The 120364-nt window shown below is 42.9% G+C and overlaps 2 protein-coding genes across 5 annotated transcripts; one reads left to right on the top strand and one right to left on the bottom strand.

Moving 5' to 3' along the window:
• The first annotated feature begins 15307 nt into the window (after window positions 1–15307).
• cox18 (cytochrome c oxidase assembly factor COX18) lies at window positions 15308–35109 on the top strand. Of its 2 annotated transcripts, none has more exons than XR_012098330.1 (6): window positions 15308–15763; window positions 17364–17464; window positions 24055–24221; window positions 26566–26684; window positions 31562–31674; window positions 34266–34402. XR_012098330.1 is itself a non-coding variant. In XM_073040702.1 (6 exons), exons 1-6 carry the CDS (start codon window positions 15308–15310, stop codon window positions 34437–34439), a joined length of 1125 nt encoding a protein of 374 aa, XP_072896803.1. In that variant the 3' UTR covers window positions 34440–35109. The 2 variants fall into 2 exon arrangements, 1 of the variants encoding a protein (XP_072896803.1); XM_073040702.1 differs by having other exon boundaries at window positions 31567–31674; window positions 34266–35109.
• Window positions 15504–102443, bottom strand: LOC140725351 (allantoinase, mitochondrial). 3 transcript variants are annotated; one of them, XM_073040699.1, is made up of 11 exons: window positions 102270–102443; window positions 86080–86231; window positions 82072–82186; window positions 80211–80357; window positions 78151–78196; window positions 74206–74299; window positions 72803–72989; window positions 70344–70482; window positions 66986–67158; window positions 66869–66901; window positions 15504–16199 (listed from the first exon to the last, which is right to left on the bottom strand). In XM_073040699.1, exons 1-11 carry the CDS (start codon window positions 102417–102419, stop codon window positions 15777–15779), a joined length of 1659 nt encoding a protein of 552 aa, XP_072896800.1. In that variant the 5' UTR covers window positions 102420–102443; the 3' UTR covers window positions 15504–15776. The 3 variants fall into 3 exon arrangements, with proteins under 3 accessions (XP_072896800.1, XP_072896801.1, XP_072896802.1); XM_073040700.1 differs by lacking the exon at window positions 102270–102443 and adding an exon at window positions 81777–81900 and having other exon boundaries at window positions 86080–86215; XM_073040701.1 differs by lacking the exon at window positions 15504–16199 and adding an exon at window positions 61830–64664.
• Between the last annotated feature and the right edge of the window lie 17921 nt (window positions 102444–120364).

The raw sequence follows: 120364 nt of genomic DNA on the forward strand, positions 1-120364 counted from the left end.
GAAAAAATACATACACAGACGTGAAATGAAAAATGACAACTGTAGTATGTGAATGTAATTATATTGCTCTCAGTATTGTGGATATTGAGGGATTGGAGTGAAGGGATCTGAGAACCAAATGGTAGGAGGCCATGGCTCAGCTGTTTATTGGCAACGTATTCAAAAGCCTCAGAAACAGCAGCAGTTGAAGGAACCACAAGACTTCTTGATGATGACAAACTTATTGCAAAATCCTGAATAATCCAAACAGTGCTTTCTACGAAGATCTGCTTCAAAATATTTTTGATTCACATATATTGTTAGAAATAAAAACAGAAAATGCTGGAAATACTTGCCTGACAACCTGAAAAATTAATAGTTTCTTTTACGATAGGTGCAGCCTATGCCGCTGAGCACTTTCTGTTTTTAGTTCAGATTTGAAGCAACTTTGGACTGATTTTCACTCACGTGATTAGAAATACTCACCTTTGTGCAAGTTTCCTGAGCATTACATATTTGGAGCTTTCACTGCATGGTTTTAAAGAAAGAAAAATTGCAGCTGTTAACTTCTAGACCTGGAAAGGATTGCTATCACACGATGTACTTGTAAACATACTTCAACTCAAAGTTATGTTCAGGATTGCAACAAAATCATGATGGAGATGAAGAAGGCATTTAATAGTAAATCTATGGGGCAGTTACCACGTACTCTCAAAGCAATGCATTATAGACCTTTCATTGTAATAAGCATGTTAGCAAACCTGCCATGTGGCTGATCAAAATATAATTTAAATAAATTAAATATTATCCACTTGTATCTATCCAGCACATACTATGGAGAGAATCGGCTACAGTAGCTTCTTTTTCCCACTTCTACACCTGTAACCACTGGAACACAAGTTTCTATTCTTTTCCTATCTACCGTACATATTATCTCATGGTGATACCAAGCAAAAGCATCGCTAAGCTCAATGTACAGTACGTTAATGATATACTGCTCCTTTGACTCTGTCTGATTTGCTCTCTGGTTTGCGTGGTATCCAAAACAGATGAGCTGAATTTTTTTCCCTTAAGTGCAAAGCTATTGTTTTTCAGCTGAAATTCCACTAACTTGTTATATTTGAGTCTGAGTAATCCCAGGTACAACTCAATTCGACCTCTCCCACTGCTACTAGCACTTCTGTAATATTGATGGTCTCTATCCCTGTCATATCTTTATTGCTTTAAGCTTGACTAAAATGCAGTTTTAATGATTTGCTGGTCAGTTCCTATCTGTCCTGGAGTTTGACTAGACATGTCTGGGCCTATGAGTTCCATGTACCCTTGACACAATTCTCCACATTAGGTCACAACTGTTGAAGATCCTAAGAAGTAAGATGAGCAGTAGACTATGCTGGCAACTCCCCTGACATTAATTATTCTACCTTAGTGCTATTTTCCTGCATCTTCTTCTTATCCTTTGATTGTTGTTATGAATAAACTCAATGAGACCACCTACACAAACATCTGTAGAGAATTCCAAGGATCTTTCGCCAAAATCTTTTGCTTACTTCAGTCTTAAATAGTCAACTTTTTATTCAGAAACCATGATCCCTGATTCTGGATTCTCCAGGAATGAAAACATAGAAACATAGAACCATAGAAAACCTACAGCACAATACAGGCCCATCATACAAAGCTGTGTTGAACATGTACTTAATTTAGAAATTACTTAGGGTTACCCATAGCCCTCTATTTTTCTAAGCGCCATGTACCTATCCAGGAGTCACTTAAAACTCTATTGTATCCGCCTCCACCACTGTCATCAGCAGCCCATTCCACACACTCACCACTCTCTGAGTAAAAAACTTACCCCTGACATCTCCTCTGTACCTACTTAAAAGCACCTTAAAACTGCCCTCTCATGTTAGTCATTTCAACCCTGGGGAAACGCCTCTGACTATCCACACAATCAATGCCTCTCATCAGCTTATTCACCTCTGTCAGGTCACCTCTCATCCTCCGTCGCTCCAAGAAGGAAAGGCCAAGTTCATTCAACCTATTCTCATAAGGCATGCTCCCCAATCCAGACAACATTCTTCTAAATCTCCACTGCACCCTTTCTATAGTTTCCACATCCTTCCTGTAATGAGGTGACCAGAACTGAGCACAGTATTCCAAGTGGGGTCCGATATAGCCTCTCGACTCTTAAACTCAATCTTATGATTGATGAAGTCCAATGTACCGTATGCCTTCTTATCCACAGAGTCAACCTGCGTAGAGGCTTTGAGTGTCCTATGGAGTCGGACCCCAAGATCCCTCTGATCCTCCACACTGCCAAGAGTCTCACCATGAATACTATATTCTGCCATCATATTTGACCTACCAAAATGAACCATCTATCACCTATCTGGGTTGAAGTCCATCTGCCACTTCTCAGCCCAGTTTTGCATCCTATCAATGTCCCACTGTAACCTCTGACAGCCCTCCACACTATCCACAACATCCCTAACCTTTGTGTCATCAGCAAATTTACTAACCCATCTCTCCACTTCCTCATCTAGATCATTAATAAAAATCATGAAAAGTAGGGGTCCCAGAACAGATTACTGAGGCACACCACTGGTCACTGATCTCCATGCAGAATATGATCTGTCTACAACCACTCTTTGCCTTCTGTGAGCAAGCCAGTTCTGGATCCACAAAGCAAGGTCCCCTTGGATTCCACGCCTCCTTATTTTTTCAATAAACCTTGCATGGGGTATCTTATCAAAAACTTTGCTGAAATCCATATACACTACATCTACTGCTCTTCCTTCATCAATGTGTTTGGTCACATCCTCAAAAACTTCAATCAGGCTCGTAAGGTACGACCTACCTTTGACAAGCCATGCTGACTATTGCGAATCATATTGTGCCTCTCCAAGTGTTCATAAATCCTGCTTCTCAAGATCTTCTCCATCAAATAACCAACCACTGAAGTAAGACTCATTGGTTTATAATTTCCTGGGCTATCTTTACTCCCTTTCTTGAACAAGAAAACCCCTTGCTCTAGGGAGATGCCAATCACTATTTGGGAAATTAAAATCTCCCACCACAACAACCCTGCTGTTATCACACCTTTCCAGAATCTGTCTCCCTATCTGCTCCTCGATGTCCCTGTTACTATTGGGTGGTCTAGAAAAAACTCCCAGTAGAGTTATTGACCCCTTCCTGTTTCTATCTTTCACCCACAGAGACTCTGTAGACAATCCCTCCACAACTTCCTCCTTTTCTGCAGCTGTGACACTATCTCTGATCAGCAGTACCACAACCCCACCTCTTTTGCCTCCCTCCCCGTCCTTTCTGAAATATCTAAAGCCTAGCACTCTAATTAACCATTCCTGTCCTTGAGCCATCCATGTCTCTGTAATGGTCACAACATCATAGCTCCAAGTACTGATTCACGCTCTAAGCTCATTTCCTTTGTTCATGATACTCCTTGCATTAAAATAGACACATCTCAAACCATTGGTCTCTGTGCATTTCTATCACCTGCCTAGCTCCCCTCTTGCACTGTCTCCAAGCCTTCTTGATTTGTGAGCCCAACTGTCCTTTTCTCCGTCTCTTCAGTTTGGTTCCCACCCCCCAGCAATTCTAGTTTAAACTCTCCCCAATAGCCTTAGCAAACCTCCCCGCCAGGATATCGGTCCCCCTTGGATTCAAATGCAACTTGTCCTTTTTGTACAGGTCACGCCTGCCCCAAAAGAGGTCCTAATGATCCAGAAATCAGAATCCCTGCCCCATGCTCCAAGCCCTGAGCCACACATTTATCCTCCACCTCACTCTATTCCTATACTCACTGTCACGTGGCACAGGCAACAATCCCAAGATTTCTACCTTTGAGGTCCTGCTTCTCAGCTTCACTCCTAACTACCTGTTGTCTGTTTTCAGGACCTCCTCCCTTTTCCTACATATGTCATTGGTACCAATATGTACCATGACCTCTGGCTGTTCACTTCCCACTTCAGAATATCGTGGACACAATCAGAAACATCCTGGATCCTGGCACCTGGGAGGCAAACTACCATCCATATTTCTTTCCTGCATCCACAGAATCACCTGTCTGAACCCCTAACTATAGACTTCCCTCTTAATGCTGCCATCTTCCTTTCCCTACCCTTCTGAGCCACAGGGCCAGACTCTATGCCAGAGGCACATCCACTGTTGCTTCCCCCAGGTAGGTTGTACCCCCCCCCCAACAACACTCAAACAGGAGTACCCTATATTCCAGAGTATAAGCCGAACCCCCCTTTTCAAGGTTATAAAAGTGACTTTTTCATGTTAACTTTGTATAAGCCGACCCCTTTTGTAAAGGTTTTTGATTTAACCAGAAAAGATCGCAAGATCTCACATGCCGGTACTCAGCTTTGCTGGATCCAGACCCTGGAAATTTTGTGAACCAGTACCTGCTAAGAAAACATTGTAGAGCGTTATAAGCAAATTCTTAATAAATAAATCAAGGAGGGAAATTTTGGATTAGGTTCCCAATGGTAAAGAATCCTCTGAAATGTAACCCCCGTGAAACCATTTAGCGCCCATCGGAATCTCATTAAAACATAACACGGGGTGGCGGGATCAGTACGTGTACTCAGTATTGAGTTTGCAACCACCATGTACAAAAGATTAAAACAAATGCGATATGGTGCTGGCTTCAAGCTGAAGGTTGTTGATTTTGCTAGAGGGACGAATAATTCTGCAGCCGCCAAGAAATTTAGTGTAAACGAGAGAGAGTGAGAGAGGGGAGAACGGCAGAGGACACGCTGAGGGAAATGCCAAAGATGAAATGCGCAAACCACAGGAAAACATGCCAGTGGCCAGAACTGGAAGAAAAAGTTGGGTGAATCACCAGCGATCGTCAGGATACATCATTACCAGAGAAATTATTCAAGTTCAAGTGTTGAAATGGGACGAAAAACACCGTGAGGACAGCGAAAATTTCAAAGCTACGCAAAGTTGATGCACCCGATTTAAGAATAGATGTGATCTTCTGTTGAGACAAAAAACAAAGATTGCTCAGAAAATTTCCGCGGTGTGTTGTTTACATTCAAGAACGCTGCTGGGTGGACGAAGTGTATTGGGTTAAAGTGGTTTGAAATCGGAGTTTACCTCTCCTAGATGAGTTACCATCCGTGGTTAATGGGCCCAATCTGCCCGGAGCAACTGGTTTTAAGGCACCAGTGGTCCGCATTTGCCCCTTCTCCTGTCAGTGAGAACAGCTCTGCCGGGCATAAGAACTATGCCACACATGAAGGCCAGGAGTTGGACTTGGTTGTCAGAGGCTACTTGAGATGAACGCCATGAAGAGCATTTGCTTAGCGGTGGGAGCTCGTTCCCACTACCACCCTTTGGCTATGACTACCCTTGGAGCCTCTCTCTTTATACAGAATTCTGCTATCCTTAGAACCAGTCTGGTGAATCTCTGCTGCACAAATCTAGCTGCAAACTGGGCTTCTGCACCAGCGCTCAGCCAGCTCCATTAGAGACGCAACTCTCCCCACCATCAAGAACAGACTCGAGGTAGAGCCGCCAGAAGATAGCATCCATCTTTAAGGGTCTTCATCATCTGGGGCATGCCCTCTCCTCATTACTACCATCGGAGAGGAGGTACAGGAGCCTGAAGACTCATCCTCAATAATTTAGGAACACTGCACCATCAGTTTTCTGAACAGTGAATGAGCTCATGAGCACTAACTCGTCATTCCTCTTGTGCTTTCTTTAATTCTTGTAATTTTATGTCTTACACTGTATTGCTGCAGCAAAACAATAAATTTCCCATCACCTATTACTGATAATGGATCTGATTCTGATCTCTTTTAGATTAGGGAACCAAAACCATACTCAATACTCTAGTTGTGATCTCATCAAGAAACTAGATAATTGTAATAAGACATCTTTACTTTTGTGCTCCAGTACTCTCGTAACAAAGGCCAGCATACCATTTGCCTTTGTAATTGTTTGCTACACTTCATATGTGAAAATATTAGTTCTGAACCTGACCTCCCGTTTTCCACTGCAGTGCCAACTGCTCTTGCCAACTTACTTCAACCATGCTTGCCACAGCGAAGTGCTCAACAGGCTTCCAACTGCCGATATCCCCTCAATCCCAGATTACAGAAAAAATATTTTATATACCTTTTTGTCTACATTTTTGGTTTATTGTTTTGTCAGACTCAGCAAGTATTGGCTCTTGTGGAAAATCTACTGATTCATTCTTTAGACTCCACCATAATTTTACTTACAAATACAAGTGTCCATTTAGCAGATTCCTCACATATCAACTCATTCCTTTCATGCTTTGGAAACATTGTTCAATTCCTAATTGTTGCTAAACCTACACAGAGGTCAGTTTTCTAGCAGTTTGTTTGCACACTGCTTGTGTTATCTGCGTAAATAAGGAAGATAAAAGTTCATGAGATGAAAAGCTAGGATAATCAAGTTTGCCTTTTGTGTTAAAAAATCTGAGTGATATTGGGTTATCTATTTGTCTTAAATGTATGACAGACTGTGATAAATAGGTCAGATCACTTATAAACAAATATCCTAACCCTGACTCTCTCTCCATATAAAAATTCTTGGAATATGTCCCCAGTTTTGTTGAAATGGGTTAAAGATGAATAACTAGAATTACTGCCTTCCTTCCTGACAATGTTTAAGTTTGCAAAGTCCAATGACAAAGTTGACCTGTCACATGCAGATAAATAAATTATTTGGAAACAAAACCAGGAAGAATAAAATATACAGAAAGGAGTTCTGGGTATGAAGACAAAAACCAGATGGTCTCATGGCCCTCATGTGTGATACAGAAAGATGGGATTTCAATAGTGCTATACATATGTCCAAGGTTGCCAGGTGAACTAAAATGGGATAGGTTTAGAGTGTGTAATATGTTGGATTTCAAGAGCTGTCAGCACTTAGATCAGTTACATTTTCCTGTCACAGAGGTTTGTGGACTTGAATAGATTGTTATTTCATATAAATTATGACCAAGCCTTATTCTCTTCCACCAAGACTGCTACATCCCAAAATCGCTCTGGACTGCAGTGATAATTGCTAGATCCCTTTCTTTACTCTCCTGTAATCCCTTCTTAAACCTATCCACCATTCCGCCCCTAGCTTTCCTCTGCTTAATAGAGTCACAGTCCGATACAGAAATAAACAGACCCTTCAGCCCATCAATCAACACACAAAAATGCTGGTGGAACTCAGCAGGCCAGGCAGCATCTATAGGAAGAAGTGCAGTCGATGTTTCAGGACTCTGGGTCTCCTGATGAAGGGTCTCGGTCCGAAACGTCGACTGTACTTCTTCCTATAGATGCTGCTTGGCCTGCTGAGTTCCACCAGCATTTTGTGTGTGTTGCTTGAATTTCCAGCATCTGCAGATTTCCTCATGTTTGCTTCAGCCCATTAATTCCATGTCAACTATGGTGCGCACCCAGCTGGTGCTAATTTCCTGTGTTTATCCCATATCTCTCTAAGCCCAGCACTCTACAGTAAATACTACTGTACTTGCCTCAACCACTTCCTCTGGCAACTCATTCCATACACTCAGTACAGTCTGTGTGAAAAAATTGTGCCTCAAGTCCCTTTTGAATCTTTTCCCCTCACCCTAAATGTATGGGCCTTATTTTTGGACTCCTCCACCCTTCTTTTTTTGTACGTTTGCAGTTTGCCTTTTCCTTATCGGTTGCTTGTCCATTCTGTTGGGTGCCGTCTTTCATTGATTCTAGTATGTCTCTAGGATTTATTAAACATGCCTGCAAGTAAACAAATCTCCCTGTTGTACTGTATATGGTGACATATATGTAATTTGATAATAATCTTCTCCTACATTTCAAGAAATAGATACCTAGCCTGGCCAACCTCTCCCTGAGCTTAGGCCCCCAATTGCTGGCAACATCCTTGTAAATCTTTTCTGCACTATTTCCAGTTTAACATCTTTCTTATAACAGTGTGATCAAAACTGTAAGTTGTCCTGTGCATTGTACAAGTGCGGCCTCACCAATACTGTACCCATAATGAATTCCATTTGCCTCTTCCCAGTCCACTTCCCTAACTGATTACGATCCCCCTATAACCTACAATCCGCTTCTTCACTATCAACAGCGCCTCCTAAATTTGTTCCATCTACAAACTTGCTGATTAAGCCATGCACTTTTACAAGCAAATCATTTATAGAATCATTTATGAAAATAATGATTAACAGGAGTCCCAAAACTGAACCCTCAGCACACCACTAATCTCTGGCTTCCATGCTGAGAAACAACTTTTAATGTTCATCTCTAACATTTATAAATTTGTCATAAAGTTGGGCCCCTCTAGTCTGCTTTTCCCCTTTGTCCTCTTTGCTGTTAATGCTTCCTTGGGCCAACATACAAAATTTTCATCTTGCTCTAATTCCCCTGCTATCTCCTATGAACTCCCTCTGCAAGCTTACCTAGTCCATGAGAGCTGCCTTTCACTGAAACCCCTCTCAACTGAAATTCTGACCATTCAGAACTTAATTCCTGAGATGTATAGTTGTTGATATTCTTAAGTTCCTGGGTTCTGTCTGCTTCTGTTCTATCATAATTTCTCAATAAAATATTTGACCTTTCCCCTGATAAAGGTAGAATAGTGGATGTAGTGTATATGGATTTCGGTGAGGCATTTGATAAGGTTCCCCATGCAAGGCTCATTCAGAAAGTAATGAGGCATGGGATCCAAGGAGGTCTTGCTTAGTGGATCCAGAATTGGCTTGCCCACAGAAGGCAAAGGGGCTGGGAGGGGGGGGGGGTCTTGTAGATGGCTTGTATTCTGCATGGAGAATGGTGACTAGTGGTGTTCCGCAGGGATCTGTTCTGGGGCCCCTCCTCTTTGTGATTTTTATAAATAACCTGGATGAGGAAGTAGAAGGGTGGGTTAGTAAGTTTGCTCTTGTCACAAAAGTTGGAGGTGTTGTGGATAGCCTGGAGGGTTGTTAGAGGTTACAGCACAACATTGATAGGATGCAGAACTGGGCTGAGAAGTGGCAAATGAAGTTCAACCCAGATAAGTGTGAAGTGGTTCATTTTGGTAGGTCAAATTTGAAGACAGGATATAATATTAATGTTAAGACTCTTGGCAGTGTGGAGGATCCGAAAGATCTTGGGGTCCGTGTCCATAGGACACTCAAAGCTGCTGCACATGTTGACAGTGTTGTTAAGAAAGCATAGGGTGTGTTGGCCTTCATCAACCATGGGACTGAGATCAAGAGCCGTGAGGTAATGTTACGGCTAAATAAGACCCTGATTAGACCCCACTTGGAGTACTGTGTTCAGTTCTGCTCACCTCACCATAGGAATGATATGAATGCTATAGAGAGGGTGCAGAGATTTCCAAGGATGTTGCCTGGCTTGGGGAGCATGCCTTATGAGAATAGGTTGAATGAACTTGGCCTTTTCTCCTTGGAGCAATGGAGGATGGGAAGTGACCTGATAGAGGTATGTAAGATGATGAGAGGCATTGATTGTGTGGATAGCCAGAGGCTTTTTCCCAGGGCTGAATTAGCTAACACAAAGGGGCATAGTTTTAAGGTGCATGGAAGTAGGTACAAGGTTGATGTCAGAAGTATGTTTTCCACAGAGAGTGGTGAGAGCTTGGAATGCGCTGCCAGCAACAGTGGTAGAGGCAGATACAATAGGGTCTTTTAAGAGACTCTTAGATAGGTACATGGAGCTATTGGTACATACAGGGCTATGCAGTAGGGAAATTCTAGGCAGTTTCTAGAGTAAGTCAGTTCAACATTGTGGGCTGAAGGGCCTGTAATGCACTGTAGATTTCTATGCTCTATGTTCCATCGTTACATACCTTCATGTTTTTGAGATGTGAGTGGAAAGTTGTCTGCCAGTGAAGGTTGGTGGGTGGGTGGGAGTGGGATGGAGGTGGGTGTGTAGAACCTACATAGTCACTGGGACAACTATACTCAACCTTTTATAAATTAACAATCTAAGCTCCAGATTCATCCCAGTGTCTTCATCGATTCTACACAGCCTTATTCTCACCTCTATCCTAATCCTGCCCTAAATTCCAGCATTTATTCCTCCTTTTTTTGCTCAAATTCCTTCCCCGGCATTAATTGTGTCACCATCTCTTTGGCACAGATATTGTGGGCCAAAGGGCTGATTTCTGTGCTGTTTTGTTCTATGTATTGTACTCCTGGCCTTCTTCACTTACTTACGGGCAGGAGTGGGAAATGAACCTGAAATATCCTCTCCAAGTCCACTCTATCTAGGCCAATCTCCCCCTCCCTACCATTCCCTTCCTCCCCCTCCTTCTCTCTCTCCTTTCTTCCCTCCCTCATCCCCTCTCTCTCCCCCTCTTACTCCCTCCACCCTCTCCCCTCCCTCCAACTCTCCCTCCCTCCCTCCCATAACTCCCACGTTCTACTCCTCTCTCGCTCCTTCCCACCCCCTTCAACACTTTCCCCTTATCATCCCCTTCTCCCCTCTTCCTCCCTCCCCTCCTCATCTCCCCTCCCTCACCCCCTCTCTCCTCCCCTCCCCCTCCCTCCTCCCTTTCCCTCCCTCTTCACTCTCCCCTTACCCTCACTCCCTTTCCTAACCCCTCTTCTCTACCCCTTCAAAACCCCACTCCCCCCTCCCCTGCCTCTCACCCTCACTTCCCTCTCCCATCCCTCCTCTTCTCCTCCTGCCTTCCCCTCCCTCCCCTTACCCCCTCCTTCCCCTCCCTCCCCTTACCCCCTCCTTCCCCTCTTCCTCATATCTTCCTCCTTCTGCCCTAACCCTCTCTCTCCCACTTTCCCTTCCTCTCCCTCCCTATTCCTCTCTCTCCCCTCCCCTCCTTACCTCTCCCTCCACCCTCTCTTTCCCTCCCTCCCTCACCCCTCAACTCTCGCTTTCTACCCCCTCTCCCTCCTTCAGTCCTTGCCATCCCACTTCTTACCTTCCCCATACCATCTCCTTCTCCCCTCCCCCATACATCCCCTACTCCCCTCCTTCCCTCTTCTCTCACCCCTTTCCCTCTTTCCCTTTCTCCCCTTGCCTCTCGCCCTTCCTCCCATCTCCGGTAAGCCAGACACCACACATCAAAAATATGTAATCCTTACCATGAAGCATGGTGGCTGCATCATGCTGTGGGGCTGTTTCACTGCAGCAGACCCTGGGAGGCTTGATAAGGTAGAGGGTAAAATGAATGCAGCAAAATACAGGGAAATCCTGGAGGAAAACCTGATGCAGTCTGCAAGAGAACTGCGACTTGGGAGAAGATGTATTTTCCAGCAAGACAATGACGCAAAGTTACATAGGAATGGCTTAAAAACAACAAAGTCAATGTCCTGGAGTGCCCAAGTCAGAGTCTAGACCTTAATCCAATTGAGAATTTGTGGTTGGGCTTGAAAAGGGATGTTCACTCACAATTCCCATGCAATCTGACAGAGTTTGAACAATTAAGCAAGCTATAATTATTATGAACATGAGATGAAGAGTCTTAATAGTAAGTCCTTAGGTTGAGGTTAGGGGTGATAGACATGTGAAGTTATCCTCACTATTCCTGCCCTCTCTCCCTCATACTTTCCCTAATCTACTCCACATCCTCTGCCTCTCCAGTTAACTTCTCCTCATGATCGTACCTCCTTCCAAGCCCTCTCATGCTTCTCCTCCCATCATTCTCTTCCCCTCATCTACCCCATTCTTTCCATCCTCTCTTCTCCCCGCCCACCTTCGTCTCTTTCCCATAAACTCATCCCTTACCCTCCTCCTCCCACCATCACCCCTCTCTTTTCCTCTGCCACCCTCGCTCGCTCAATCATTCCTCCATGCCCTCCCCTCGCCCTTTCCCTGATTGGAGATGACGCGATGACGTTCCACGCGCCGGTGACGCTGTCACGTCTGGGCGGAGCAGCGGGCCGCGGCGCCGGCAGTGACGGACAGGGACCGGGTAGGTGTTTGTGCCCAGCTCGGCGTTTATGCGGGCAGCACGCCTGGAGGGATGATGTCGGTGCAGCATCCCTAAAGGTTAGGGTGGAGCAGTCGAGGGAGGGAAGCCTCGCTGGCAGCCTGGAGAGCAGCGAGGCGCCGCACCGGCCGTGGGGGCGGGCTCCTTGGCCTGGTGAGCAGGGCGGGAGCCCTAAGTGAACGGGAAGATCCCACTTGCACGTGGGCATTTGGCAAGTCACACCTCCAATGGGTAAATAAGCAGCACTGAAACTGCATTGCATCTGAGTGCCAAGTGTTCAGAGTAAATCAAACCCAATAGCCCTCTAACTCATTCTGTACCTCACTGAGGCCGTGCCACTTCCTATCAAGTTCTCAATTCAGCTCCCTTCAAGAGAAAAAATGAATGGATATCATATCCGTAGCTTTTTAGAAAAGAGATTCATATACATGTAAGCTGTAATAGTAAATGGAAATTGTTAGTTAGAAAGCATGGATGGAAATTTCAACATTCAACGGTTTTCAGATCCTGGCAAACTCTTCCCTTGGTCTCACGGCAGCGATGCTTCACTAGATACACTCTCAAAAAGGTTCACCACCCCTGCCTTGTACCCTGTATAGTAGTTAAGCAACAGAATTTAATGTATTTCTAAATGCCTTATTATTCACAGAGATATAATCAGTAAAAGTAAGTTTGTGTTGCAGCTACCTCCTGGGTGATCCTGTCCACATTCTGTTTCTATGAATGCTGTTTGAACTGCTGAGTGTTCGCATTATTTTTTCGTTTTTGTTTCAGATCACCAGCATCTGTATTTATCTTCTTTAAATTTGGAAACTTTCATCCTGGGTTTCTTCCTGAATTACGTGTTTCATCTCTCTGCTTAGAAGTTTTTCCCCTGTTAAATGACCTGCATTGCTGGAAGCTTTCAGTGGAAGTTGCACATGACGTGTAGGAACAGGTGGATGTTTAAGTGACCAAGGTCCAGCAGATAAACCTTTAATTTATAGGATGCTAGTAACAAAAGATCTTGATCAATTAAATGAGAAAATCATGGGCAAGTGTTTTTAAACCCCAATCAAGTTCTCCTGCCACTTCTGAATAATGAAACTAAACAGTGTTACTGGCTGGCATGCAAGCTTTTCTAAGTGCCTGTTCGTCTGATGAAGACCTATTGGTGAAAGTGCAGCAGTCCATAGGACTGTTAATGGAATTTATTACTTTTAGGATGGTTGAAAGAAATGGCAGATATATAGTCAAGTTATCAGGTTGATAAAATGAACAGAATATTGAAAGGAGTGGCAGAAAATTTGCATCCACTTGATTTTATCCAGAAATTTGTTGGCACATTGCATGCAGTGCTGCCCCTCGATTCTTTAAACGATGCATAGTGATTATCTTTTCTGCCAAATGAAGCACCGAGTGATTTTTTTACAACCTGTGAGCAATGAAATGTTTTCGCTCAGCACAGCCTGACGTCTGAGAAATTACGTTGTTGGATGATACATTTTGAAGTCATCACAGACCTGGCGAATGCACACATCAGTATTTGATAGTAAATGGTTACAATAACAATACCAGTTAAAATTGTATTGTTTATTAATTGTCAATTTTACAAAATTTTGAACAAGTTTAAAATGCTTTATTTCAATTAATGAATACATGTAAATAAGCAACAGGAGTCATCTTTTTCCTTAAAAAAGTCCTTAATTGTTGTTACTAATACATTATTACATTAATCTGTGTTCAAAATTACCATGCCATGCAAAAGATTTTTTTTTTGAAAATTATCACCAACTTAGACACACACTCTCAAAAAGGTTCACCACCTTATGTTATGCCTTCTACCCTGTATAGTAGTTAAGCAACAGAACTTAATGTGTTTCTAAATCTTATTATTCACAGAGATATAATCAGTAAAAGTGAGTTTGTGTTGTAGCTACCACCTGGGTAAACTACAGTACATTCTGAATCAAGGGAATTTTATATGTGTGATCTTTTTTTTACATCTGCACTATAGTCCCAGTTTCTCAGTTAACTCTACCAAGCCATTTCAGGGAATACCCCTTTTCTTCGCCTCCTTTTTGCATCACTTCTTTAAATTCCAGGCACAGGACAACATTCTCCAATGTCCTCAAGCTTCAGCATTCTCTTCTCAGATTGTGAATTTTAGTTCTGCCTTTTTCTTCAAGAAGTTTTTCAGTTCTTTCTGTGATGTAAACATGTTCCTCATCTGCAAGCTAGTCAACAATTGGAGCTTCAGAGATCCATTGTCAGAATGACTAAATGTTCAAAGCTCAAAGTAAATTTTATTATCAAAGTATTTTATTATCAAAATATGTCACCATACACAACCCTGAGATTCATTTTCCTGTGAGCATATTCAGCAAATCTATAGAATAGTAACTTAAACAGGATCAATTAGAGATCAACCAGAGAGCAGAAGTTAACAAACTGTGCAAATGCAAATATAAATATAATAGCAATAATTACCGTAACAGGAACATGAGATAATGAGATAAAGAGTCCTTAAAGTGAGGTCATTGATTGTGGGAACATCTCAGTGATGGGGCAAGTGAGTGTTGTTATCCCCTTTGTTCAGAAGCCTGATGGATGAAGGGTAGTAACTGTTCTGAGACTCTTTTACCTGATGGCAGTAGTGAGAAAAGAGCATGACACAGGTGGTAGGGATCTCTGATAATGGATGCTACGACAGACTATTGTTAAGTATTGAAAGTAAGCAAGCCGTGTTAAAACTTCTGTTGACTGATGTTGTGTGGGAAGAATATTTCTTCATTTTATTTCATTCTTAAATAATTCCAGTTTGTCTGACCTGCACTTAACTTCTGCATCCTCTCTATAACTACCTTAATGTATCTTTTGCAAAAAGGCTATAGGTTGGAGTTGATGGGCATTTAACCCAATCTGTTTAATGCTTGCGTGTTGTAAGTATAAGAAGCTGAATGCTACCTACTTGGTATGGGAGTACTTGATGGGGTATTATTCTGCACAGGAGTAATGTTTTCACTATGTTAAAAGTGCTATGAATGTGAGTTGTCGGCAACTCCTGTGTAATTAAATATTGAGGCATAGATTTGACTTATCTTCCCCAAGCAATTATTGAAGAATTGGTGTTTTATTGTCGCTCACTCCATAGATTTAATTGTGGAGTATTTCATTAGAACTGTATTTCCTCCATCTGAATAATGGTGGATTGTTTGTTTTAACTTCCTGCATTACTTAGTATGTGAGATGAGTTAGGGCACATATGTCTTCACACTGGGAAGAATTCTGGGCTCTTTTGTAGAGTTTAGTAGGAAGCTTAACTGTAGGCCATTGGAGGTGAAGGAAGCAAAACTTAATAATTCTCCTCTGTTTTGGTTGTCTTAGATTTCCGAAAATGCTGAGCTGTCGGGGACTGAAGGTGGTAAAGATGTTTGCATCGTCATGTAGTGGTCTGTGTGTAATGAAGCACTGCTCATGGCGACGAACACAAGCATTATCCTGTTCAATTGTGCGTAGAATCTTTCAAAAGGACAGGTTGGCCATCAACACCAGATACTTTCCCACTTCTGTGAGTTGGGGTATTGGAATGTATGGAAGCCCCTCAGTTACGCATGTAAGGATGCTGTCATTGGCCTCGTGCTTGCCTGCAACACCAGTGTCAGCTCCCCGGCCTAGCTGGTATGAGAGTATTTCTGATTCAGTGCCTGTTCACCTGATGGAAAACCTATTGACTAATGTGCAGCAGAGCACAGGGCTGCCGTGGTGGGCAAGTATAATATGCACAACAGTGGCATTACGAGCAACTGTAACATTCCCACTCGCTATTTATCAGACGTACATTATTGCCAAGGTAAGTGAAGAGCTTAGTCAGTTCTCCATATTTTGAACGAAAGTTGGTTACATTTGACTCTAGTCATTGCATTTAAAAGTGCATCACTGTCCTCGATCAACTGGACTAGTGAATGCATGTGGTGATATTTATTATTAATCAAGGCCATAGGATAAACATAGATTTTGGTGTAGATCAGAATACATCCAGTTAAAAAAACAGTCAAATTTCCAAAATGAGCTAACTGGTATCCATTCTTCACAAGTTCCAGTAGCATATTCTTGCTGGTGGATATTAACATACATGCTCTGCTTTTTTTTTGGTTAATTAAATATCTATCATACAGGCCAAAATGTTCTACTGGATTACTTGCATTTCTGTCTTTGACACTTCCAAACCCATCTACTCCAATGTTCTGGAAGTCAATTTTGAAAATGTTCAACAGATCAGGTAGCATCTGTGGAAAATGAAACAGAATTAATGTTTCATGTCAGTGACTCTTCATTAGAGTTGTAAGAATGGGAAGTTGAAGTTGTAGGGATGGGGGATCTGTGGAGAAAACAAAGGGTAGTCTGTGAAAGGGTAGATATCAAGATGACCAAGAGACATAATTGCTTTCAGTGCCATTTAAGAGATGGTCTTCTACCCTCTCTTTCAGCCCTTTGTCTGTTTCACTAACAGCTTCCCAGCTCTTTACTTCAACCTCCCTCCTCTCTTGGTTTCACCTATCGCCTACCACCTTGTACTTCTTCCTCCCCCTCCCCCTCTTACTCAGACTTATCACCATTTTTTCTAGTCCTGATGAAGGGTCTTGGCCCGAAATATCGACTGTTTATTCTTTTCCATAGATGCTGCCTGACCTGCTGAGTTCCTCCAGCATTTTGTGTGTACTGCTGATTAATCATTGCTTATTAATCTGGAGGGTGTAAATCGGGGTTCTCAACTTGGAGATCACAGACCCCTTGGTTAATGGTAGGGTCCATGGCAAGAAAGAGGTTGGGAACCGCTGGTGTAAATAGTGGAAGATGCTGAGAACAATTAGGGAGATATAAAAAAAAAGCTCTGAAATGCATCACAGAAGGATCTTGAAATAAAACTTATCTGATCGGATAGTGTTATCACATCCTTCCTATAGTATGGCAAAGAACTGCATTCAATGCTCCAAGTGCATTTTCACCAATGTTGTGCACATTGTGACATTGCATCCTAACTTTTGTACGAAATGCACTTCCCAACCCCGGTTTTCCTATCCCATCCTCTTAAACAGCCTATAAACTTGCAGTTCAAAGTTCTTGTTGTTTTATTTTTTGAGGCATTTAAAGCTCTTCCGTAGCTACAACCAGCAAAAGAACATTTGTGTACATTGAGGAAGTGAAATAGTATCCATTAAGTTATTAATAGGATTTGAAGCTTAAAAACAAACTGCAGATGCTAAAAAATTGAAACAAAAAGAAACAGAAGATGTTGGAAGCACTCAGCAACTCGGGCAGCATCGATGGGGGAAAAAAACAGTCGTAGCCAAAGCAAAACACTGCCTGACTAGCTGACTTTTTCCAACATTTTCTAATTTTGGACAAGGTTTGAACATTGTTTTACCACATGCTTTTATCCCATTCAATAGGTTGAAAATCTACAGCCAGAAATTGCAGAGCTAGCCAAGCGATTACGTTATGAAGTATCTGTGCGTGCAAAGCAAGTTGGGTGGTCAGAAAGTGTAGCTCGGTATGTATCCTTTTTCCTTCTTTCTAAAGCATGTGAAGTAATGTAGCTGGAGCAGATCAGATGTGCCTAATTGCTCAAAGGGACTAGTTAGGCACAGGGACTCAAGATAAAGGCTAGGACAGCAAAAATCTGATAATCCAGAACCTTGGGAATATGTATTTTCCAGATATTGAATGTTATTTCTATTAATATTCAAATACACATCTATTTTTTTTAAAACGTTATACAGAAGTATAACTTATTTTCCAATGAACCCATTTGATTCAAAGGGAGCAGGAAATATACAAGAATCTTTACCCCAGTTTAACCACAAACCTGCCCAAGTTCCTGACCCTTGATGTTTTGGACGATTGTCCTGTTCCAGCAGCGCACTTGACTTGTATTTGATTATCTTAACCCTTCCTGTCCCTTCTGCTTTGATAAGATTATCCCTAAATTATATCAATCGATTTTTTGTTGATCACTTCCTGTAATTACAGTAATAGATTAAAATTTCTCCAAGTAATAGATTAAAATTTCACCCAGGCTAATCCATTTTCAATGCAGTGAAAATGGTATTTCACAGTTTTTCTTTTACTCTAGATTGCTTTGGCTCTGTCTCCGTAAGCTCCATGACCGTTGGACTAAGTGTGTAAATGTAGGAGGGGACTATGTTGAAAAATAAATGTGCTAGGTTTACTAAAATTGACGCCTTCTACCTTAGGCCACGAACTTATCAATCACCCCTCGTATCTCTCCATGGTTAGGATCAACCCATTAACTACACCAGTGGTCTCCAACCACCGGGCCGCAAAGCATGTGCACCAAGCCGCAAGAAAACGATACGATTTGGTGATATGAAACGATATGAGTCAGCTGCACCTTTCCTCATTCCCTGTCACTGTCATACCCACTGTTGAACGCATGCGAGGTCATCAGTCGGTCATTAACCTACAACTACTCGAGTAAAAAACAAACGTCGCTTGAGAGTTTCTTTGGAAGAGGTGGTAGGGGACATAAAAGATCTAACGATGATGATAACGCAGAGACAGCTGAGGCCGAGACTGGGAAAAAAAAAGCTTCCTTCAACAGAAAATACGACAAGTCGTACATAAAATACGGCTTTAATATGACCAGTGACTCACACGCTCCAATCCTCCTGAGTGTGATATGTGGAGACAAGCTGTCTAATAACCATATAACAATTACAGCACGGAAACAGGCTATCTCGGCCCTTCTAGTCCATGCCGAACGCTTACTCTCACCTAGCCCCACCTTCCTGCACTCAGCCCATAACCCTCCATTCCTTTCCTGTCTATATACCTATCCAATTTTTTTTTAAATGACAAAATCGAACCATGAGGCAGAGAAGCCCTCAAATCTGCTTCGGCACCTTGAGTCCAAGCATCCTGCACTTAAAGACAAACCTGTTGAGTTTTTTGAGCAGAAAAAACGTGAGCAAGCAGGACAGAAGCAAGTGCTGAGAGCCACTACCTCCACAAATGCTGCTGCTCTGAGAGCATCGTACTTAGTGGCTAGCCGTATTGCTAAGGCTAAGAAGCCTTTCACTGTTGGTGAAGAATTGATTCTGCCTGCTGCCAGGGACATGTGCCATGAACTGTTGGGAGAAGCTGCAGCTAACAAGATGGCACAGGTTTCTCTTTCAGCTACCACAGTTTCAAGGAGAATCGATGACATAGCTGAAGACATCGAAGCACAGCTGTTAGAATGGCTTAACAAGTCACCATGGTATGCTGTCCAGGTCGACGAGTTTACCGATGTCGACAACAAGGCAGCATCTGCAGATTTCCTCGTGAGTACTGCTGGTTTTATGTGCGATATATTTTTCAAGACAATGTGCACAAGGATATGTTGTGTGTACTGCCGCTGTCAACTAACACAACTGGGGCAGAACTATTCAGATCTTTGAATGACTACATGTCAGGCAAACTGGACTGGTCATTCTGTGTTGGAATACGCACAGACGGGGCTGCAGCTATGACTGGACGGCTGTCTGGTTTCACTACCCGAGTCAAAGAGGTTGCTCCTGAATGCCAGTCTACAGGGAAATGCTGGCTAGCCAAAAAATGTCACCTGATCTTAACAGCGTATTGAGTGATGTTGTTGAAGTTATCAATCACATCAAAGCAAAAGCCCTTAACTCACGTCTGTTTGAGCAGCTTTGTGAGGAAATGGATGCAGAGCACAAACACCTTCTCTTACACACTGAAGTCAGGAGGCTATCAAGGGGGAGAGCCCTGGCCAGGGTTTTTGAGTTAAGAGAGTAGATACAGAGATTTCTTTCAGGGAAAAAGTCACCACTGACAGGCCACTTCAGTGACAAAGAGTGAATAGCAAAACTCGCTTATCTGTGTGACATCTTCAATCTGCTCAATGAACTCAATTTGTCACTTCACGGGAGAATGACAACTGTCTTCAAGTTGGCAGATGAAGTGTCTGCTTTCAAAGCCAAACTGGAACTGTGGGGACAGCAAGTGGACGGGGTGTATTTGACATGTTCCCAACATTAGCTGGGATTTTGGGAGAGACTGAGGCTGCACCGTCCTTCTCAGAGCAGGTGCGCAATCACCTATCTTCGCTGTCGACAGAATTGGAGCGTTACTTCCCAATTGCAAGTGACCCAAGACTTGCAAAGGAATGGGTCTGTGACCCATTTGTGCATGTCCCCAGCAAATCATCCATGTCAGCGTGAGAAGAAGATCAACTCCTCGAGCTTGCAAATGACTGTGGGCTAAAAAGTATGTTTGACATAACATCTCTGCTGGCATTCTGGATCAAAGTCGAGGCTGAATATCCTGAGATAGCCACGAAAGCACTGAAAACGTTGCTTCCATTTCCAATATCATATCTCTGCGAAGCAGGGTTTTCTGCAATGAAAACTAAATTGCGGAATAGACTGGGCATAAGGAACCCCCTTCGAGTATCGCTGTCTCCCATCACCCCTCGATGGGACTGTCTTGTCTCAGGGAAACAAGCCCAGGGCTCCCACTGATTCAGCAATGTTGGTGTGTTGCAATGATTTTATATGTTCATATGAGGAAAATATGTGTGTTTAATATCCAAACATTACTTAAAATGTGATGCTATTGACTTATAATTGACTTATCACTATATTCATGCGAGGAAAATATGCGCTGTGTTTAATATTAAATTTGTTAGATAAACCCTTTTGGAAACAAAATTGAGTGTATTAGCCACTTATAAGTGACTTACAGTTGACTTATCACCTATATTCCGGTCATGATTAATACCCCTCCCCCCCATTGGCTGGTCCGCAAGAATATTGTCAATACTAAACTGGTCCGCGGTGCAAAAAACATTGGTGACCCCTGGACTACACTATATTGAAAACAGTTAAATAGAATGCTAGGAAAAGCATCTGGCATTCCTAAAACTGAGACGTCATCCTAGTGATGTTGTAGTAATTGTGCAACAAATGGTTAACAGCAGTATAGAGCTGCAATGTCTAGTCTTGAAGCATGATGGCAATTTAATACCTTCATAAGCTTTCTCATGCCAACATGGTTAAGTGAACGCAGTTCTTATGTGAAAAAATATCAGACCAAACTGTCTAACCATTTACGATCATTAATGCCAAATGGTTAATTTATTTTGGTCCTGTACTAATGTCCATGACCTTTACGAGAAATCTGTAAAGTTATTAGAGATGCCAAGAGACAATACCAGTCCAAAAAGCAAGTCCCAGAACAGCTGTCAGTGAAATCAACACTTGCATGCTATAACTTGACAGCCCTGATATCATTGCTGACGTCAGGACATCCTTTCCCATCCACTTTAGTGCATTCTGTGCATGTTTTGAACAGAAAGGGAATGAGATGCCACCATCCACCCCAGCAGCCTGAACCCACAGTCACCATTGTAGACATAAGATTAGTCATCCAGAGAGTGAACTCACAAAGATAGATAGATAGATACTTTATTCATCCCCATGGGGAAATTCAACTTTTTTTCCAATGTCCCATACACTTGTTGTAGCAAAACTAATAACATACAATACTTAACTCAGTAAAAAAATATGATATGCATCTAAATCACTATCTCAAAAAGCATTAATAATAGCTTTTAAAAAGTTCTTAAGTCCTTTTTAAACAGCAATTGATCAGGATGTTGTCCCCCGGCCATGTCCGTAGATTCTCCATATTTCGGCTGGAGGGAGTACTGCAGACATTTTTAACATTTCCCTGCTTCCATCTGCCATAATGACTACTGCACTGTGGCTCTGACACTCACCATCATGATGCCCTTTTAAGAAGCCGGTCATTGTATGCATTAATTCCAGCCTCCCAGACAACCTCGACCCACTGCATTTCTACTGCTGAAACAGATCTATGGCAAATGCCATCTCCCTGGCCCTACACTCTTCTCTGGAGCATCTGGTCAGTAAAAACATCTATGTTTATCTGTTGTTTATTGACTGCACCTCTGCCTTCAGTACTATATTACCAACCAAACATCTCAAAATTCTTAGACCTAGAACTCCACATCTCCTTTTGCAACTGGATCCTTGACTTCATGACCAGCAGGCACCAATCAGTAAGAACCAGCAGTAACACCTTTACCACATGATAATCCTGAACACAGGTGCCCCATAGGGCTGTGTCCATTGCCCCTACCCTATTCACCATTCACTCACAACTGCCTGGTCGGATTCTGCTCTAACTCTTATTTACAAATTTGCAGGTTATGCCACTATAATGGACAGTATCTCAAATAATGAGGAGTCAGAATATTGGAAGGAGAGAGTCTAGTGACATGGTGTCATGGTAGCAATCTTTCCCTCAGTGTTAGCAAAACAAAAAAAAACAAAACTGGTCTTTGACTTTAGGAAGGAAGGTTGTACACATGTTCCTGTTTACTTCAATGGTGCTGAAGCAAGAGGAGTTATATCTTCAAGTTCCTAGGTGTGAGCGTCACCATTCCTGGTCCAACCATGTTGATGTCCGGCCAAGAAGCTCATCAGCACTTCTTCTTGCTCAGGGTGCTAAAGGAACTTACCATATCCGCCTTGACCATCAATAAGTTTTTGTCGAAGTACCATAGATAGTAACCTATCCAGATGCATCACGGTTTGGTACAGCAACCCCTCCACCTGTGACCACAGGAAACTGCAGAGAATTGTGGGCTCAGCTCAGCGTATCACAGATACGGGCCTCTCCTCCATGGACTCTGTCTACACTTGCTGTTGCTTTCAAATAATGGCCAGCATAATCCAAGTATTCTCTTTCTTCCCCCTCCTTAAGATACAAAAGCCTGAAAACATGTATCAGCAGGCTCAAGGGCAATTTCTATCATATGGTTGTAAGACTCTTGAGTAGTTCCCTAGTACAATAAGTTGGACTATTACCCACAGAGTCCACTTTGTTGTCACCTTGCATCTTACTGTCCACCTGCACTGCACTTTCTCTGTAAACTGTAACACTTTATTCTGCACTGTTATTGTTTTACCTTGTACTACGACATTGCACTATTTTAGTGAATTGATTGTATGAATTGCATGCAAGACAAGATTTTCACTATATCTTGGGTCATGTGACAAAAATGGACCAATCACTGAAACATTATTTGTCCTGACAGACTATATCCCATTGAAAATGGATGAAAAATGATGTTATAATATTTGGCTGTGCTTCTGATACCTTGCTTTCCATACCAGCGGTGCCTCTTCTGCAGTGGCATCCAGCACAAAATGTAGAAAGTTGTTTAGATATGTTCAGTCTACAAATGCAGAGCAAATCAAATCTGACCAATTACCACCTCGTCAGTTCAATTTCAGTTGTCATGAATGCAATGAAAAATATCATTAATAAACCTGTCAAGCAGCACTTGCTCAGTCGCTCACTGATTTTGTGTTCAGTTTCTGGCAGGATCAGTAGGCTTCAGCTCTCATTATATTGTTGGTGATATATGAACAGAGGAGTGAAATTCCAGAGGATGGTCGTAAACCTTGAAATCAAGGTCACATTGTGGGAACATGGCATCAAAGAACCTTGGTGAAACTGAAGTAAAAGGAAATCCAGAGAAAAGATGTGACTCGAACAATTCTGATTCTAGCCGGTGCACCTCATGGCAGAGAATTAGACATAACGGTTTCACCGAGGACCTGCTCCATCATGGAGTTAGAATAGGATGTTTGCTGATGATTGTGTGCTGTCACAGCTGTTCAGTTAACTACTGTCAGAAAATGCATGCAGCAACACATAACCTTCCTGACTTGGACAGGTGCAGAAAGTGACGCAAGCAGTGACCTTTTCCTAATTACTGTTCTTTGTTTTCAAGGGTATTAAACTCATTAAATCCCTCACCATTAACATTCTTGGGGTCACTATTGACCATAAACTTAAATGCATCAACCACATACATTTTGTGGCCATAGGAATTAGTACCTATCTCACTGTGAAGGGCTTTGCTATTCTCCCCAGAGCCTGTTCAGCATTCTGTAGTTGGGAATGTGATTGAATATCCTACCTTGTACCTTCATTAAATGAAGCCAAAACTATATGGAGTATGCAACTTATAAGCAGGTGTTTTTTATGAGGTTTTAATTAATCATTTTGTCCCTTGGGTGTCAGTTTCCGTTTTAGGAAAAATTTGAAAAGGATCATCTCGGAACTGTATGTGCGTGACAACTGTCATCCTTTCAAAGCCAGTCTTCTTGTCTGGGTCCAGCTGCCACTTTGGATATGCATCTCTTTTGCTTTGAGGAACCTGAGTCTAGCGTCATCTGATCCTTCAGCAGGTACTCAGCTTCCTCAGCATGTTAGACATACTATGGTTATTCCTTGTTTAAGGAAGTTGCATTCTGGTAGTCAAATGGCTTGACTTGCTTTTTTTTGGAATGAGGCAGTGGTGTCACAGCAGAAGCAGGGAAAAAAACCTTCCAAAGAATAGCAGACATCCAAAGTCTGAAATTGCTGAATCATGGTCGATCGTTTATAAAGCTAACATGTTTTGCACAAGATATTTTCTGAGTTCCAGTTGTTCAGTCAGTTTGATAATCTAACCCCATTGGAGCTGCATGTAAAGAGTCACCACTTATTGGTGCCATCTGGGTTTCCAGAAAAAAGCCCGAATACCCTATATTTTATGCTCTAGCGTGGTATGCAGTGGCACACATGTTGGACAGGTGAACTGAAAAGAACTGTGTGTTCTCTCCAGTAACTTTTCTGCTAGGAGCATTTGAAAAAAAATAATGAAACTGAAAGGCTGTAATTCCCCAGGATCCAGTACCCTACCTCTCCAGGTTTTTAAAGAGGAAACTGTTACGGTAAAGTATGCAGTGGTTGTCATTTTCCAAAACAGCATGTAGTCTAGCTTCCTTCCACAGATTGGAAAAATGGCAAATATGTCCCTAGTATTTAAGAAAAGAGAAAGAGAAATCAGGGAATTACAGGCCAGTTAGCCTCCTGTCGTTAAAATAGAAAATGATAGAATATTATTAATGAAGCAGCAAAATGGTACTTCAAAAATAATAATAAGAATTGAGCAGAGTCCACATACTGTAGATTTATGAAAATGAAACATTACGGCAGATGCAATTGCAAAGGCTCTCTCCAAATGGCTTTAGACCACCTGGACAACACAAACACTTATGTCAGGATGCAGTTCATCGACTATAGCTCAGCATTTAGTACCACCATTCCCACAATCCTGATTGAGAAGGCCTCTGTACCACCCTCTGCAATTGGATCCTCGACTTCCTAACCGGAAGACCACAATCTGTGCGGATTGCTGATAATATATCCTCCTCGCTGACAGTCAACAATGGTGCACCTCAGGAGTGTGTGCTTAGCCCACTGCTCTACTCTGTATATACACATGACTGTGTGGCTAGGCACAGCTCAAACACCATCTTTAAATTTGCTGATGATGCAATCATTGTTGGTAGAACGCCAGGTGGTAACGACAGCGCGTAAGACGAAAGAGCTGATTGTGGACTTCAGGAAGGGTAAGACGAAGGACCACATACCAATCCTCATAGAGGGATCAGAAATGGAGTGAGTGAGCAGTTTTAAGTTCATGGTGTCAAGATCTCTGAGGATCTAACCTGGTCCCAACATATCGATATAGTTATTAAGAAAGCAAGACAGCGGCTATACTTCATTAGGAGTTAAGAGATTTGGCATGTCAACAAATACACTCAAAAACTTCTGTAGCTGTAGTGTGGAAAGCATTCTGACAGGCTGCAGCCCTGTCTGATATTGGGGTGGGGGGGTGGGTTGCGGGGGCTACTGCACAGGACCGAAAGAAGCTGCAGAGGGTTGTTGGTCTAGTCCAGCTCCATCTTGGGCACTAGCCTACAAAGTACCCAGAACATCTTCAGGGAGCAGTGTCTCAGAAAGGCAGCGTCCATCATTAAAGACGTCCAGCACCCAGGGCATGCCTTTTTCTCACTGTTACTATCAGGTAGGAGGTACAGAAGCCTGAAGGCACACACTCAGCGATTCAGGAACAGTTTCTTCCCCTCTGCCATCCGACTCCTAAATGGACGTTGAACCCTTGGACACTACCTCACTTTTTCTAATATACAGTATTTCTGATTCTTGCACGTTTTTTAACCTATTCAATATATGTATACTGTAATTGATTTATTTATTATTTTTTTCTCTTCTATAATGTATTGCATTGAACTGCTGCTAAGTTAATAAATTTTACGTCTCATGCTGGTGATAATAAACCTGATTCTGGTTAGATATTTTAGTTTTTGAGGCTGTAAGCAGAATGGTAAGGAAGAATCAGAAGATGTTTGTACTTCCAGAAGTCATCTTACTTTCATCAGGTCAACATGTGGTTATTAAGGATGTTGCTAAGGGATAATTCTTTGCCAAGGTTGGTTAATGGCAGGCTACTTAAATAACTGAGTAACTCAAGTATGGCAGTAGTAGTAGTAACTCCTGGGTTTCGTCAGTAATGTTTCTGATGATCTTGTACCTATGATTTCTGCTTACTAATCATCCTGTCAATAGCACATTTATTATGTGTGTGTGTGTGTAGCATGGCCGGAGATTACAGACAATGGTTATAGAAAGATTCTTGTAAGTCTTGGTTGATGATAGCTAATGTTATTCCATTTTCTGTTATAGTATCTGGTGCTCAGGACCTGTCAGTGGGTGGCACACTCTGGTTTCCTGATTTGACTTTACCTGATTCAACCTGGATAATGCCCATATCCTTGGGGCTCATTAACCTTTTAATAGTTGAGGTAAGAATGTTGTTTTGAAAATTTGTTCGGCATTAAAAAAGAACATGGCTTTCTATTTCCACAAACGAGAAAATCTGCAGGTGCTGGAAATCCAAGTAACACAATGAGTTCCTCCAGGATTTTGTGTGTGTGTTGTATTGCTTTCTATTTAACATTTTAGTGTTATTTTCACCAACAACATGCACAGCTTATGGCAAGGTCTGCACACCATCGCAAACTTCAAAGCTAAACGCAATGGTGCTGCCAACACTGCTGTCTCTCTCCCAGATGAGCTAAATCTCTTTTACGCTCAATTCGATGTCGCCGACACTGAGCCCCCGAGGAGAGCTGCTGATGTGACCTGCACGTTGGTCATCTGTAAGGCTGAAGTACATAGGTGTTTCCAATGAGTGGACAGCCGCAAGGCTGTGGGAACGGATGGTATCCTCGGATGGGTACTCAGTGTGTGCACGGCACAACTGGCTGGTGTGTTTGCAGATATTTTCAATCTCCCTCTCCCAGTGTAGAGTGTCCTCCTGCTTCAAAACATCCACCATTGTCCCTGTATCTAAAAAGATCAAGGTAGCACATCTGAACGACTGGCGTCCTGTTGCACTCACCTCAATAATAAACAAATGCTTTGAGAAGCTAGTCAAGGAGTACATCTGCAGCATGCTACCAGCAACACTGGACGCCCTATAATTTGCCTACTGACACAATCGATCGATAGACGACGTAATAGCCACAGCTCTACACACCGTCCTTACACACCTGGAGAAGAGGGATATTTATGTGAGAATGCTGTTCTTGGACTACAGTTCAGTATTCAACACCATAATTCCACCCAGGCTTGACAGGAAGCTCAGAGACTTCGGCCTTCATCCTCCCTTGTGTAGCTGGATCCTGGACTTCCTGTCAGATTGCCAGCACATGGTAAGAGTGGGCTCCCTCACTTCTGCCCCTCTGACCCTCAGCACAAGAGTTCCCTGGGCTGTGTCCTAAGCCCCCTCCTTTACTCTGTGTATACCCATGACTGTTTCACCACACACAGCTCCAACTGCTAACTAAATTTGCAGATGATACTACATTGATTGGCCTTATTTCAAATAATAACGAGGCAGCCTACAGAGAGGAAGTCATCACCCTGACACAATGGTGTCAAGAAAACCTCTCCCTCAATGTTGCAAAAACAAAGGAGGTGGTTGTGAACTACAGGAGGAACGGAGATAGGCTCACCCCTATTGACATCAATGAATCTGGGGCTGAGAGGGTGAACAGTTTCAAGTTCCTCAGTATACACATCACTGAGGATCTCACTTCGACTGTACATACTGGCTGTGGTAAAGAAAAGCACAATAGTGCCTCTGTCATCTCAGATGGTTGAAGAAGTTTGGCATGAGTCATCAAATCTTAAGGACTTCCTACAGGGGCACAACTGAGAGCATCCTGACTGGCTGTATCACTGCCTGGTATGGGAAATGTATCTCTAATCGCAAGACTCGGCAGAGATTGGTGCAGACAGCCCAGTGCATCGGTGGATGTGAACTTCCCACTATACAGGACATTTACAGCGATGGGTGAGTAAAAAGGCCCCAAAGAATCATTGGGGACCCGAGTCACCCCAGCCACACACCGTTCTGGCTGCTATCACCGGGGAAACAGTACTGCAGCATTAAAACCAGGACCAGCAGGCTGCGGGACAGCTTCTTTCACCAGACCATCAGACTGATTAATTCACGCTGATGCTATTGTATTTCTAAGCTATGGTGACTGTTGTGTTATATAATCTTACTGTACATACTATTTATTACAAATTACTCTAATTTGCACATTCAGATAGAGACATAACAAAGATTTTTACTCTTCATGTATGTGAAGGATGTAAGAAATAAAGAGAAATCAATTCTTGGAGCAGTGAGTTAGTTAAGCATGTTTTCTGTTCCAGAATAATAGGTGGTGACTCGTTGTCTCTTTATAATTCCCAATGATGGCTTGTACTGTATATTGCTACCCTTTTACATGAATTTTCTTTGATGATGTAAATGGGCACAGGTGTATGCAAATCACTTCTCCACAGACTCACTAGATTTTAAGCGTGTTTTGAATGAAAAAAATTGCATGTTTTCAATTTCTCATGCAGTCATTTTAAAAATGAACCTCTGAACTGAAAGGCTTGTGGGCAAGACCTGTAGGAATTGATGGGGAAGTCAAGTGTGGTTTCAAAAATTTGCAACCTGTACTTAAGTAAGCTTTTGCAGGATGTATTGTTTAATGGACCTCCACTCTTGTTGAATAAACTAAAGTGAAGATCTGGCATCATGTACTTCATATATTCTGCATAAATTATCCAAGTGCAGATATTGTGAAGGATTTTGTGAAGTAAATAAATGTGCTATTAACAGGACAACTAGTACCTAGTGTGCTGTATCTCAAATAATGATGAGTCAGCAGTACAAGAAGGAGATAAAGAGTGAAGTGACATGATGTTATCACAACCTTTCCCTTAATATTAGCAAAACAAAAGAGCTGGTCATTGACTTCAAGAAGGGGGGGGGGTGGTGCACATGTTCATCTTTATTTCAATAATGCTGAGGTCTAAAGAGTTGAGAGATCAAATTCTAGCAATGAACATCACCAGTAACCTGTTCTGATCCAACCATGTTGATGCCTCAGCGAAGAAAACTCTCCAGTACCTCATGAGGCAAAAGAAATTTGGCATGTCCTCTTTGACCCTCACTATTTTTGTTGTTGCACCATGGCCTGGTGTGGCAATGGCTCTGCCCACGAGTGCAAGAAGCTGCCGAGTTGTGGAAATAGCTCAGCACATCATCCTCCTTGTCTACATTTCTCACTGCCTCGTTACAGCAGCCAACATAATCAAAGATCCCAACCACCCTGGACATTCCCTCTTCTCACCTTTCCTATTGGGCAGGAGATACAAAAGCCTGAAAGCACATACCACCAGGTTCAAGTACAGCCTGTATCTCTCTGTGATTGAATATTATCCTAGTAAGGTAAGATGGACTCCTGACCTTACAACCTACCTTATTGGGATTTTACTGTCTAACAGCACTTTCTCTGTACTGTAACACTATCCTGCACTCCATTATTGTTTTACCTTGTACAACCTCAATGCACCGTTGCAATGAATTCATCTGTATGGATGGTATTGAAGACAGTGTACCTCAATACATCTGATAATAAGCGGATTTAATTTGCTATCATGCACGAAAAGCCTATTAATTATGCTTTATATCTTTTACAACATATAGCCTTTGTTCAAAGTTCAAAATAAATTTATTACCACCATAAACAAGCCTGAGATTTGTTTTTTTTGTGGGCATGCTAAGTAAATCCAAGAACCATAATTGAATCAATGAAAGACCACACCCAACAGGGCAGACAAACAACTAGTTATCAAAAGACAACTAACTATGCAAGTGCAAAAGGGAAAATAAATAATTATCAAGAACATGAGATGAAGAGTTCTTGAAAGTGAGAAGGGATATAAAACCCATTACAGTTTTTATTTGTATTTGCATGATTAATTATTGTACAACCTTAACTTTAGTCAAATATTCATAGAAGTTGTAAAAGGCACTAGAATTTAATATGTGCATTTTTGAATAAAGATGTAAGAACAGCATCGCTGTTCAGATCCCAGTACCGATTGTTGTAAATAGGATTAAGATCAGGTTATGGTGCTTTCCATGATTCAGGATGTCTTAAATATTTTATGCTCAATTATATACTTCAGAATTGTGGAATATTATCTATTTTATTGTGCCCATAGCCAAATCATCACTTTCAGTAATGCTGGTTAGGGTATAAATCTTGGGCAGAATATAGTGTAGAATTTCATGTGCTACTGGAAGTTTTACATCCACCTGAAAAGGCAGATGGGGTATTAGTTTAACATAAAAAAATGCATGAAATGTATCCTATTGTTCAGGGTCATTCTTTGTGTACATAGAACATAGAATAGTACAGCACAGTACAGGCCCTTCGGCCCACAATGTTGTGCCGACCCTTAAACCCTGCCTCCCATATATCCCCCCACCTTAAATTCCTCCATATACCTGTCTAGTAGTCTCTTAAATTTCACTAGTGTATCTGCCTCCACCACAGACTCAGGCAGTGCATTCCACGCGCTAACGGCTCTCTGAGTAAAAAACCTTACTCTAATATCCCTCTTGAACTTCTCACCCCTTACCTTAAAGCCATGTTCTCTTGTATTGAGCAGTGGTGCCCTGGGGAAGAGGCGCTAGCTGTCCACTCTATCTATTCTTAATATCTTGTATACCTCTATCATGTCTCTTCTCATCCTCCTCTCCAAAGAGTAAAGCCCTAGCTCCCTTAATCTCTGATCATAATGCATACTCTCTAAACCAGGCAGCATCCTGGTAAATCTCCTCTGTACCCTTTCCAATGCTTCTACATCCTTCCTATAGCGAGGGGACCAGAACTGGACACAGTGTACAACTGAACTCATCTACTCTAGATACGTGAATTGTCTTACTTAAAAACTTAGGGATTGTTTGATCAATACTGAGGATTACGGTTATTTTGTGAGCTTATAATGTATGAACAAATCATCTTAGTAAGCCAAGTAAGTTTTCAATGCTTTGTGACCTAATAATCTCTCTGTTCTTTAACATAGTTTCCTACATCATAATAATACTTGTTCTAATACTTATTCTGTCAGATGTAATTTCAATTTATGTCACCTACTACCATAAGATAGCCTTAAGTAAATGGTTACACAGGTTACGCCTCTAAAATTTAAGAGCATGAGCTAATTTTTGTGATAAAAAATGGTTTTAATCATATCTTTGAAAGTACACCCCTGGCTCTTCTGCTTCAGAACCTTAATGATGTCTTTATACCCAATGTTCAAGCACAGATTTTTGCTCTCCGGAAAATTGAATTGTCAAAATTTCAGAAATACGTCACTTACATGATCCGTGGATTTTCAGTGCTCATGGTTCCAATTGCTGCAGCAGTTCCCTCGGTAAGTGTTTGCTGCTCTTATGCTTGCACATAGGGCAAGTCAGCTGTTGTTGCTTATCTTCTGGTTTCTGCTAATTCTGATTAAAATGATCTATATGTTGACTAACATGACAAATAATACTCATGCTACAGAATTGCCTGGGACTTTGTACAGTCATTTCATCATGAAGACTACCACTATTTTGCTTGTTATTTCTCTCACTCTTTATCTCACTTTTATCAGAAAAGCTTTAGTAATGATACAACCAGGCAGCACGGTAGCGTAGTGGTGGGCATGATGCTTTACAGTACCAGCGATGTGGGTTCAATTACCGTAGCTCTCTAAGGAATTTGTACGTTCTTCCCATGACTGTTTGGGTTTCTTCCCACAGTCCAAAGACTAGATACTAGATCCTAGATGTTGATCCCAAAGGAAATTACAGTGTCACAGTAGCATTATAAGTACACAGATATACATATATTAGAAGAGAAGCAAGAAGGAATAAAAATAAGTTACCTTAAAAATGAGTTGTACAAGATTTACAAGTCAAAGGTTACAAGATCACTTCCCCAGCTGTAGGTTGACTCATTATAGAGCCTGCTGAGGGTAAGAATGATCTCATGTAGTGCTCTTTGAAGCAGCACAGTTGTCTTAGTCTATTACTGAAAGTGCTCCTCTGTTCAGCCAAGGTGCCATGCAGGAGTTGAGAAACATTGTCCAGACTAGCCAGGACTTTCCAGAGGGTTCTTTGTTCTACCACAACCTCCACTATGTCCAGTTTGACTCCTATAACAGAGCCAGCCTTTCTAATCAGTTTATTGAGCCTGTTGGTTATCACTTGTGTTGATGCCATTGCCCCAGCACACCACCACATAGGAGATGGTACAGGTGACAATAGACTGGTAGAACGTGCGAAGGAGAGGCCTGCATATATTGGTCATTGTAAATTGTCCCATGTTTGGCTAGGGTTAAATCAGGGGTTGCGGGGCTGGGAGGCATGGCTCAAAGGGCCAGAAGGGTCTATTCCATGTTCGTCCACTTCATTAGGCCACTGAGTGTATGTTTGTGGCTTTGTGCTACGGTACTCTTCCCTTTCAAGGTTCCAGCGTGTTTTGCAGAGATGCTTCTCTGCACACCACTGTGGTAATGTGTCAATTTGAATTACCGTAGATTCCGGACTACAGAGCGCACCTGATTAAAAGCCGCTGGCTCTAATTTTAGAAATAAAATCAATTTTTTAATTATAAAGGCCGCATCGGATTTTAGGCCGCACCGGATTTTCGGCCGCAGGTGTCCCACGTTGTAATATGAGATATTTACACAGAAAGATATTACACGTGAGGATTTTTTTAACTTTTAATTAAATCCATATGGTAACAAAAACAAATACATATTGCAAATGCTTTTTTTCGAACCGTGCCCGTACGCGGCTACTTTTAAATATACGTTGCGTATACTTCTTTACTGAACAACATTCCAATATCTCCTAACGACTGGTAAAAAAATATATATATTGCAGCCTACCAGGAAAAGTTATTGATCACCTTTAACTTAAAAGCAGCGTTTTCGCTCAGATCCAAAGCCGCTCGCGTAATGCGCTCCCTCCCTCCGTCCCGTTTCATCGCAAACCGGCATTTTCCCACAAGACACCGCGAAACCGGGTGTGACGTCATAGCATCCCACGATGTAGTACAGAAAACAAATATAGTTTAAACTAAGTAGGCAGCACAATGCTTCGAGTGTTTTCCATGTTGATGAGGGTGAGTACAAATGACTGATTTACAATAATTTAATTGTGAAAGTGCGCTTGATTTATCGTACAATTTCATTGGACCTCTGTGAACTACTCATCAATTTTATTGGTCTACTGTTATGAGGCAAAATGTTTACGAGGCGGCATGAAAAAAATCATGCATTAGCCGCTTCGGATTATTGGCCGCAAAGTTCAAAGCTGTTCAAAATGTGGGAAAAAAGTAGCGGCTTAAAATCCGGAATCTACGGTAGTCATCTTCCTGTCAGCTTGAACCACCTTCTTCAGCCCTTTACCTTTTCCACTTATCACTGCCTGTCAGCTTTTCACTTCATCCCCCCTCCCAACCCACTTGGCTTCACTGATCACCTTCTAGCTTGTTCTCCTCCCCTCCACCCCCCCCCCCATTCTTATTCTGGCTTCTTCCTCCTTCCTTTCCAGTCAGGATGAAGGGTCTTGGCCGGAAATGTCAACTGATTATTCCCTTCTTTAGATGCTGCCTGACTTGCTGAGTTCCTCCAGCATTTTGTGGCGGATTAAATATTTGCATGCCTAATAAAGTGGCCACAGAGTATATTGTAGGTGCAGGGCTGTGGCAAGTTGAGAGCCTCTGTGTTCTGTGTAATCAGGGAGATGCAGCTCTTAAATACTTTCATGCATCATATGTTTTATATTTTGTTGGGGATCATGTTTAGTTGAATCCATATGCTTCCTAGAGTTAAAAATACAGGCTGTTGCTGGGGTTTTAAACCAAAAACACCATTCTTTGTGCATGGCATGGTTGGGGAAAGGGGAAGAGAAATGAGAAAGGAGGTGTGATGTTGACTTAGTTAAGTGTGCTTATTATCTATCTCTCTTACAGTCAATGGCTCTCTATTGGCTGACATCCAGCTGTGTGGGCCTTGGACAGAATTTGCTGCTGCGTGCTCCCAGTGTTCGCGCACTGTGCCGGATTCCTAAGATGAAGTCTGATTCAGACACTCCCTTCAGAGACTTATCTGCAGGATTTCTTGCAAAATATTTCCCTAGAAAGTGATCAACAGAAGATGTGTGCAGAATTCAAGTTGTAACTGAATGGGATGCACCATTTTTTACAAGCTGATTTCTCTCATAAGCTGCACCAGACATGCTCTGCACCAAGCAGCCGTATTTGTTTTGAAGAGATCACATTCCATGCTATGCTGGTCCTTGAGGGACTGTAATTATTAAAGAGACTTTTTTAAATTATTTTTTTCCACATCCAAGGTTACTCTTGAACAGAGGAAGTGAAATGAAACCAAATGCTGAATAATTGCACATTGCAGTTTGTACAGTTTTAGTTCTGCATCATAAATATTTATTGATGAACATCTGGGGAGTGTTATTGAGCCTATTTATCTGTAATGTCAGTGTGTCTGTATTTTCATGCATTTGTCTTCCATATTTTCATTAGACTGATAACCTCAATGCCTGGGTGATTGTGATGGTGACCTATAATTCGCTGTTCCGACTATTTTAGTGCACTATTTCCTTTCCCCTCTCAGAATGTATTCTGATAAGCCCCCCCCCCCCATCAGTTCATTATCATAATATCCTATTCATGAATTGATTTAAATTTTGACAGAAGAGAATTGCAATTGTGTCTTGACACTAAATCAAAAGAATTATTGTCCAATAAATACTGGATTTTTATCATCATGTCAAATAAATATTTGCAATGTTTTGAATTTATGTATCTAAAAATGGACCTCTCACCTCTCACATCAGAGCATCCTTGAACTTGCAGGCCAAAATTGGAGGTAGTATATGTGGTTGTAACAATCTGTTTAGCATGAGAAGTTTTTGACATTACTCAGGGCTCCATTTTTCTTTCCTAGATGGAAGATTAAACTAAATGGCACCTTGCTGTTGGTTATCTTACTCTAACTTTGTATCTAAAAGTCATCACTTTAATAATGCAGGTGGATCCATTTTCAGTGTCTTTAACTTATGAAATCAACATGAACTTCTGACTTCATGATGCTTGGTGCTCAAAGTATTTCATTCTGGTCAGCATTACATTTCCCTCCCTATTGCATTTATTCACTCTGGCTTACTTTTCGACTGCAGATTTTGCAATGTATCATTGAGCAATGGAAATTTACAGCAGACATTGAATAGGTAATATATAGCAATGTGATCTTCTACACCTCCCTTCAGTCATCTTTTAGCTGTTTCAGATTCAGCTTGCAGGTCTTTTACTACCATGATGTTCAAGATAGCAATTGGCAGGGTTTATAGTGTGCAGGCTGAAATGCTGTTTCAGCAGTAACTCATGGAAGTAATATTTTACAGTTGGGGTTCACCTGCATGTTGATTGGGTCTGAAACTGACCTTGTGACCTTGCTATAGTTTATAAAGCCATTAACTGCAGTGGCCATCAATAAGTTTCTCACTTGGAAGTTTTGTGGTATTTTTTCAGTGGCACGCTGATTTCTAGATCTGTGCTCTTTTGACTATCCGTTCTTATCATACAAACTGGAATTTGTCCTCCAGGAGAATTGGAGTTAAAGAAATATCACCTCCAAAAATCACTTTCTTGGAATAATTACCAGCTTTTTTTTTGTAGTACCACTCCCCCTGTACAGAATACAGCAGGAAAGACTGTTGTTGTTGTTCGTCCTTCGGAGTCAAAGACGACCACGACTTCTGTCAGGTGGAGGGTTTGTGACTGTGGGTCCGGAGGTGACTGGTGAGGCCAATCCGGGCCCTGAAAGCTCGCCCACATGTGGGACACATGAGGGTAGGTGCTACAGTGGAAGTGGAGGTAGCTCAAGCCTTGCGTGCGGCGTGTTTCCTCTGAGCCTCTGTGGTGTGTCTGATTTCTGCTGCATACGCTCCTTTAGTGGTCCTGCTCCACCAGGTTGGGCGGTCCAGAGCAAGCGATTCCCAGCTACTGGGATTGATGTTGAGGTCTTTGAGGGACACTTTGAAGCAGTCTTTGAAACGTTTCTTCTGCCCTCCAACTGAGCGCTTGCCCTGGCTCAGCTCTCCATACAGCAGCTGTTTTGGTAGTCGACTGTCAGACATCCTGACGACATGGCCAGCCCATCTGGCTTGGGCTTTCTGTAGGAGGGTGTAGATGCTGTGGGTGCTAGCCCACTCCAGGACCTCCGTGTCTGTGACTTTGTCCTGCCATCGTACGTGGAGAAGTCTGCGGAGGCAGCTCAAGTGGAAGTGGTTGAGCTGTTTAGCGTGTCTGCTGTAGACAGTCCAGGTCTCGCTGGCATAGAGGAGGGTGTGAGAACCACTGCTCGGTAGACCTTCAGCTTGGTGGTAAGGCTGAGTCCTCACTGCTCCCATACATTCTCACAGAGTCTCCCAAAGGCGGCACTGGCTTTGGTAATTCTGTTGCTGATCTCTTGCATCTATGTTCACCGCTCGTGATAGAGTACTGCCCAGATAAGTAAAGCTGTTGACTGCCAGTAGCTTCTGCCCCTTTACTGTGATGTGTGGTTCCTGGTAGGGCTTTCGGGATGCAGGCTGGTACATAACTTTGGTCTCCTTGGTGCTGATTGCAAGTCCAAAGTTGTCACAGGCTCGTGAGAACCAGTCCATTTCTCACTGCATCTTCTGCTCTGTGCTGGCGTTGAGGGCACAATCATCAGCGAATAAGAGGTCTCTGACGACAGTCTCCTTTACCTTTGTAACAGCCTGTAGACGCCGGAGGTTGAATAGATCACCGCCAGTCCTGTATCTGACGTGTATACCATCCTGACGATCGCGGAAGGCATCATTCAGCATAGCAGAGAAGACCATGCTAAAGAGTGTAGGGGCAAGAACGCATCCTTGCTTCACACCGTTTGTCACTGGGAAGGTTTCTGACTCATCACCATCATTCAAAACTTTCACCATCATGCCATCGTGGAACTGCCAAGCAATTGTGAAGAACCTGCTAGGGCAGCCAAACTTCTACATTATCTTCCATAAGCCATCTCTGCTGACCGTATCAAATGCCTTGGTCAGATCGACGAAGGTCATAAAGAAGTCGCTGTACTGCTCTTGACATTTTTCCTAGAGTTGGTGTGCAGCAGATATGTCGACAGTTCCACGCTCTGCACAGAGGCCACACTGGCTTTCTGGGAGGAGACCTTGCTCAAGGTGTTGGGGAAGGCGATTAAGCAGGACGTAAGCCAAGATCTTCCCAGCTATGGACAGGAGGGAGATGCCTTGGTGATTGTCACAAGACTGGTGGTTGCCTTTCCTCTTGTAGATGTGGACTATGTTGGCATCCTTCAACTGTTGCGGGACCTTTCCTTCGATCCACATAGACTGGAAGAGCTCAGTCAGCTTCTGCATCATGAATGGGCCTCCTACTTTGTAGACTTCAGCAGGGATTGCATCTGATCCTGGTGCTTTGCTACAAGAAAGTTGCCTGATGGCTTTTCTGACTTCTTCTGTGGGGAGGTTGTCAAGGTCCAGGTTGATCTCCACCTGAGGTAGGTGAGCAATGGCCTCATCATTGATTTCGGCAGGGCGGTTGAGGACCTGGTTGAAGTGTTCAGCCCATCTCTCCAAAATCTGCTTTTTCTCTGTCAGCAGCCGAGTCCCATCTGCACTGAGGAGGGAGGAGGAGCCAGAGGACAGGTCCATACATAGCCTTCAAAGCGTCGTAGAAACGCTTGATGTCGTGACTGTCTGCATAGCCCTGGATCTCATCGGCCTTATTGCTGAACCAGACATCCTGCATCTCACTGGGTTTCTTCTGCACTTTCCGTCTTCTCACAGGCAGGATGCGAAGTTTAAACTTGGACACTATGAGTCGATGATCTGTCCAGCAGTCGGCACCACACATGGCCTTTGTCACTCTCATGTCTTGCCAGTCCCTCTTTCTGGTGATGATATAGTCAATCAGATGCCAGTGCCTAGAGTGTGGATGCATCCAAGATGTCTTGTTATGGGTAGGGAGACGGAATAGGGTGTTGGTGATGACAAGGTCATGCGTAGCGCATGTCTTGAGGAGCAGCAGGCCATTGCTGTTACACTTGCCAATACCATGTCTTCCAAGAATCCCTTCCCAGGTCTGGTAATCTGTCCCCACTCTGGCGTTAAAGTCCCCAAGGATAATAAGCTTTTCTGACTGTGGGACTGCTGCTATGAGGGCATCAAGTTCTTCATAGAACTTATCTTTGATGTCATCTGGGTTGGTCATCGTTGGAGCATATGCGCTGATCAGCGTTGCACTCCTCTTACTGCTAAGTGGGAGCCGAAGTGTCATCAGGCGATCGTTGATGCCCTCTGGAAGCTTGGCAAGTTTACGAGCGAGGTGGGATCGGATGGCAAATCCAACGCCAGCCTCTTGTCGTTCAGTGCTGCTGCGACCACTCCAGAAGAAGGTGTACCCACCACCACATTCTGTAAGCTGGCCCTCGTCTGCTAACACACATAAAATGCTGGTGGAGCACAGCAGGCCAGGCAGCATCTATAAGGAGAAGCACTGTCAACGTTTCGGGCCGAGACCCTTCGTCCTGGTGAGGGTAGCTGATGGGCCTCAAACCCTCTGTGAGTTAGGGCTTATCTACCTACTCATGCGAAGACTGAATTTGGCGGACTACGCGGAGGAGACCACCACTTGGCAGTCCAATGAGTAGAAAGGCGGACCCAGCAAAGCGTTGTGGAGCGCAATTGCACAGTGAGACACGTAGGACACTGCTGGCCATCCACTGCATCCCAACTTATCTCCAGCCATCTCGACTCTGTCTTGCAACTGGATACAGTTGCATCCTGAAATTACATCCTGAAATTTTTGTTCTTCACAAACATCCATGAAATCAGAAGAGGGCCCCAAGGAATGAATGACAGTAAAAACATTAGAACCCCAAAGCCCCCCCACTCCTCACCTCCCATGCACAGGCAGCAGTAAAACAACAATCCTCCCCCACCCACTTATGCAAAAAAAAGCATCAGCACCCTCCACCCACCAAACAAGCAATAGCAAAGCACCCAAGAAAGACCATGATCTGCAGTAAAACAAAAACTAATCGTTCACCCAATGATTCAACGTACCACAAGGCTCTCTCACCCTCTAATAATGGCATGCTATTCTAGGCCACATCCTTGGAGTTGGTGAAGTGGTTGGTCGTGAGACCCCCGGAAGTGGGTCCCACCACCGCAAAAAAAAACAAAGTCTGAGTGTAGCTCCAGGTCAGGGTCTTCAACGGACCCCCATCCACCATGAAACATCAAAGATAGATATTAAGCTGTTTCTGCAGATAAGCTTGAATGAATTGCTGTTAAGTAGAGTTGATAAAAACTTATGTCTTCTCAAAGAAACGTCACATTTTCTTTAGTCAATATTGTGCTTTTAGGATCAGGGCTTATCCTTTAACAGCACAGTTTCTCCACTAGGTGGTGGCATTAAAATGTATTCTTATTAATTAATTATATTTATGAAAGAGCTACACCTTGTGGCTGCTTTATTAGATAGAGGAGTGGCACCTTGTCTGTGTTGATCTATTGTCAACTGATCTAAGTTAGCAATTCCCTACACAACTCTTAATTAATCAATGCTTGCACTTTATTGCTTCTGTGCAAATGTTAATGTAACTATGTTGATCCCAAGAACATCTCACAAACGACTTTTATTTTCGAAATAATCTCTAGTTCAACAGGTTATCAGGGGCATCATTGTGACACTTCAGAGCACTTTGATAACAGCTATTCCTGAGCAAAACCAGTTCACTAGACAGCTCACAAAGTGGAGGTTACAGAGCAGCTTCACAAAATGGCAGCCTCCATTCCTTCAACCATATGACAAGAGCAAGCACACTCGGTTTGACCACTTCTTCTGTCTGACTCGTTCAAGTTAGATGAATTCTTTCATATTTTAATTTCTTCATGGCCAGTATCGCTCTTCTTTGTGGAAGAGTGTGGATGGCCACTATATCACTAGTGTTTATATGTCTGAATGAATGAAGTACAAAAGGAACAGCAGTGTTCATGTCTATATCAAGTATTTTATTTATTTTTTATTTAGCGATACAGCACAGAGTAGGCCCTTTCAGCTTTCTGAACCACGACGCCCCAGCAACTCACGACAAACCCGATTAACCCTAACAGAATCACAGGACAATTTACAATGACCTATTAACCTGCCCAGTGTGTCTTTGGACTGTGGGAGGAAACCACGGCACCTGGGGAATATCCACGTATTCCACGGTACTGGAATTGAACTCTGAGCTCCGGAACGGCTTAAGCTGTAATAGTCTTGTACTAACCTCAGTGCCCGATATTGATAAAAGCATTAACAAAATATCAAGGACTGTAAAACAGATAAAAAGTAATATCAAACATTGACATTTAAAAATAATATAAGTGACTAAAATATATAAAAGAAATATAAAATATATAAACTCTCCTCAGGCTTCCAGCCAGCTACAAGTATCAACTTTAACAGAGGTTTTGATGACAAGCACTGCCGTCTTCATCAGGGATAATGCCATGGTATGTCTAGTCCAGTGGTATTTATTCCCAGTGGAAAACTGATTGAATGAGGACTAACCAATCAGGAAAGACGGCTGACGGGGGTATAAATACCACCGGACTAGACATGCCCAGGCATTATCCCTGTTGAAGTCAGCAGGGTTTGTCATCAAAACATCGGTTAAAATCAATACCTGAATATCTGATACAAATGGCTGTTTTATTATTGTTTCTGGTAAACTATATAACACTAAAGTTGCACTAGCAAACCTGTATGCCCCCAACTTTGATGATGTTAACTTTTTTGAACGGTTTTTTTCCTCACTACCAGACTTAAACTCATACTCTCTTATATTGGGTGGTGACTTCAACTGTTGGTTGGATCCTAAACTGGACCGATCATCCTCTGTTACCAGATCACCTACTAAATCTGCCTTAGCTATTCAATCGTTTCTCTCTAATTTTGGTATCTCTGATATATGGCGTTTCCTCCATCCTACGGAGAGAGATTATTCTTTTTTCTCACATGTTCACCATACCTTCACTAGAATTGACTATTTCTTACTCGATAACCAACTTATCCCATTTGCCCACTCTTGTGACTATCAGAGTATACTGATCTCTGACCATGCCCCAATTACCCTCTCTCTGAACTTTCCTGATCTCCCTCAGAGGAACAAACACTGGCTGTTCGATTCAACTTTACTATCGGATGATGATTTCGTAAAATTTATTAAGGACCAGATAACCTTTTATTTTAACACTAATACATCACCTGAAGTGCCATCCCAGATTGTCTGGAATGCCACGAAAGCATATCTGAAGGGTCAAATAATCTCTTACACAGCAAATCTCAATAGAAGATCCCGTGCAGATCGAGCAGACCTCATTAACCAGATTAAAGATTTGGATCAAATATATGCCCAAACTAAGAACCCTGAATTATACAAGAAGCGCGTTGAACTCCAAACTAAATTTAACCTTCTGTCCACTCAACCTGTCGAATGCCAACTTCTCGAAAGCAAGAGCCGCTTTTACATTCATGGGGATAAGTCTGGTAAATTCCTAGCCAATCAGCTGAGGCGTTCCAAAGCCAAACAACATATTACAAAGATCCGGAAGGAGAACAGAGACTTTACATCGGATCATTTAGAAATTAATGACGCATTTAAAATTTTTTATTCTCGGCTTTATTCCTCTGAATCCCTGAATGACAATATCTCTGTGGATCAATTTTTACAGAATCTGAATATCCCCTCACTTTCATCTGATTTCAAAGCCAAACTCAATGCACCTATATCACCAGAAGAAATATCTTTTGCAATTTCTGCACTGTCCTCAGGGAAATCTCCTGGACCTGATGGGTTCCCTGTGGAATTTTATAAATCATTCTCCTCACTTCTTTCTCCTCAGTTACTTTCAGTATTATCTGACTCGTTTAATTATGGCAAATTGCCACCCTCTTTCAATGAGGCATCTATTATTCTTCTTTTAAAAAAGGGCAAAGACCCAACAGAGTGTTCCTCGTACAGGCCGATCTCTCTGCTCAATGTTGATGTAAAGATCTTAGCTAAAGTGTTGGCTCATAGATTAGAAACCGTTATTCCCTCCATTATCTCTGATGACCAAACAGGCTTTATTAAAAACCGTCTCCCTTTTTTTAACATTCGGCGTCTATTTAATATTTTATACTCAGTTCCAACTGGGACTCCTGAATGTGTTATCTCCCTTGATGCGGAGAAAGCATTTGACCGTATAGAGTGGAACTACCTTTTTGCAGTCTTAGAAAAATTTGACCTCGGCCAAAGTTTCATCTCTTGGATCCAATTGCTGTACCTGTGTCCTACTGCTTCTGTTCTAACTAACTTTCAGAAATCCCAAGTATTCAATCTCAAACGTGGCACCCGTCAGGGATGCCCCTTAAGTCCCTTTCTCTTTGATTTGGCTATAGAACCTCTGGCGATAGCATTTCGAAATTGTCCTGAATTGACCGGGATTTGGAGAGGGGGTGTTGAGCATAAAGTTTCTCTCTATGCTGATGACTTATTACTCTTTCTCTCAAATCCGTCTACATCCTTACCTCTAATGTTTTCACTTCTTGACCAGTTTAGCCAGATCTCTGACTATAAACTCAACTTACATAAGAGTGAACTTTTCCCAATTAATAAAGAAGCACAAGAACTAATATTTCGTGATCTCCCTTTTAAAGTAGTCCATAATCAATTTACTTATCTTGGAATTACAGTCACAAGGAAGTTTAAAGATCTCTTTTGTGAAAACTTTGCCAATCTTTCATATGCTATAAAACAGAGTCTGGTACAATGGTCACCTCTATGTCCTTGGTAGGTCGTATTAATGTTGTCAAAATGTATTTTCTCCCCAAATTTTTATACTTATTTCAATCTATCCCAATTTTTATTCCTAAATCTTTTTTTGATTCCTTAGACTCTATTATTTTGTCATATCTGTGGCAGAATAAGTGCTCTAGAATTAATAAAATCCACCTCCAAAAATCTAAAAAAGAGGGTGGCATGGCTTTACCTAACTTTCACTTATATTACTGGGCAGCTAATATACGTTGTGCTGTCTTCTGGTCTTTCTTCCACGGTCAACCCGAGTGCCCTAACTGGGTGGCAATGGAGTTGAGCTCCACTAAAGAATTATCTATATCTGCACTTCTTGGCTCTGCACTCCCTAGCAGTCTGCCCAGATCAATAGCTAATCCTCTGGTTAGACACACTTTGCGTATATGGGCTCAGTTCAGGAAATGCTATGGTTTCCAGGGGTTTTCCGTTTCTAGCCCTGTCGCACGCAATCACCTTTTTTTACCTACTACGTACGATTCAGCATTCCATGTTTGGTACAGGAAGGGCATTAGACATTTTGAAGATCTCTCCATTGATAATCGCTTCGCTTCTTTTCAGCAGCTCTCCGTTAAGTTCAACCTGCCTAACGCTCACTTTTTCAGATATCTCCAAATCCGACACTACTGCTCCTTTAATTCCTAACTTTCCTGAAATGCCTGCGAAAAATGCTATGGACCTATTTCTTACCATTAATCCACTAGGTAAAGGTTTAATTTCAATTATCCGAGATAAACTAGCAGCCTTACAACGGGCCCCTGTGGATAAAATTAAAATGGCCTGGGAGCAGGATTTAAATATCTCCTTATCCGAGGAGAGCTGGGACTCAGTTCTCAAATTGGTTAACTCAACCTCCCTTTGTGCTCGCCATTGCCTCTTACAGTTTAAGATTGTTCATAGAGCCCATATGTCTAAATCTAAACTTATCTCGATTCTACCCTGGCATTAGTCCGCTCTGTGATAAATGCAAGAGGGGCTTGGCCTCTCTCATCCACATGTACTGGTTCTGTCCTAGTTTGGAGAAATTCTGGAAAGATGTCTTCACTACATTATCGGGTATTCTGAATCAGCACCTAGAACCTAACCCCTTAATTGCTCTGTTCGGTTTTTGGGGCGAGACAGATTTAGGTCCGGGTCCAACCAAATGCCGAATACTATCCTTTGCCTGTCTCCTGGCGAGACGCTTGATCCTCCTTAGATGGAGAGATGTTGCCCCGCCCACTCATGCGCAATGGCTTAACCTCATTATGGCCTGCTTGGACCTCGAAAAAATTCATTATTCAGTTCTTAATTTGGATCTAAAGTTCCATAAGGTCTGGGGACCTTTTATCGAGTACTTTCATAACCTTCCTCTTGACTAGGGTTTTTTTTTCTTTTTTTTTCTTCTTTTCGGTCCCTTGCTTTCAGCTCCCTTTTTTTTCTGGTAGTAGGCATTATTACCCTCTGTTACTAAGTGTATTCACAGTCTGGGAGTTTGACTGTCCGGACTTATACTCTTTATACTGTGTGGTGGTTGGTCTGGAGTTGTTGTTTTTTTCTTGTGTTGTGGGGCTTGGGGAGGACACTAAGCTCACTTGTCTTTAATTTAGGTGCTTTTTTGTTAAATTCTCTTCCTTTGTAGCATATTGTTATTGTATGCTTAATCTTGCACTGTATTAATGCTCCCCATTGGGATTTGGGGTTTTTAATTTTGTAAAATGTTTTGAAAAACTAATAAAAAAAATTTTAAAAAATAAAAAAATCAATACCTGTACCTGGCAGGAAACCCAAGAAGGGTTTTCATGATCCTTTTTCATCCTTTTTCATGATAAAATATATATAATTTTATACACACAATTTTATAGTGTCCCGCAACAAGAAAGCACAGCGGTGCCTCTGTTGAAAGTTTGTCAAGATATGTATGTCACCTTAAACTTGGACAAACTTCCTTAGATATGTGGTGGAAAGTATATTGATAAGTTGCATCATGGCCTGGTATGGAAACACCAATGCCCTTATACGGAAAAGCCTACAAAATATAGTGGATACTGTTGTGTATTTAATATTTCAATAATATTTAAGTAATGCTGTAAATATATCATTTGATTAAGCATTTTTTGTTTACATTATTCATTATGAATTACATGCAAGAAGTACGTGTATAGCATATGCCTGTATGCCACCACGTCAAATGTGAGTAAAGTATCTTAATAAAAAATAAGAGAAAGAGAATCTTAAGTAGACAAGTTTCCTGACTGCTGTGTTTTTCTTACAATCATTTTCTGGAGTTACAACAATAACAGTGGTAACAAAGATGTTTTAAAATGAACCTGAGACTGACTACCAACTAGTTGAAGTTTAGCACATTTTTCTTCGGAAGAGAAAGAGATGTTTGAATTTTTTTAAAAAAGCAGTAAATGGGCAAAATTAGCAAGCAATGAGTTTTAAGGTATTTTCTGGACTTATGATACATAGCAAGTACATAGTAACAGCAGCCAGTCTTGAGACCTGAATGTGGATTGTAGATTGAATTTAAAATGCAGCTCTGAACAATGACTTTCCATTTGACTGCAGACAACAGCAAGTGCATGAATACAGCCCAGAGTCAGTGGGAATTAACATTTATTTTGGGTGTCTAGAGTGTGGGTGCAAAGAAGGAGGTGTTTGAAAACTATATGTAATTCAAAGGAAGCATTGTAGATAGTGTACATTGTAATTATAAAATTGTCCTGCTGTTACCTTTGATCTTTAGCATATTAAAATGTCATGCAATATTGGGTCGAGCAGGCCTCTTCTTCTAGAAGTGTCTCAGTATGAAGCCTGTTACTCATTTTTTCTGAATAAAACATTTCTATATCCACTAGCTTCAGTGTCTCTCAGTGATATTGTTCATGTCACAACAGTGTGTATGGACATGGGTTCATAAGCAGTGAGTACCAAGTGATAATAATTACCTTTTTTAATAAGCAAAATTGGCTGGCTATATTGGAAAGATAGATGGATTTGATTGCACAACAGATAATAGGATGATGTATACTGAACAAATTGAGCAGTATTTTGAAGAAAATGAAACAACTGATGAAAAATGAGTGCCAGTATTGAGTGCAAGAGGTGGAATAGCATACTATTTGCTTAGAGGTTTAACTGCTCCAACCAAATTAGCTGAAATGAGCTTTGCTGTTGTTATGAATCTAATGCAGGAACATTTAAAACCAAAACCATTGTTGATTGCTGAACACTTTAGGTTTTATAAGTGAGTCAACAGGAAAGTGGTCCATTTTAGCTCACATGGCTGAAGTGAAGAAGTTTTCTGAGCATTGTCAGTTCAGTGATGGGCTTGACATAGAGAGATTGTTTATTTTGTGAAATCTTATAAGAAAGCATTAAAAAAAGTTGCTCCTGACTGAAGCACAACCTACATTTAAAAGAGCAGTTGAAATAGCTGTATCAATGGAAACAGTAGAAATATACATAATTGAGATGCAGTCAGGAATGAAAGAATGCATAAGCATAACTGCAGAGTCTAAACAGAAATCAGCCTCGCCAAACAAATTTTGTTACTGTTGTGGCAGGGACTCACATATACCAGACCAATGCAGATTTAAAGACAAAGCTTGCAGAAAATGAAACAATGTAGGACTCATGCAAAGAGTGTGCTGAACAGATAAAAATATATGGACTGCACGGGGATCAGAAAAAGATAAAATGTCAAGTTGCAGTTTCAAAAAAAGCACTAATCTGCATACTGTTGATGAAAAATCTGATAATGATGAGAGTAATTCAGGACTGATTAATCTTGAGACTTACAATGTGAAAACTAACAGGACACAAACAACATGGCTTACACCAGAAGTGAATGGCAAATTAATTAAAATGGAATTGGACTCTGGCTCGGATGTTTCAGTCATTCTACTAAAAGAGTTTAAATTATACTGAAATGAAGCCTGCAGATATTCAACTAAGACCCTATACTGAAGGAAAGATAACACCTCTGGGAATGGCAGTCGTAATGGTGAAATACAACAACTGACAAGACGAACTGGGCTTGGACTGTATGTGGTATAAACAGGAGGGCCAGCATTGGAAAACTCAAACTTATCAAGGATAAAAGTGTTAAATGAAAATGCCATACCCAAGTTTTACAAAGCCCATTCAGTTCCTTGTGCCATCTGTGATAAAGTAGCCAGTGAGCTAGATCACATGGAGGATGAAGGAATTTTGTTACCAGGTTGAGTGGAACTTATGGGCAATGCCAGTAGTCCTGGTGGCTAAGAAGAATGGGTCTATCAGTGTCCCATTCTTCTTAGCCACCGGGACTACTGGCATTGCCCATAAGTTCTACTCAACCTGGTAACAAAATTCCTTCATCCTCCATGTGATCTAGCTCACTGGCTACTTTATTTTAAGTTCACCATTAACCCAGTACTGAAAGTAGATCAATACACTCTGCCCAGGATAGAGGATATCTTTGCAAACCTTTCAGGAAGGTGTTAGCGCATATTCTGGCATTATGCTATTCAGCAAATACCAATTGCAACAGCAGTAAGTTTTCAGATCTGAACATGGATTGTAGATTGGATTTAAAATTCAGCAGCTCTGGACAATGGTCTTCCTGGGAGCTGCATTTTGGGGTTGATAGGAGCTCAGAAGCCTGCATACACATGAATGCGGCCCAGAGTCAGTGCAAAGTAATCTTCATGTTGGATGTTTGGAGTTTGAAGATGGCGGTGTTTTAAAATTATATGTAATTCGAAGGCAGCATCATAGACGCATTGCAACTATAGAATTGTTCGTTACCTTTGATCTTTAACATATAAAAATGTCATGTAATATTGGGTCAGGCAGGCATATTCTTCCAAGAGTGTTTCAAATATGATGCCTGCTGCTCACTTTGCTGAATAAAGATTTATATATCCGCTAGCTTCAGTGTCACTCTGGTGATTTTGTTCACAGTCACAACAGAGGGAAACACTGCAGCAAAGTGGACTTAGATGAGGCATACCTACAGATAGAGATGGAAGAAGAGTCCAAAGTGTTTTTCACCATAAACAGTCACAAATGGCTATATTGCTATAATAGGCTGATCTATGGAGTAGAATCTGCATGTGCACTCTGGCAGAAAGCCATGGACCGGGTGTTGCAAGGCACTCCGTGTTACCTGGATGACATCATTGTTACCAGTGAGGATGACAAGGACTATCTCCACAATCCTCAGCCACTATTAAAAACAGTAGAAGATGGTGGGCTCAGAGCATGATGTGACAAGTGTGAATTCTTTAAGCCAAGCATCACTTACTGTGGTCACACCATTGATGCACAAGATTTACACAAGTGTGCTGAGAAAATTGATGTGTCATAGTTGCGGACCTTTTTAAGATTTGTCCATTACTATAACAGGTTCCTGCCAAACCTGGTGTTGTGCTCCATCCCTTGAATTCATTACTACAGATGAGTAAACAATGGCAATGGATAAAATGTAGTGGATACTGGAGTGTATTCAATATTTCAGTAATATTGGAGTGTCATTTATAATGTGAGGAATATAGGCATTCCAACCCCGTTGCCAACCATTCCTTTATAGATGGCACTGCCAAGCGCGGTGGCAGCATACCCTATTAGACACACAGTCACCTTTCATTTTGCCACTGCACATATAGGGGCCATTTCTGAACTCTGTTTCACCTTATCTTCCTTAGTTCTTTTTACCCTTACTTCCCTTTCCAATACTTGTATCATCTTTCTGAGAACTGATGCCTCAAAGAGTGTGGCATGGAATCAAAAATGTCACACACTCTCTGGCTCTCCTCAGTACTGCGCCCAAGGTCCTTTGCCAATTACTAATCAGCTTTTGAGTCATATTCTCCCCATAAATGGGACCCTAACCACATGAGAAAACCAGCCACAGCCTCGTCACAAATGCAATGTTATGCTTTCCGCTGTCTGCACTTGTGCGAAGCCTCCACTGGGTTACTTCAGTTCATCCTGGCAGCTTCTAATATAGACACCATCATTGTCAGTCCGTGCCCCAGACACACATATCTCTTCTCTGAGCTGAGAGCTGCCTGCAGATTTGCTCTCTATTTTAAACACTTGGTGTGATCAACACTGTCTTCTCAGCTGCTGGTTTCTGCATGTCCATAAATCCTGACACTGATTTTTCCATTTCTCTACCTCCGTATTCACCTTTCTGCACTCTTCTTCACTTTTCTCCTTTTCTCTTTTTATGCATTCACACTGAGCCTGAAACTGATTCATGTGTATCAAATTCGCCTGACCCTGTTCCCTCAGAATTTAATTTTCTTTCTTCTCTCTCTTTCTCTCTCTCACTAACTCTTCTCTGCACTTAGACAAGTCATTTGCCAGTTTTTGTTTTTTCTCTCGTCATTTCAATTATATCTTCCAGCATCAGCATTGCAACAGCCTTGCAATTTATTTGACTTTTTTTCACTAACTGCTTTCTACAACGCTGTCACAGACCCCGATTCAGCAGCACAGCAAATACAGCAATTGTGTTTGTGAATATGATGGTATTTAACTCCATTCTATTTGTCGTAGTGCTTGTCGAGACTTGAGCAAAGCACGGCAATGTTTCGCTGTCTGCTTGCATTTGGCCTTGCCTGAGAAATTGGACTGTCGAGTCACTGACTCTGAAGACTAGCGATAGTCATTTTATATTTAGTTATTCTTGTCAGCAGCAGTGCAGGCTTCATTTTCCATTTAAGAGCTTTAATTAATGGCCCTGTTTGGTCTAGCATTTTCTTTTTCCCTCTGACTCTGTTGGCATTAAAGTCTGTGAACTATCGACCTATTTCAATGTCTCTCACTCCGCACTTGGGCCTGCACACAAAGATAGACCCAACAGAGAGAGAGAGGGAGATGTCCTCGGCCCTGAGATTCATCGGTCAGGTAGGGGACAAGTTACAGGCAATGGAATCTGTTCTGAGTGAAGTTATGGAAACAATAAGGCAGATAATCTCGTGCAGACAAGCCCAGTCTCTTCTGGAGGAACGTTAGCCACAACAGCTGAACAGTTCACTGCAGACAATTGGACTTGAGTGTGTGCAATTTCTGGTCTCACGGCCGCCATCCACAAGCTCACTGTGGACAGTCAGCATCAGCTGACAGCCATTAACATTCTCGCCAACGCAATTCATCAGCCTCTGGCTGCCTCAGTCCCACTCCCAGCATCTCACAGGTCCTCCTTTTCTGCTGCCTCAACAATCTCTGCTACTAATGCTCCCGCTCCAGTGCCTGGACCAGGACTGACTCCTGCCTTCAGACTCCTGCATCCATACAGGAACTGAGTATTCCACCATTGGGCAGATATTCTGGTGATCCCGCTGGTTGCAAGTACTTTATTACACAACGCGAGCTCACATTCCAAGCCCAGGCTGGTCATTTTGATGATGATGCGCGAAAACTGGTGTACATGGTCAATCTTCTAGATAGTCTTCCACTCAGCCTATTCAACGCTCTGTGGGAGCAAGGATATCCTGCAGTCATTCCAACATTTTGTGGCAGAGTTGGGGAGGGTTTTTGGCCTTCCAGTACGGGGTCAGGAGGCTGCCAACTGACTCCTGGACCTGCGTCAAGGCAGAGGAACTATGAAAGCCTATGTAGTCAAATTCCACACGCTTTGCAGTAGAGACGGATTGGAGTGAGAAATCTCTCATCACTGTCTTCCAGCGTGGACTGAATTCAGGGGTCCAGCATGAGATCGTTGTCCGGGATGAGCAGGATAGTTTGGATGATCTCATTAATCTGGCTATTTGAGTTCATGACCAGGTGACTGAGTGGCACAGGGAAAGAATGTTTCAAACTTCCTACACGCCATCTGATCACCATCTTTCCTTGCCGTCTCTCCCTTCCTTACCACCCAACATGTAGTCCACTGAGGGACCTATGCAAGTGGGGTACATGTGCCTGTCTCAGAAGGAACAAGAGCGACGCAGGAGAACAGGTTCCTGTCTCTGTTATGGTGATCCAGGACACTTCCGGGCAGCGTGTTCCAAGCGTCCAGTGAAAGAGAATACGCCTTAGCAGGGAGGAGAATCCTGATGGGTCGGTTCTCTCTTCAGTCAGCTTCCCCTCAGTATGCAATGCTCGCAGCTTCCTTGTCGTGGGGGTCTCAGGCCCATGAACTTAAGGTGTTTATCTCTAGTGCAGCTGGTAATCTCATGCTCATCTCTAGCTGAAAGATGGGGAGTTCTGGCTCAGGAATTAAGAGAAAAGATCAACGTCGAGGCACTGGACGGTTAACCTCTGAGCACCGGCCTGATTCACCTTTCCACCTAACCCTTCTAACTTGTGCTCAAAGGCAACCAGAGTGAAGATTTTCTCTCTGGTTGATTCACCTGAAACGCCACTCGTACTTGGTCTCCCCGGTTACCCTGACATAACCCTTCTGCCTGTCAGGGAGCCCCTGGAGGAATGGCGACACTGGCTGGAGGGGGCAGAGCATCCATTCTTGGTCTGGACAGATCACAAAACCCTCTCCTATATTCAGGATGCTAAGAGACTCAACTCTCGTCAAGCCCGGTGGGCTCTCTTCACATGGTTCAATTTCATCCTCAGCTATAATCCCGGCGCAAGAATACAAAGGCCGACGCTCTCTCCTGGCAGTTCAACGGGACAATGCTGATCCAGAGCCCATTCTTCCTGGCTTGCGTATTGCTGCTCCAGTGATCTGGGGCTTAAAGGCAGAGGTGAGGGCCACCCAACAATTGGGCCCAGGCCCGCGTGGGGACTTCCTAACCGTCTATTTGTCCCAAAGTGTTGGAATGGGGTCACTCCTCCCATCTGACTGGACCCAGGAGTTTATAAAGAGACAGTTTTGGTGGCCATCAATCTGCCAGGGTGTCCACGACCTTGTATCTCCCAGTTCCACCTGCGCTCGGAACAAGACATTACGCCAGCATCCTGCGGGTCTGTTATGTCCACTGCCTGTGCCCCACCATACCTGGTCCCACCTCTCAGTAGATTTAATCACTGGTCTGCCCATGTCTAATGGAAACACTACCGTTTTGGTCGTTGTGGATCAATTTTCCAAGGCTGCCCACTTCATTGCCCTCCCCAAGCACCCATCAGCACGTGAGACTGCCACACTCCTGGTTCAACATGTGTTCAGCCTCCAGGCTTCCCGCAGACGTAGTGTCTGATGGTGGACCGCAGTTCACTTCCCGCTTTCTCTGCCCTCTTGTAGGAGCCACAGCCAGCTTCTCATCTGGTTTTCACCTGCAATCCAATGGCCAGACTGAAAGAGTGAACCAGGTGTTGGAGACAACCCTGCACTACCTTGCCTCTTCCAACCCCACGTCCTAGAGCTCCCAATTGGCTTCGGCAGAGATTGCCCACAGTAACCTCCAGTTGCCCTCCATGGGTATGAATCCCTTTGAATGCCAAAAGGATGACAGCCCCCATTCTTCCCTGATCAGAGCTTGATGTAGGAGTTCCTGCTGCTGAACAGCTGATCCAGCATTCCAAGCTCACCTGGAGACGAACCAGGGCGTCTCTACTGTGCGTCCAGAGACAACATTCCTGGCAGGCTGAACGGCTCTGCCGACAGGTGATGCCATTCAATCCAGGGGAGGAGGTCTAGTTGACACCGCACTCATGGGATCATTTGTAGTGGAAAAGGCTGTCAACAAGGTCTCCTATAGATTGTGCCTACCAGAGTGAATGAAGATCCACCCAGTACTCCATGTTTCCCAGCTCAAGCCGGTTACTACCTCTCCCAGTCACCACATCTCCTCCTCCTCCCTGCCTGGTAGATGGTTCCCTGGTCTGTACGTAGAAACATAGAAAACCTACAGCACAACACAGGTTCTTTGGCCCACAAAGCTGTGCTGAATACGTCCTTACCTTAGAAATTACATAGGCTTACCCATAGCCCTCAATTTTCTAAGCTCCATGTACCTGTCCAGGAGTCTCTTAAAAGACCCTATTGTATCTGCCTCCACTGGCATTGCTGGCAGCCCATTCCACACACTCACCACTCTCTGCCTAAAAAACTTATCCCTGACATCTCCTCTGTACCTACTTTCAAGCATCTTAAAACTATGCCCTCTCGTGCTAGCCATTTCTGCCCTGGGAAAAAGCCTCTGACTATCCACACAATCAATGCCTCTCATCATCTTGTACACCTCTATCACGTCACCTCTCATCCTCCGTCGCTACAAGAAGAAATGGCCGAGTTCACTCAACCTATTCTCATAAGGCATGCTCCCCAATCCAGGCAACATCCTTGTAAATCTCCTCTGCACCCTTTCTGTAGTTTCCACATCCTTCCTGTAGTGAGGCGACCAGAAATGAGCACAGTAATCCAAGTGGATCCAAGTCTGATCAGGGTCCTATATAGCTGTACATTACCTCTCAGCTCTTAAATACATCCCCACGATTGATGAAGGCCAATGCACCATACGCCTTTTTAACCACACAGTCAATCTGTGCAACAGCTTTGAGTGTCTTGTGGACTCGGATCCCAAGATCCCTCTGATCCTCCACTCTGTCAAGAGTCTTACCATTAATGCTATATTCTGCCATCATATTTGACCTACCAAAATGAACCACCTCACCCTTGTCTGGGTTGAACTCCATCTGCCACTTCTCAGCCCAGTTTTGCATCTTATCAATGCCCTCCACACTATCCACAACAGTCCCAACCTTGTGTCATATGCAAATTTACTAACCCATCCTCCACTTCCTCATCCAGGCCATTTATAAAAATCACAAAGAGTAAGGATCACAGTAGAGATCCCTGAGGCACACCACTGGTCACCAACCTCCAGGCAGAATATGACCCATCTACAACCATTCTTCGCCTTTTGTGGGCAAGCTAGTTCTGGATCCACAATGCAATGTCCCCTTGGGTCCCATGCCTCCTTACTTTCTCAATAAGCTTTGCATGGGGTACCTTGTCAAATGCCTTCCTGAAATCCATATACACTACATCTACTGCTCTACCTTTATCAATGTGTTTAGTCACATCCTCAAAAAATTCAATCAGGCTTGTAAGGCACAACCTGCCTTTCACAAAGCCATGCTGACTACTCCTAATCATATTATACCTCTCCAAATATTCATAAATCCTGCCTCTCAGGATCTTCTCCATCAACTTACCAACCACTGAAGTAAGACTCACTGGTCTATAATTTCCTGGGCTATCTCTACTCCCTTTCTTGAACAAGGGAACAACATGCGCAACCCTCCAATCCTCTGGAACCTCTCCCGTCCCCATTGGTGAAGCAAAGATCATCGCCAGAGTCTCAGCAATCTCCTCCCTTGCCTCCCACAGTAGCCTGGGGTACATCTCATCCAGTCCCAGTGACTTATCCAATAGCTCCAGCACATCTTTATTCTTAATATCTACATCCTCAGCTTTTCAGTCCTCTGCAAGTCATCCCTACAATTGCCAAGATCCTTTTCCATAGTGAATACTGAAGCAAAGTATTCATTAAGTACCTCTGCAATCACTTCCGGTTCCATACACACTTTTCCACTGTCACACTTGATTGGTCCTATTCTTTCATGACTTATCCTCTTGCTCTTCACAGGCTTGTAGAATGCCTTGGGGTTTTCCCTAATCCTGTCCACCAAGGCCTTCTCATGGCCCTTTCTGACTCCTAATTTCATTCTTAAGCTCCTTCCTGCTAGCCTTATAATCTTCTAGATCTCTATCATTACCTTGTTTCTTGAACCTTTTGTAAGCTCTTCTTTTCTTCTTGCCTAGATTTACAACAGCCTTTGTACACCATGGTTCCTGTACCCTACCATCCTTTCCCTATCTCATTGCAACGTATCTACGCAGAACTCCATGCAAATATCCCCTGAAAATTTGCCATATTTTTTCCGTACGTTTCCCTGAGAACATCTGTTTCCAATTTATGCTTCCAAATTCTTGCCTGATAGCATCATATTTCCCCTTACTCCAATTAAATGTTTCCCTAACTTGTCTGTTCCTATCACTCTCCAATGCTATGGTAAAGGAGATAGAATTGTGATCATTATCCCCAAAATGCTCTCCCACTGAGAGATCTGACACCTGACCAAGTACATTTCCCAATACCAGATCAAGTACAGCCTCTCCTTTTATAGGATTATCTACATGTTGTGTCAAGAAACCTTCCAGAACACACGTAACAAACTCCACGCCATCTAAACCCCTTGCTCTAGGGAGATGCCAATCAATACTTGGGAAATTAAAATCTCTCACCACAACAACCATGTTATTATTACTCTTTTCTAGAATCTGTCTCCCTATCTGCTCCTCGATGTCCCTGTTACTATTGGGTGGTCTATAAAAATCACCCAGTAGAGTTATTGACACTTTCCTATTCCTAACTTCCACCCACAGAGACTCCGGAGACAATCCCTCCATGACTTCCTCCCTTTCTGCAGCCGTGACACTATCCCCTATCAACAGTGCCACGCCCCCACCTCTTTTACCTCCCTCCCTGTCCTTTCTGAAACATCTAAATCCTGGCACGTGAAGAAGCCATTCCTTCCCCTGCACCATCCAAGTCTCTGTAATGGCCACAACATCATAACTCCAAGTGCTGACCTATGCTCTAAGCTCATCCGCTTTGCTTATAATACTCCTTGCATTAAAATAGACACAGCTCAAACCATTGGTCTGAGCACATCCCTTCTCTATCAGCTGCCTATCCTCCCTCTCGCACTGTCTCCACTGTATACAGTGCGGCGCCTCCTGGCATCTCGCTGGGTGTGTTGTAAGTTCCAATACCTTGTGGACTGGGAAAGGTATATTCCAGAAGAACGTACTTGGATCCCGGTGAAGGACATCTTGGACAAGTCATTCATCAGGGACCACCATCAGACACAGGTCTGTGGCACCTAGGGAGAGGGGACCTATCACAACCACAGATTCAGCAGCGCAGCAAATACAGCAATTGCATTTGTGAATACATATGTGTCAGCTAAGTATTATTTAATTATGATGGTATTTAACTCCATTCTATTCATCGTAGTGCTTGTCAAGACTTGAGCAAAGCACAGCAATGCTTTGCTGCCTGCTTGCATTCGGCCTTGCCTGAGAAATTGGACTGTCGAGTCAACTGACTCTGTGTTTTATATTTACCGTAGATTCCGGATTTTAAGCCGCTACTTTTTTCCCCACATTTTGAACAGCTTTGAACTTTGCGGCCTTTAAAACGGAGCGGCTAATACATGATTTTTTTTCATGCCGCCGAAAACATTTTGCCTCGTAACAGTAGACCAATAAAATTGATGAGTAGTGCACAGAGGTCCAATGAAATTGTACGATAAATCAAGCGCACTTTCACAATTAAATTATTGTAAATCAGTCATTTGTACTCACCCTCATCAACATGGAAAACACTCGAAGAAAAGCATTGTGCTGCCTTTATGGCAGTTACTTAGTTTATAATATTTTCGCTTAGTAATTCATTTTCTAGTTAAAGTTAGAAGAGTTTTAACTATATTTGTTTTCTGTACTACATCGCGGGATGCTATGACGTCACACCCGGTTTCGCCGCGTCTTGTGGGAAAAATGCCAGTTTGCGAGGGGGCGAGGGGGCGAGCACATTAGCCGAGCGAAACGCTGCTTTTAAATGCTGTTTGCGATAAAACGGGACGGCGGGGGGGAGCGGCGGAGCGAAAACGCTGCTTTTAAGTTAAAGGCGATCAATAACTTTTCCTGGTAGGCTGCAGTATATATATTTTTTACCAGTCGTTAGGAGATATTGGAATGTTGTTCAGTAAAGAAGTATACGCAACGTATATTTAAAAGTAGCTGCGTTACAGGCACGGTTCGAAAAAAAGCATTTGCAATATGTATTTGTTTATGTTACCATATGGATTTAATTAAAAGTTAAAAAATCCTCACGTGTAATATCTTTCTGTGTAAATATCTCATATTACAACGTGGGACACCTGCGGCCGAAAATCTGGTGCGGCCTAAAATCCGGTGCGGCCTTTACAAGTAAAAAATTGATTTTATTTCTAAAATTAGAGCCAGCGGCTTTTAATCAGGTGCGCTCTGTAGTCCGGAATCTACGGTAGTTATTCCTTTCAGCCGCTGTGCAGGCTTCATTTTCCATTAGAGAGTTTTAGTTAACGGCCCTGTTTGGCTTTGCATTTTTTTTTCTTTTTCCCTCTAACTCTGTTCGCATTAAAGTCTGTGAACGATCGACCTGCTTCAGTGTCTCTCATTCAACACTTGGGCCATATCCAAACATAGTGACAAATGCATCCCTAAGTGTCCCGGACCCTCCACATACAACCTTTCCTCGCCACTTCTCAGTCAGGTTGTTTTCATTATATATATTTATGAACATAATCTCTCCAGTCCACTGAACCTTCTGGTTTCTCTTTGGCCTTTTCTTTCCCTATTTTAATACCCTAACCTAGTGGCTGGTTCAACTTGTTACGGGGTTCCAGACCTCTATTCTTTTCAAGCCCACGCAGGGCCAGCAAATTCTGTTGACCTATCATCAACTGACTTAAGTTGGGCAATTCATGATGCAGATCTTAATAAATCAAAGTTTGCACTTTATTGTCTCTGCACAAATGTCCACGTTGAACCCAGGCCAACAACTTAAACTATGAATTCTACTGTTCCCTCTGTACCAACACTCATTCAGATCACTTCTCCAATTTATGACCCTGAAATAGGGGATCTCTCATTGGTCAAGTAATTGATCCTTCTTCTCCCAGCCCCTGGATCGGGCATCTTTATGATAGATAGTATCCAGAGTTCTTGCTGTTTTGCATTCAAAGCCCCTCATTTTTATACTCTTTCCTTATCAGTTCAAATGTTGGGTTTCAATCTCGTTGGCTCAGGCCTATCTGGCTAATGTGTGTCAGTATTTCACTGGCTCTGATCCAGGCCAGCATCATTTTATTGTCCTTCTCACAAGTAACAACTTGTATTAATGCCTCTTTGTTCAGAATCAGATCAGACCAGCCAGTCACTGGGCTTGGGTTACTCTGGTCAGATGCAGCCACTCCTATTTATAAACTGGCATGTTACAAAAGAACACCTCGCAAATAACTTCCTATTTGGAAGTGATCTCTAGTTCAACAGATTACCAGGAGCATCACTGTATACACTTTAAAACAGTTTGATACCGCTTTTCCTGAGCAAAACCAGTTCACTAGACTGCTCACAAAGTGGAGATTACAGAGCAGCTTCACAAAATAGCAGCCTCCATTCCCTCAACTACATGGAAAGAACAAAGACAGTTAGTTTGTCTGCTTCCATTGTCCTTGACTTATTCTAGTTGGGTGTTTTCTTCCATATTTTGTCACGGTCCTGTCCATTAACAGCCGCTTGCTTTTCCTGTTTGCTGGTTAACTCCAGCAACGCTCCATGCCAAGATTAGTGTTGCCTGCTGCCTGTTTCCTGTTTGCTGTTCGGCTCCAGCAATGCCCCGTTTCAAGTTCAGTTTTGCCTGCCCCCTGTTCACCCTCCTGTTGGCCGTGCAGCTCCAGCCACGCTCATGCCCTCGTCTGCATCCTAACTCTATCTCCGTGCCAGTGTCCTGTGTTTGGGTTCGCCCATTCTGTGCAACATATTTTAATTTCTTCATGGCCAACATGTTGTTTTCTGCTGCTGTAGCCTACTCATTTCAAGGTTCAACTTGTTGTGCAATCTGCACACCAGTGTAACACATGGTTAATTGAGTTACCGTCAGCTTCCTATCAGCTTGAACCAATATGGCCATTCTTCTCTGATATATAAACTCAAGGGACTATTGTGCATGAAAATCCCATGAGGTTAATAGTTTCTGAGATATTCAAACACACCGTCTGGCAACAACAATCAAACAATCACATTTCTTCCCCATTCTGATGCTTGGTCTAAACAAGAACTGATCCTTGTGACTATATCTGCTTGCTTTAACACACTGATTTGCTGCCAAATGCTTAGCTGGGTAGGTATTTGAATTAATGAGCAAGTGTCAAGGTGTGCTTTATAAAGAGGCCACTGACTGTATGTCTTGATTCTCTAAACTACTGTCCATTCCCTTTGCATTCTTCACCTTTTCCTTTATTATCAAGGTAACTTTCTTCCCCTACCTTTATCATTTACACATCTGAAATACTTAATTCCCATCATTGTTCTCTCTAAAAAAACAAGAGGGAAGCTGAAGAAGTCTACCTAATAAAGTGGCCACTGAGTGTAAATGGGTGACTGGTTGATTTCCACCAGCACACTTAACTGTGCTCCTTGTAACTCTGCATCTAGTTTTAGGCTGTACTCAACTTTGCACTTGAACTTGACTAGCATGTCGTAGAAATTGTTGCAACTTGGTATAGTTCGTTTATCAAGACTGGCAAGGACTATTTCACCTGGCTCACGTTCAGTGTGGGTTGTTGCCAGAAAGCAAACAATTACCAAATTATGATTTTGTTTCACAATATAACTATCAACACTTGATCCCCTACAAGTTGTGGACCCCTGTCTTCTAGATTAAGTGCTAATTCACTAAAATTTTTCAAGCAAATTTAAGATTAATTGGCTGGAAAGAAGTTTATTATGTGTATTAATCCGAACTAAAGTGAATCTCAGTGGTATGTTCAAGTATGTAAGGAGAATTAAAATTTGGATTATGTGGATTAATCATGTACATATTATGGTGCATAAGATATGATAGTTGTGAGACAGGCAGAGAATCTATTTTATCAAAAAATATTTTTGGAACAAAACAGGCCTGAAATATATATAAAAATTTCGGTAAAATAACCATTTTTATAGCATTTATTCGACCTATCAATGACATTGACATAGGTGACCATTTAGAAAGTGCTATATATTGTTGAGCATATTCAACTAAAGGGGAGAAATTATACCTATATAGGTCCTTAAAATATTTAGTAATTTTGATACTAAGGTAAGTGAAATGGTTTTTGGCAGTATTAAAAGATATTTGATCATGATAATCAGAATAATTAATAGGAAAAATTCACTTTTATGTAAATTAAGTTTATATCCAGGAAAAAATACCAAATTCTGTAAATATAGATAACATAAAAGGAATAGATTTCCTAGGATTTGAAATGTAAACTAATAAATCATCCATGTTTAATGAAACCTTATGTAATTTATCCCCTCTCTTAATACCCTGCACAGAATTAGAATCCCTAAGAGCAATAGCAAGTGGTTCTAAAGCCAAATTAAATAATAAAGGACTGAGAGGACAACCCTGACGTGTTTCACTATATAATTTAAAATAAGGAGACTTTTGATTATTAGTTATAACTGCAGCTACCAGGGCCTGATAAATCAATTTAATCCAGGAAATAAATCCTGGACCAAAATTGAACCTCTTCAAAACCTGAAATAGATAAGGCCACTCCACCCTATCAAAGGCTTTCTCTGCATCCAAAGATACAATACATTCAGATTCTTTGGCTGAGGGGGAATAAATGATATTTAATAATCTTCAAATATTAAAATGTGAGTGCCTATTTTTGATAAATCCTGTTTGATTGTTTGAGATAACATTAGGCAAGATATTCTCAAGCCTATTAGCTAAAATCTTAGAGAGGATTTTAAAATCTACATTCAATAAAGAAATAGGTCTAGAGGATACACATTCCAGTGGGTCTTTTCCTTTTTTTGGAATCAATGCAATTAGTGCCTCATAAAATTTTTTAGGAAGGTTCCCAGAGGATATAGAATCAGTAAACATTTGATGAAGATGTGGTATAAGCATTTCATGAAAAGTCTTGTAAAATTCTACCGTATAACCATCAGGTCCCGGAGCTTTACCTAATTGCATAGAGGATATAGCCTTGGCTATCTCCTCTTGTTTAATAGGTGCATCTAACATATCAACATCTTGAATCGAAATTTGAGGTATGTTTAACCTTTGCAAAAATCTATTCATAATAATAGTGCTATCAGAGAATTCAGATTTATAAAGATTAGAATAGAAGTCCATAAATATCTTATTAATTTCATAAGGATCTAAAGTTTCTGTTCTATCTGGTCGACAAATTTTTAAAATCTGTCTTCTGACCATCCCAGCCTTTAAATGACCCACTACAAGCTTAGCAGATTTTCCCCCATGTATATAAAATAAACTTTTAGATTTAAAAATTTGCTGTTCAGTGGGAAAAGTCAGAAGCAAATCATACTGTGATTGAAGTTCGACCCTTTCTTTATATAGGTCTTCAGTAGGCTTAACTGAATAGGCTTTATCTATCTGTTTAATTTTATTATTAAGCACTGACAATTCCGCTTTAGTTTTCTTTCTCAAGGCTGCTGAATATGAGATTATCTGTCCCCTAAGAAAAGATTTCAAGGTGTCCCATATAACCAGATTTGACATTCTTTCAGTTGTATTAAATTCAAAAAATATAGAAATTTGCTCCTTGATCAAATTAACAAAAGCTGGATACTGTAACAATATGGGATTCAGTCTCCACTGTGACATTTTCAAAAATCTTTCCTAAAGCTTAAGGGTTAACTGTAAAGGCGCGTGATCTGAGAGTGCAATGATATCATATGCACATTCAACAATGGAGTTTAACAGACGTGTATCTAAAAAAAAGTAATCAATTCGAGAATACTTATGATGAACATGTGAGAAAAATGAGAAATCTTTATCATTGGGGTGTTTATATCTCCAAATATTGACGAGGCCATATTCTAATAAAATGAGTTAATACAAGCTGCCGGTTTATTAGGGAGCGACGGATTGGTTGATGACCTGTCAATCGCCGGATTTAAACAACAATTAAAGTCACCACCCATGATCAACTTATATTTGTTGAGATTCGATAACTCAGAAAAAAGTTTCTTAAAAGATTCAGAATTATCTACATTAGGTGCATATACACACACCAGAGCTACCTTTTGCTCACATAATAAACCAGTAACAATTAAATATCTTCCAATTGAATCAGTAGTAGTATTAAAGTGTACAAAAGGGATTTTGGGGCTAAGAAATATAGAAACACCTCTAATTTTACAATTAGACAGCAAGTGGAACTGAGGTCCTTTCCAAAAACATAAAAACCTGTCCTCATCCTGTTTTCATATATGATTTTCTTGTGCAAAAATAATATCTGCATTAAGTGTTTTAATTTCTGAAAAATCTTTTTACACTTAATGGGGTGATTGACACCATTCCAATTCCAAGATATTATATTAATTTTATTAACATCCATGTTTAAAATTGAATTTAACATTATATAAAAGAAATGTTACTCAAGTACAGATTAAACCAAAAGGCGCAGGTACAACCAAAAGGAGAGACGCATTTACGAAAGAGAAATCCATCAAAAGAACTGCCCAATCAAGGTAAAAACCTCTCCGATTTTGTCTTATGTTTGGAATAATAAAAGCTCTAGAGTGAATAAACTTTTATTGCAAAAACCAAAAAAAGATGGAGGACTGGCCTTACCAAACTTTAGATTTTATTGTTGGGCAATTAATATTCGTTATATTACTTTTTGGATTTATGATATAGATGACCAAGATCGCCCTTCATGGTTACAGCTGGAGGAAAATTCAGTACTGGGGTTTTCATTAGCTTCTTTATTAGGAGCTCCCCTTCCGTTTTCGCTCTCCAGAATAGGTAGACAAGCTCTCAACCCTATTGTTAAACATACTTTAAAAATTTGGCTTGAGTTTCGTAGATATTTTGAATTAAATGATTTTCTACTTTCTAGTAATATTTATTCTAATTTCTTTTTTAAACCATTAACTTTGGATAAGGCTTTTTTAACATGGAAAATTAAGGGAATAAAAACTTTTTTAGATCTGCTTTTGCAGGACTGTTTAATGTCCTTTTTGCAGTTAATGGATAAATATGATATCTCTAACACACATTTTTTCAGATACTTACAGGTTAGGAATTTTTTACATGATTTTTTACCAAATTACCCCTTGACCTGCTCTTTAAATTTGGCTTATGCTATTTCTCAGCTTAAACCTTTTCAAAAACGATTAATAGCTATCATTTATAAACAGTTAATGAATGCTCGCATGTCGCCTAATGATAGGGTTCAACGAATCTGGGAAGTAGAACTTCAACATTCACTTTCAGATAATCAATGGAGTAAAATTTATTATCTAGTCAATAATTCATCTATCTGTGCATGCCATACCTTAATTCAGTTTAAGATAGTACACAGGGCCTATATGTCCAAAGATAAATTGGTGCATATTTTTCCTAATATAAGCTCTATTTGTGACAGATGTAACACAGAAGTGGCTACTCTAACTCATATGTTCTGGTCATGTGTAAGTTTAAACCATTTTTGGAGGGATGTGTTTGGAATATTATCTAAAGTTATAGATGTGGATGTTCAACCCAATTCACTTACAGCACTTTTTGGGATTATTCCAGATGAAGCAAGCAAAGTGTCTGCTTCCGCTGAACATGTGAGAGCTTTTTCAACTTTACTGGCTAGGACAGCTATCTTGTTATACTGGAAAGATTCTAATCCACCTACGGTTTTCTATTGGCTCTCCTCTATTATGTCATGTTTAAGCTTGGAGAAAATTAGAAGCCAGACATTTGATACATCCTTTAATTTTGAACAAGTCTGGCGACCCTTTATTCAATATTTTCACATGATTTTATTTATTTTTCTTTATTCTCTTTTGGGAAAATCCTTATCTGTGAAGGTTCAGGATACTCCAGGTTACTGGAAGGATGTTTCTTTTTCTATTTCTCTTTTTTTCTAATTTTATCCTCAACTGGACTGCCCAATCTTTCTTTTTCTTTCTTTTCTTTTCTCCTTTTTTTTTGTTTTAGTTTAGTTAGTGGGGTTTTTCTTCCCTTTATCAAATAAAGTTTCCAATCTTTTTTTTATGATTGCTATGAGGAGTTGGAGTTTTTTTGACTATATTGTAATTATAACAGCGTAACATTTTACCTATCTGATCTTGACAATATATACTATCTGTTTTTGTTTATTTGTCTTTTATATTATCTGTTTGCTAAACTCCTCCTCTGATTTGTATATTCTTTATTCGAAAATCAATAAAAGGATTGAAAAATGAAATGAAATGAGACAGGCAGTAGGGCCAGTAGGATTTCACATGCCACATTTTTGAAATGTTCCTTTATAATGCGCATTTTTTGTAGAGGTGATGATCTTTTTTGGAGATCCTGAAAAGATCTTAAACTGTTGTCCATTACAACCAACAACAAATATTCTAAGATAAAAATCAACACACACAGCACCTCAGCATCTATGGAAATGAACAAACAGTTGACGTTTCGGGCCAAGACTTTTCTTCAGGATCTTCCTCCAAGATGTTTGCTTGGAAAAAGGGGACGGAGAAATGGAATAGGTTGATCCTCATTAATTGGGGTTGGTTGTAAAATGAATATTAATCTAGTTCATTGAATATTATTGGACAAGATGCATTTTCCAAGGGGTTTGTTGGAAAATTTTCCTTGCAGATATACTATCTTTCCACGGACAATGGTAGCAAAAACCTCTCCTTTCAGTTGGCGTCCAAGATATGGAGTCAGCTGGAGGAGAAATATAATTCCATATTTTTAATTATCAAAGTCATTGTATTTGAGAAGTATCTGATGGGAAGGAATTATAATGCAGCCAACTTGAATTTCTTTCTATTTCAAACTTGAAGTGACCAGACTAAGATAACTGTAAGGAATGTATAATGTTGTGTGGTGTGCATAGCGCTGAGAGGAGGGTTCTTTGACCTGCAGAAGCTGGAAGTGGGAGTTGTATCCTCAAGGATGAGGAGTGAGGCCGGCTGGTGGTGTAGTGGCATCCATACCAGATTTGGAGTGAGTGATCCTGGTTTTGAATGCAGATGGCCTCTTGCACGCTTTCCATCCATGCTGGGTTGACCATCAAGCTAGCAACTCCGCCTCATAAAAAACAGACAAATGCTAAAGAAGTGGCATGGATGTGCAGAGAGGAAAAGAAAGTTTAGGAATGAGATGAAGAACTTCATTTAAGAGATTAGGAATCTTAAGGAACTCTTCAAATGGTGTATTGCACAAAGAGCTACAGAGAGACAATGACGTTAGCAGCAAAACCTTTCCCAGGGTGTTACACAGATATTAAGTTGTCAAGGATATCAGAAAAAATGATTGATAGGTTTTTGCATTCTTAACAGATTTAAAGTGGTCTTGACATGGATATTAGTGTACAGTGCAGCAGAGTGAACTATATAGCCTACCTCAGTCTTTATCAATTTCATTTAAACCACCTTCCACCCACTCTCCCCTCCCAAATACAGAAACAATGGGTGAAAGGAGAAGGTTTTACTTTATAAGTAAAGTCCCTTGGTGTGTTTTGTTGATGTAGTAGAGAAAAGGTAGGATCAGTTATTTGGGGTAGGATGGGAGTTGGGATATGGTTCACCATGTTTGTTCATTTATATTAAACTATTTACATATCCATGGGTGGGAGTCTCCAAGGTGAAAAACCTGTCTAATTGGGAACAGCTTCTGAAGGGGAAGATATAACACTGTGTTCCTTGCTTTGTGTGGTTAGCCTGCGTGTATATCTTTCTATTCAATTCTTAGAAATGTATCCTTGCGGAAGCAATAACATGTAACATAGAAGTGAGAGCAGGTCGCTCAATCCTTGTGTCTGCTTGGCCGTACAGTTGGGTCATGGCTGTGAAATGGGTTTCAAAATAGAATAATCAAAATATACCGTCCTGTTGTTCGAAAGTACAAATGGCTCACGGCTCACGGGAGCTCACGGGAACCCCATTTCCACACACACTTTAATCTCATTGAAGCCTCATTCCCACTCTGCATCTAAACTCACTTAACCACATTGCCTTATTACTTTTAAACTCTCTGAAGCCCCACTTCCCCTGCTCCTTGTTAAGTCAGTTGGCTCCCCAGAAACATTATATGATAATGTGACATTTTCTTTAAAAAGTTACATTAGTAGGAGTATTCCTGAAGCTCAGGAAATGATCCAATCTGGTACCTCCAATTTCCTGAGTTTTGTTATAGGAGTTTTACTGCATCTTGATTTTTTGGTACTATTTAGGTGCTGTGACATCAATCCCATGTGTTCACAGCTATATAAGCCTTTCCAGTCATTGTTTTGATCTGTCTGTCTTGTAGTTAGTTCTGCCAATACTCAGATTGACTTGATAATTAGGAACAACTCATTATGAGGGGTGATTGATAAGTTCATGGCCTAAGGTAGAAGGAGTCAATTTTAGAAAACCTAGCACATTTTTTTCCCTACATTTACACACTTAGTTCAGCAGTTGTGGAGCATAATGATTCCTTTGTAGAAGTCGGCGTCTTGGACCTCCATAAGTTCGTGGCCTAAGGTGGAGGAGATGAGTTATTAACTTCAAACTTTCTGCATAATCACTCAAAGAGTTGAACTGCATGTGCATGTAACGAGAGCTGTATAACTCATCTCCTTCTACCCTAGGCCATGAACTTATCAACCACCCCTGCTGTCGACCACTTCTGAAGGTTCAAGATGCCGACTTCTACAAAGAAGGATCCGTATGCTCCACAACTGCTGGATTAAGTGTGTAAATGTAGGAAAAATAAATGCGCCAGGTTTTCTAAAATTGACTTCTTCTACCTTGGGCCACGAACTTATCAATCACCCATCATATGTCAGGCAGAAACACTACCCAGGCCACAGTTACGATATAGATTAATTCTGTTATGTACTCCAGTTGAAGCTGGAGGCCAAACTGATTAGTTAAAATACTTACTTTATTTTTATGATGAATTAAGGTTTCTGTCACCTGCAAGCAACAACAGCAGTTTACTGAGCTTGCACTTAGATACGGGAAATCCTGTGGTAAAGCTGATAATGGTTTGTAACTTACCTCAAACTCCCTGTCAGGATCCCATATTACCATGTCAGCATCCTTACCGGTGACAAGAGAGCCCTTCCTGCTCTCCATGCCACATAACCTGGCTGTATTTTTACACATCAGGTTCACTGTGTCCTGTATGGTGAAGCCACGCTGCCGTGCAGAAGTCCAGAACAGGGGAAGGCCTTTTAACAGAGAATGATGTTGGATAGAAAAAATGAGTGAATCTGAGGAATCCTGGACAGCTTTCAATTATTTAACTGGTGAGAAATGTTAGAATCCAGAAGTCAGCATGTTTCGTGATGTGCTTTTGCTAAAGGTCCCTTTGACTTGGGCAATGATGTGAGAAAATAGTGCCTTGTAAAAGTATTCAGCCCCCAACCCCTTGTTCAGATAAATGAGTATTACAGCCAGGAATTTTTGATCAAATTAACTGAGAATTTTTATTTGTGAATCAGTCACATGCCCCTTTTATTCCCAGTAAAGTCCAAAAAACTACGAAAAGCATGAAAAACTAAAAATGCCAAAATTGAAATATCAGCAGTTAAAAAGTATTCATCCCCCTTTCCTCTGTACTTAGTTGAACCACCTCTTGCAAATATTACAGCCTGTAACCTTTTTGGACAAGTCTCTATTGACTCTGCAAAATGTGATAGGAGGAAGATTTGCCCATTGCTCCTTGCAAAATTGCTCAAGCTGTGCCAGGTTAGTCAGGGAACAGCAGTGCAGAGCAATCTCAAGGTCTTACAAGAGATGTTCGATTGGGTTAAGGCTGACTGGGCCACTCCAGGACATCAAATTTGACCACTGGAGCAGCAGGTCCACAACAGTTGCCATTGCATTGGCTCTTCAGTCAACTCTGGAACACCTGAACAGTGAAGATGGATAAGGAGCATAAGGATGCTCTTTATCGACTGCAGCTCACCTTTCAACACCATCATGCGTAGTCCCTGCTCTACTCGCCTTACACTTACGTCGGTGTGGCTAAGCACAGTCAAGTGCCATATTCAGGTTTGCGGCCGTAGGCCAGAACAAAGGTGGTGATAGATCAATCAGCATAGAAGGGAGATTAAAAATCAACATAACAACACTTGATGTCAGAAAGACCAAGGAGCTGATTATTGACTTCAGGAGAAGGAAACCAGAGGTCCATGAGTCAGTCCTCATTGAAGGATCAGAGGTGGAGAGCATCAGGAATTTTAAATTCTTCGCTGTTGTTATTCCCAAGCATCTGATTTGGGCCCAGCACCCAAATGCAATTACAAAGAAAACACCTGTGCTTCCTTTGGAGTTTGCAGAGATTTAGCATGACAACTAAAACGTCAACAAACTTCCACAGATGTGTGGCAGAGAGTATATTGATTGGCTGCATCACAGCCTAGTATGGAAACACCAATGCCATTGAATGGAAAATCCTATGAAAAGTAGTAGATACAGCCCAGTCCATCATGGGTAAAGACCCCCCAACCATTGAGCACATCTACATGGAACACTGTCACAGGAAATCAGCATCCATCATTGGGACCGCCATCACCCAGGACATGCTGTCTTCTTGCTGCATCAGGAAGAAGGTACAGGAGTCTCAGCATTCGCACCACTACGTTCAGGAACTGTTACTACCCCTCAACCATCAAGCTCCTGAACCAAAGCGGATAACGTCACTCAAATTCACTTCCCCTTTATTGAAATGTTCCCACAGCCTATGGACTCACTTTCAAGGACTCTTCATCCCATGTTCTTGATATTTATTGCTTATTTATTTATGATTATTATTAATTTCTTTCTGTATTTGCACAGTTTGTTGCCTTGTGCACTCTGGTTGAATGCCCAAGTTGATTCTGTTATATTTATTATTCTATAGATTTACTGAGTACGCCCACAACAAAACTAATCTCAGGGCTGTATATGGTAACAATCTGTACTTTGATAATCAATTTATTTAGAGCTTTGAAAAGCATCTCCACAGCACAGTGCTATCTCCACCATACTGTACAGATCATACCACACCTGCAACCTCGTGTTGAGGCCAAAAAATTTCACTTTAGTCTCATCCAACCACAAGACCTTTTTCCATATCTTTACAGTATCTTTTAAATGATGACTTGCAAATCTTCACAGGCAAGGATATGCATTTTTTAAAGCCAGGGTTTCTTTCTTGTCACTCTTCAACGACATCTTTTTGTGCAAGTCTTTAGAGATTGTGGAGCCACGAACTTCACCTCCTGTTGCAGCCGCTGACTTCTGCAGCTCACTCAGGGTGACTGATGCTGTCACTGTGGCCTCTTTTGCCAGTGCCTTCCTTCTCCAGTGACTAAGTTTAGAGGGTCGGCCTGAACAAAGCAGCATACTTTTCCACCTTTTCACGATACACTGCACAGAGCTTCAAGGCATATTCAGTGCCCTTGAGATGGTCTTGTTCCCTCCCCCAGATTTGTGTTTCTCTAATATCATTTCCTTGACTTGCCTTGAATGCTCTTTATCTTCATTTTGGTTTGGTCTGTTGAAAATCTACCATACTGTTGGATCTTTCAGAGAAGGGATATTTGTTCTTATGAATTCCTCCAATTTTCTATATCAGCAAACTGGGGGAGTTGGTAAGGTAATAGTATATTGCACCTGAGGAAAGTTAACGTAGTAATTACAAAAGGGATGGATACTTTTCAACCTCACAATTTTGGTTTTTAATTTTTTGTAAATTGTTGACAGGTTTTGGAAATTTTCTTTTAATTTAATATGATACACATGTTTTGTAGATTAGCTCAAAAACCCTACGTCAATATATTTTAAATTTAGAAAATGAAATAGTAAAATGAGAAAACAGTTGTGGGGCTGGATCCCTTTTCAAGGCATCGTATAAAGGATGGACACTATTGTATTTCATTTCGCAGTCACTTAGATCCTCCAAATGAACTGGGAGATGCTGAATACTACGTATATCTGTTGACAGTAAATGACATAACATTAACTAGGGACATTCTGTTCATGGTTAATTATTGATGTTTGTGCTGCAATATTATCTGTCAGAACCTCCATTGAAAAATGTCTACTACCTGGTCAAGTTCTTCATAACCTATAAACTAATTTTGAAAATTCTTTGTCGCTACTGTCAATAAACATGAAAAGACTATTTTAAAAATCAGTTAATCTACTTGATGTTTTGGATTGAGAGAAAAAAAATGGATAAAGCACCCACACCCCAGAATCTGCTCTGTAGCTTACATTGACAGAGGAAAACTGGTGATAACATTTCACCTGAACCCGACATGTTTTCGGAATGGGGTAAAAGTGCTCCCAACTGTCACAACCTGACGTCACTTTAGTTAAGTAGTCAATCTGCTGACAGTTTTCTCAGTTTACAGATCTGACTCACCAAACTGCAGAGAAGAAATCCCTCCCCAGGCCTTGAGGAAGTTTCCAGATCTGAGTCGTTTGAGATCAGTAGTGCATGGAGAATGATCAGAGACCACCATATCGATCTTTCCAGCTTTCAGTGCAGACCACAGTTGTTCCTGTGTGGGCACAGGTAGTGATTAACTGACAGCACCATTACTCTGTTCTCCAATACAGACTTTTGCACATGGGGAAACAACAAGTGTTTAATTAAAGAATACTCAGCAGGCTGTGGAGAGTGAGAAATAGTTAAACTTAAGGAAAGGAAATTAGAAGATGAAAAAGTTTAAAGTTACAGTCCAATGGGGGGGGGCATGGGGACAGAGAGAAACAATTCACAGCAGATCACAAAATTAGTAAGTCTAAAACAGAAACTCGTCAGGGCCTTGGATTTCCATTAAGATGGTGGCACATTTGATCACAGCAGCTTCTACGGGGTCAACCAAACGTGTTAAACGTATTTTTTACGATTGCAAGACTCTGTTAGATATTGTTAATTTGAAGTGCTGCAAGTCCAATTCACTGATTTATTGGCGGGGTGGTGGGCAGGGGAGCGGCGTAGCCTCAGTCGTAGTGAGGACTAAACCTCAAGCTGCAGTGTCCCCTGCTTACAATCGTCAAGAGAGAAGCGACAGAGTCGATGCCCTCCAATGGCTGTGTCATGGCACAGCAACCAAGCTGAAGCTGGTGCTGCCAGAAGACAAGTCATATTGTGTTTGATTGCAGATTTCTGCAACATTCAATGACTCAGGGTCTTGGAGTATATTTTTTTGTGTGACTGCATATTACTGATATTTCATATGTGCCTGCTATTTTCCATTTTATATGTGCTATATTTTATATATATGTACCTCATGCTGTGTGTGACTTTTGTAACTGTGTTTTGCACCTTGACCACGAACTAACTCCGTTTCATTTGGCTGTATTTATGGGTATTCGTGTATGGCTGAATGACAATTAAACTTGAGTTTAAACTTATATAGGAGAGGGGAGCTTTGCAGTCTGGACAACCTTTAGATCAGGGATTTCCAACTTTTTTGTGTGCCATGAACTCCTACTGTTAACAGAGGGGTCTGTGGACCCCAGGTTTGGAACCCCTGTTGTAGATGTCACAATTTTCACACCTACCATCTGTGTACTGGAATGACAACTGTAATTAGATCAATTTCTTCAAGGACACTTCGAGGAAGTAAGTGGCAGTCCATGTTTTGTTTAACTGGATTTTTAGAAGGCCTTTGACAAAGTGACACACGTGAGGCTGCTAAACAAGTTAAGGGCCCATAGTATTACAAGAAAGATACTAGCATAGGCAGAAGACTGGTTGTCTGATAGAGGGAAAGAGTGGGAATACAAGCGGCCTTTCTAGTTGGCTGGCTGTGCCTAGCAGTGTTCCACAAATGTTGGAGTTGGATGCACTACATTTCATGATATGGATGATGGAATCGATGGCTTTGCGCTCAGGTTTACGGATGACACAAAGATAGGTGGACGAGCAGGTAGTGCTGAGAAAGCAGGGAGTCTGCAGAAGGACTTGGACAGATTAGGAGAATAGGCAAAGAAGTAGCAGATGGAATACAGTGTAGGGAAGGAAATGGTCATGCTCTTCAGTAGAAGGAAGAAAAGGGAGGACTGTTTTCTAAATGAGGAACAAATTCAGAAATCAAAGGTGCTAGGAGTCTTCAGCATACTCATGCAAGAGACCATTAAGGTTAACTTGCAATTTGAGCCTGTAGTAAGAAAGGCAATTGCAATGTTAGCATGCATTTTGAGTGGACTGGAATATAAAAGCAAAGATTTAAAGCTGAGACTTTTTAAGGCATTCGTCAGATCACATTTGGAGCATTGTGAGCAATTTTGGGCTCCATATCTAAGAAAGGATATGCTGGCATTGGAGAGGGTCCAGAGAAGGTTTAAGAGAATGATCCTGGAAGATAAGGAGTGTTTGATGGGTCTGTGCCTGTACTCACCAGAGTATAGAAGAATGAGAGGGTAATCTCATTAAAACTTACTGAATAGTGAAAGGCCTCTGGTCCTACACTCTCCCACTATTGAAAACATCCTGGACATGAAGAGGACGTTTCCCGTAGTGGGAAAGTGTAGGGCCAGAGTTCACAGCCTCAGAATAAAAGGACATCCATTTAGAACAGAGATGAGGAGGAATTTCTTCAGCTAGGAGGTGGTGAATCTGTGGAATTCATTGCCACAGATGGCTGTGGAGGCCAAGTCATTGGGCCTATTTGAAGTGGAACTTGATAGGTTCTTGATTAGTGAAGGGTGTCAGAAGTTATGTGGAGAAGGCAAGATAATGGGCTTGAGAAGTAAATAAAGCGGCCATGATTGACTTGATGGGCGGAGTGGCCTAATTCTGTTCCTGTGTCTTATGGTCTTATCCTTAATAAAATAAAAAATCCAATCATTAATAAAATAAAAAATCCATACTTGATTGTTTTTAGTCCGAATTGGAGGGCAGCATTTGAAGTGTGTGGCTCCAACTGGTATGTCTTCAGCAGACAGCAAGAGATAATGTGGTGTGGTTTCAACGGTCAGCAAAGCTCCTGCTTTGCGAGCTTCATCTATGAGAGGTAGAGCTTTCGCAGTAGAAAGATGGACAATATGACAACGAACCCTGAGACAGAACAGAGCAGAGAGCAGAGAGCAAGGATAACTTTTGAAAACAACTATCTGTTAATGAAATAAACGGAACAGAGATGTATACACCATTTTCCTAGTTTGTGAAGGGCCCTGCACTGTCAGATATTTAGTGTGTGGTCCATAGCTCAGAGAAGGAGTTCAGCTTGCTCGTGTGAATGCCCCAGGACTCTGCATCAGATTTACAGCCCACTAGGGGCCAATTAAATCCAGGAAGCTTTGAATAGGTAGCTGAATTATTTGCAGACTAGGTCTTAGCAGTACAACTTCTGGAAGTGGGTTGGAAGGATAGTGATGTGAGGACAGATAGTGGACAGGGAACCATCCATGAGTGAGGATGCAGCCTCACACTGTTAAATGAGAAGGGAAATCAGGAAAGGAAAGGCAGGAATCAGAGAGGAAGTCAGGGCAGCTGGGGAAGGGAGTGCCTTAGAGGGAGGAGTTTTGAGCTGAGAAGAAGCAGGTAAGGAGGAGATTGTGAGTGTGTGTCTCCGACCAGTTTATCAGCTGGTGTACAAAGGGCACCCCACCTTAGATCAAGACAAGGACTCATTTTCTTCTCGAAATGAACTTTGGGACCTGAGATACCAAGACCCTTATCGGCAATCCTAACAGTGACTGACCTGAACTGCAGCACTCTCATCGTCCAGGAACCAAATCACTTTGTGGACACACTGACCCGTGTGAGACGTAGCTGTCACCAAGACAGCCAACTCAAGAAATGAGGTGGTATGCCTCCTGCAAGGGCAAACTAAAAGAGGCACAGTGTCTTTTTGGGAAGCCTTTTGTTCTGGTGTGCACAAGACACTTCACGACCATTTGATGTACCCTACTTTGGAATCAGCATGCTATGTACGTGCCCTGAACTTGGGAGCAGCAGATGCAATCAAAGAGCAGTTCTGTTGCAACTTTGATTACTTTTGCATCCAAGTTCCAAATGGTGCCAAGCTGACTGTCCTTGAAGATCTCAAATCCAGAGCTGGAAAGTGCATGGGCCTTTGCAAAGGTGCATTTGACAGTGGAGGAATAGAGAAGGTTATTCCCATGTCATCCTGCTGATGAAATGTATAGATCTTGGTGAGGTTGTAGCTGACATGCAGTGTACCACCTCTGTTCCTTTTGTGCTGAGTACTTTAGTGGATTGTCTTTTGCTATGGTGTTGAGATCTGGGTTTCTGCACACCATTTCCTTACCTGTACTGGAGACAAAGTTTTATGACTGTTCGAATTGCTTCCACTTCCATGTCATCAGGCCGGGTGGCCAAGAAGGTTGCGTATTCACGAGGGTCTGCAGGATCGACATGGAGTCACATATAGCACAAGAAAAGACCATTTAGGTACAGAGGTATGGCCCAAATGACCAATACAGTGAGCCAGAAACACTTAGAAAGAGAGACCCAGTGATACCTTGTGAGAGATGAGCAAAGAGAAGATTGGTGATAAGGAGAGAGACATGGGAGAGGCAGTGATAAGGGGAGAAATGGGGGGAGAGAAGCAGAGACACTGAGGGGTAAGAGAAGCAGTCATAAGGAATGAACAGAAGTAGTCTAGTTGGCCCTTGACCCCACTCTGGCATTCAATGATCATGACTGATCCAATCATGACCTTAACACCAGTTCTGCCATATCCTCTGATGTCCTTGCAGATCATCTATCAGTTAATGTATGGAGTGATATCACCTTCACGGCTCAGAGACTCAATCGGGGAAAAAAATCCTCTTCACATCCATTTTAAAAGGGACCAAGTATTCTGAAACTATGTCTCCTGGACCCAGATATCTGCATGTGAGGAAGCATCTTCTAATCTTGCTCAGAATCTTTACTGTTTTAATATGATCTCTCATTCATAAAAGTATTAATTAGTAAAGGCCCAACCTTCTTAACCTCTCTGCACTGTCTCTAATACAAGTATGTCCTCAAACCTAAATTCTATGCAAAACTCCAGGTATAGTCTTTAATATATCCCATTGCAATAAAGACCAATATTTCATTAACCTTTCAAATTATTTGCTGTGGCCTACATGCCAACCTGACATTTTGCCATATCATACTTCATCTGCCAATATTTGCCCATTTATGTAACCTTTACAGATTCCTTGCATCTTCTTCATAACCTACTAACCATCTGTCCTTTGTATCACTAACAAAATCAGGCTGCAGGACATCCGGCCCTTTATCCAAATCATTGATACAAACTACAAACAGGTGACTGTGGTATCTGACTAGTTACAGATACAAAATCCAAAATATGAACTATTTATCCTGACTTTCCATTTTCAGTGAATGGGCACTCCCCTATCTATGTCAAACTATTACCTCTGAACTCCTAATGCTCTTGTTCGATTAGCTTTAATAGGGCACCTTATAGAATGCTTTCTGTAAAACAAACACATCTAAATGGGTATGCCCATTTACAGTTTTCTGCGGTAAACATGTCAATTAGGAATTTTGCTATTTTATTGATTGTCTTATAATTTTTATAAAACTGATTCCAGCATTTTCTCAGTAACAAATGTGAGGATAATTAGCCAATAGCTTCCCTTTTTTTCTTGAATACCAGCATCACATTTCAATATTCCATTCCTCTGGGATCTCTCCAGAATCCAAGGAATCTTTGCAGGTTCCAACAAACATGTTTGATCAGTTCTGCAGCCAGTTCCTTTCAGATCCTAGGATGAAGCCAGTAAGTCTTCAAGTCCAGGAGATTTGTTCATCTTTAGTCCACTAGTTTGGCTTATAATGATAGACATTGTTTTAAAGTTCTTGAATCTCTATTACATTTGGAATGTTTCCGGTGTCTTCTACAGTGAAGAATGATCTATGTAATTATTTAGAATCTCTATGTCCCATTGTTGAATCCCCAGTTTCATCATCCCTTTCATCTTCCAGTGGAGGTTCCCACTTCGTATTATTTTCTTGTTTACTCTCATATGGTTATCTTTTCTTTTATTATATTTTATTCATCATTTTCTTATTCACAAAAAGTTCCCAATTCTCTGCTCATTATTAGTCTTTGCAACATCTGATGCGTTTTCAATCCAATACAATCTGTAACATCCTTGTTTAGCTGCAAACGCTTCTTATATAACCTTACACACTGGTAAAAGATTTATGACATAAATATCTGTATCCGGTGATCTACTGTCTTGCTCTTCAATATATTGTCCCAGTCCACTTTAAATATTTTGCCTTTTTACCTGTTGGAATTGGTTGTTCTTTCTGTTTTAATAAAGTACTAACAAGATTAATGAGTTTTTAGGAAGACAGAAATTGTAGTTTTACTAACCTATAACTTGTATTCCTAGCTTGCATTTTTCACAATATATGGTGCTGGACTCTACCTACTGGTGGTGAAATGGTATAACAGTTACATAATGGCTTATCCTCATTTTTTCATTAGCTGAGTGTTAAACATGTTATACCTGTGTGTACTTGTAGTAGGCTCTCACTTATCTTAGGAATTTTCCTTACTTGGTATAAAAGTGTCTGCTTCTGCAAAAATCATCATCTTCGGTCTTAGTTGTCTTTGTTCTTTAGTTTATGTGTTCTGTGCCCGTTTCTTTATTTGCATTTTCAATAAACGATTGTGAAGCAACACATTTTCAACTCTTTCTTGGACTCCTAAACGAAAACTATGGATTGGAAATCACTAAATTCAACCTACCATAATAATTACCCCTATTTAAATTCATGACTCCTGTTTTAGATCCTGATACCTTATTAAACTGAACTTTACATTTTTTACTGTGCTCTGATCACATATTCCTAGGGTTGCTTTACTATGGTTTCATTCCCTAATCTGTGGCGATTGAGAAGAAAGCAGTAGACAAAGGAACAAAGATGGTGATTTGAGATTCATGTGAAAATAAGGTAACATAGGAAAAAACAAGGGAGATCCAGGAGAGAGAGGCACGGGGAGAGGTGGTGATTTGGGGGGAGAGATAGAGAGCAAGAAACAGGCAGTGATATGGAGAGTGATAGATGAAATGAGAAAGGTAAGGCCATGAAGAGAGTTGGAAGTGATGGACAGGCAAAAGGAGGGATGCAGATGGAGCCAGAGATCAAGAATTAAAGAACACTATAATGCAGCAAGAAAGGTAATGTTATAGAGAGGCATTGGCACAGATATTGTGCCTTTGGAGATTCCGTGGTGGAAAAAAAAATGTAGATGTAATTTGTAAACATCTTTCAGAACACTCTATTTAAGAAAATAATTAAAAATTCAGAATTAATCTTTATCACCTAAATAATTGCTCAATTCATAAGAAAATACCAAGTGATATGAATGATCAGTGTATCCATGGGAGCATTACTAAAATGAAGCTCTGCAGAATTGGATGACTATAAAATCAGAAGTATTATAGAGAATTTTCTTTGCCTTTTCATGTCCATGTTTACATCAATAATGCATGCTTATCTTGATGACATTATACAAAGTTCATGCTATTATATGTATTCGTATTGATATATAATGTATAAGTGATGTGCTGTGCTTTGTCTGGGGAGGGGAAGCATGGACCTTTTCCCCCTGTGTTTCTGGATGTTGGCATAGTTATTTCAGAAGCAATACCCCAAAGACAAATAACTCTCAGTTTTTGAGAGGGTGTTGCATGTAAAATGTCTGCCACAGGGTTGGTGTATCCATAGGAGTTTTATTTCTGGATGCTTTAAGGTCAAGAAATATATTAACTTAATGCAAATCTTCCTTGTAGTCTTTGAAAGACATTTCGCACACAACATCAAAAGAAATGTTAGTTTAAAAGAGAGACAGGCATTGGTCAGGGCACTGAGAGGAATGTTTGTTCAGTGTCTTTAACAGCGGGAGGACAGAAGTGAACTCTTTCGGCATGTAATTAAATTGAGGACACTTTGCATTGTGTGCCTCCCTCTCATACCTTTGTGAAATATCATCATAGATCATGTACTCCAAACTAGATTTTGAGCTGAAACCTGTTATTTGATTCAGGGGTAAAAGTGGCTTCTGCATTGTTAAACCAGTACTTGTGGATTTAGAGGTAAGTGATTTAAGATATCCCTCTTTAAATATTACCATATTAACACAAGTCAAACCCTTGTTATTTTTAACAACTTCACCTTCTCATGGCCAATCTTCAACGTTCCTTCATCTCGTTATACTTACTGTTTACAGGAGGTTTCAAATTCTTCATTTCTTTTTCTGCATGGAACTGATTAAACAAATAAATACTGTCCATTATTTCAGGCTTTGAAATGATTCCTTATCTGTTTACTTCACCTTTGTCAGTTTTTGTAATTTGTACTTTTTTCATGAATTCTATTGTATTTCTTTATTTTTCAGTAACTGCACGGAAATGAATCTCAAGGTATATATGGTACATACTTTGATAGTAAATTTACTTTGAACATTGAGATCTGTCCCAGTAAGAACTGGATACAGAAAGCTACTTATATATTTTCTCAGTAAAAAGTCCCAAGTTGCAGCATTGGCAAAATCCTTGTTAGATCTTGGGTGGAAGATAACAAGAATGTGACTCTTAGAATACTCTTCATTAAGTAATAGAATCATATTTTTTATTTATTCATTTACGGGATGTGGGTATCACCAGCTAAGCCAGCATTTATTGCCCATCCCTAGTTGCCCTTGAGAAGGTGGCGATGAGCTGCCTTCCTGAATGGCTGTAGAGTCTGAGGTGTAGGTACACCCACAGGGCTGTTAGCAAAGTAAAGGTCTTTGTGTGGACTGAGTCTGCGTTGACTAAAAGTCATCCAGTTACATGAATTCCTTGTACTTCTCCCTACGTTCCCATCAACTCTCCCACCTTCTACCACACACCAATATGCTAGGGGCACATTACAGTAGCTGACTAACCTACCAGCTGCACGTGGTTGGGATGTGGGAGGAAACTGGAGCACCCAGGGGAGAGACACATGGTCGCTGGGAGCACGTACAAACTTCATGCAGACAGCTCCAGATTGAACATGGGCTCCTGCAGCTGTGAGGCAGAGTCTTTAGTAACTGTGCCACTCTGCTTTGTTTCAATTTGAGAGTTAAATATTAGTTTGCATTGAGTAAATCGATGAGGTTGGGAAGAAAGAAAGTGTGTCCATGGTGAATGTCTAGCCGCTATCGCCAGTGTGCAACACTTTCTACAATACATTGGGACTGCAGCAACTTGTATGGAGAGATCTAGAAGTCACTTCAGGCGTTAGACCCCCCGAGATGGCAGTGATTTCAGTTGAGGAAATGATGTTGGCTGAGCATACAAAATACATTTTTTCTTCTCTCAGCCAAACTGAAGAGCCTGAATATTCATTGGACTTGAATGTTGACTCAGATCCCTGCAGCTTCAGCCCACGAGCCTCTCACCCAGGCAGAAGTACGCTAGCCACCACAGACCGCAGATGCTGGAACCTGCAGCAATAAACCAACGGCTAGAGCAAGCAGTACCTGTGGGGTGGGGGGGGGGGGGGGTGGTGCGGGAGAGGAATTGTCAGCGTTTCAGGTGGAGACCCTACAGACCCAAACTCGGATTATTACCGAATGTTTCATATATCGGCACCAAGAACCTTTACTGCAGTCAGTATTACAGGAACGTGATTCAGAATACAGTAACTACCTGCAGAGATTAATGATCGTTAAGGTGATGGGGAGAGTCACAGGCTGTGGCAACGTGAGCTGATAATTATAGCCACTGTGTTCGCCGATAGCACTGAGAGTAACCTGAACTCGATGGGTATTGAATTCGCAGGACTGGCTCTGTGCCACATTATCCACAGGAACTTTACTTCACACTGTATCTGTCTATACAGAGGATTCTTAAATGTGGCAGATACTGTTTCACTCTATGTATCCACTAGTCCCATGTACATAGAAACACTGTCTCTCAGTCCAGTGGTAGTCTGTATGAAGGACTGTATGCCACACTGCTCACTTACCAGTGGTACACCTGTATACAGATTGCTGTCTTTCAACCTACTGTATCTGGTTAAAAGATGCTCAAATAAAACCCTGTATTTGAGATTGAAGCTGTGTATTTCTGATAACTGTGTATGTATTTCTATCTTTGTATTTATGCATGAGTCCAGCCTTCAGTTTTGTCATGGGCAGAACCTTTTCTGACGTGAGGAGAAATGTGATAGTGTGAGTCTACAGTGCATTCAACTCTACCATTACCTATCTCAAGAGGTCGAGATGGAGCGGTTGAGAGATTATGTATTTACCAGTAGTACTCGGTCTGTACCCTGCATTTGAGCAAGTGATGTTCTCAGATCCTCTTCGTTAACGTGAGGAAATTCGTCCACTCCACTGTGAATGAGGAAGCACTTGAATCCTGGGACGCCAGCTTCAATCATAGGGCGTAGTGCATACTGAGAAGCAAACGGATAGTTTAACAGTGGGAATCAGTGCTTTTGGAAGTAGTTCATCAGCACAGCTCTGTTTAAACTCTGGTTCTATGTATCCCTGTCCGTTTCTTTTGCACTATTTTATTGATTTCACACCTGTTATGGGTGATGAACAGACCTGATGGACAATGGGGTGAAGAGTTAACCATCTCCCCCCGAGAAACACGAACTATTACTGTTGCTATGCTGACCATGAGAAAGAGACGAAAAACAGGCAAGAACATCTACGACAGATAAGAGAGAGGAGGAAATCGCTGATTAACTGTATTGTGACTCCTTTTTTGAATTATTTACTGTTTCGCTGCAAGGACAATAGTTTGCTCATAAACATTCCTCAGTGGACTGAAGGAGTGGCCTGATTTGATGGACACAGTCATTCAGGAGTGATGGATGGCTGAGACCCCGTTAGTAGGGATAAAAGACAGGTCTGGAGAGACACCCTCCAGATACACCAGTGGACACTGACTGAGTGTTGGGAACCCACAAAAAGGTGGGGGCTTCGAAGACCGAACCAGGAGATCGGTCATTAAGGCTATCAGTGTAAAAGCAGGGCCGGTGGGGACTTGTGTGTGTGTCCACTCATGCCAGAGTGATGAGTCCACCACAGAAGAACGGTCTAGCTGAAGACCAGAGGGGTCATAACTGAATGACCACCATAACACTAATACGACGGATTAAGAAAGCAAAGGAAGGTTTGCCTGACTGTAGCTGTTACATCTCGCTCGCTCTCTCTCCAACGATTACAACACAACAACGATAACTACATCAACACTTATGAACTGAACTGAACATTATACTTTTCTATGACAATTTATTTACCCCTAGACATCGATAGAGCTTGTTTATTATTGATTATTATTATTCCTACACTTTTAGGTTTATTACTGCTAACTTGTTTTATATGTATATTTACATTATTGATATGGTTTTGCTTATTTTTATTAATAAACACCTTTAGTTTGGTACCACCAGACTCCAACAGATTCTTCTTTCTCTGCTGGTTAGACACCCAGTTACGGGGTACTTAACACACCCTAGAATGATTCAGTTGACTTGCCTGAAGGCAAAAGAGCCTGAAATGTCGACTGGCATGTTGTCAGGTTTCTCACTGGTGGTGAGCACTGAATTAGAACAGGATTAAAACATTTCACCCAGAAGTTCTGGAAATGGGTAATGTTTTCCTTGGACACTAGAGCCCTCTCTTCCATCCACCTATCTCCCACCAACCACCACTCCTCTTCAGACTGTCCTTCTTAAGGAGTCCTGATTGGAGAAGTGGCCGGAAGAGCGGCAAGTCAACATTTGAACAGCTGGAGGTTTGGAAAGGTAAATATCAGATGTGCCGTGTGCCAAGCAGGTGCTGAGTGCTTCTATGATCCGCACCTCCATGCTGTAATATCCCCGCTGTGGGAAGAAGTTTCCGACAATTTTGCTACTTCGGTGTTGATAGGTCTCCAATGGGCTGACCACCTTGTGTTGTACTTCATTACCACGTTTCTCAATACACCTAACGACACAAATTAACATGTTACAACTCAGAAAGGAATCTGTCCTGTGGTGCTGTTAAGTTCCACCCTGGCGACCCGCCACTTCCTAACTGTGTGACACGTTGACAATCCAAGGGAAAAATGAGACAGCTCAGTTAACAATGAACATAGAATTATTTTGATGAGTTCACCTGATTGCCTGGGACAACACCTCCCCAGAATCCAGTATCGACAAAACACTTGTCTCTGGCAGCATGGAGTTTAGTCTGGAGATGTTCTAGTCTAGTTGTTGGAGGAATGCTGTTCCTGCTCACAACATGAAAGCACAAGGATAGAACATTACATTACATGGTACACATGACAATAAAACATTACACATAATTACCCATTGGCGAAGCTAATCAGTGTACCATGTTAATATCCTAGTACTTCAGTAACCTTCACTCCAATCCAAGCTAAGCGATCAAGGCTCACCATGGTAACTTCCACATCAGAATTCGGTTTACAAAATAAATTTTGGATTAAGAAGTTAGCAGTGATAGCAGGGAGAATGAAACACTGGATCGTCATAATTGCCCGGCTGGTTTATGGGCTTGCTTCAGAGAGGGGGATCTGCCTTTCTTACTTAGTTCGATCCGCCTGTGAATTCAGCAATCCAGGAATGCTCAACTACTTCCAGCGAGATATCCAACTGCAACAAAATTGAAAATTCATTTCTACTTTGACCCAGATCATGTGGGTGAAATTTGTGCCATCATCTTTTCACTCAACTTTGTCCACCCAGCACCAGCCTTGCCATTTCACGTGTTAATATAAGAACAGAAGAAACAGGAGCAGGAGGAGGCCATCTGGCCCATTGAGCCTGCTCCGTCATTCAATGAGATCATGGCTGATCTGGCCATGGACTCAACTCCACCTACCTGCCTTTTCCCCCAAAACCCTTAATTCCCCTTCTATGCAAAAATCTATCCAACTTTGTCTTAAATATATTTACTGAGGAGGCCTCCACTGCTTCATTGGGCAGAGAAATCCACAGATTCACCACTCTCCATCCTAAATATACTCCCCTGAATCTCAAGGCTATGTCCTTAGTTCTAGTCTCACCTACCAGTGGAAACAAATTTTCTCCCTCTATCTTACCTATCCCTTTCATTATTTTATATGTTTCCATAAGATCTCCTCTCATTCTTCGGAATTCCAGTGAGTACAGTCCCAGGCGACTCAATCAGAATGCTTGCTCATCTGATGTAACTTCAGACCTTTGCAAGCTGCAGTTGACTAACTGTGTGAAGCTATCACTGTATCACTTTTAGGTGCTGCTCATTGTCTTCGAGCAATGGAACCCATTCTGCAACTTTATAAAACATGGACAAAGACATGGCAGAGCCCCTGTATTCTGGATGTTACAGTGCAAGATACAGTAGATATAGGAGATGACTTTCACTCCACCAGGATCCCAATTAGTACTTCACGATACATCAGTGGCATGTGATGACTGCGGAAGGGTGTTGTACCCATGACCCAGCTACACTGTTTTAAAAAGTTCAAGAATCTCCCCCTCAGAGTCAACAAATCTCCTATCCCTGCAGCTGCATCTTTAGGCTCAGTCCCTGCCTACATTATGCACACGTGCCTAATGACAATCAGTTGGAGCTCTGACCTACCGTTCAACTGTTCTTCACATGGGGTAAAAGCTGATGAGAAATCCGGAACAAGATGACACGTCAAGGACTGTGAGCAACTGAGCTCTAAACATACACAGGCATTACAAGATGCCGGAGTGGTGGGTGGGGGGGGGGGCACTCTCACTGACATGGAAATGCAGCCTACTTTACTGAGATACCTGTACAGCAGCAGTCACATCACTATAAACACAAGAAGTTCTGCTGATGCTGGAAATCCAAAGCAACACACACAAGATGCTGGTGGAACCCAGCAGGTCAAGTAGCATCTATAGAAATGAGCAAACATTTCAGGCCGAGACCTTTCTTCAGGACTGGAAAAGAAGAGAGAAGACTCCAGAGTAAAAAGGTGGGGCAGGGGAAGAAGGATAGCTAGAAAAAGATAGGTGAAGCCAGTCTGTTATTATGTGCGTACATAATGAGCTTCAGTTCCCAGTGTGCAACGCTGGAGCCGGAACTGGGTGCGCACACTGGGGTGTGGAACTAGAAGTCTTCATGACTGTTGTGTCCTGTGAATAAATGTGTTAGTTTTTTACCCACATAAGTTTGTCTTTGTAAAGAACAAAAGTAACAACCAGGTAGGTGGGAAGAGTAATGGGCTGGTGATGAAAGGGATCTGATAGGAGAGGAGAGTGGACCATGGGAGAAAGAGAAGGAGGAGGGGACCCAAGGGAAGGTGATAGACAGATAAGAGGCAAGAGCCCAGAATAGGGAATAGAAGAAGAGGGGAGGGGAGGGGGAGGGAATTTTTTAACTGGAAGGAGAAATCAATATACAAGCCATCAGGTTGGAGACTACCCAGACAGATATTTCTCCTCCACCCTGAGGGTGGCTTCATCTTGGCACGAGAGGAACCATGGACCAACATGTCAGAATGGGAATGGGAATTGGGATTGAAATGTTTGTCCACTGGGAAGTTCCACTTTTGGCAGACGGATGCTCGATGAAGCGGTTCCCGAATTTACGATGCAAGCTCAGCCTGTTACAGCGCAAGACTGTTTTGAGAAAGTGAAGTTCTCGGCAATCCATCCTCTAGCAGGTTATTAGGAATCTAATTCTGGACTTTGTGAGAATGCAATGCAAATCCATTCCTTGTACCAGGATATTGCTATCGATGATTTCACTATTACAGCTCCACCAAAGTTCTTGCCCATCACCAGGGTCTCATCTCTCATGGCAACAGAGTTGGGCCACCTGTGTTAAGGGTTGCCAAGATTAACCTGTGAGCCCTCTGTAACTCCCTTTACTGCAAGAAGCCAAGCTCAAGCTTGGCGAGGGGTATTGAGAGAAAATGTACAGAAGAATAGGGAAGAGAAGACTAGCAGGTGCCTGTTAGGATAATTATGAGCCTTAGCTCTCGATTGGTTATATAACCTATAGTTTACAATAATGTCTTCACAATAATGTCTTCATTAGCCAATGTTGAGCTGATGAGAGACACAAGGAAAGTAGCATGGTAACTATTCATTTATACTCTCAAGGATGCAGGGACTACCAACAGGTCAGCGTTTAATAATTAGAACCCAATCATCCATTAGTGGATACCTTCTCCCACTGTCGTGCTCATGATGAAGGTGGTTCTGTGTTAGGAGCTCCAGATGGGATTGTGGGGAAAATGAACAATGAGATAGTGTGTAATCTGTGGGTGGGCAGAAGGGACGTTTCTGTGCTCTGTCTCTCAATGACTCTATGCGCCCAGCAGGTGGCAGCATCGTCACAGCATTTTCACCAGCATCTCATCGACTGCCTGACTGCATTGGCTCAGCTGGCCAGGAGTGAAGGTGGGTTGAGGGGAATTAGGCTCCTCCCAGAGAGAGCTTTGTGAAAAATATGATATAATTTGAAAGCCTTGATTTCATACAGCTAAGTACATATATATAATTATAAACATTAAGATTTATCTGCCAGTGTTAAGACATTGCAGAGGTTCGGACATAAACATAACGCACTAGAGAGCAGATGCTGAACAGGATGCAAGGTGACAAGGACCTGAACATTGCAGCGACACACTGTTGGCTTTCTGGGGCGACGTAGTGGTTAGCACAACGCTCTAGAGTACAGACGACCCGAGTTCAACTCCTGCCGCCGCAAACTGTGAGGGATTTGTAGCTTCTCCCCGTGACTGCATGAGTTTCCGCCCACAGTCCAAGGGTGTACCAGCTGGTAGGTTAGTTGGTCATTGTAGGCTGTCCTGTGATTAGGGTAGGGTGAAATCAAGCGTTGCTGGGCGATGCGGCCTGAAGGGGCAGAAGGGCCCACTCCACTCTGTCTACCACAGTAACTTACAACGTGGGTTCTAACACAGTGACAAACTATGTGATTTGGGTAGTTTTCAATGATTAGGATCTAGGTTAATAGTAACAACTATTAGAACTCGTGCGATCTAACACATTGTGGACTCAGTTAGTCGTGTATAAATTCAACACAACCACAAACTGTGGGGATGATGGACAAATTTGATATTCTAAGCTTGGGATATTGTTATTTTAAGCAAATCAGAGTGTCTCAGCTCCTTACAGTGGCATGTCAATGAGAGTTGTTATCCCTCCGGCTGCTGCTGCCCTCGTTGCTGTCCAATAACCTTCCCAATCCGTACGTCCAGGTTCGTTGACGTGGACGTGGCTATCCACCACACCGGGCATCACCACCAGGTCTCCAACATCTAGGATCTACAATGAGACAATAATTGACAGAGATCGGACCTGGCAAACAGCATTAAGGAATTATAAAATCAGTTATTAATCGCTGGCTCACCTCAACCCAAAGAAAGCATCTTGAAAAGTACCACACTTGTTGGATGCTTTGGAAGTGTTCGGACAAGGTTAAGCTTGGGATAAATGCATTGTGCACTCTTCACTTTAGTTTGTGGGACCTGGACGATCCAGCACATGTTGATGGGAAGAAATCATCTCTGTATTTCCATATCATTATAGCAACAAACATTTTGCAATATTTGAAACTCTCCTTCAGAGAGGCACCAGGATGGCAGGATGAGCACAAAACCTCCCACGCCCTTTTCATGCAGGCAAAAAAAATTACACTTAAACCCATCTCCAATTCCCCGCTAGCTTTCCCATACATCTCAGTGGCAGGAGTCAGGTCAGCTTTAACAAAAGCAAGCTCTTGGAAACTAGTCATTTGCCACTGGAAAGCAACCACCCTGATGGAGTCCCTGGACGAGATCTGAAACAATGTCCCAATTAAATGGCCACTGTCTTCGTTAACACTGTCATCTTCTCACTTCAATAATTTATTGTTCCCATCTGCTTCAAGGAAAGGGAATTGTCCCATTTCCCAAGAAGAGTAAGGTGCCCTGTCTCAGTAAGTCTAACATTAGGCTTCAAGGGAATGGTAATGACCCTTGTCAGCAGGACCCTTCCAGACAATCCAGCCCCCCTGTAACTTGTGTACAGGAAAATAGATCGACAGGGATGCCATCGCCCTCTGGATCACATTGATGATAAGAATGTGTCTATCAGGATGTTATTCACTGATTAAAACTCAGCCTTTAACACCATAATACCTAATAAGATCATCACAAATCTCTTGGAACTTGGCCTTGGGGGTCCCTATATTTAAATGACTTCCAAACTTTCTGACTGGCAGACCTCATTTGGTTAGAACTGGTATTAACCTTCCTCCACCTTTATCGTCAACATTCATAATGGTGTATATACTTTCTGAAGATTTGGCTTGTCGGCAATGCCTCACATGAACTTCTGCAGATAGGTTATAGAAATCATCCTGATAAGGGAGCTGCTCTCTATAGAGAGTGGTACATACAGCCCAATGCCTCACAAGTTCATCATTTCCTTCCTTCCAGCCCATCTCCATAATGCGTTGCATCATGAAGGCTAGTAGTACTGGCAAAAAGGCCTTGCTACCCTACCCATTCCTTTTTCCCTTTTCTACCTTCGAGGAGAAGGTGAACCAACATGAAAGTCTGGACAACCAGACTCAAGAACAGCTTCTTCCCCGTTGCTTTCAGACTTCTGAGCCCATCAGCTCTTGTACACCCCTTTCTTATTGGTGTGGTCACGTTCTCAAAACCGTAATTCCACCTCTTCCATTATTGGCACTTAAGCATTTCTTTTCACAACTTCAGCTTACACCATCCTGTTGTTTTGACACTGTACTTATTGTTGTTTATTGTGTTTACTCTGTGAATTTCAGGTGGGAAAGGAATTTCATTCCACTCTGGTGTATGTGAAAGTAAACTGATCTTGGATAGAGGCCATTGTGTGTTCATTAGTTTGTGACGCTGGGTTTGATTTAGAATTGGGTCAGTGCTATTCACCATATCAGGTCATAGCCAATTGATTAGATTGGACAATTAATATGAGGTCAAAGCCAGTTGACCAGATAGGACAATTGATATGACATCATAGCCAGTTGACTAGGTTGCACAATTAGCACTTCAGTCAGTATAGAGAAGAACGTTACTTTAGGAGTAACCCATGCTGCAGCTGCATGGAAGTATTTAATGTGGTAGAAAGCTCTTACCTCCCTAGATAACAAAAAAATTAACGAGGCAATAAACATCTAGAGCTTTAATTGTTCCACTGTAGCTAGTAATAAATCTTGGAACAATACCTTTTTATTGCATTGGTAAGGCTAGTAACCGTATAAGGAATACTTCAATTTTAATCTTGCTAATATAATGTGCTTCTGCCATGTTTGACTATAGCTCTCTAAGTTTATTTCGATACAGATGGCACTGCTCTGTCAATGGCAACTTACTGGTGGTCCCCAAAACAAGAAATTCAACTGAATACTGTGGCGAGCATTCGGTCCGTGATGACAGGAGAGAAGAGCTTGTTTATCACAACTGCAGGTTTTATTGCGACAGGACCAATAACAGTTAGAGCGCCATTGCTCGGTGAGAACCCACCCAGTCACATACAGACTGGGGGAGGTGATTATCACACCACCTGGTTACAGTCAGGGTGACCTACAGACACACAAGTGAATAACTGTATGAACCGAGCTAAAGTGTAACAAGTGAATCTGAACATGTCACACAAGAGCAATAAATAGTGCTGGCCGTTAGGAATGTTGGGGTGAGCTGTCAATCACACCGCCCCCGCCCCCAGCTGAAGGGTCAGCCGGCCCCAGCAATCCCAGAGTTCACAGCCAAGTCCGCAAGTCCCCGTGGTGGCCGGCGCCACTGCCTAGGCCGCTAAGGAGTGTATGTAGAACCCCCCACCACCCCAGAGGAGACACAGCTTGGTGAGGCAAGAGGCAGGGCCTGGGGTGTCACTACCTTCCGTCAGCCTTGCTGGGTCAGAGTTGAGAACGAACCAATATGGTGCCAGCCGGTCCCAGCGCAGCACAACTGCTTTCCACAGCTCAGGGAACCTCACCCCAGTACACGGCATCAGAGATGCAGTCAAGCACCTCCCCCGGCCCTTTCCAGTGGCTTCCAAGCTCGGAGCAGTAGACCCACACATACCGGGGCCCCCACCAGGGTTTTGCTGCATTGGCACCCTGGACTGGTGGCCCTGCACCTTCTGAAAGTGCCTCAGCAATGCACAAACAGCACCACGTCCAGCCCGTACCCAGGCCAACAGGAGAATTAGCGCAGATTACCCAGCACCTTTGTGACAACAAAATGGCCGGCCCCCGCCAGCCCGTGCACTGACCGCAGCAGTGTGATGTGGAACTCGGCTGCAGGAGCTGTCTGTCTGGAAAATGGCCACCACCAGAACAGCAACCTGTCGTGCACCACCAGCGTTCCCCACTGGGAGTATAAAGCTTTGGTGTCTGGATCCTGGGTGGAGGCCTCTGCCTCCCTGGTCACTGTGTCGGTCGCCACCTAAAGCACCATCGCACCACCGCTTGCCCCTGGTTCTGCCAAGCTGCGTTGGGCTGCAGTGGGGTGTACTGCGCTGCCCAGGGCCGCTGTGAAACCGGTGGTGATTGTTGTCCCTGCTGGGGCCGCTTCCTGGAGCTGCCCTGCCAGAGAGCCAAGGCTTCGGCACCGAGGTAGAGTGTTGCCCCCGACACATCCACACGGGCCCTCCAGCGGGGCAGCAGGTCCTGGCCACGGATACAAGACTCTCGGATGTCGGCGAGCCACACCTCGTGCTCCACCGTGTTTCTTCCCACCGCGATGCGCAGCCTCCTCTTCCCTCTCATCGCCACACAGTCACCGGTGACCATCGCCAGCTGGACGGCCGGCTTTGTCCACCCAGACGGGGACGGCCATCGTTGTCCACCCAGACGGGGACGGCCGGCGTTGTCCACCCAGACGGGGATGTCTGGCGTTGTCCACCCAGACGGGGATGTCCGGCGTTGTCCACCCAGACGGGGATGTCCGGCGTTGTCCACCCAGACGGGGACGTCCGGCGTTGTCCACCCAGGCGGGGACGGCCGGCGTTGTCCACCCAGGCGGGGACGGCCGGCGTTGTCCACCCAGACGGGGATGTCTGGCGTTGTCCACCCAGACGGGGACGGCCGTCGTTGTCCACCCAGGCGGGGACGGCCGGCGTTGTCCACCCAGACGGGGACGTCCGTCGTTGTCCACCCAGACGGGGACGTCCGGCGTTGTCCACCCAGACGGGGACGGCCGTCGTTGTCCACCCAGACGGGGATGTCCGGCGTTGTCCACCCAGACGGGGACGGCCGGCGTTGTCCACCCAGGCGGGGACGGCCATCGTTGTCCACCCAGACGGGGACGGCCGTCGTTGTCCACCCAGGCGGGGACGGCCATCGTTGTCCACCCAGGCGGGGACGGCCGTCGTTGTCCACCCAGACGGGGACGGCCGACATTGTCCACCCAGACGGGGATGTCTGGTGTTGTCCACCCAGACGGGGACGGCCGACATTGTCCACCCAGACGGGGATGTCTGGTGTTGTCCACCCAGACGGGGACGGCCGTCGTTGTCCACCCAGACGGGGACGGCCGGCGTTGTCCACCCAGACGGGGACGGCCGACATTGTCCACCCAGACGGGGATGTCTGGTGTTGTCCACCCAGACGGGGACGGCCGACATTGTCCACCCAGACGGGGATGTCTGGTGTTGTCCACCCAGGCGGGGACGGCCGTCGTTGTCCACCCAGACGGGGACGGCCGGCGTTGTCCACCCAGGCGGGGACGGCCGTCGTTGTCCACCCAGGCGGGGACGGCCGGCGTTGTCCACCCAGACGGGGACGTCCGTCGTTGTCCACCCAGACGGGGACGTCCGGCGTTGTCCACCCAGACGGGGACGGCCGTCGTTGTCCACCCAGACGGGGACGGCCGTCGTTGTCCACCCAGACGGGGATGTCCGGCGTTGTCCACCCAGACGGGGACGGCCGGCGTTGTCCACCCAGGCGGGGACGGCCATCGTTGTCCACCCAGACGGGGACGGCCGTCGTTGTCCACCCAGACGGGGACGGCCATCGTTGTCCACCCAGACGGGGATGTCTGGTGTTGTCCACCCAGACGGGGACGGCCGACATTGTCCACCCAGACGGGGATGTCTGGTGTTGTCCACCCAGACGGGGACGGCCGTCGTTGTCCACCCAGACGGGGACGGCCGGCGTTGTCCACCCAGACGGGGACGGCCGACATTGTCCACCCAGACGGGGATGTCTGGTGTTGTCCACCCAGACGGGGACGGCCGACATTGTCCACCCAGACGGGGATGTCTGGTGTTGTCCACCCAGACGGGGATGTCTGGTGTTGTCCACCCAGACGGGGACGGCCGGCGTTGTCCACCCAGACGGGGATGTCTGGTGTTGTCCACCCAGACGGGGACGGCCGACGTTGTCCACCCAGACGGGGATGTCCGGCGTTGTCCACCCAGACGGGGATGTCCGGCGTTGTCCACCCAGACGGGGACGGCCGGCGTTGTCCACCCAGACGGGGACGGCCGGCGTTGTCCACCCAGACGGGGATGTCCGGTGTTGTCCACCCAGACGGGGATGTCCGGTGTTGTCCACCCAGACGGGGATGTCTGGCGTTGTCCACCCAGACGGGGATGTCCGGTGTTGTCCACCCAGACGGGGATGTCCGGTGTTGTCCACCCAGACGGGGACGGCCGGCGTTGTCCACCCAGACGGGGACGGCTGGTCCGGGTTGGGGAGGAAACCCAGATGGATGATGGTGATGGCTGACCCCGTGTCCACCCAGACGGGGATGGCCGTCGTTGTCCACCCAGACGGGGATGTCTGGCGTTGTCCACCCAGACGGGGATGTCCGGCGTTGTCCACCCAGACGGGGACGGCCGTTGTTGTCCACCCAGACGGGGATGTCCGGCGTTGTCCACCCAGACGGGGACGGCCGTCGTTGTCCACCCAGACGGGGATGTCTGGCGTTGTCCACCCAGACGGGGATGTCTGGCGTTGTCCACCCAGGCGGGGATGTCCGGTGTTGTCCACCCAGACGGGGATGTCTGGCGTTGTCCACCCAGACGGGGATGTCTGGCGTTGTCCACCCAGGCGGGGACAGCCGTCGTTGTCCACCCAGACGGGGATGTCTGGCGTTGTCCACCCAGACGGGGATGTCTGGCGTTGTCCACCCAGACGGGGATGTCTGGCGTTGTCCACCCAGGCGGGGACAGCCGTCGTTGTCCACCCAGACGGGGACGGCCGGCGTTGTCCACCCAGACGGGGACGGCTGGTCCGGGTTGGGGAGGAAACCCAGATGGATGATGGTGATGGCTGACCCCGTGTCCACCCAGACAGGGACGGCCGGCGTTGTCCACCCAGACGGGGATGTCTGGCGTTGTCCACCCAGACGGGGACGGCCGACATTGTCCACCCAGGCAGGGACGGCCGGCGTTGTCCACCCAGACGGGGACGGCCGACATTGTCCACCCAGACAGGGATGTCTGGCGTTGTCCACCCAGACGGGGACGGCTGGTCCAGGTTGGGGAGGAAACCCACATGGATGATGGTGATGGCTGACCCCGTGTCCACCCAGACGGGGACGGCCGGTCCGGGTTGGGGAGGAAACCCAGATGGATGATGGTGATGGCTGACCCCGTGTCCACCCAGACGGGGACGGCTGGTCCAGGTTGGGGAGGAAACCCACATGGATGATGGTGATGGCTGACCCCGTGTCCACCCAGACGGGGACGGCCGGTCCGGGTTGGGGAGGAAACCCAGATGGATGATGGTGATGGCTGACCCCGTGTCCACCAAGGCCCGGCATCTGATGCCCTCCACCACGCAGTCCACGTAAGACTTGCTCTTCACCCAAATGGTCCACCCGGAGACGTGACGATGGAGGGATTCTGCTGGAGGTCTTGGGCAGTGCTGCCCCCTTGGGGTTTCCCGATGGCTGTGCTGGGCTCGTGCTGGTGTGGGGCAGTCCCAGGCCACGTGGCCTGCCTTGCCACCCTGCTAGCAGAGATTGCTCCTGTGGCACCTGATCGTACCTGTCTCACGGGCTCCTCCTTGTTGGTTTCCTCCTCTGCCTCATGGGGCTAAAATTGCTTCTGCTTTCTCCACCATTGTCAGCACCTCCGTCAGTGACGTCAGGCGAACACGCTGCCAAAGGCGCTCCCGTGTCAGCGCCTTTACACAGGCGTGGAGGGCAAGCTCTTCCTGGGCCGCGGGAGGGAACTGGGGGTGGCCATGCCCAGTGTACTGGCGGAGATCAGCCATGAACACCCCAGGCTTTCTCTCACGTGGCACCAGTGTTGCGTAGTCCTTCCCTCATTGCTTCCTCCGACAGCCTCTGCTCGAATCGCGGCTCCAATACCACTGTGAGGACCCTGTAGTCACGCTGCTCTGCGGGCGTTATGTCGAGCAGGCCCACAGAGCATCTCCCTCCAGTGTCAGGGCATGGTGCACCGCCATCTCGGTGGGGCTCCACCCGTTGTGTCACGCGGTAAGTTTGACTTGTGCCAGGTAAGGCTCCGAGAGGCCTGTACCATCGTATCTGGGGAGCTTCAGGGTAGACCTTGTGCCGTTAATTGCTGGGGCCTGTTGGTCCTCCTCGTGCTCTGGTGGCGTCTGCTGCGATGCCTGTCCTCACATGGCTGCGGTTTCTCGGGTTCCCCGGCGCAGATCGCAAGCGAGGCAGGTACTGTGCTCTGCCACGTACCCTGGGTACACTCGCCTCATCCGAGTTCCCCGGGAAGGGCCAGTGGTCGGTTCCCAAGTTCTCCCTCTGGATCGGCATCCTGTCATTTGGGTTGCAGGGGCGGGCGGGTTGGGGGGAGCATACCGCTCAGTCCCTCAACTCATTCCCCGGGTTTTAAGATGCTCCATCTGACATTGTAGCTCTTCAATCTCACCGTCAATTTCTAATTCCACTCCTGACAACCAGGCGGGAGCATTCGGTCCATGATGACAAGCGAGAAGAGCTTGTTTATCTCAACTGCTGATTTATTTTTTTTTGTTAAACAAAATATACTTTCTTCAAAAATAAAATTATATACAATAACCATTCAATGACTTTCAATTCTTTACAGTTGTTTCCATTACTGTCTTTACATTTTCAAAATTCACAATTTTCGCCACTCACGTGGCACTTTGTTCTTTCATATTTACATTCGGGGGGTATACCCCCAACCCCCCACCCCTCAACTCCCGTGGGAGAAGGACCCTAGACTGTGGTCCTTCCCCACTGGGCCCTTGCAGTGGCTGCACCGAGTTTGAGTGCGTCCCTCAGCACATACTCCTGCAGCCGAGAATGTGCCAGTCAGCAGCATTCCCCCACGGACATCTCCGTGTGCTGGTAGACCATCAAGTTTCGGGCCGACCAAAGAGCGTCTTTGACCGAGTTGATGATCTGCCAGCAGCACCGGATGTTGGTCTCGGTGTGCATCCCCGGGAACAGCCCGTAGATCAGAGAGTCCTCTGTTACGCAGCTGCTAGGGATGAACCTCAACACTGCCCCTTCCATCCTCCTCCACACCTTCTCCGCGAACCCACAGTGTGCAAAGAGGTGGGTCACCGACTCCTCCTCTCTGCAGTCCTCCCGTGGGCAACAGGGTGTGGAGACGACGTTCCGGGCGTACAGGAAGGATCTGATTGGGAGGGCCCCTCTCACCGCCAGCCAGGCGAGGTCTTGGTGCCTGTTGGTGAGGTCTGGCGATGAGGCATTTTGCCAGATGAACTGGACTGTCTGCTCAGGGACACCTACCCCACTGTGTCCATCACGTCCTTCTCCTGCATTGCCTGCAGAACCTTACATGCTGACAACTGCCTGATGGCCCTGTGGTCAAAGGCGTTGACCTAAAAGAACTTCTCTACGCAGGACAGGTATGGCGGCAATGACCAGCTGACAGGGGTGTTGCGCGGGAAAGGGGCCAGACCCATCCTTCATAGCCAGGGCGACAGGTAGAACCTGGGCACATAGTGGTACTTGGTGCCCACGTACCTGGGATCCACACACAACCTGATGCAGCCACACACGAAGCTGGCCACCAGGGTGAGGGCGACATTGGGGACGTTTTTGCCCCCGTTGTCCAGGGACTTGTGCATGGTGGTCCGTCTGACCCGCTCCATCTTGGGTCCCCAGACAAATCTGAAGGATTTCCGAGCTGAAGGGGCGGGGGACTGGCCACACCTGTGCCAAGTACAGCAGCCCTGAGAGCACCTCACACCTGATGACCAGGTTCTTGCCCGCTATCGATAAGGAACGCCCTCCCCACAGTCCCAGTTTCTGTTTCACCTTGGCTGTCCGCTCCTGCCAGTTCTTGTTGCACGCCTCGGCCCCTCCGAACCAGATCCCCAACACCTTCAGGTGATCAGACCTGATGGTGAAGGGGACGCTGGATTGGTCGGGCCAGTTGCCGAAGAGCATGGCTTCGCTCTTCATGCGGTTGACCCTGGCCCCCGACGCCTGCTCGAACTGTTCGCAGATGCCGATCAGCCTGCGAACTGACCTCAGATCAGAGCACAAGACAGTGACGTCGTCCATGTACAGGGAGGTTTTGACTTTGTCCCTCCACTGCCTGGCAGCGTCACCCCTCTTATGCCCTCATCCCTCCTGATAGCTTCGGCAAAGGGTTCTATGCAGCACACAAACAAGACAGGGGAGAGAGGGCAGCCCTGCCTGACTCCAGACCTGATGGGGAAGCTGTCTGTTTCCCACCTGTTGACCTGAAAGGACAAAGGGAAGCGAGGTCCCTAAGATAGAAGCCAGTGAGAACACTTGTACAGATTTACATTCCAGGTTTACCCTTTGTGGACTTTGAAATACATCCAAGTCCTGTGGCCAAAATATTAAATATCTAATATTAATTGCCCAGTAGTAAAATCTTAAATTTGGCAGTACCAAACCACCGTCCTTTTTAGACTTCTGTAAATATTACTTACTTAACCTAGGATTTTTATTCTGCCAAATATATGAAGAAATTTTAGAGTCAATGATATTGAAAAGGATTTAGAAATAAAAATTGGTAGCGCTTGAAATAAATATAAAAATAAATATAAAATGATCATCTTAATAGCATTGATTCGACCAATCAGTGATAAAGACAATGGGGACCATTTAGTAAACAATTGCTTAACCTGATCAACTAAAGGTAAAAAATTAACGTTGAATAAATCCTTATGCTTCTTAGTAATCTTAACACCCAAATAAGTAAAATTGTCTGTGCCCAATTTAAATGGTAAATGTTTATAAATTGGAATTTGCATGTTTAATGGGAATAGTTCACTCTTATTAAGATTCAGTTTGTAGCCAAAAAAGCTACTAGACTGAGCAAGGAGAGATAAATCTGCATAAATGGATTTATCAGAATTGGAAATATATAGCAACAAATCATCTGCATATAGTGATAACTTATATGTCCTATTCCCACGGGTAATACCAAAACTATTGGGTGAATCACGAATTGCAATAGCTAATGGTTCCAAAGCAATATCAAATAGTAAAGAGCTAAGAGGACTGCCTTGCCTGGTACCACAAAACAACTGAAAAAATGGAGATCTTTGATTATTGGTAAATACCGAAGACAAAGGGGTATAGTATATCAATTTAATCCAAGATATAAATTTCGGACCAAAATTAAAATTCTCAAGCATACTAAGTAAATATGGACATTCAACTCTATCAAACGCTTTCTCGGCGTCCAGTGAGATGACACACTCTGGAATTCTAGGTGAAGGAGTAAACTATATTAATTAATTTCCTAATATTAAAAGATGAATAACGATTTTTAATAAATCCAGTCTGGTCAACACAGGTAATTTGAGGTAATATGTTATCCAATCTGGTTGCCAAAATTTTAGAAAAAAACTTAGAGTCCACATTCAGCAAGGATATGGGGCTATATGATGCACATTCAATAGGGTCTTTATCTTTTTTAAGAATTAGGGAAATAGTGGCTTTGTAAAAAGACTGCAGTAGTTTACCTATGGTTAATGCCTCCTTAAAAATTTTACATAACCAAGGAGAGAGTATATTAGAAAAGGATTTTAACAATTCTACTATGTAACCATCCAGACCAGGTGCTTTACCTGAATTCATCAAATTCAGCCTCTTTTATTTCTTCTTCCATAATGGATGCATCTGATGTTAAACATTCATTGGATGATAATTTCGGAATATACAGTTTCCTTAAAAATTTGTGCATTATAGTAGGGTCATCAGGGGATTCTGATTGATGTATGTAAAGAATTGTAAAATTCTTGGAAAGATTTATTTATCTCATCATGATCAACTGTCAGGGTACCATCTCGAATCTTGGTAATCTGGCATTTGGCCGAAGCAATTTTCAATTGATCAGCCAGTAATTTACCAGATTTATCACTATGAATATAAAACTGGGTCCTAGTTTTACTTAATTGATTTTCAATCGAAGAGGTTAATAATAGACTATGCTCCATTTGAAGTTCACAGAAATCACAGAAATTTTTTTAGGTTTAAACCATTATCAGAAGGGTTTAATAACAACTATTTATGATATGATTACGAAAATACAGCCAGGTATACCAGATAAACTTAAGAATGAATGGGAAAAAGAACTTCAACTTTCCTTACCTACAGAGAAATGGGAGAAAGTTTTTCAATTAGTTAACTTCCTCAATATGTGCTTAACATGTGCTGATACAATTCAAGGTGCTGCATAGGGCCCACGTGGCTAAAGACAAGCTCACTCATTTTTACTCCCACATAAATCCTAACTGTGATAGATGTCATTCGGAAGTAGCCTCTTTGACTCATATACCTTTATGTGTTATGCTATAACATTTTGATCAATTTTATTACAATATATGAATGTACACAATTTATGTTGAGATGTATCTATATGTTGCACTCTGTAAATCTTGTTTTTTCCTTCTGAATAAAAATATTGTAAAAAGAAATTGGATGGCAGAAGGGAAAAAGCTGTTCCTGAATCATTGAATGTGTGCCTTCAGGCTCCTGTACCTCCTTCCTGATGGTAGCAATGTGAATAGGACATGTCCTGGGTGATGAGGTCCTTAATGATGGATACTGCCTATCTGAGGGATTTGAAGTTGCTAACTCTCTTCACCTATGAACTACCAATGAGGAATGGCAGGTGGTCCCTTGACTTCCTTTTTATTGATGTTAAGCTGATGCTATTGTGGAATGTTTTAGAATATTTATTATATTAAAGTGACTGTATGAAGGTCAGTTTGAGTTGTTGAAATGATATTGGAACACCTCTTGTGAGAAAATAATTAACTCAATTAAAAATACCACTGAGAAACCTAAGGTGAATTCACTGACTCACAAATTGTGTAGTAAAATTAAAATATTTTGCATGTAAAAACAGTGGTTGTCATAGTATTCTTGTCAAATTACAGCTGTTATAGACCCAAAAGCAGTTGGAGATGTCAGAGGGCTATCAGAGGCAGAGGCAGGTAAAGAGAAGAAGGAAAAAGAAAGTTAAGGCTGATCTATACTTCTGCGTAGGCTCTACGCTGTAGCCTACGTAAGTGGCCTACGCCGTTGTGACCGTTTATGCTTGTACATTGATGTGTCTGCGTCACTCTGCAATTCACCGCCAAAACGCTAGTTGGTGGTGGGGTTTCTAAGCCACTGTGTTGAGTTTCTTCGCGTACTTCAAACAATGGCGACTGAAACTGAGCGCATCATGTTGGAATTAGAGCTAATAAATGTCAAACAAGGGTTACTTTTATTGAAATTACTGTAAAGCAGAAAAGAGAGAAGGCATCGGAGGAGATGATGTGTATGACCATTGAATGGATTGAGGCAGAAGGAGGGTGAATTTTCTGTGCTTGTCCGGCCACTGAGAGACATGGACAAGGAAATGCATTTCAAATATTGTCGGATGTCGGCAGGTATATTTGATGATTTGGTTCATCGTTCAGAAGCAACCGGAAATGCGTAGGAGGAAATGCGATGTTACCTAGCGGACCAATCACAGTTGTTGCGGTCTGTGTCGCTGTGACGTGTGGTTACACTTTTGGGGAGGTGCGCGTCAGGCTACAGCGTAGGGTATAAATTGGCCTTTACTATGCACAGGGCATGTGGAGAGTTGGAAAATGTACCTCTTCTGCCTCCTACTAGGAAATAGATAGATACTTTATTGATCCCAAAGGAAATTACAGTGTCACAGTCACATTACAAGTGCACAGATATATAGATATTAGAAGAGAAATAAGAAAGAAAAAAAAAGCTACCTCAAACAGTCTAACAGCAAGGGGTCATCACTTCCTCGGCTACATTATAGAGCCTAAAGACCAAGGGTAAGAATGACCTCATATCGCTCTTTGGAGCAGCGCAGTTGTCTTTGTCTATTACCAAAAGTGCTCCTCTGTTCAGCCAAGGTGGCATGCAGAGGGTGAGAAACATGGTCCAGAATTGCCAGGGTTTTCCGTAAAGTCCTTTGTTCTACCACGGCCTCCAGTGTGTCCAGTTTGACTCCTATAACAGAGCCAGCCTTTCCAATCAGCAAACCTCCACATAGAACAGACTGGTAGAACATGTGAATGAGAGGCCTGCATACTCCAAATAACAATGATGTCACATCGTCATTCTTCTCTGGCAGAGTCAAATGTAGACCTTGTAGAGCTAGACCTTAGAAAAAGACTGAAATAAAATAAATACTCCGGATGTTAGAAACCTAAATAAAAGCAGAAAGTGCTGGAAGCACTCAGCTGCTCAGGCAACATCAGTGGAATGAGAAACAGATCTAATGTTTCAGGTGTTGATCTTTCTGCTCAGAATATTGGAAAAGGCAGGTGCTTGGTGCAATGCAGAGTCAATGGAAAGCACATGGATTGTGGAGGCATTGGAAGCTCAGGCCTGACCTTTGCTTGTCTTAGTGTTTGGATTCCATCATCTCAAGAACGGAGAGAACGTGCTGCCCAACTGCACCTGTGAAGCCCAAGTCATGCAAAGCCAGCTGATTAAGGTTAATACTTCCACTAAGGCCAGAACAGTCTCTGTCAGACCCATATCCTGCTGCAGAATGACAAAGTACAGCAATGAAGTTGGAAGAGCTCCCAAGTAGTAGCTGCAATACTCTGGACTCCTCAATTAAGGAATATTATGAATTCTCAACTGCCAGCACCCTGCTTTCCATCTGATCAGTGATTGGTGGAACAGGTGCCCTGCAACGGAGTTACTGGAATCATGGACCAGAGTCAAGCAGGCCTTGGTCTTCTGCTTGCTGAGCCATCAGCTAACCAGGTTGACCAAACACATCAACCAATGCTGTAGTGGTACAGTTTGAGGTGGTCTTTGTTGAGGGTAGGAGGCCTCAAGTTTGACCTACCATCTGCCTTGCAAGCCACTGCCATGTGGATTACATTCAGTATAAGGGAAAGGCTACTTTAGGATGAGCATTAAGGGTAAGCATCAGGGTTAATATTGTAATTATTTGTAAAAGCTGTTTATTGCGTCAAGTAATCATTGTTTTGGCTACAAATCAAGATTGATCAGCATAAATAAATGCCGGATTTGTATGTATTTTATATTCTGTTCATCACTGGGTTGTATGGATAGTGTTGTGGAAGGTGGCAGTGCAGCGAAGTCTAATGAGATATTTCTCTAAAACACTTGAATAGTTTTGATTGAGCTCCCAGGTGCGAATCATCTACCAAGAACTCATGCCTATTCTCTATTCCTCTTCTTCTTCCTTTGCTTGCAATTCCCATGCTTAGTTTATGTCAGGTGCTGTTGATGACTGCAGAAAATCACATAATCTACCATGGACTTTACTCGCCTATCCCTTTCCTGCCTCCTTTCTGCCTCCTTTCAAGACGTTCAGGGTTATCTCTTCTCAAAGTGATGTAGGAAGTCATTTTCCAAAAGAGAAAGCTAAACAATTATGTGATCACATTAGTAATCCACACTAATAATTTCTTCACCCTTTTTTAATTGGTCATTGTTAGCAAATTGATGTGTGAACCAGCAAAATGGTTTCAGTTTCTTTAATAAGCCATAGGAAGCAGTTTGATTGGTAACCAGGGTCTTAATCATCCTTGGGTAAGACATTTTTAGCACTTAAGCATTTATCAACATGAAGCAATGAGAAGTCAAATGGAAAGTCAGACCTTACTCTAAAAAGATTTGAGAGAGAAAAAGAGAGAGAAAGAGAGTGAGGGATAAACTTAGCATGATTGATGTAAGTTTGACATCCCTCTCACTGGAGTACCCAAATGCAGGAATCACAGTCTCAAAATAAGGAGCTGAACATTTACAAAGTGAATAGATACAGTTCTTCACCCTTCTGCCCATTTGTGCTCCATATTGCCCCATTCCCTACATATTGATGTGTCTATTAAAAAGCTTATTGATTACCATTATCACTTCTGCTTCCACTATCATCCTGGCAGGACTTTCCAGGCACCTACATGCACCTCCTTTAAACTTTACCACCTTGCTTTAAAGTTGCTCCCCTTGATGGATAAAATACTGCCTGAATGATACAGATAGCAGGATTTTAATGCCCGATAATGTGATCAATACCCTCAATACCCAGAGTCTGGACTGACACCAACTTACTGCCCAACTTATTGTCTTGTTTATTACTTATTGTAATGCCTGCACTGTTTTGTGCACTTTATGCAGTCCCGGGTAGGTCTGTAGTCTAGTGTAGTTTTTGTGTTGTTTTACGTAGTTCAGTGTAGTTTTTGTATTGTTTCATGTAGCACCATGGTCCTGAAAAATGTTGTCTTGTTTTTACTGTGTTCTGTACCAGCAGTTATGGTCGAAATGACAATAAAAAGTGACTTGACTTGACTTGATCAGCAGAGTTAGATTTATTTCTGAAGATCATAGAGAAGAACTGCACTACCAGGACTAGAAAAAGCTGATGGCAAGTTGGATCAGGGTAGAAGAAGCCTATTAAGTGTTTCCTTCCTTGGGATTGTTTCTCCTGGACCAATTGACTCTGATTACTCATCCAATGATCACTCCCTTCCAAGTGGCATGGCTTTACAGCTCCTCCCATGCAATTTCACATCACTTCCGATTTACACATCATTTCCATCCACTGGAGGTGGTGTAGGGTTATGTAAATGCACCCAAAGAGTTTACATACTGAATTAAGCAATAGGGATTCTAATACTGAAGCAGTCCACGGTTAAAATGTGCTGTAGCGTGAGAGAAAAACCAACGGTGAGGCAAAACAGGGAGCCCAGAAGTGTAATAGTGAACCAGTTAAGTTTTTCGCATTTCCACTAGATTTTCCCATTTGAACCGGTTAGGCAAACCTGTAGGAGGGTCAAATGAGGATATCGAGTGGAAATACGAAAACTACCAGTGGGAATGTGTTATTTCCATATTGTTAATGTCAAATCTGCAAAGTTTATGCAAGACTCACCTGTTGACTCTGGTGTTGAGGAGCTGTGATTTCCTCAGAGTAAATACCCACAATCTTTTCCCTTTCTATGACAATATCAGCTGGGCCAGTCCATGAATCCAAAACAACGTTCCTGCTTCTCACCACTGACACTTGTGAGCCCACTTCCATTTCGGAATAAAAGCCTCCCCGACTCTTTTGCATCCAGTGGTCATGTGACGAAATATTCCTGCATCTAAGCCAACTAAATCAATCATTAACTAAACATAAAGGCATGATTGATGGCAGTCCAACATAAAATCAATGATTATCAACCATGTATTTAGGTAACAACATGCCAAAACAGCCTAGGATAATTATTAAACCAAACAGGACAGAGTCCCTATTCTCTGATGAGCCATGGTTCAGAATCTAGTATTGAAGCAGGATGAAAGAGGAATGATTCATAAGAAGATATCAGACAAGACATGGGATTCGTAACACGTGTATGAACATCATTGTTGTTACTGAAGAGTACTGTGTGTGTTGGGGACAAGAAGAACCTCAGGTGGATCAAGATATCTGCCCAAGCTGTATTCCTGGAGCAGTGTGAGAGATAAGGATGCAACAAAAATTCACAATCAATAATCAATCCCTCCTGAATAGCATTAAAGATGGAACTCTGAAATCAATGGAATAGATTTCACAGCCGCAGTCCACAACTTTAAGTTTTGTTTTGCCATGCCAGCGAGGGACGAATTTCTAGGCAAACGCCTCTTGAAAAACTTGGAAGTTTACATACACAGGCATTCCTCTGGCACGAAACGTTAGAATGAAGGCAGCTTATATTACAATCCATGGTACATCTCACCTACTATCTACACTAATTTGGTCACACAGTGCAAAACACAGGTTCTCCCATGATGGATCCAGCAGATGGCATTGGCACATTCCAGAAATTAGTTTTGAACAGTGGGATTTTTGTAAGATAGGTGTTTCCTTCTCACTGTGCACGTGTGGTGACAGTCTCTTCCTCAGTGTTCTAGCAAAAGGAAGTTTCTCAATCATCCATTCCCCGGGCATATCATCATCACAATACCACTTGACATGCATAGCAATAATACCTTATTGACTATAAACTGCTGCAGAACATCTTCAGGATAAGAAAGATATACAAGTCAAGTCAAGTCACTTTTATTGTCATTTTGACCATAACTGCTGGTACACTACATAGTAAAAATGAGATGTTTTTTCAGGACCATGGTGTTACATGACACAGTACAAAAACTAGACTGAACTATGTAAAAAACAACACAGAAAAAATCTACACTAGACTACAGACCTACCCAGGACTGCATAAAGTGCACAAAACAGTGCAGGCATTACAATAAATAATAAACAAGACAATAGGGCAGTATAGTGTCAGTCCAGGCTTTGGGTATTGAGAAGTCTGATAGCTTGGGGGAAGAAACTGTTACGTAGTCTGGTTGTGAAAGCCCGAATGCTTCGGTGCCTTTTCCCAGATGGCAGGAGGGAGAAGAGTTTGTATGAGGGGTGTGTGGGGTCCTTCATAATACTGTTTGCTTTGCGGATCCAGTGTGTAGTGTAAATGTCCGTAAAAAGATATTTTTACAAAAGATATAAATAAAAACTTTTCCTTACTATTTCTGATTTGCTGCTGGATTGATAAAAAGAAGCAAGGACTCAAAAGTTCTCTGCTGTCATGGCTTCCTTCTGCTAATTGTAACTTATAAAAGCCCCAGAAATGAAGGAATAACAAAGACATCTCGTCTTCAATATTTCCCAGAGAAATTATTCTAATGACAAATGAAACTTCAGGAGGTTAACTTTGAAAACTCCAGAGAAACTACAGATGCTGGACATCTGGAATAACATACACAAAACACTGGAGGAACTCTGCAGAAGGGTCAACATTTCAGGCCAGGACCCTTTATCAGGAACCATTTAATATGAAAGCTCCCAAAACATACGTAGGGATTGTGAAGTGAAATAAATTTGTATTCGTTATTTGCATGGCAATGCCCCACTTCCTGCTAATTAGTAAAATTGTAGTGTGCAGCCAGTGACAGCTATGCTGCTTAATGGTGCCAGTTTCATGAGTGAAGAACACCTGTCGAAAACTGGCCTGGACAATGTAAAGGCAGTCTTCTTCAATCAGTGGAAATACACTGCGGACGGGCAAAGTGATGGAGCCTCAGGGTTCAATGTTCCCTGATGGTGCCTCCATGTAGGTGTTGAAAAGCTTGTGACCCCCCCCCCCCCCCCCAATTGCAGCAGGTTTTACGTGGCTTTCTAGAGCTGGTGCATTTCTGACTGGCCCTCTTACCAAGAGAACACTTTTGATATTTACCTTGACTGCTTCCCACTAGTTTGTTAGAGAAAGAGGGATTTCTTGGTTTTTCCAATCTGCATAATCTCTTTGCTGCTTCTCACCATTTTCTGCAGCCACTGGTTTCACGCATGGCTCCCATATCCCCTGCCTTACCTCTGGTGTTCCTACACGAAGAAGGCAGCCAGCAGAAAGCAGTGGTTACAGAAGAGGGGCAGGACAGTGGTGCAGCTGGTAGAACTGTCCTTCACAGTGCCAGAGACCCAGGTTCAATCCTGAACTCTGGTGCTGTCTGTGTGAAGTTTGCACGCACTCCCATGGGTTTCCACAGTGTTTTCCACTTTCCAGAAATGGGTTGACAAGTAAGTTAATTCATTGCTGTGAATTACCCCTGGTAAGTAGGTGAATAAGACATCGGAATAATGTCGGGTTAGTAGAGATTGGTAGTTGATGGTTGGTGTGGGCTTGATGGGTCAAGGCTGTATCTATCTCTGACTCCACATCTTCTCCAACTCTATGCGACATTGAGTATCAGCAACATAATTGGGAAATCAGTCAGGGGCAAGACTGTACCATCTGTTCTCAACTAGGTGCTTACTACATTGTTCTGTCTGCCGGTCCACAGTTTGGCACCGTTAACCAATTGCCGCAGGAACATAGATGTGGTATTCAGTTTTCTGTTGGCACTTCCAGATTGTCCGGCCACACCAACAATGCAGATGAGGTCAATGCAGTATGGGTTTCTCTGTGTGCTCTGGTTTCCCCCCTCAGTCCAAAGGCGTACTGGTTAGTCAGTTAATTCGTCATTGTGATTAGGCTAGGGTTAAATAACTTTATCTATGTCAACAAGACAAAGGAAATGGTTATCAATGTCAGGAGAAGTCACAGCCCTCTTTGCATTGGCTGCTTAGCACTGGAAACTATGGGCAGATTCAAACTCCTGAGAGTGCACAACCTTTCGTAGTCCCACAATATTCTACTCAACTAGGAAAGCTCAACAATGCATCAGTTGATGTTGTTTATTTGGATTTCCAGAACACCTTTGACAAGGTGCCACACATGAGGCTGCTAAACAAGATAAAAGCCCTTGGTATCCCAAAAAATGTACTAGGATGGAGAGAAGATTAGCTGACTGGCAGGAGGCAAAGAGTAGGAATAAAGGGGGCCTTTTCTGATAGTTTGTTGTTCACCTATGGTGCTCTGCAGGGGTTGGTGTTGGGACCACTTCTTTTCTCATTACTGTATATATCAATGATTTGGATGAAGAGAATTATGGCTTTCTGGCCAAGTTTGTGGAGGATACAAATATAGGTGGAAGGGTAGGTAGTGTTGAAGAAGCAGAGTGTCTACAGAAGGATTTACAAACCCCATTTCCAGAAAAGTTGGGATATTTTCCAAAATGCAATAAAAACAAAAATCTGTGATATGTTAATTCACGTGAACCTTTATTTAACTGACAAAAGTACAAAGAAAAAATTTTCAATAGTTTTACTGACCAACTTAATAGTATTTTGTAAATATGCACACATTTGGAATTTGATGGCTGCAACACACTCAAAAAAAGTTGGGACAGAGTTAAAATAAGATTGAAAAGTGCACAGAATATTCAAGTAACACCGGTTTGGAAGACTCCACATTAAGCAGGCTAATTGGTAGCAGGTGAGGTATCATGACTGGATATAAAAGTAGCGTCCATCAAAGGCTAAGTCTTTGCAAGCAAGGATGGGTCGTGGCTCATCCCTTTGTGCCAAAATTCGTGAGAGAATTGTTAGTCAGTTCAAAAGGAACATTTCCCAACGCAAGATTGCAGAGAATTTAGGTCTTTCAACATCTACAGTACAAAATATTGTGAAAAGATTCAGAGAATTCAGAGACATCTCAGTGCATAAAGGGCAAGGTCGGAAACCACTGTTGAATGCGTGTGATCTTCGAGCGGCACTGCCTAAGAAACCGTCATGCTACTGTGACAATTATAGCCACCTGGGCTCGGGAGTACTTCAGAAAACCATTGTCACTTAACACAGTCCGTCGCTGCATCCAGAAATGCAACTTGAAGCTGTATTACGCAAGGAAGAAGCCATACATCAACTCTATGCAGAAACGCCGGCGAGTTCTCTGGGCCCGAGCTAATCTCAGATGGACCGAAAGACTGTGGAACCGTGTGCTGTGGTCAGATGAGTCCACATTTCAGCTAGTTTTTGGAAAAAACGGGTGTCTAGTTCTCCGTGCCAAAGATGAAAACGACCATCCTGATTGTTATCAGCGAAAGGTGCAAAAGCCAGCATCTGTGATGGTATGGGGGTGCATCAGTGCCCACGGCATGGGTGAGTTGCATGTATGTGAAGGTACCATTGACTCTGAGGCATTTATTAGGATTTTAGAGAGACATATCTTGCCATCAAGGCGATGTCTCTTCCCAGGACGTCCATGCTTATTTCAGCAGGACAATGCCAGACCACATTCTGCACGGGCTACAACAGCGTGGCTTTGTAGACACAGTGCATGTGCTTGACTGGCCTGCTGCCAGTCCAGATCTATCTCCTATTGAAAATGTATGGTGCATCATGAAGAGGAGAATCAGACAACGGAGACCACGGACTGTTGAGCAGCTGACGTCTTATATCAAGCAAGAATGGATAAAATTTCCAATTGCAGATCTACTACAATTAGTATCCTCAGTTCCAAAATGATTAAAAAGTGTTATTAAAAGGAAAGGTGGTGTAACACAATGGTGAACAAGCCTCTGTCCCAACTTTTGTTGTGTTGCAGCCATCAAATTCTAAATGTGTGTATATTTACAAAATACAATTAAGTTGGTCAGTAAAATTATTGAAAATTTTTTCTTTGTACTTTTGTCAGTTAAATAAAGGTTCACGTGAATTAACATATCACAGATTTTTGTTTTTATTGCATTTTGGAAAATATCCCAACTTTTCTGGAAATGGGGTTTGTAGATAGATTGGGCGATTGGGCAAGAAAGTGGCAGATGGAATATAAGGTAGGGATGTGTATGTTTGTGCACTTTAGCATAAGGAATAAAAGTGTGGACTATTTTCTAAATAGGGGAAAATTTTAAATATCAGAGGTGCAAAGGGACATGGAAGTCCTCATGCAGGATTCCTTAAAGGTTAATTTGCAGGTTGAGTCACTGGTAAGAAAGGCGAATGCAATGTTAGCATTTATTTAAAGAGGACTTGAATATAAAAGCAAGGATGTAATGCTGAGTCTTTATAAGGCACTGGTCAGAGTACTCTTGGACACACAAAGTACGCTGCAGATGCTGGGGTCAAAGCAACACGTACAACACACTGGAGGAACTCAGCAGGTCAGGCAGCATCCGTGGAAACGAGCAGTCAACGTTTCAGGCCGAGACCCTTCGTCAGGACTGAAGAGAGAGGGGGCAGGGTCTCTATAAAGAAGGTGGGGGGAGGATGGAAGGTGCCAGGTGAAAAACCAGTCAGAGGAAAGATCAAGGGGTTGGGGGAGGGGATAGGCAGGAGAGGTGAAGAAGGAATGTAAAGGGAAAGCACTATGGGTAGTAGAAGAAAGTGGAACCATGAGAGAGGTGATAAGCAGCTGGAAGAGGAGGCAGATGGGGGAATGGAGGGGGAGCGAATTACCAGAAGTTGGAGAATTCAATGCTCATGCCAAAGGGCTGAAGACTACCCAGACGGTATATGAGGTGTTGCTCCTCCAACTTGAGTTTGGCCTCATCATGGCAGTAGAGGAGGCCATGTATGGACATATCCGAATGGGAATGTGAAGCAGAGTTGAAGTGGGTGGCAACTGGGAGATCCTGTCTATTGTGACGGACGGAGTGGAGGTGCTCGACGAAGCGGTCCCCCAATCTGTGTCGGGTCTCGCTGATGTAGAGGAGGCCGCACCGGATGCAATAGATGACCCCAACAGACTCAAAAGTGAAGTGCTGCCTCACCTGGAAGGATATCTTCTATAAACCCACTGAGTCTCATAACTACCTCGACTATACCTCTTCCCACCCAGCCAAATGCAAAAATGCTGTTCCCTATTCCCAGTTCCTCCATCTCCGCTGCATCTGCTTCCAGGATGAGGCTTCCAGGACATCTCAAATGTACTCTTTCTTTAAGGATCATGGTTTCCCTTCTGCCATCATCAATGATGCCCTCACCCGCATCTCCTCCATTTCCCGCACTTCAGCCCTCACCCCATCCTCCCGTCACCACAACAGGGAGCGTGTCCCCCTTGTCCTCACCTATCACCCCACCAGCCTCCAGATCCAGCATATTACCCTCCGCAACTTCCGCCACCTTCAACAGGACCCCACCACTAAGCACATCTTTCCCTCTCTACACCTCTCTGTTTTTCGCAGGGATCGTTCCCTCCGCGACTCCCTGGTCCACACGTCCCTCCCCACAGATCTCCCGCCAGGTACTTATCCCTGCAAGCGTAAGTGCTACACCTGTCCCTACACCTCCCCTCTTACCACCATTCAGGGCCCCAAACAGTCCTTCCAGGTGAGGCAACACTTCACTTGTGAGTCTGTTGGGGTCATCTATTGCATCTGGTGCTCCCGGTGCGGCCTCTTCTACATCGGCGAGACTCGACGCAGATTGGGAGACTGCTTCGTCGAGCACCTCCGCTCCATCCGCCACAACAGACAGGATCTCCCGGTTGCCACTCACTTCAACTCTGCTTCACTTTCCCATTCGGATATGTCCATACACGACCTCCTCTATTGCCATGATGAGGCCAAACTCAGGTTGGAGGAGCAACACCTCATATATCTTCTGGGTAGTCTTCAGCCCCTTGGCATGAGCATTGAATTCTCCAACTTCCGGTAATTCGCTCCCCCTCCCTTCCCCCATCTGCCTCCTCTTCCAGCTGCTTATCACCTCTCTCATGATTCCACCTTCTTCTACTACCCATAGTGCTTTCCCCTTACATTCCTTCTTCACCGCTCCTGCCTATCCCCTCCCTGTTTCCCCTTCCCCCACCCCTTTATCTTTCCTCTTACTGGTTTTTTCACCTGGCACCTTCCACCCTCCCCCCACCTTCTTTATAGGGCCCATTCCCCCTCCCTCTTCAGTCCTGACGAAGCTTCTCGGCCCGAAACATTGACTGCTCGTTTCCATGGATGCTGCCTGACCTGCTGAGTTCATCCAGCTTGTTGTACGTGTTGCTGAGAGTACACTTGGAATATTGTAAGCAGTGTTAGGCTCCTTATTGGAGGGCATTGCAGAGGATCCTGAGGAGGTTCTCAAGAATGATCCCAGAAATGAAAGGGGTAATGTATGAGGAGCATTTGATGGTTCTGAGCCTTTACTCCCTGGAGTTTAGAAGAATGGGGGAGGGGGGATCTCATTGAAACCTATTGAATTTTGAAAGGTCTAGAGAGAATGGATGTGGAGAGGATGTTTCCTATACTGGGGGAGTCTAGGACCAGAGGGCACAGCTTCAGAATAGAGGGGCATACATATAGAATAGAGATAAGGAAAAATTTCTTTAACTAGAGGGTGGTGAACCTGTGAAATTCATTGCTACAGACGACTGTACAGGCTGAGCTATTTGTGTACATTTAAGGCAGAAGTTGATAGGTTCTTGATTAATCAAGGTGTCAAAGGTTATGGGAGAAGGCAGGAGAATGGGGTTAAGAGTGATAATAAATCAGCCTTGATGGAACTGCAGAGCAGATTCAATGAGCTGAATGGCTTAATTCTGCCCCTATTATGGTCTTATGGTCTTCTGGACTAATAAAATATTTGTAATTTCCATGTCAGACTAACTCCGCTGAAGCACTGTTATTTTTTCCTCCTTCCTCCTTCTTCAACTGTGTGGAAACACTTGTTGCCTTTCAATCCAGAAAGAACTTCTAAAATTTAAATGGAGCAGGAAAATTTCAGAACCAATGTGTATGTTATCTCAATTGAAAATACTTCTAAAACATTGGGATTGACGCAAGTCTTCATTTCCAAAGAAATTGTCTCTTGGTGTCTCAATATATTCTCTGAAAATGATTCTATATAGACACTAATTACAGAACTCCTCGTTGTTACAACACCCTTAGTTCCACCGCATTTTCTGCGACTTTGCCCTCCACTGCATTGATATTTGGTTTACAACTCTGCCATTTCATAATTGCAATCACGATTTCTCCTGGCTCTTTTGCCAATCTTTCCTGTTAGAGAAGCTTTAATATTCTGTTTCTATGCCCATTCTTGCTCATCCTTTTCCAAAATCTAAATCCTTCCCATTCCTCAAGCTTTCTACCGTACTTGGAATCATATTAATCATTCAATCTAATGTTATTTTGACTCTTATTAGCCATAATAGAACCATTTTTTTCTCAGTTATCTATTTGTTTTGAGTTATTTCTTTACATGCTTGGCATTGTTAATTTATCATCAGATTTTTAAGCTTTTAGTATGTGTTGGCCAACCTGCCCCTTACGCTACATAATTCATTTTGTTTTCACTGAGGTTTTATACACATTGCATTTAGATAAAGTATAAAATCCCCCTATATGATGTACATTCTTCCTCAGAAGACTTTTATTGCAAGTTTGTGAATTTGCACTACACAACATGAAACCCAAAACAATCGGTTCCTAGATGTTTTAACATACTGGTCTGAAATGCTATCTTTTAAAACATTCCCTGTATATGCATCACACTAATACTACAGGTTTGGATTATTCAGTCCATACGAAGGCTAAACCCCCCATGAAAACCTTTGCTACGCACACCACTGATTTCCTGGTCTAAGCTCTGTCTGACTTCATGTTCACTGTGATGAGGCCTATATTCTAATACACATACATAGACTGAACCTATATACTAATACAAAATATATTTTATGTCTCATGCAACACACACAGAACACTGGATGAACTCAGCAGGTCAGGCAGCATCTATGGAAATGACTAAACAGTCGATGTTTCAGGCTGTGATCCTTCTTCTCGGTTCAAAACATTGACTGTTTATTCTTGTCCATGGATGCTGCTTGACCTGCTGAGCTCCTCCAGCATTGCTTTGGATTTCCAGAATCTGCAGACCAAACCAATTCTGTCATATTTCCCTCAACTACATTCCAGTCCCTTTGTGGTCTTCATCTTTTCCTTTATTACCAAAGTAAATCTCTTTCCCCACTGCTATTATTGATACATCTGAAATACTTAATTCCCACCCTTGGTCCCTACAAGTACTTTGCAATAAAGTAACAAAAGGGAAGCAGAAGGTGACTCCATTATTCAAAGGGACGGGTCAAGGAGCCTGGAAGCGGGTAAAGTGAGTGGGCAAGAAACTAACAGATGAAGTACAATAAAGGGAAATCTGAGTTTACTCACTTAGGCCTAACTACCGTACTTCTTGCACGATTCACATATTATCTAAAGGGCTATCAATTTCTGTCTTCATCTATTAAGCCACCGGGAGAGAGAATTACACAGATTCACAATGAAAGAATTTCTCCAGACCTTATCTCAGTGGATTGGTCTTTACCCAATGACAATGCCTCCCAGTTTAAGACTGTGCAGCCAGGGGAGAAATCTCTCAATAATAAGTGCTTTGTCAGCATCTTACAGAATCCTATCTTTTGAGAAATCAGCACTAATTAATCGGTCTTTCTAGGACATCACTCACCTGCCTGGAACTTTTCCATGACTAGTGGCACATTGCGTAAGTTATTTGACTTCCAGAGTTCTGCATCACTGATCCTGACACGTGAATTTAAATCCCATTACTGCAGCCGGAGAATTCAAGTTCAACTAATTAAACAAAAACTGGTGTGAAAGATAGACCGTCTTGGTAATGGTGATCGCAGAAGTACAGAATTCTCTTCTTCTGGTCTATCTTCACTCATTCGCAGCTCAAAATGTCACCAGTTTTCAAGTATAGTTGATTACTAAACTGGAATCTTGTCCAGAGGGAGAAGAATAACAGAAATTGTTCACCCTAGAGGAAGAGTTTAAAGGATATATCAAGGGAGGTTCCTAAATGGTACTGGATTTGAGCAATTTTCTATCTCTTACAGCAGACATTAAATTTCCTTTTGTTATTAGAAGATGGGCTGACTCATTTCCTCTGTAAAATTTATTTACCACAACCACTGATAACAATCTGTCCACTATACACGTCTAACAATTATGCAATGAGGTGTTCCTGGTCAATTACTCCACATAAACATACGCACAGTTTTTTTTATTGCTGGCAAATAATGCAAGGAGCTAAACTGGTTAAAACTTCTACAGTGAGTTTCAAGCTGGAACGTAAATGAGGGGCTACAAATGTTTGTTCAAAGATAAATGCACTGAGTCAATGGACTCAGAGGATCAGAGCAAATACACCACGATTGTCAAGGACTTCATAAAGACACTCGTGGGCAAGTGTGTACCCACGAAGTCACTCAGAGTTTTCACCAAATAGAAGCCCTGGATGAACTAGGAGATTTGCAATCTGCTGAGGGCTAGACTGGTGGCACTCAAGACTGCCGACCCAGGAAAGTACAAGAGGTCTAGGCATGTTCTCCAGAAAGCCATCTCACACGTGAAGTGGCGATTCTGGGCCAAATTTGAATCACAGAATGATGCTCCGCAGGTGTGGCGGGACTTCAGTGCCATCACCTCCTACAAATCAAAGCCAAGCGCTTCGCACCCGGGTGAGCTCAAAAAGTTTGCTAGCTTTGACCGACAGAACATGGGGGCACGGTCACAATCCCCACAGCTTCCGACGACCCTGAGGTTTCAGTTTTATGTGAAAGCATCCTTCAGGAAGGCGAATCCATGGAAAGCACTTGGCCCAGATGGGATGACGAGCTAAGTAACGAAGACCGGTGCTAATCAACTGGCTTGAGTATTTACGGGTATCTTCAACATCTCACTGTGGCAATCTGAGATACCCACCTGCTTCAAACAGGTTTCAATCATATTAACACTCAAGAAGAATGTGGTAACCTGTCTCAGTGATGGACACTCAGTAGTGCTTACTTGCACTGTGATGAAGTGTTTTAAGAGGTTGGGTATAAAGCATATCAGCTCCTATCTGGGGTGTGACCTGGATCTGCTCCAACGTGCCTCACGTCACAATGGGTCAACAGCAGATGCCATTTTATTGGATCTTCACTCAGCACTGGAACATCTGGACAGTGAAGTTGCACACCTCAGGATGCTCTTTATTGACTACAGCTCAGCATTCAATACAATCATCTCCTTGAAGATAATCATTAGGCTCCAAGGCTTAGGCCTTGATACCTCCATGTGCAACTGAATCCTCAATTTCCTCGCTTGCAAACCCCAGTTAGTACGGATCGGCAACAACATCTCCTCCACATTTCACTATCAGCACAGATGCACCACAGGCTGTGTGCTTAGTCCCCTGCTCTGTATGCTTTAGACCTATGACTGTCAGCTCCAATGCCTTATTAAGTTTGCTGATGACACCACTGTTGTTGGTTGAATCAAAAGTAGTCATGAATCGGCATATACAAGGGAGTTTGAAAATCTGGTTGAATGGTGCCACAACAACAATCTCTTTCTCAACGTCAGCAAAACCAAAGTGCTGATGATCAACTACAGGCGGAAGAGGCCAGTGCTCATTAGGGACTGTAAGTGGAGAGGGTCAGTAACTTTAGGTTCCTTGGCATTATCAGAGGATCTGTCGTGGGACCAGCATGCAAGTGTCATCACAAAGAAGGCATGTCAGCGCCTCTACTTTCTCAGAGGTTTGCGTAGATTCGGCATGTCATCTAAAACTTGACAAACTTCTATAGAGGCACAGTGAAGAGTATCCTGACTGGGTGCATCACGGCCTGGTATGGAAACACCAATGCTTGGGAACAGGAAAGTCTACAGAAAGTGGTGGATACAGCCTAGTCCATCACAGGCAGAGCACAGTTACAAGGAACGATGCCACAAAAAAAGTGGCATCCATCGTCAAGGACCCCACTATCAGACAACGGTCTCTTCTCACAACTACCATCAAGCAAGAAGTACAACAGCCTTAGGAGCCACACCACCACATTCAGGAACAGTTATTACCCTAAAACCACTGGGCTCCTGAACCTGCATGGAAAATGTGTCTCACCTCAAATCATAAGTGATTCCACAGCCTACAGAATCACTTCCAATAACTCTACGACTCATGCTCTTAGTTTGTTTATTTATGTATCTATCTATTTATTTATATTTGCACAATTTGTCTTTTGCACATTTGTTGTTTGTCCGTCTTTGTTTAGGCATAGTTTTTTCATAAATTGTATTTATCTTCCTGCAAGAAACTGTATTTCAAAGTAGTGTGTATATGTACTTTGGTAATAAATTTACTTTGACTTTAAAAAATGCATATCTATGGCTTCATTTCAAATTAGAATCTGATTGATAGTTGTGGGAAGTATGCAAAATGTACATTACAGATAATGGATACCCAGAAGTAAGGAACAGTATGGAAATTTCTTTTAAGATTATCCCTCGAAAACTCTGCTGAAATCTCATTGTCTCAATTTCCTGAAAAGATATGGGAAAGGGGTGGTAGCTGCACTGAGGAAATTCTCAGTATGGCCTGGAGCCTAATCAGATGGATTACCTATTGCAGGGACATTACTGGGTCTTTCTTTGGAGACAAATGTAGCCTCCGTGCCCCCAGATGACCCCCAGTTGCCTAGGGTAAACTGCCGTCGCCCTGCCAGTAGTGCAATACTTCAGTGTAAGTATGGTGTAATGCACCCCAGTACACGCTCACAATGCAAATACTAGACAATACCCAAAGGTGAGTAAATAATTGCAACTTTATGGTGATTTCTTAGTGATGGGTTAGTAGAAACAGATAACCTAAAGGCACCAAAGTAATAATCAGTTTGTGCTCATATTTTAATACGTTGGAGCTCACGCCTCCAGTTCCCTTCCACAACGACCTTCTGAGCCTTCAGCCACCGTCTGAACCGCCGACATCCAGTATCCGTCGCTCTGGAACCGCTGCCCACTCCACACACGTCCGTCCTCCTCGTTCTCCTCCCGAAAAAGACTGTGAACTCTCGCTCAGCTTACACAGACAAGATAGCATAAAAATTCTCCATTGGTTATTTTTCCCCTTATCTGAGCTATAACCCAAACATTCCAGACACAGGAACCCATTACAGCATTACAGAGAAGCCATTTCATTATAAAATACAGAGAAGCCATTTTGTTAGCCTGAACAGTTAACACCACTGTTACTGGTACGAAGAACTCTACACAAATAACTGAGGACTGAGAACATGGATTCATGAAGAGTCGAATGAGTCAGACATTCCTTTAACCCTCTCTAGTTCCTTCACCACACCCATGTACTTTTCATGTGGACTATCAATATTTCATCTGCTAGATGAGGAGTTTTTTGGTGTACTGAGGTCACTATATTGCCACTCCTCTGGTAGTTCTCTTGCCTGTGGGTCAGAAGGTTGACTCACTACACATGAGCACACAAAAGTACAGGTTAGTACTCCAGTAGAGTACTGAGTGAATATGCTATATTGTTTGAGGTTCCATCATTGGAATAGATGGAGTTAGCCTTGGTGCTCTGGGAATGCCAATAATTGACTCTACTAAGTCTTTTGTTTTATTACACTGAGGGAGTTTTTTCCACTGGAATTACTGCTGTATTTTTTAAGCTTCAAATCATGAGAATGTCAGATGAGGTGGAAAAATTTACATTCTAAAACTATAATTTCAGATGTATTTGAACACATGAAAGGACTGAAGTGACAGCTGAATGTTCCTGATGAAAGGTTTCGGAGCAAAATAAAAGGGGTAAAAACTGCAATACTAATTGAATGGCAGGTATGGGGGGGGGGGAATGAGAACCAAATAAAGGATAGCAAGTTGGGATTAAATTGAGAAACAAAGAAGAGTGATCAGTTTACTGGCGGTTTCCTAGGTTGAATCATTTTACTAGGTTGAAAGTTCACTGAGACCAGCTTACTTGATAGAAAATTATGTTCTGCAGTGGGAGGTGTTGACAAAGGAGATCATAAGGGTTCATATCAAATATGCTCCATTCGGGCTGAAGGGTGGACCTCCCAAATCAGATGTTGAGGAGCAGACAGGGCAAAAGGATAGAAAAAAGGGAAGGTCATTCCAGAAACTGGAAGCTCAGTACAAGGGTGAAATTAAAAGGAAAATTAGGAAGTCAAAAAGCATGACTGAAAAAAGATTAGCAAATTCGTTCAAGGAGATTTTGTTTTAATTTATTCAGTTATGGGATGTGGGCATCACCAGCTAAGCCTGCATTTATTGCCCATCCCTAGTTGCCCTTGATGGGTGGTAAACCCAACCATGTTTTATAAAGTTACAGAGGATGTCAAAGAAAGATTATGGCACATAAAGAACTAAAAAGATAGCTTTTACTTGAACATAGAAAACATGGCACGATTCTGAATTAAATTTGTGTTGGTTTCTACAATAGAAGACAATATTATAGACATCAGTAAGGAAGAGATCGATGTAGATAGCAGATTTCGTGTCATTTCATTCACATAGATTTTTGCAAGACAAAATGAGAGTTATGCCATCCCAGTGAAGGTAAGTATTTGTTTGCAGAGCTCAGTCACAACACTTTCTGTAGTATTTATCAATAATTCTGGTAAATTTAGGAAGCAATATTACAAAATTTACAGATGACATAAGTATTAGTTCCACAATTCACAGTGTGGAAGAAACAGAGACATAAAGGATAGGAGTAGAAGTAGGCCAGCCTTTTGAGTGTGCTCTGCTGCAAGATATTTGTTCCAAGTCCAGTCCTATTCTCCTTTCACACCATAAGCCTTGAGCTCTTTAGACATCAGTACTGAACATAACTTCTTTGAATATCTTTTTATGATTTGGTCTCAAGTTGCCTTCTGTGTTAGAGAATGCCGTGAATCCACTGTTCATTTGCTGAAGAGATTTCTCCTTGTTACAGACCTAGTTGGCTTTTCTGTATCATTTGATTATAATCCCTGGTTCTGGATTTTGCTGTCATTTCAGAATGTCTTTCGTTCATCTAGTTTCTCCATTCTCGTAGGATTTTATGCTCCACTTGAAATTCTACTGAATATAAGCCTATTTGTCCCATTCTCTTTTCAGATGTCAGTCCTGCCATCTCAGGAATCAATCTGGTCGCCCTTTGCTGCCCTCTTTCCCAAGCAAAAACATATTTCTTCAAGTAAGGAGACCAGAATTTTACACAGTACTCAAGGTGTGGACTCAGCAGTAAGTCAATTCAATTCTAAGTTTAATTGTCATTCAACCATACATGAACACCCGTGAAACCAGCTAAATGAGGCAGCATTACTCCGTGGCCCAGGTGCAAAACACAGTACCAACAGTCACGGAGCACAAAGCACATACGATATAGCAAGCACATGCAAAATATCAGTAAGATACAGCCACTCAAAAAAAAACCCAAACCTGAGCCATGAATTCTGCAGAAATCTGCAGTCGACCACAATACAGCTTGTCTTCCCTTGAGCAAATACTGGGGGACAGCACCAACTGCAGACTGGGTGCCATGCCACACTGACCCCAGTGGACGCCCCTCTCCCAGTGGTTGTAAACAGGTGACACAGCAGCTTGAGGCCTAGTCCTTGCTATGACCAAGGCCACACAGCTCCCTCGCTGTCCACCCTTGTACTCCACAAATAAACTTGCTTCATTCCATGCTAACAATGTCCAAAAGGGACATGTGATCACAAGAAAAGCGGCCAAGACGGTCACTCACTATTAGTCTGTACGCCTTCTTCGATGCAGGCAGCTGCACAATGTGCTGCTCCTTCATTTTCACTGCCAACGAGCAACTTGCTGATGGGGTAGACCTGCAGTACTTTGTTCCTAATATCAAGCAGGATCTTGTGATCATAAAAATATGTTTTTAAAAAAGGATAATAGCACCTTTTGTTGACCCCGTAGAAGCCGCTGCGATCAAACGCACTGCCTGGTTCAGAACTCAATACCTCTCACTATAAAGGCCTTATACTATTTTCCTTCTTAACCACTTACACCTGAACACTTACTATCATCAGTTAGTGCACAAGGACACGCAGACCACACTGCATCACCCATTTTCTAATCTCTCTCTATTCTGGTAATGATCTGACACTTTGATATCATCATCAGAGTGGATAACCTTACACTTTCATATGCATATGCCCACTCCCGGTCACTTTAAAATTTTCTGCATTCTCCTCATTACTCCCACACAGCTCTGTGCCTTCTACAAACTTGGATATTTGCATTTAGTTCCTTCATTTAAATCATTCATCTATCTTGTCAATAGCTGCATTCCTGCCACTGATCCAGAAAGACTAACTTATTTTTACTCTTTGTTTTCTCTGAGCTAGTTCGCTCTCTGTTCATAATAATACATTGCCCGTATCCATGTGCTTTAACTTTGCACACTAACTCCTTAGACTGAACCTTGTTTGAAAGCTGTAGGCGTCAATGGACAAGGCAGACAGTGGAATTCAATCTGGTGATGTTTGAGGAAAGAAGCTGGGAAGGGCAAACAAGGTACGGTAATCGAAGGTAGGATTCTAAGAAGTACAGGGGAATAAAGGACCTGGAATGCACGTCTACAGATTCCTTAAGACAGGTAGTTAAGAAGGTAGTCAGAATATCGGCCACCATTGGCTAAGGCATAGCAAGGAGATCAGAGCAGAGCGCAAAAGCACTAACTAGTTAGATCGGAACTGGATTACCACGTACAGTTCTGGTTGGTGAATAACCGGAAGGCTACAGTAACATTTGACAGAGTTCAAGGGACTCATTTTCAGGGTTGAAGAAGTTCAGTTACAAAGATAGACGAAGCAGTTCTGATAAAGGGATCACGAAACACATGCTGCCTGATTTGCAGAGTGCTTCCAGCAATTTCTTTTTTTCTTGTAACTTAAGTTTTTCAGCATCAGTCTTTTTTTTTGTTCATTGCCGAGGCAGGAGCAGATGAGACTGATGTGAGTTTGATTGTGGAATATAAAAAGTGGGAAGCCTAGATAGGTTGAGTAGAAGGATTTGTTTTGCTTGACAGAGATTAATAACTTGGATGGATGAGTGGATTTGCAGGAAAATACTTGGGATTGGTGAAAGGAAAGGAGGAGTGTTGAAGTAAAATATTTTCAGCTAAGAAGTAATGGGAGTTTGGCAGTCCTGCGCTAAAAGCACAGTAGAGAAAGAAACTCTTGTTATAGGTTAAATATCTAAACACCTTGGTGATTCTTCCTTTTGTGCTGTTTAATTTCTGTGATCTATATGTATTTGACCAAGTTATATCCTTTCGAACTGTAGAGGAATTCTGGGACAATTTCTATTTGTCACCTTTGAACAATAATATTAAACAGTATCAAGACCAAAAACCTAATTTGTTTTATTACTACTCTTGGTGATTGATGGTGAGATTACACTGCAGCTTGGGACAATATTCAAATTGGCGGTGACGTTATCTGCTAGTGACCCCTGTGTACCTTTATATTTTGGTGATTCACAAAGAATGAGGAGGGAGATTTACTTGAAAGCTCTTTGCCGTTTCTGTATTTGGACTTCTGCATCCACTATGCTCATTAATGGTAAGAAATTGTCAGCAATTGTGCAATGTCATGCCCTTTTTGCAGCCTTTTAAACAGCCTCAGAGGGATATACATATCCATTTTAACACAGCACTGCAGACTTTCTCATTAAAGTAAAAAAATTCAGCAGATTGAAAAGGTCAGGGCGAGGGACGGGATGGTTCAGCTCTGCATTGAACTAAGGGTCTGTGGCCAGGACTGTCTTAGCGGATTTCAGCTCACAACGCTACTTGCTCATGTTCATTGT

The sequence above is a fragment of the Hemitrygon akajei genome, chromosome 3, assembly GCF_048418815.1.
Source record: "Hemitrygon akajei chromosome 3, sHemAka1.3, whole genome shotgun sequence".
Taxonomy (NCBI): Eukaryota; Metazoa; Chordata; class Chondrichthyes; order Myliobatiformes; family Dasyatidae; genus Hemitrygon; species Hemitrygon akajei.

Excerpts from the sequence above, each read along its gene's own strand:
- LOC140725351 (XM_073040699.1), bottom strand. The coding sequence starts at position 102,419 with ATGGAAGTGGGCTCACAAGTGTCAGTGGTGAGAAGCAGGAACGTTGTT. Across the intron at positions 78,197-80,210 it reads GTACAGACCGAGTACTACTG|TTCCATGCAGAAAAAGAAAT; the intron begins GTAAATACATAA and ends TTGTTTAATCAG. Across the intron at positions 72,990-74,205 it reads AAACTTTGTCTCCAGTACAG|GGTTCGTTGTCATATTGTCC; the intron begins GTAAGGAAATGG and ends GTTCTGTCTCAG.
- cox18 (XM_073040702.1), top strand. The coding sequence starts at position 15,308 with ATGCTGAGCTGTCGGGGACTGAAGGTGGTAAAGATGTTTGCATCGTCA. Across the intron at positions 26,685-31,566 it reads TTAACCTTTTAATAGTTGAG|ATTTTTGCTCTCCGGAAAAT; the intron begins GTAAGAATGTTG and ends GTTCAAGCACAG. Across the intron at positions 31,675-34,265 it reads TTGCTGCAGCAGTTCCCTCG|TCAATGGCTCTCTATTGGCT; the intron begins GTAAGTGTTTGC and ends TCTCTCTTACAG.